Source organism: Vigna radiata, chromosome 7, assembly GCF_000741045.1.
Source record: "Vigna radiata var. radiata cultivar VC1973A chromosome 7, Vradiata_ver6, whole genome shotgun sequence".
Taxonomy (NCBI): Eukaryota; Viridiplantae; Streptophyta; class Magnoliopsida; order Fabales; family Fabaceae; genus Vigna; species Vigna radiata.
In genome coordinates, this window is record NC_028357.1 from 27,859,052 (window position 1) to 27,991,348 (window position 132,297).

Here is a 132,297-nt window from a genome sequence, read left to right on the forward strand (position 1 = left end):
GAACTAGCGCTCTGTGCCAACTTGTCATCTCTCAATGCCACACCAGAAAATAGCAAAATCAATTTTATTACACTAGGAAAAATGGACCTGTTTAGATGATCAAATTGGTATTCTCTACTTAGTACTTGGTCGAAAAAAAGTTTACAATGTCAAAATACATACCAATTTGCTCAAACGATTAGATCCTAAATTCTTCAATTCAACACCCATTCAGTCAATTACAAGCAGCATACAATCATTTAACATAAACAGATTTTCAAGATGCTCAAACACCAATATCAACAATTCAACCAAATTTCATGCAACTTAAACATGAAAAATCAAATTCTCCAAGCACTGATAAGTTTAAATGTGTTAATTAGTTTCCCTTACCTGAAACATAACCAAACAACTCTAAAACCCTTAAAACACCTTTAGGAGCTTAAAAGTTCTATCTGCCCCTATGAACAATACAAACACGATCAAAGCACATTATTACAACCATTGACTAGTAGAGAGTCTTATAGAAGACTCAAACCTCAAATGCAAACTAAAACAATCCACATGGGAGAAAAATGATAGACTAAGAAAAAAGACAAAAGCTAACTCACTCCAAATAAGTAGATATGGAGAACTTGCCTCAAGGATTACTCTAATTATCTCCAATGTTCAAGGTAAAAAGATTATGAGAAAATTTAGAAAGATAATACAATAAAACTCGTTTATAAATATTCTATTTATATTTCAAACTTCTATTATTAACATAAACAAGTCTCATCATTTATATATACCAACACTTCTAAAAACATAATTTTCTAAGTTTTTTACATTGAGTGTAGTTTACCTTTTTTTATGATAATAAAAATAATAAATTTATTATTATTTTTGTTATTATTATAATTATAAAATTAAGTATAGATAATTTTTACAATTTTATTGTAAATAATTTTTATTTATTTTATGGGTAGTTTTATAATTAAAAAATAATTAAGTTTAAGAAAACAATTAAATCCAAAAATATAGTTAAATTTAAATAAACAGTTACTTAAGAGGTAAATTTGATAAATATTTTTTAATTTATAAAAAAATTATTTGAAACGTAAAATTGTAAAACAAATTTGAAAAAAAAAAGTGAATCCCCAAATATCATTATGTTATGATTTCATTATTATTAATATTTTAATTATTGTTTTACATTTTATTATTAACGATTTTTTTCATTAATATTAATATCATTATTATTATTTTATAATATTTTTAATTTTTTATTTATAATTTTATTAATTAATAATATTAAATTTCTTTTATTATTTTAATTATTATTTTACAAAATTATTCTTATTATAATTACTATTTTTTTAAAATTTTACCATTTGTATTAATGTTATTTTATCACTTTTAAATATTTATTATAAAATTATTATTTAATATTAGTATTATATTTCTATATTATTATTGATTACTTTTTATTATGTTATATATTATAACATAAACCATTGTGTATGGTTATAACATATGGTCTTCTTCCTTTCACCGAAAGTTTCAAATCGTCTTCAAAGTTATTACAAGAAATCAATTATGATTTTCAAAATTATGATTGTTGTTGGAGTTTTGTTTACAGAATTCATGTCTAATTTAAGTGGAAACGATGATGAAAACTCAATTTACGTATTCTATGTTAAACATTATGAGTTTTCACGACTTTCTTGGAAATTTAAAAAAAAAATTAATATCACAAAATAAAATATTTAATACTTCTTTTTTGTTATAGTATTTACAGTAATTATTTAATGTTTTTTTTTCTGATTTTCTTTAAAATTGAAAGAAATCAATATGGTATCTTGTGTTAGATCAATATTATTCCTGTCTTTAAATGATGATAACTTAACAAAATAATATAAATATTTTTATTTTTAAAAAAATACAAATGTATAATATCTTTTAAGAAAGTTAATAATGAAATTAATTATGTTTTTGTTCATAAATTATAAAACGACTTTTATTCTCGTATTTACATTAAACTTTTCTTTTAATAAGTCAATATACTTAAAAAAATGCATAAATATAATTAGTTTCTTTCAAAGTTTAAATAAAAATAAAAAACAAAATCATATTATAATTTATAGAAAAATTATAACAAATTTTTAATGCTAATTTAAAAAGATATAAAATTGATTGTTTGTAATAAATATTAAAATCACATTAAGTAAAAAAAATTGAGAGAAAAACAATATAAATACTAAAACAAAGAGGTATTAAGTCAAATAAAAATTTATGCAAATCTATAATTTTAAATTCGTGTTTTCTTCTGCCGAACAATAACGATAGTTGTCGCATTTCTATTCGTGGAAACAATAATTTTCCTTAAACAGATATGCAACTCTTATTTTTATTTTTATTGCAATGCTACTTTCGTTAATTGTGTGCCTAATCCTAAGTGCTCAGGAAAGTCAATGTTTGTTAATACATGACCATTTCCATCCTTTTTTTTTTCTTTCAATTGCTAATAACCTTTTTATTTTCCTTAACCCCGCTGAAGAGCCTAACTAATACATTTAGAGGGAAATAAAATATTTCAATGGCAATGCAATGATCATATTAATCACATATTTAATAAAGATGATAAAAGAAAGGAAAAGAGAAAGAGATAAATAAAGTTACACTTTCATTTTAAACTACATGTTGTTGTAGATGAAAAACATCTAATACTAATAGTAATTAGTTTGTCGTGAGAAAAAAGAGATAATAAAAAAAGAACTAAAAAATTCACTCTTCTATTATCCTAAAATATATTTACTAGTTAATGTAAGTTCTTAATTGAACTAACATATAACTACTTCTATATTAAGTATAGGTTAAACTATATGTGATTTACTATTCAACTAAAAATTGCCATAATAAACTTACTATATTTATACTATAAATAAAGTTCACTTATGGGTAATAAATTATATCTGCCATTGCATATGCTTTAATTACTACTACGAGTATTTCTATGCGACTGTATTTAATGTGAGTTACGTACAAAATTATGAATGTGAGGTTAGGTTTACTGATAATGTACGTATAAAACTAATATAGATTAACAAATAATATATATATTAACTGCAAATAAACGTTCATATGAAAAATAAACTTTAATAATAAGTTTTCTTACTAATATTATATGTACATAATAATTTTATTAGTTACTGATGTTATAATGAGGATTGACTAGGAATGGAAGTTGATTGTGAAAAAGGCACAACATTGAATATTAAATGTTTTGTTAAATTGATTTGAAATCGCCGTAAGTAGAAATGTTTTCTTAAAAGTAATTATTATGTTGAAATCAGCAACAAAATGTTTTAATTTTATTATTTATATTTAACATTAAGAATTATGTATTGATATATTAAAAATTTCCTATTTTAATTATATTTATTTAGTTTTGAATTATTGAAATATTGTTTTGAAGGTAATTGTATCAACTATATGATGTTATGCACAAGTACTTATAAGATAAATAGAATGTTTGTAGTGATGTAATTTTTGGGGATAAATAAACAGTCTATTGACTTTTTGTCCCTCACAATGAGTATTAATTGTCTCTTGTAGTTTTATAAACAAAATTGAAATGCCTAGTGTTTTTTGTTAACACGTTTATATTAATTTGTGTTTCTTTTAAAAAAAAAATGGAGGACGGACACATGACCACCTCTTTTTCAGGCATATAAGTTCGTTCCTGCCAACGTATGTTTCTACATATTTATCTTAACGCCAACTTTTTTATATTCATTAATGGTTTCTACTATATCAGACAATGCTTTCCACTTAAATTTCTCACAACAATTTTGGAATATTTTTTAAATGTTTTAAATTACAAACTATATCTAGAAAGTGTTATCACTTTCACCTTGGTTTATAGTAAGCAACTATAATTTGAAATAGAAAGTTATGTTGCAGACAGTCTTCTTAAATTTTTTTAAAAATAAAACTATTAACCAAGTTAAAAAAGATAATTATAATAATATGAATATAGAAACACTTTTATTTCAAAACATCACTTTCTTTTCTACTCAATTTTATTTAACATTCCTACATGTGTTTTTGTGATCACTTGATCATCATAGAATCATCACAAGTATAAGAAAGGATAAGTTAATCATTTATAAAATATCATACACTTATCATCATAATTATTCAATCATGAATCAAATCTTCATAATTAATAATTCATATTAATTTTTATACCAATCCAATTGACTCGGTCTATCTGACTCAATAATAACGTCTCACTTGATTTAACTACTGATAGATATTTGATTCTATTTTCATAAGACTGATGTATCAAATAAACTAAGATTATGTACTTGTTATATTACCTCTTGCTCACACAAAACCACATATATTAGGAACTAAGTCATCCACTCATATGATAGGATAAATTCCTATACTATCTATGACATAATTATTTTTCACATTATCCCTCCATAACATAAAAACCTCCATTAACTCTCACCACCTAACATCATATATTCGAGCCTAAAATTAATAGAGTTAGGATAATTCCATACGTAAAATTACTGTTCAATAAACATTCTATAACATCATAATGTAGTTTTTTTTTCCCTTAGATATTGCTTCATGCATGTCATTAACACATCAATTATATCTCATAATAGATTATGGCTCATATCCTAGCTATGCTCGACCACTCACCCAAACAAAAAGTAGATTATGAGTAACATACTTGTTGTACCACACACCCACCCATTTTATTTTAAAATTAAAATATTCATTTTCATAGATAAAATTTGCTTCTCACTCTCAATGACAACTATCTCACCCTTAAAGACATACTTGTCCAACATTATTAACTTTATTTTTTTTAAGCATTTTTATTATAGGTTTAATCCCTTCCTTGGTCCTCATATTTGTGTGAAAATCTCAGTTCGGTCCTCAAGTTTTACACTATCTCAATTGAGTCATAATTTTTGTAAAAATGCACACATTTTACCCCAACTGTTAACTACTACCAGACGGCGTTAAATTAAGTTCATGTGGTGCAGAGAAAATGTGTTGATGTGTGTTCATTTTTTATGTGGATTGTTTTCATTAAATAAACCGTGGTGATGTCGCATTTGTAACAAAAGTTAATTCACTTTAAGGATATATCAAATCAGAATTAGGGATTTGAAATTGAAATTGGGGATTTTATCACTTCCATCTTTTTCATCACCCTCTATCGTCTTCATCACTCTCTACCGTCATTTTCGAATTGGGATTCCGGCCTAGGGTGGTGGCTCCATCGAATTTTGCCACCGACCAAAATTTGTGTATGAACCTGCGTCTGCAAGAACGGTTTTACTCTTATAAATTAAATTTATAAATTAAATGAAACAAAAATTACAAACAAAGATGCAAAACAAATCACCAGAAATGAAAGCGTAGAAGAAAAAGAGAACCCTGCTTCAATCATTAGCCATAACGGAAAAAGGTTACAGAGACAATCAATTTTATTATTTTTGCCGCCTCATTCTTCTTCCTCCGCCGCAGATGATCACCGCGAAAGCACCGCCACCGCCGTATACCTCTGGCTTCTTCTGAACCACGCCTTGTACAAATTTCACATTCCAAATGTCAGCTCCATAAAATAAACATAAAGAACCACTAACGGTGTTTATTATTGGTGAAAATAACCTGATACTAGCCTCGGTGTCCGAAATGTTTGCTAGAATGCCAAGAATTAACCCTGGAGAGTGAAAGTTAGGTTAGAAAAAGGGAAAAAGAAAAAAGAAAAGGTTGAAGAAAGGGAAGGGAAGGTACCTATGAGAAGAGAAGCACTGGCTTCGGGGATGATGTAAACCTTCTTGCGACGGAGAACGTGACCGAGGACGAAGGACAGGACGAGCATCATGATCTGCAGAAGGATTCCAACGTCGATCGGTTGCTGCTCTTTGTCGGGAGCCTTGCGAGCGTCGGTCGGAGAAATTTCAATCTCCGAAGCCATTGTCCTTCCCGGAAGCAATTAATCGATTGCTTCCGATTACATTTGGATCGTTGAATTCTTGACGAATCAGAACAAAACGCGATTCTCTCAACAACTCTGTTCTGATCAAATTCTCTCTTCCAATTCCTTTTCTCCACTTTCTTATCTCTTGGAAGTTTCAGAGCTTTGACATCTCATAATTTTTAATTTAAATAAAATTTCCACCTAATTAAACAAAACACATTAACATGTCAATACCAAGTTAACGGCGTCTGAGACAACTTAACGGTTGGAGTAAAATGTGTGCATTTTTACAAAAATTATGACCTAATTGAGAGAGTTCAAAAGTTGAAGATCGAACTGAGATTTTTACATAAATATGAGAACGAATGGAGGGATTAAGCCTTTATTATATAAGTTATACATAAGATCATAACATAAGCTTAAATTTTGAATTTTATAAAATTTCTTGTCGAAATATACTGAAATGATATGACATTAATCTTAAATAAGATCAAAATATAAAATATTTAAAACACTTTCTTTTTTATCAATAACTAAATAAAATATTAATTAAAATGTTATTTTTATAAGAAGTTTGCATTAGAATAAACAAAAAAGTCTTAGAATTCATAAAAGTTAGATTAAGACACCATTATTAGATAGAAATAGACTTATACATATGAAGATCAATACTGTTAATCAAGATGTTAAGAAAGAAAACAATATATTGACTATTAAGAAAAAGGAAATATAGTTACATGATTTTCTTAGTGTTTTTATCCATTTGGAGACTAAAGTAGAAATGCAACCAAAATTACTATTCATTCATTTATTAATCGGAAGAGAAAGAAAAGTTTGATGCGTCATGAAAAAGAAAAAACTTATATGTTTCACCACTTGGAATTTTGTTTCCACCACTAAATATAAAAGTATGATAATATCAAAATTCATATTTGTTGGAATATTTTTCTAAAGTTATTAAAATGGTCATCTGAGTTCATTATAATTTGATTACTTAGTGTTAATTTAATTTGACTCACTTAAACAGGAAGTCTAAAAAATTTAAATTTGATAGAGTCCATTACAGATTAACTCATTTAATTATAAATTTATTTTCTTCCATCTTAAAAGTATACTTTTTTTAATTAAAATATAAATAAAATTCAATCAAAATACAATAAAAAATAATATTAAACTTTAAATATAATTCAAAATTATTGAGTACAAAAAAAGTCTTACATTAAATAAAATAAGAGATGAAGATAGGTTTATATACACATAAGATACCTCTATTAGTAAGAGGTATTTTTGAGTGGTACAAAAAACAAATTTAGGCTTGACAAAAAATGGACAATTCCTTACCAGTCGAATACATAAAGTTCATTTTTTATGATTGAATTTAACATCATTTTGGGGAGTAAAATTTATTTAAATTTGAATTACAAAAAATTTATAATTTAAAAATAAAATTGTAATTAAGTAAGTAAGTAAACTATTCCTTTATCCTATCAATTTATGATGAATCAGATTCGAAATCTTTTTAACTCGTTAATAAATGAGTCAAATTAAGTTAAGTTAACTTAGGATAGATAGTGAGATCGAAACGAATGAATTACGCATATTAACTCTGATATTGAGAGTATTTTTTTAATATCCAAGTTGTAAGAATTGTAGGGAGAGAAAAGAGGGAAGGTTAATTTGGACTTAGAAACAGAGCAGAGAGCTACGTTGTGGCGCCTCCTATCCCAATAAAGGAAGAAATCTAGAGACTGCTTATTTTATGTGCTGTTTTCAACTTCTTTGTTTTGTCAACTCTTGTGAAAGTGAGAGAACAGCAACAAAAGTCATGATTATGGGTGTCATGGCATGGCATCAAACTCAAAAGTTAATGTGATGGGAAAGCCACCACAAATTTGAAGCTAGCTACAAAACCCTTTCCTTTTCACATGAACATGCCTTGATGCCAATGTGTCTCTTGAGTTCAAAATTACAACCCAAGATGCCAAATTTGTCACCTTTTTTTTTTTTTTCTATCAGCATTCTGGTAACTCATGATTCACCTTGTTTAATACGAGGAAATCGATTATGTTGCCCCCAACAATTAAGACGAGAGTGCCCTCGTGGGTCCTCTGTGTTTTTGCTACATACAATCATCAACCCTTAACAGTAGTACCTAACTCCAACTCTACACCTTTTTTTTTTTTTTCTATCATTATGTTAGGAAATGCTAATTTATTATGGTCGGTCTACTGTACCATTTCAAATATTTATACCAAATCTTAAATTTGATTTCCAATCTTGTCTACACATAATTTTTTTTAGAAGATACTAATGTTGTTTAGTTTTAACAGATATTCCTATTTATTTTAAATTATTAAATTATTACTTTGATTTTTTATTGTGTTTAGAAATAGGAAACGATAGAAAAATATGATGTTTTCTATAATCAAAAGATAATAAATAAAACATTTTTTGAAACGAAAGACCCATAAGATTTTCTATTTCAAGACCAATGCTATAATGTATTGTCATTAGTTTTTCTTTTAAATATAGTTGACACAATTCAAATGATGACACGTGAACAATTTTCTAATAATAACTTAACTCTTATTAGATACGTGCACTAGAATTTTAAATACTCCACCCTTTATAATTTAATCGAATATTCGCATAAAAAAAAGTAAACAGTTCAACGTTGGTGTAGCTATACTATTGCCTTTCTTCACATAAGCTATAACTATTGCTAATGTCACAAATCCTTTCTTTCAGATTTTGAGATCTTTCGAACTCTCATGATTCAACTTAATTTTTTTGTTTAACGAACATGGAATTAATTTTGAAATAATCAAGTTAACAAATTTACTTTTGTTTGATAATGATTATTAGAAAGTGGGTTTAAAAATCTAAAATGAAGGAGCCTTCGTTGATTTTTTAATTCTTCGCCACTGTTACCCATTAACCATACATACAGGCTGTTAAACTTTCCTTTTTTGTCAAGCCATTGTGTAATTATAGGATTAAGAGTAATTATGTGATACTTTATTAACAAAGGGATCGGTGTAATGTAAAAGCAATCTAATTAACTTGATTACTAAATTAATCAAGGAACATTTTATATTAACGGATCTAAGAAAAAGTAGGCCCGGTAATACACAGTAACAAGCATGAAGACCTTAAAAAGATACAATATTATCGTTGAAGTTTGGTCATTTCTACTATATATTTTTAAATAACTTTATCTATTCATAAATTTGATATATATTCTTTAAATGTTTTTCAGAAATTAGATGTTAAAAAATAAAGAGATTGTTTTCCTAATGAGTGTTCTAAAACCATATGATGAAGGAATTTTGTAATATTAATAAGTGAATAATTTGATAAGTTTGACTGTGATGATTAAGAGTAGGTAGGTCCCTTGATCTTGATTAAGGCGATGGGGAAGCAAAGGTGAAGTCCTCTTATTGCAAGTGGAGATGATGTTTTTAAGGAAAAATGATAACATTGTCTTATGAGTTATTGGATCTGAGACATTAAGAAAGAATCTCATCTGATTTGCACCTTAATTTAGTTGCTTCTGACTCAAGTGGTCTTCTTTAGGAAAGTGTCATCATTACTAGCAGTGATTACTGAAACCTAAATCAAACAGGGTCCCCAACAACATGCATTTTCATTTGACACACATCACTTTTTTACGACAATATGTTTACAATCATAACACAGAAGAACATAATAGATAATAAGACACGACGTGATCAATGAAAACCAGTGTTGAAAAAAATAAATCAAAATACGTTATCTTATTAATTAACCCGTCAATAGTATGTACCACAATTCTCCTTATATATAAGGATTGGGTGCGTTTGTATATGAATAACATGAGATTTAGATATAGTCTCGTTGAATTATCTTTAACATAGCTGAATGTTGATTCATCTGTGATCAACATGACCACTTTGCATATTTTCTGGGAAGCAAGATACGTTTGTATGTTCTTTTTCACTTTCTATCAACTTTATCATACGTTATATATATATTTTTTACATCAAACTTTCCTTTTATATTTTTTCTTTTACTTTTGGTCTAATTACATTGATTATTATTTTAGTGTCATAATTATGAAAATCTTTCCATTAAGAATTTTGTAATGGAAACTGATAGACTAAAAAAAATATATTACAAAATTAGAAAGCGAAAACAAATTTTTGTGGATGAAAAATAAAAGTAGGAGTAATTACATAGATAAAAGTTGGTTTTGATTTGATTTGATTTCACGTGATGGAAAACAACTTGGTAAAAACAAATATGGCGAGGTGTATAATAACTAATAATACTTTTGTGTATTTTTAAAACATACTTATTAGTAAACATTTTTCATATTTAGATAAATTTATTATAAAGCAGAAGCAAAAAAAAAAAATATTATTTTAAGTACAACAATGGTACAAAACGTTTGTCTGTGTATGTTTTATAGTAATAAGGCTTTTATGAGTAAAAAAATGTAATTAATGCTGTATTTGATTTTGTGTTAAACAGTCCAAACACGTATATATGTCTGAAATAAGCTTTTGACTTGATGCTGATGAAGTAAATTTTGATTTTCGTTGTGTCACTAACGTTGTAAGCTAATAGGAGGGAAGTAAATTTTTGAATAATTTGAAATTGAATTATAATTTAGTGGGTGTATTTGAATAGATAGAGCTAAAGAAGTGATGTTATGTGGAGGGTATAAAAGAAAGTGAAGTTGGAATAATTGGGGTTAGAGTTATGGAATGAAAGGTTATTGAAGAAATGAAGGAGAGGTAGATATATTAGTAGGATTTTGGTAAATATGAAGGAATTGAATGAGAAAAAGCTTGAGGTTGATGAGTGAAAGTAAATTGTGTAGGTGGTATATTTTTGGTAACTCCAGCTGGTGCTGCCACTATTACTACTACAATGCCAACTAATTATTGTTATGATTACCTTGAAAAGCAGGTAGATGGGATAGACCACCTGGACAAAGGGGTACATTGCCCTTTATTTTAAGGGGTAGGGGACCAATAAACATACCCAGTCAAGGGGGCAGGCCTATCACAACTTTCCTTTATGCTTCTCTTGGCAACTTCCTTTTAATGCATACCAATCTCCACCTCTCAAACAATCTAACCATTAATCTCTTTTCTTCTTCACACCAACCTTAAGCTTAAGCACATGTATTCAATAAAATCAAACATCAGAAATCATCTGCAGAACGTCCAAATGATGCTACAATTTCATTCACTTCCTTTTTGCTACCTACTTTTAAAGTCAATCAAATATGTCTTCACATAAATCCTTTTAAGAGTATAACTTAGACAATATCACTCTTTTTCCTTTTATAATACACACTCTTCACAACATGGTCTTAGAGTTTTTCATACTATTGAGAAAATACACAAATGCTTTATATACTTTATAGTACCGAAAAGGACTATAAAGTGGAGGAATCATAAAAATGGCGTCCTAAAATAGTTCACTTAGATACTTTAAAATGAAGAAAATATGTTCAACGTTGTGAGTGGTGAAGGAATAAAATACTTTATTGTTCACGTACTCTCATGCATAACCTTTCTCTCACTATCAATAAAAACAATCATAAATAACCTTTTTCTATTTATTTTTCGATTACCTATTACCTTAATGGGCTATACGGCCCAAATACCCAACGGCCTTTTTTCTCACGATCCAAATATTCCATCACAAATTCGCTCATATGATATCATATAACAACAGATCAGAAAGAAAGTGTCAATTCGGTCCCACTGAGTCAACTCAAAATGGACTCAGTTTTTCTAGTTGAAGTGCCTCTTCCATCCTGTCCGGTGTTGTCACCACCGCTAGCCGCTACTGTTACCGCCACCGCGTACCTTCCCTCATGCTAATTTGCTGTACTCCCTCTGCTCCACTCTTGATCCTTGGCTCCCTCCGGCAACTCCCTTGCTAATTCTTTTCTGGTATGCCGTTATAAAATTTTAACATAATAATATAAACTCGAGGGACTGATCGATTGTTTCCCTAACCCAAAGAATCAACATTGTACAAAAGACACCGGTGCTGCATTTTCCGTTTGCTTTCCTTCTACTGCTGAACTATTCCCAATGGATTCCTTTTATTATGAAATAAATAAAAACAAATTACTCAATTTGTTGACTGCATTTTGTGCCTCATATGCAGTCAACAAATGGAGTTTATACCGTTGGTGACTATGACCAGAGAGGATTTTGCATGTCGTGAAGCCTACTACACATGTGGATGAAGGTGCTACTCATTCTCTGATTGTCTTGTGTCATATTTCTTTTTTATTAATTTAAAATTTTAACATTCTATCAATTTTGAAACTTGTTGAATAGAGACTGACTGGTTTTTCTGTGATAGATGATGACTGGAACTTAGTAAATCATTCTTATTTCTCACTTTCACATTGCTGATACAGTGTCTTTTTGTTATTATTTATTTTGGCCAGTACACTGTCTAATGATTTGTTATACAATCAATGATATATTAAACTCCTCATTGAACAAATCTTGAAGATTATGGTTTGCACTATTGTCTTGAAAGATTATGATTAGTCACTTAAGTGGGTCTGTGCATTTGAAATGGCCTCCACCGGTCCTGTTCTTCCTTTCTCTATTTATAACGGCAAAACTCTACTCAAAAGAAAAAAAATACTTGTCTTTGTCTGCTTCAAGGAAACTGTAATTCCTTGGTCAATGATATTTTGACCATTGGAGAAAAAAGTCAGCGTTATGACCACTGAAAATATAAGTTAGTAGCAAAAGTTTAACTTGCAACTATGCATTGTTTTATGATAGTTGTATGAATAAGACATATTTTTTAAAGATTTGCTTTTGGTACCACTCTAAAAGCCCTTTTACCAAAAGCCCTTTTACCAATGAAAATATCTTATGTGGATATAAACCCATGCGCATCTCTTATTTTATCCAATATGGGACTTTGTTTATATCTTAACAATCTTCTCCTCAAATAAAGGAGTATGGTTCTCCACCTCTCCTCTCCTACAGTGGAAGTCTTTTTTTTCTTTATCCACGAGTACACCATGGTTGCTCTGAGCATCTCTTGCTCTCTTTCACGATCCATGGTCACACACTGAGCATCTCTTGCTCTCCACCTCCCATGATTAATCTGGCTGTCTGCCATTGGCTGCTTGCAAAGACTTCACTTTACCATGGAAGGACGTACTCGTCTGAGCCCGGTCACCATACCTAAACCATTGGCTCTAATACCAATTGTAGGAAGGGACAACACACATAAATCTCCACAATAATAAAATATTGTCCACTCTGAACCAAGCCCTTATGGATTTTCTTTTGGTGGCCAAAAGATATACTCATTTATGGTATTGACTATGGTCAAGATTAGTATCATTCCACTCTTCCTTGCTATGCTGCTATTTTCCATTGCCCACTTACCAACTTTGCATTTTAAACGTTTTCCTTTATGGTGGGAGGAACTAGCTCTGTTACTTAGGGATTGTATAATTTAGTTTGTAAATTGCGTTAATCTCTTTTTGGACTAAAGCAATCACTGTGAGTTTCTTTTGGTAAACTTAGTCATACTAAATTTTTTGGATTGAAGTGAAGTGAGACAAATCATTCAGTTTTCTATTATCATATTTTCTTTGTAAAGTGTGTTTATCTAATGATCTATGTTGATGACATAGTTATTACAAAAAAATAGTAACACTTGAATTTCTCAACTCAGAGCATTTATTCAATCATTTTAGACTTAAGACTTTGGCTAGCTAAAATTTTTTCTTGGCATTGGAATGACTTGATCAAAGAAAGATATTATAGTTTCACAAAGAAAATATGTTCTTGATATCATGGAGGAGACATGGTTGATAAATTTTGAGCCCATTGATAGTCCCATGAACCCAATTCAGAGGCTAATGGTTGACCAAGGTAAAATCTTTTCACATCCAGATAGATATAGGAGGTTGTTGCCAAAATTCATTTATCTCACTACTATAAGACTTGATATTGGTGTTGTTAGTCAATTCATGTATAATCCTCACATTGACCACTGTAGTGTTGTGGCTCGTACTTTTAGGTATGTGTAAAAGGCTTTAGGATAAGGATTGTTATATGAGGAGAATGGATATACTCAAATTTTTTGATATTGTGATGTAGATTGGGTTGATTGACCCACTGACAGAGATCCTCCTCAAGATATTGTTTATTTATTGAAGGGAATTTCGTCCCTTGGAAGAAGAAATAAATTGTCCAATCTAGTGCAAAAGCTAAATATAGATCTGAGTTTGGTCACTTGTGAACTTGAGTTGATGAAGTAACTTCAAGAGTTCAAATTTTGTGAAGTTAAGCAGATGAATTTGTTATGTGATAATTAGATACCCTTCATATTACCTCCAATTCACTCTTTAATGAAAGAATCAAATACGTAAAGATCAATTGTCATTTTATCAAGAAGAAACTACTACTGAAGGAAATTAGTACTGGAATTATTAGCTCTAATGGCTTGCAGACACTGTAATCAAGCGTTTGAGGGAGTCTAGAATTTAATTTACTGGTTTCAAACTTAGTATATACAATTTATATGCTTAAGTTGGATGGGAAGTGTTAAAATAGTTCGGTATTATTTTGTTGTACAACTCTTAGAAAGGTGCTCTTTGGGTGTACCTAGGCTAAGGGATTATGAATCGGGTTGTAGGTATTACTTGTTCTGCACTCTTCTCATCTTTTAGGATATGTAAAAGTACATCAGTTGATAAATAAACTCACTGATTTTACTCACACCGTTCCTGTTTTAGTTCATATCATATTTCTGGACTCTGATGTTATTCCATACCGGTAAACAAAAGTATGTGTTGGTACATTTTAGGACTTAAATGACTGAAGTTAAAATTTTCAGAACTGATACTTTCTTACTGAGACCTAGAAGTTGATGTATAACTGCATTCTATACCTGCATTCAAAGCAATTTCAAATACAAAACATGGCAATTGCTAATTCTATCTCATTCACTCCAAGAGTAAATGAGTTATCTGACAAATGCAACTGGTTACATTACTTGTTTGTTCACATAATCAGGGTGACCCCCTGAAAAATATTTAGCTAAAATTCGTTAAAGTGAAAGAAAAGTTTGTGTTAAGGAGAAAAAGTGGGCAACATGTATTTGTGCATGTGTGTGTGACTTATCTGGTTATGAAGTTTTGAAGATACATTTTCTCACACCCATTTGTTTTTTGTTTCTTTTACTGTTAGCCTACCTCTGAGATGAGGTTGTTGGGATTCTAAATAAAACTGATGTCAGCTTGTTGAAGTAATTACTGAGACCATGGAGCATGTCTGATAATTTCCCTTGTGAAACATTGTAAATTAATAAAGTCTCCATCTTTCATTGATGATAACAGCTGCACTAAGCTGGATATGGAAGTCATTAACTCTATGAAGTCTTGCAGACTTTCAAACAGGTTCAGAAACTTCTGAACAAGACCAACAGGAAATTTTATTGGTGAATTAATGAGTACCATACCTATGGTTGTTCAGGAGACCTCCAATCTGAAAAGATGCAGTTAGCTTCTTCAATATTTTTTTTATCATTGCTTGAATTGATCATATAATTGAGTCCTTCTCTTTCAACTTTACTTTTTTTCTACTTAAAAATATGATGCTTTTAAATATTATAGGTGACTGCTGCAAACAAAGTTTGGGTGACTACAAGTTATAGATGTCGGGGTTAAACTGGTACCTGATTTCTTTGAGTTGAAGGTTGAGTTCATCACAATAGGAAGAGTGTCGTAAGGGCAATTCAAATAAAACTCCAAGCCAAAAATGAAAGAATGAAAATGAACAGAAAACCCACATTAGATAAGTAATTCTTGCATGAGCTGTGTCTACATGTGCAACCAATCAAAAGCTGAATGGTATTTGAATAATTGAAACCACATTGAGTTGTATAGAATTAGTCTAAAATTATAAGCACAGGATAATATAGTTCTGATGATATTACAAAAAATTTCATTTGAGTAAAAAAACATAAAGACTAATTAAAATGACTGTCATTGGTAGTTTTATGAGCTAAATTGGCTAACTCTTGGAATTTTGATGGATTAATTTCTGTTTATTCCATTTGTACAAGTTTTAAGAAAAAATTTATTATTTTAATATCATCAAATGATAGGCAGTGACTCGAGGATTCCAACTGCTTCATGGAAATTCCACATCCATAAATAATTGTTTTATTGTAACACAGATATACTTGTAATCTTATTATTAGTGTTCTTAAAGACATTTTTCTGTTGAAAATAATAAGGGTATTAAAAAATATAAGGGATTTGATCCTCAACTGGTTAATATTTATCTATATGTTAACATATAAAAATAAATGGCCAACTGTTATTGTCAAACTTATCAATTCTGATTACTACATGAAGAAACAGATGTCATTAATCATAACTGCACAAGAAGAATGTTTGAGATCTTAAATTTTACTATATTTGTATATGATAATTCTGGTCCTAGATAAATAACTAATCTAATATTTCCGTGCAATGTTAGAAATAATGATTCTTTCTGTGGAATGTTTGAAATTTGCAAACCGCGACAGATACTGACAGTGTGAAGGTCCTTTTTCCACTAATAATGTTTGTTTAAAATTATGTGTGGATTTGAATGTTGTAGTAGCTATAGAAATTCAAAATGCTAAGGAACTCATTTTTTTATTTTAACACTGAAGAATGATTTCTATTTTTTTTTTAATTTATAAAAGTGATAGCGGCAATCAAGAAAACAGATGGACTTCATTGTATTCACTCCTTTTTTTTTTTCACGAATTAAACGTGACAAATAGCATTGTTGATATGGAAGTTAAATTAGACTAGAGATAATGCTTTCACATCATTTTATAAGAATTCTATTTCTGACCGGGGATGTTCTTGATTGAAAAAAAAAACCCCAAAAATGGATGTAAAAGTCAAAGTCTAATAAAAAATGTCCTGATTTCACATTGAAGATTATAAATCAATCTACTTACAGAGTAAATTAAAAAACAATATATATGTTTTGATTAATTATATTGTATTTTAATTACCACATATTTATGTTTGATAAAACAGAATCAACAAATTTCTATAATAATATAATAATTTTGAGATAAAAAATTATATTATTTATGCATATGGGAAAATTTAATTGAGTATTATAACAAATTGGTTATCTTTTGCTATAAAAGATATAATAACTTTTTATAAAATTTGTCTTACATTTTTTTTAAAGATATTTGATAATATCATAGTTACAAAATCACAAAACTAGGTAAAATCATATTTTTATTTTTAATTTTAGATAGGCATTTAATAAAGTGTAAAAAAAATTAGAAATTTTCATAATTAAAAGTTTTCAGGTTCTTTATTATGGAAAACGTATATTATAGCCAACTAAACTTATTTCTAAAAAATCATCATTAATACACTAAGGAAAAGTTTCAAATTAAATAAAATTTTATTTAAATTCTTTTTTCAAGACTAACCAACCTATGAACTGATTTGTTACCATCACCAAACAATTGCAAAATTTTAGAATTTAAATATTTACTTATATAATTTTAAGCTTTTTTAAAGAACCAATGCACAGTATTAAAATTATAAAAAAAAAAAATCACCAATATAGAAATTACTTTGTCAGCCACCTTAAGTGCAAGTTCAATCCACAGCAAAGCTCTATTTTTTGTTTTGTCAAAGTTGAGAAATAAATAAAGGATACATCTTCAACCTGCTTAGCCGCCATGCTTTTCGCTGACAAAAGTTATACAATGAGATTAGATACAGGATTTGTTTGATTAGCAAAAAATTAGCTGTTAAATGATTAAAAATAATTTAAAAAAGTGATGAACATTTAAAATTGTGTTCAGATATGTTATAAGGACATATTTGCAAGATTGTTTTTATCTTTAGTTGTGAATAGAATTGGTTTTAGAAAGTACGAAAGATTCACACACATTGTAGGTTTGGTTTTTGAGTTGGTACAGAAATATACAGGTCCTGTTCTTTTCATACTGTCTTCTTTTATTTAATTCTCCTTATTGGTTTATACACTCACTGACAAATCTACTATATAAGTTAAGTTGGTGTTTTAGCTTTTGTAGTAGTGGGTTTGGACTTGTATGTTTAACTTTTCTTATTGTACATTTTCAACTCATGCAGAATCTTTTATTTGTAACATCTGGTTTGTTTCGAGACGCAAAACCAAACCAAACAAGGATTCATGTATCAATGATCCAATCTTCCAATCATCAACTAATTCACGTCTGCATCTTAACAGATTTATTGATCATAGCAAACCAAATATGCAACACAGCTCACATGCAAACCAGAATACTTCACATTCAACGTATCAAATCAATGCCAAAATATTTTACAAACCAAACTCTTATTAAATTACTTCTTCTTTAACTGTTTTTTTTTCCTACAAAACAAAATAAAAAATGCAACCTTTGGAACAGTAATCTTCTTTTGGAAGCTCAAGGAGCTAAGTATAATTTTGGATATGAATCTCTTTCTTGCATTTTGGGTTGTTTTATTAATTTTTGTTTTCAATTCTATTTCTTGGATGCAATTGTCATCTAAGATTTGACTTGAAATAGACAAAAATCTGAGAAGACAGAACCGATTAACCGACCCCATCCATCACACATCGTTATCATCGAAACAGAGTAGTGACCACAGCATCTTCTTCCTCCAATGGTCCCTTCTCTTCACAAATACAACTCAGAAACCAGAAAAACACCAAACTTTCCATTTTATTACTTTTCACTAACTATATTATAATAATCTTATGATTACTGGAGTGGTTAACATGTTAACATGGCTCTCTCTCTCTCTCTCTTTTTCCACCCTACTCCTTAGCATCTTAGGCCATTGCCATCCTATCTAACCTTTTCTTTTCCAAATAAAAAAACGCAATTATTATTTAAAAACTTGCAATTTTCTTTTTAAGTTCCGAATTGCCATCCAAATTGTATATCTAAAACTTCTAAACTTAAAATTAAGCAGTGAAAAACAACAAGGAAAAGAGCAATGATCATGTAATTTACATTTGAAAATTCGAGGGCACCAAAATTTCTCTGTGAAATCCAGATTAAAAAGTAAAACAACAAGTTGCACAACAGAAAGGGGCCTCATGTCACGATCATCATCACCTTGCTCCACTGTAACTTCCTCGGAACGGCGCACGTTAACAACCAACCCAACACTCAGTGCTAAGAAGAACGTAGAAGCTTCTAATCACCATCCCAGTCACAATCCGAATTTTCAGGTTCGGGTGTCTTATTGAGGTCGACCCGGTCGGCAAATTCTCCTGCGACGGGAACATGGGGTTGCAGGCGGTGAAGCGCGTCGACTCTGGCGCCGACCTCGGTGGCCTTCTTCCTGATGGATGCAGCAGACATGTCAGAGGCAGCAGCTGCAGGGCCCTCAACGGCGAGAAGGTCGGGGAAGTTGAGGCGGGCGGAGGGCCCCCGAAGATAGAAGACAGCGGTGTCATAAGCACGCGCCGCCGCTACGGGAGTGGAATAGGAGCCGAGCCAAATCCGTGAACGCTTGTTGGGTTCTCGAATCTCAGCGACCCACTTGCCCCACTTCCTCATCCTGATTCCTTTGTAGCGCGTGGCCTCACCCTCTTTCCCTCTCCTCCTGGTGCTTCCACCTTCTCCTTGTTCCATGGCTACCTCTGCAAAAAGGAAGGAGCAGTTTTTCTCTCTGTTTCTGTGTGTATGAAATTCTCTTATGGAAATGAAAGAGGCAGAGGGTGAATCTTCATAAAAAGCATAAGCAAATAAATAAATGAAATTGTGCGAGAAAGGGTATTGGGGTTTTGCAGTACAGAGACACTGAGCCGAGGTTGTCGCCTGCTTGAACCATCCACGTCCAAACCCTGTTACCTTCTGTTTTATACCATCACCCTTTTAATTACTATTTCTTTTATTTCTAAATTCACCACACTCTAAACAAAAATAATATTCACCGACAAAAGTAACAACCAACCTACCCCAACACATGCTCTCTTTAATTTACCTCCCATCCTTATTTTTCTTTTAAATATATCTAAATATAAAGTTTTAAAACTTCTAACAAATATTAATTTTTTATAATTAAATAACCATACTTATAATATAGAAACAACATCACTCTTTGATTTGTAAATTGAAGAAAACATGTATTAGGAAAAAACAATTAACTTCATATTATAATTTAAATGTAAACATATTGGCAAAACAATTTTCATATTTTTTATTTTATTTGTAATTATACTTATACTAATATCATAATTCAATATGAAATTTGTAGATTTAATCTTTTAATCAAATTTTGTTAAATTTATTTTATGTTTCAAACGTATTTTATAATAGTATTTGAGAAGTTTATATTATTTGAAACATTTTATTTTGATTCTAGTTGAGAAACGTATTTAAAATTTTACATAAAATTAACAAAATTTAGTTTAAAAAACTAAATCTACTCAGTTTTCTAAAAAGAAGAGATTAAATTAGTCCAAAATTTCAAAAATTGATTAATTTTAATTTTCATTGAAAGTTAAAGGACAAATATATATTTAATCCTAAGTTAAAAAATTAGAATTAAAAATATAATTTTGTTGATAAGTTGACTTGTATATGTCAGAAAATGAGCTTGAATATAACTAGTATATTTATATTTTATATTGGTTTTAATTCTTTTTAGATTTAAGGTTTAATGTCACTTTAGGTTTCTATTTTCGTCCAGAATCTCAAATATGTCTCCTTCTTTTATCGCGTATCGCGTCTCAATTGGGTCATTGTTTTTGTAAAATTGAATCAAATATGAGCTTTGTGTCAAATTGAGCCTAACGGTATTACTGTATGGTTAACGTGGCATGCTAATCTTCTTTTTTAAATGAAGTGGAGTAACTTATTTAATGTATGTGATTTTAATGTGTCTTTTGATTTTTTTCAAATAAAAGAAATTTGTAAAAATGAATTAAATATTAAACATTAAACTGCATACTTCTAAATCCTCTTTGGCTAGCAACCTTGCTTTCGAAGCAGCTTCTCTTTTCTGCGTCATTGATTCTTCTTCTTTCTCTTCCTCGTCTTCCTTATGAAGCTCCTTCACTGGGCTCTTCAGCTCCTTGAGTTTGTCCTCTTTTACTTCCGTCAGGTTCAACAGATCTTCGTTATTCGACTTCGTCTTGTGCCGGTGTTATTGTTTCGGTTGGTGGTGGTGTCTCTCGGAGGACGTGTTCAATCTCTTGGCGTGGGGGGAGCTGGCGCCGCAACTGACGACATTGAAGACTAGTCAGCGATAGGAGGTGGTAGAGAGGGAGTGCCATAGGCGGAAGTGGCCACCGGCGACGGAGGTGCTCTTGGAACGGTGGTGGCTAAGGACAACGTTCTCGACGTTGTTACGATGGAAGTTTTCCATCTCCGACAAACTAGGTTGCAGAGAGAAAGAGAAAAAAAACTGGAAAAAAACGAGAGAGAAAAGAGAGTTTTTTTTTTCTTGTTTTTGTTTGAGTGGGAACTTTGTAGAGAGAGAAGAGACCATTGAGTCCACATTTTTTCCTTCTTTGTAATCAAATTCTGAACAATCATTCCCTCTTCTCAATTGAATCAACAATCATCACTCACTCCCTCTGATCAAATCCAATAATCCAACAACAACAATATGCTTTGCTTGAAATTTATCACAACAACCCTTTTAAGCAAGTTTAGTGTAATCACCTTCTACTTTTCCAGATTAACGCGAAGCTCAATAGCGTTTTCATCTCCATACATTTCTACTCCGTGTTAATTTCTATTTTCATTGTTCTCCCACGAACCTTAATTTGAAGTCCCAATCTTCTCCCAATCTGATTTTAATTTGGTAATTACATAGAAAGGAGCTGCTACCCTTAATTTAATTTCTTTTGACCACTTTGCCGCACTCCATTTTTTAATTCAAAAATTAAAAAAAAAAATACACTTCAGACACATTTTTAATGCCACATCATTTGAAAAGACACTGTCAGCATGTCACGTAACACCTCCTTAACGGCGTCTTCTCAATTTGAGAAAAGTTCCTATTTGATTCAATTTTACAAAAATAAGGACCAATTGAGACACGAAAAAAGAAGGGGACCTATTTGAGATTCTGGGCGAAAATAGAAACCTAAGTGACATTAAACCTAGATTTAAATATTTTTTTTAATCTAATTTTCATTAAAATATTTAAATTGGTCTAATTTTTTTCATTTCTATAATACAAGTAATAAAATTAATGACATTCAAACATATGTCACCAACTCTTTTGCATAGAGTAAGCAAATATATTTTATCTCTTATATTAATGTGTAATTCGTAATTTTAAGGTATAATAATAAAGTTATTGTCAATTTAGGACGTCATTCACAACTGCTTATGGTTTTTTTGGAAGACAACATTGTAGTGTGGTTTTGTTCCTTATACAAGTCTTCTCCCAACTATCTCAAACAAGTAATAGATTTGTAAGAACATCAATGTTATAAACTTTCTTTCTTATATAAATGTATCCTAAAACACTTCCTTTTTAATAGTTTAATTGAAGGACATAACATGTTATCAGGGAAATCAATTCTTAATACTAAAAAGCTTATATGGTTATTCATTTAAGGTTTGATATTTTGGTCTATATATTTATAAATTTTGATTCGTTTATTTCTCAATTATTTATAATTGTGGTGAATATAAAGTGTTAATCTGTTTATGTGTTTTTTGTATTGGATATTTTATGCAAGTCTAATATATATAAAAAAAAAACATTTTAAAAAAAATGTTTATAGTAGACTTTTATTATAACCAAAATTGAAGCATAAAAGAGTATAAGACTTCGATTTAGGTTATAATTAAAACCAAATACCATTTAATAAAAAAATTAAAAATAAAACACATTAAGCTTCAATTATACACATAATTGAAACATGACTCTGATTATAAACAGAAACCAAAATCAAATATCTTTCTGATTTAAAAATATTATTTAATTTTAAAAGTATTTAGCTTCATTTTTAACCAAAACCAAATTCACTTTTTTTTTTTATTTTTAACTATTTATTTAAGGTTTAGTACTTTAATTCTTAAGGCACCAAATCAAAACAATGATTTTTATGACCTAAATTGAAAACCTGCATATACTTTAATATGTTTTGATTCTAGAACCAAAATCAAATATCTAAAATCGCTCTCATTACTCTTCGTTGTAATGGTGATTAAGAATCTAAATTTTTTTAAGCATAAAAGTAATCCAAATTATAATTGTATTAATCTTTCCCGATAATATATTAATGTACCAAGTATGTGAAGGAATAGGTAGACTTTTCAAATTGAAATCAAAGCACTTGAAATTCACACTCAACATTTATTCCTAGTTATTCTTTATGTTAAGCAAGCAATTCCTTTTTATCTCCGTACAGAATTGAAATGGTGTTAACTAGTAGTCCATTTCAGTTAAATGTCGTATGTTTAATAGTACCTCCCATTCCATATTAAGTTCGATTCACCATATATTTCATCCTTAGAGCTTGGCTCTCCAAAAAGTTACTATATATGAGAACCGTTGAGCTCGTTGATGTTATTTGAACTCACAAACCCAAAAAATGCATGTCAATCCACAAATCATTTTGAGATGATTGTGGATTCACCATGTTCACAACGACAAAATTGATTTTTTCATGTTGTTGGTCAATTTTCCATTGTGCATATGTTGCTCACGACTCCATAAAATGTATGTCAAATTCATAAGTTTTGGGATGTCATCAAATGCATATCAAATATTTGTTAACCTTTATTCTTTTGTATATATTGGATTGGGCGATGACTAGTCATTGAATATTTGAGCATGTTAACCTTTATTTATTATCTTTTATAAGTGTTTATGAAATCTTCAACTATTTTATCTTTTTGTTTATCATTATAAGATGTGTATGGTATAATATACGATCCAATCGGTAAGTTATGCAATAAGTCAGGTAATATGTCAATATTATGTAATGTGCCATTGTTTCAATCTTAATTTAGTTTTTTAGTTTCATTTTGTCTTAATTCAATTTTAATTTTTTTTTAAATTAAACAATTTCGTCTCTCTCCAAATTGAAAAGAAATTTAATTTTTATATAAATTTTTATACATACTTTTATTAAAATTGATATTCTTATTAAATATTTTTAACAAAATTAAATTTATTTATATTTATATTTTACATTAAATTTTATTTAAAATTGTGTAATGCTTTTGCCCTATTTTTTTATTTTTTTTTTTGCAAGTTATAATTTGGCTTAATATCTCCCTTAGTCCTCATATTTGTGTGAAAATCTCAGTTCGGTCCTCAAGTTTTGAACTGTCTCAATTGGGTCATAATTTTTGTAAAAATGCACACATTTTACCCCAATCGTTAACTGATTTCAAACGCCGTTAAATTTAGCTGACGTGGTAGCCAGAGGACATGCTGACGTGTATTATTTAATTATATGAATTATTTTTTAAAATAAGTAGTGTTTCACGTGGCACAATGCCTATTATTTAGTTTATTTGAATTAGGGATTTTATTCATCTCTGAGAATCAGGGATTTTACACAGATTATCTTGTCAGCTCAAAAAATAAAGTCACCGGAAAACTCGCATAACCAGTGCAATCAGTCTCACAGCCTTTTCTGCAAATGAACCAACTTGGTAACCTATAGATTCATCACCAGCCTTTAAGCTATTTATTCCACTGATAGCAGAAGATAATTGTTGCACAGTCAGATCAGTTAGCGATTGGGGTAAAATGTGTGCATTTTTACAAAAATTATGACCCAATTGAGACAATTCAAAACTTGAGGACCGAACTGAGATTTTCACACAAATACGAGGACCAAGAAGGGATTAAGCCAACACGTCAGCATACCACGTCAGCTAAACTTAACGCCGTTTGAGATCAGTTAACGGTTGGGGTAAAATGTGTGCATTTTTACAAAAATTATGACCCAATTGAGACAGTTTAAAACTTGAGGATCAAATTGAGATTGGCAGACAAATACGAGGACCAATGGAGATATTAAACCTTATAATTTTGAAATAGGAATTCTTATTATTGTGTAGGAGGGAACTGTAATATTTGGATTTGGATTTGAATTCATTTTGTAATACTATTATATATTGTGTTACTGATTCAATTAAGTATAAACACTATATACCAATATTGTGTTACTCATTCAATTAAATATAAACAGTATAGCTATTACAATACATTAAATCAGTTTTCAATTAATAGGTCAGTCTGATCTGAAATGTCTTTGACGAAGCAACATCAAACAGATATGAAATAAGTTGAGGTGATCCAATTTTCCACCTTTAACATAAGAAATGTATTAAAAGTCTCACGTCAACTAAAAAATAACTAAGTTATAGTATACTAGGCTCAAACCTTACATTAAAGTCTTGTAATTGTAACACCACCCATTATCTAGACATGTAGATTATTCACAAATAAATATATAATCTTATGTTCAATATATTCATTCTTGATGTGAGAGGACATGTTTAAAAATCTTAAGAAATAAATTAAATTATAATATATAAATTGATATATAATTATCATCTTGTAAATCGATTTTATATAATTCAATTAATCTTAAAATTCAATTTTTTATTTTAAGTCGTTTGATTATAGATTATTTTGGTTCATCATTTAACAAGCTTACCTGCTCTAACCTAAACAAATTACTAATATCTTTACAATATATTTTATATGCATCTTGCATGATATCACATTTTGTTATATAAGTCTTCTTTCTTTAATAAAAATATTCATGCTCTAACATAAACAAATTACCCATATTCTGAGAACTGATTTTACATGCATCTTGCATGATATCAAATTTTGTAATATAACTCTTCTTTCTTTGCTTATTTATAACATCTTTAAAATATTATAATTGTTTTATTCAACGTTTATTATTAAAATTCAAAATGTATTATTTTCCGTGCTTGCATATTAACATTCAAACTATTTTCCTAGCTTTGAAGTCACTACCAAAGTGATTGTAATTTTTCTTTAATCGATAACCACAACGGAAGATTCTTTTTCGCTTCACCTTTAATTCTTGGCAATATTGTTAATTAGTATTAGATGAAAAGTTTAGCTTCTCCATATTGAATCTTGATCTTTATTATTTTTAGATCAGTCCTTTTTTTCTTCTTCATCAAAGATAAAATTATTCAACCCAATTAGAGGAGGAAATGGTAAAACTTGATATACTGATGTTGTTCGATGCTATTCTTTTTCCGCTTAATCGTTCCTTATTATAGTACTATTTGAAGTACTATGATCACATAGAGTTTATTGGAGATGATTAAAGCATGGGAAATCCATATGGCAATGAGAATGTAGGAAATGGGAAATTGTTCATATTTAGATTATTTTTATGGGTCAAAAAGACTTAGGTTGTGGAAAAACATTCTTATGTTAAAATAGAAATTATATAGATTATTAAATGAGAGTAAGGATCAAATATGAGACTCAAGATGGTGGAGAGATATAAGGAAAGTGAGTGAAAAAAAAAAAAACAAATGGGCAGTATTAGTTGAGAAAGAAGATAAAGAAATAAAATTTTGTTTTGGAAAAACACTTGGTTAGAACTTTCTTTAAGTGATATGTAATACTTTACACTCTTTTTGTTAATTCCAATATAAAATGCCACATTATGGGAGGTTAGGTACTGGTATCAAAACCAAAGGATATGAAATCTCAAATGGAGAAGAGATTGGTTTGAAATGGAAAAACCAATTAATAATGCAATGCATAACCAATTATAAGGATGCATATTGTATTGTTTATGTCCAAAATCCCCTTGTCATGAGAGTATAGGATTTCCTTCTAGTTAAATACCCTGTTAGAATTATAAGTCTAAGTTCCATATTCCGTAAAAATGAAAATTAGAACACCATATAAGGATGAAGACACATTAATTTATTGCTTTAAGGTTTTGGATAAAGAGTGATGTAGGTCCCTTATGTAGTTAATATATTTTCTATTATGATTTGCTACATAATAGACACTCTTTATCCCAAAACCTTTGAATTAATGTGTCTGTGTCTCCTCCCTTATGTTGGGGGAAGGTTCGACACACACATAGATCTCCACACATGGTAAGATATTTTCCGCTTTGGGCCAAGCTCTCACGGGTTTACTTTTGGCACCACTCCAAAAGGCCTTTTACCATTGGAGTTATCTATGTGTATATAAACCATTGACCAGCCATTCTTTCACTCAATGTGGAACTTTGTTTGCACTCCAACCGTTGTGTTTCTCCAATGAAGAAAACTATGGCAAAAAAATCTCTGTCCACCCGGAAAAAAAATGATTTTAATTATATTTTATTTTATTTTATTTTATTTAAAATAAAATTAACTTATATTTTATTACATTAAATTTAAATTTTATTTTATTTATATTAAATTTTAAATATTTTTTGTAATTTTATTTAAATTTTATTTTTAAAATGTATAAAATATATATTTTTTAATATTTGTGAGTATCCACATGTACCCGTGGGTTTTAAAATACCCATGGGTTTTTTTAAATAGATATCTGCAGGATAGCGGATGAGTTAAAGGTGGAGTTTTCATTTTATGAATCAAGTTGTGGGTAGACACTCTCCGTACCCGACCGACATGTTATCCATATTTAGATTTTAGTATTTTTAGTATGTCATGAAAGAACTAAGGCACATTTTCTACAATTGAACTTTTAAGACTTAGTAATAAACGCAATAATGCGTGGATGTATATGTGGGTGATGGTCATTGTTAGAGATATCTTTGATATCTTTTTTCAATTTTTTGTTTTGCTTTCCTATTAAGTTTTCTATTATGATTTTCTGTTAGGTTTTTTGTTCTGATTTTCTATTGTTTGTATTTTCCCTTTATATTCAAACATATGGAAAAAGTCTCTTTAACAACTCTTTTTTAACAACTTCTTGACAACATATACGTGATAATTTATGATGGGTCCGTTTCAAATATTTTTTTTAGAATAAATTTAAATAAACCAATAAAATGGTGACACGTGTCCTGTTATAAAAAAATTGTTAAAAAAGTGTTATTAAAATATCATTGTTCCAAACATATTTATCTACGATAAAGCAACTAGGTTCTCATACTTTTAATAAGATATTTCTCTACATGTTTTCTCTCACTTTTATGAAACACTCACATTGTATCAAAAGGATATTACGACCTTCTTTCTCTTCTACGCCTCTCTCCCACACTTCTTTAATCTTCATTTTTCTTCTTTGTTGCTTCTTCTCTTTACAACAATGGCAATTTTCGCTTGCACTTCATTTTTTCTTTCTTGTTTGCTTCTTTGCAAGATTCAACACATGATTATTATATCCATCCGAATGAAAATTCCTCTTTGGTTCTTGTCACACCGATTCTCGAAGGCCCTAATTATCATAGTTGGGCTCGCATGATGATGATGTCATTACATATGAAGAACAAGTTTGGTTTCATAGAGGGATCTATCCTTAACATGTTGATGGTCACTTCATGCTTCCCGCATGGAAGCATTGTAACAATTTGGTCCTATCTTGAATTCATCTTGTTTCTCCAGTTTCTTTAATTTCTCTAATTTCTTGATTTCTCCGATTTATGGATTTGTCAAAATTCTCATTTTTCTTCAAAGTTCTTAAATTTCTCAATATTCTCAAATTATTTAAGATTCTTAAGATTTCAATATTCTCTTTATCCTACTACCTTCCAAAAATTCTACTTTCAAGTAAGGCCTTCATAATCTAAATGTCCATCTTAAAGGAGAGTGTTAGAAATATCTTTAATTATTTTTTTTTAGTTTTCTTTATGGTTTTCTATTAAGTTTTTTTATCATTATTTTCTGTTAGGTTTTCGGTTATGATTTTCTATTATTTGTATATTTCCTTTATATTCAAACATATTTTTCTACTGTAAAACAACTAAATTCTCATACTTTCAAGAAAAGATCTTCTTTTTTTTCATGTTTTCTCACCTGTGTTTTATGAAACATTCACAATCATTTTCATACTGTTGTTTAAGCCTTATTACATTCCTACAAATAATGTGCCTACGAGTAGTTAATGGAATTTAGCGTATTCTATTTGAGTTGAATGGTATGACCAAATTGCTATGTTTAGTGAGGTGGGGTGGGGAATAATTTTATATGTAGATCTCTGATTTAAATTTTAAAAGCTATCATGATGGTTGGTAGAAAAATATATTGTTGTATGGATGTTGGTAGGAAATGCATTCACAAGTTGAAACTAGGGTTGGACAAGAATAATTGATTTGTATTATATTATAGTTAACTGTCCTATATTATACTAAAAATATTGATACACTTTTATTAAAAGTTCAGTATATTATTTTGTGGTTCAGTTAACTGAATTTATAATAGTTATAGTTCAGTTTAAACAAATTAATTTTTAGTTCAGTACAAATTTTAGTAGTACAAGTTCAATTCTATTTGTCCATCTCTAGTTGAAACAATAGGTGGAACCAACAAGCAATTTCAAGGAAAACAAGGCAAGAGTTTGTTTGTATACGTTGGAGTAAAGGGGTGGAACCAAGTTAACCATGTGTACACTTCATATAGCCCAAAGATCAAGCATTTGCTAGTGGAACTACACTCTCTACAACTTTGTTTTCAATGTGTTAACATTTTTGTATGAAAAATAGTTGTTAGTTTAGTGATATACTGAATAGACCAAAGTCAAGGACAAAGTTAGGATATGTTCTTTGTATATGAGTTAGGACAATCTAATATATTTGTTATTGCTAATAAAAGAATATTTTTGTGGGTGTGTTAAATATGAAAAATTTGAGACTCTATATAAATGAGTGTTTAAAATTTTGACGTCAAATGAAAATAAGAAGTGAAAGAAAAGAGATAAATTAGAAAGATTGCTTGAGTAAAAAATTGAAATGAATCCCAGAAAAATATTGGTACATAAAAATATATTAAATTAAAAAGAAAAGTCACTATGTAACGTTAACAAAATTAATATGTAACGTTAAAAAGGTAATATAAAGTGTTAATCAATTAAGCTTTAATTTATTTTTTATTACAAATTTGAAGCACTAGTGTGTGATTATGACGTGCTTGGTTTGTTAAGATGTTGTTGATTGTCCCCACACATCAATACGAGGCTTTCCAGTGTGCTTTGTCCTCACTCCCACACTTTCCAGGAAAAGTTCCCGGAAGGTCACCCATCCCAGAATTTCTCTGGGCTAAGAGCGTTTAACCATGGAGTTCTTATGGGTTAGGCTTCCGAAAAGTAAATGCATTTTGGTGATATGGGTAGCCAAATCAATTCCTTTAAGCTATCCTTTAACTGTATAGTCTCATACCTATACAGTCTCCAGATCCCTCTCATTCTGGTGTATGTTCGATTCGTCCATGTGCCTCTTCCACTCGAAACCTGTCAGGAGTCACTCCTTGTCCGTGCCTCCTGCACCATGCTTCTTGCACCAGCGATCACTCTCCGCCCTCGTCAGTGCCTGGGTGTGACATTCCTAAACGGATATTCTTATAAGGAATGATGCAACTTTTAGTATAGTTGTGGATGGCCTAAAGTTCCTCTTGACATTAAGTAGGAGATGATTAATCATATTATGGATGATGTCCTTATTTTGGGAGTGCCCAAACAGGTCTATAAAAGTACCATTTATGCTTACCACTAGCTTCTTCATTATTCTCACTCATACTCAAAACTGCTTTCAGACTTCAACTCCTAAAATCACCGAAAATATATCAGCAACTGTTTTTTACTATATACTAGAATGAAGTTGAATTAGAAAGAAATTCAGTATTTTTTTTAAATGTGAGTAAAATTAAATTTGAATCAGGTTAAATGTGGATTGATCCATAACCCATCAATTATAATCTTTCATTATTTTTATCATTTTTTTAATAAGTTTCTTATTGTAATTATTTACTACTTTTAATTATGTGGGTTTACAATTTGATTCTTTTAAAAACTAAAAGATTGTTCAATAATGTTTAAAAGCTTAAATGTTTATTTATTTTTTTGTGAAATTATTTAAGTTGACATTGTAATTCTCAATTAGTATCTTCATCTTTATAATAATGTTTAGTATCTTCACACATTATTGAGATTTCGTGACAAGGACAACATCTATTATCCTAGAAAATTTTGAGAACAAAGTTATCTTAGGAATTTGATGGATATTAAATGAGTTAAAAAGTTGAAAAAGAGAATGGAAAGTTGTGTAGCGAAATAAATTATTCAAATAAAAAAATTTAAGAACCCAGGAAAAAATAGATGATAAGTTTATTAGGTTACCAAACTAAGGACTTATATGATTGAATATTCAAAATTAATAGTGAGATATATCACATTGACAAAAATAAATGATAAATAAAATATTAAAAATGAACGCAAATTATCAAATGTATTTCCTAAAAACAGTTTAGTTAGATATAATTGATGTTTGTGTAATACATTGTTTAAACAAAACTACAAAAAGAAGAAAAAATTGTGCAATTGAAATTCTAATGAGAGGAAAATTATATTTGAGATGTGAATGAACTTTATAGATATCATATGGGTAAGATAATTGAGAAAGAAAATGAAAAACTATATAGCAAAAGACGTTTGCTTCAAAATGAAACAAAGAATCAAACAAAATAGTGAAAATAAGTTTTCATATACATAATATAATAAATGTGTTTTAGTAATTTAAAATAGATATTGGTACAAGGACAAGAACACGGTGGGTTTCTTCATAATAATCTTCATTCCCATATTTGATCTCAAAAATTAGATATTATTCATGTCATTCCTTATGCGTAATCAATGTTGATATTCTTATCAAAATTGATACTAATCCAGACAATACTTACATAAGCAAATTTGTTTGTCATTCCTAGTCATGATTTATTAAACATAGACTCTTAAACACAATTTGAAGTTAGTTTCTCTTCCATCCAAAAAGAAGAGGGTTGGTCCTCATAAGGTCTATACCATTAAATGTGAACTCGATGGTAAAGTTGATCATCTCAAAGTTCATTTGGTGGCCAAAGGATGCATTTATATGTGGGTTCGACTATAGTGATAATTTCTCTTTCGTGGAAAAATTTGCTACAAGTCGTGTTTCCTTATCATGACAATCATTTGTTATCAGTTGCTTCATCATTTTGAAATTAAAACTTTTTTCTTCATGGTGATTTCGAAAAAGAAGTCTAAATGGATCAACTACATTGATTTGTTGTTTAGGATTAGTTTGGTTTGGCTTGTAAATTTTGTCGCCCTTATTATTATCTCAAGCAATCTCCATATGTTTGATTTGAAAAATAATGTCTTATTGTTCAAACCTTTGGAATGAAATGCAAAAGGAAATATTACTAAATTGTCTATTAAATTTTAAATAGTCTATGTTTTAGATATAGTCATTTTTCTAAATAATGTTATTAGAATCTCTCAACTAAAGAAACAATAATGAAATTATTTTTAGACCAAAAATTTTGAAAGTTTCAAACATTTTTTTTATCATTGAAGCAATCCAATTAAAGGGAAAGTGTTGTAATTTCTAAAAAAAGAAATACATTTTAAATATCCTAAAAGAGAATGTATGAATAACTGGAAATAAAGGGATAGTTTTATGAACTCACAAATAAAAAAAAGTAATGTCAAAACAGGGTGAAGTTTTCTTATTTAGAAAGTTAGATAAAACTAGATGAAAAACTTATTTATCTTACTATTATTAGATTATATTTGTCTTTTTATATTTAGTATTGAGTTAGTTCATGCAAACTCCTTATGTTAATAATTGGAATGTTATGGTCCATATCCTAGATACCTCAAAAAGGCTCATTGACAAGTTCTACTTTATAAAAATAAAAGCAATACTCTAATATATAGATATTCTTACGTTGATTGGAAAGACTTTCTATTAGATGATATTGTGTTTTCATTGAAAAAAATATGGTTTCTTGAAAAAGTAAAAAGAAAAACAAAAAACAAATGTAATTACCTGATCAACCGTTGAAACTGAATACAGGATAATTGTATCTTTTATGTAACTTGTGTGAGTAAAACAATTCCTTCAAGAATTGCATTTGAAATCCAATAAATAAAAATGCAATCTTATGTTTCATGTGAAAAATAAACACATAAAAATTATTTGTCATTTAATTTGATAGCAAAGTCACTACCTAAAGAAGTTAGTATTATGTCAGATCTGATTAGAAAAAACATGGAAAGAACTCAAATTGAATTTATGTTTCAAACTTGATCATCAATGTGTCTAAACTTGAAAGGAAGTGTTATAATAAGTTCAAAATAATTCAAAAGTCTTTGAGTAATACCTATTTGTACCTAAGATTACTTGTCTTTTTACTCTTTGATTTATCATCTTTGAATCCAAGATCAGTTGCGTATTAATATGAGCATCTAAGGGAGACCGTTTCAGGTTCTCAAAATATATAGTTCTCTTTTTCTTTATTTCCTCAAGTAATATATAGAGGGAAGGGAGTAAAATAATATAAGCTTCTCCTGCATTAAATTGAGATACAAAAATTATTTTGTGAAAATTCTCGTGTGGCTTTTTAAATAATTAATTAAACTTGTACAATTTAACTTTTCAAATAAAATGCATTTAGATTACCTTCTTACTTTTTCTATAATCGTTATACAAAGGCAGGCTTAACGGCCATACATCTCAGCCTCAATCAAATAGTGACCAGTATGCGAACAAGCAACTGAGGACCTTTCACCAGAGAAATGTTAAGGATGCAAAATCGGATGATTTTAGGATTTTCCTCCGCATCGGGAAGTGTCATTTGAAGCACATCTGAAGTTTAAGATGCAAATGTTTCAGTATCAATTCATGCAGCCATAGCACAGTAGTAAAGTTGCCAAGTAACACAACGATGGACAAATAGAGGACTATGTATGATCTCCACAGGAGAAGTAAAAATTCCAACAAATGGAATACATGTTCCAGAGAAGGCAGTCATGTAACTCATTATAGTAATTATCCATTCATATAAAAAAGTAGCAGCAAACATCAGGCACGTGTCTCCAACAAGTATTCATTGGTTGCTTTCACATTTTTTTTTATATATTAACACTTCTTCCTGATCTGGGGGTAACCATAAATGGCTAAAACATTCATGTCTGCATGTTGTGGCAGCCATTAATCACAATGACAAAAACAGATTCAATGCGGAACAAAAGATGAAGCATCTGCCATAATAAAAATAGTTTATAAATTTAGCTGATGTGACGGCAACATTAGAGAAGAGGTGGGTATTGCTTTGCCTGCTGCCGGACCCTTCTCTTGTACTCTGCTGCATCCTGCAAAAAAGTATCGCCATGTTAAAACTATCCTTAGTCATTAAGACATTGAAGTCTCCATCCACCCACTTCACTGTATAGAAAGAAAAGAGTAAAAATAGGTCTTATAAGGATAATCTTATCCATAAACACAATATAATAAATTGACTTGAATTCTTTACATACTAAAATCAACCTATACACATCAACTTTGAAAACATTAGACGATTGAACATGGAGCATCTTTTGCATAGGTTGATTTTAACTTATGCAAGAAATACAATTTACTTTACTTCTTTCTCTTACATATGTTTACAGAGAAGTTTATCCAAATAGAATCATATTACAACATCAAATAACAATTTGTCAACACCTATTCATCATACACAATGTTCAAAGACCTAACATTCAAGCATGCGAGCTGTCATAACAACAATCCTTAGACGGAGGATAAATAACATCTCAAAACATATTACTACTTTGCCTTGGTTAGTTGGTTTATATTAAAATCAGACATTCTTTACACTTCAAGGATGAATAATATTAATAAAATAAAAAAGGGATAAATGCCTGGATGAATAGATGATAGCCTTCTGTCTGGGCAGGATCAGCAGGATTTGGCTGGTCAAGCAAGTCTTGGATACCCACAAGAATTTGCTTTACTGTTATGGCAGGTCTCCACCCCTGTAAATAATAATGAACCTCTGAATCTGTTTGCTCAGAAATTAGTTTCAAGCAGTCATCCAATTACCAATAGAGATGTACTTACACTATCCTCGTTAAGTATAGACAGGCACACAGTCCCGGAAGGATAAACATTTGGATGGAAGAAACCTTGTGGGAATTTACACTTTGGCGGTTTGCTAGGGTAGTCTTCACTAAAGTGCAGCGTAAGTGGGAAGTAGCCACCCTCCCAATCAGTCTGAAGCAAATGAAACGAAAATTAATATGAAGTAAATACCAGGCTCATTACTAAACAAGTTGCTTAATTCTTTTGCAAATTCAATCCAAGGTATGAACACAGAAGCAAGATATGATTCATTTCCAATAAACATTCAACCATAAAATATTTGAGTTACCTTTTGATAAGATATATCAAATGCAAAAGAAGAAATTTCTCACTTCCGATTTCTAAATCAAAGTATCTCACTCGTACTAAAAGTTTCATTTGCAAAACTATGATGCAACTGGACAGAATAAATACAGACATATCATTTCATTCAGATTCCTGTATAATGAACTATAGGAACCTAAATGAAATTATACGTTCATATATAATGCATGTCTTTGCATTATCCCATTCTTGTAGGATATTATAGGGGGCTGTGTGAACAGCTTTAATGCATGATTTAATAGATGATCACGTTTTTGATGCAGAGATGGTTAAATATTTTCCAATGAACCATGAACGTTTTGGCACCTCTCTTCTTATAATGTCAAAACCCCTTAAGTCTAACCCCTCAGTGAATCCCTGGGAATATAAAAAGTCCTGTCTACCAAAGTGAGAGTCAATACTCAATATGCATACAGTTTAGTCCAAATCCTAACTTTGAAGATTGCTATAGATGGTTTCATATTTTATCAGCAAATTCATATCTATGTTTTAAAAATGGTCCAAAGCCACAAGTTTGCCACAACATCAAGTTAAAGGAGTCTCTGTAACTTCAATTGTAACCACATTGACTACATTTATCTGAAATTTCCCACAACATCAAGGTTTGCAACAAAACCCCAACCACAATCTAAATCCTTGGTTGTGATTAACATTAAGACGTGACAAATACGTCAAAAAAAAAATGAAAGATAAGTGAGAAATATGCACCATGTGAAAATGGGGTGGATTTGCTTTTATGAGGAAACAAATAACAACTAGGGAATGGTTTGTCAAGCAAGTTTATGTCGGTAATAAGCAAATGTGTTACGGAATCTTTTGAGGTATGAGAAGAGGTAGATTGAGAAACCCAGCAGGGATGTAAGTATTGAGGTCCCATGTCAACTTAGATATGATCAAAATAGAGATTATAAAGGCTTGTGCAACCCTCATCTTGTGAAATTGTTGTTGAGTCGATTTAGACCCAACCAAAATTCAAGACGGTATGGACCATCCCTCAATTGCCCAAAAATTCACCTGCCCCACCACTTTCTCTAGGCAATATTAAATAGTCAATACTACAATCTCCTTCTCGTTCCAGATGTACACACCAGGCGTGAGTCCATGCTCCAAATCTCCCATCTAAGGTGCGTCGACATTCCATATAGACCATGGGTATGCCCAAAATAGGTTTGGGCAATCCTCACCTAATGAGTTAGTTGATTGCCAGATGCGTCCCCTTTTTTAATTATAAATCCCCATACATGAAATCAGAGGCAATAATCACAGGACCAATCAACCAAACCTCGGACACAACTTTTCATGCTGTTGATGGCAAAATAATCCAACTGGTTCAGTTAACCAAACCTCAACCACATTTTTTCGTGTACAGTGGTCACGCTGAGGTTAAAACCAACGTTTCATCATACTACACAAACCCCTACCATTAGATCAATCCTAGTGAGTACCAAATCTCAAACACAGCCCTTCGCAAAAGCAGACATTACATGCGGATGCATGTAGTTTATTGAATGTATTTATTACAGTCTGAAAACTGAATTTCGAAAATAATATCAACATCTTAAAATATGTTTTGGAAACTAATTTCTGGGAAAACAAATATATTTTTAGAAAAAAAAATTAAAAAAAAAAATCTAAAGGGATGTAGACGTAAAACAAGATGCAGTTAGCAATTGACCAACTTTTAAGGTTGAGATAGCCCGCCTCAATTCAAGAGTACGAAGAAGGACGAAGAGTAGGCAAAGGAGATTCACTGATTCGGAGTAACAACAGAGATAAACATTACAAGAACAGCTGTGATTTCATAATCAAAAGCAAAGAACATGAAATTTGTGGAATTCGATTCATAACAATCAGCAAACGCGTAACGTATAAAAGAAGAACTCGAAAACACACCCCAGCCTTTCCAGGAATTGTGCAATGCCACACCATCAAGTTAACGGTTCCATCGGGCAGCGTCTCTGGCTTCGCAACAAAACCCTAAATCACAAAAGAGAGAAAAAGGTGAAAACAAAAACGTCCCCACTGAGAAAGGAAGGAATCGATTAGAAAGAGTTGTACGGACATGAGGATGGTTCTTCCGCCACGACTTGCGCTCTTCGGTGAGACGTCCACGAGCAATACCACCAGACATCTTCTCTGTCTCTCTCGAGTCACGCAACGCAACACTTCACTCGCTCCGAGTCAGCTCAGTGTTTCCCAGTTCAATAAGCACTTTTCTCACTTCCTTCCTTTCTTTCTTCCTTACCTCCTTGGCACTGCGTTGTGGTTGTGGGCAAACGCGGCATTTTTTATTGCTCTGCCTCCCATCCAACGTACGGTCCTGATTCCATCTTAGATTCTCGGGGCAGCCACAGCTGTTGTCGTTTCTTTGTTTTTTGCTTTTTCTTATTTTTTCTTATCATATCCTTAAACGAAAGTCAATGCATTATTGTATAGGAGTATATTTTCTTATTTATATTTTTATTACTAATTAAAATCGAGTGATTCTTCCTCCAAAATTACTATAAATCTAATAAATTTGCATATGATTTTATGATTTAAAACATTTTAATTAAAATAAAAAAGTGCATTAAAATACTATGATAGAGTAAGTCTTTCGCGTTTCCCCTCTTGTATTATTGTACTTATTCCTTTTTTATGTATATTTGTAACATCGCGTGAGAATCACGCTGTCATAGCCCACACCCCGTTGACGTGACATAGGTACCCATTCGTTTTCCAGAAATTGACTAACCTAATTTGGGATGCTATCGTAACTTTTTCATCACACCAGTAATATTTTTCTAAATTATTTCAAGATAGATTTCATATTCTTTTCAAACAAAATATAAAATTAAAGAGAGGTGAGCATTTATATTGATTTATATCATTATAACAAAAATTCAATATATATATATATATATATATATATATATATAAAGTAATCTTTTTAAATTAAAATAATTATTTTATTCATTATTTTGAAATATATTTTCACAAAATAGTTCAAGATTTTTAATGTTGTGTTCATATGAGAAAATGGATATGTAGAAGAGAGAGTTGATGGATTTAAGAAGATTTGAAAATAAGTTGATTGTTGTTTTTTTAAGGGATTTGGAGGTGAATGGAATTGGATTTGAACATAAAATTGTTGAAATTTGATCAATGTGACAGATAAAAAAAAATAGTTTAATGGGTATAAATTGAAGATTACTAAAATACTCTTAGTAGTAGAAGTAAAACAAATTGATAATTGTTAATATTATATATAATTGTAAAAATTATTATAAGGAGAAAAAGAATTGTATTTAAGAAAAGTGGAATGATTATTTTTAAAATATAATATGAAACCGAATCTCCTGGTCTGGAATCGAATATGATATTGTGTTCACTTTATAAAGGAGCTGAAAGCGAATTCCCTCTCTTGGAATCTAATATGGTGTTGTGTTCACTTTACAAATGAGCTAGAAGCTAATCCAATCTCCTGGAACCGAATATGGTGTCATGTTCACTTTATAAAGGAGTTAGAACTAGATCCCCTCTCTTGGAACCAAATACGAGGCTTCGTGATTTTGCACACAGATTTAGAATCGAATCCACTTTTCTTGGAATTGAATACGAGCCTTCGATACTTTGGACATAAAGTTGGAACTGAATCCACTCAGTAGAACTGACTACAAGCCATCATCACTTTGCACACACAGGTGGAAGCGAATCCATTGTAACCGAATACACCTCTCACTGGATTCATTCCATACTTTGCATGCATTTCAATTAATTATAATAACTTTGTGAGTGAAATGGAAGGAGGACAAAAGATGTATTTCACTCCTAATCCACACAGATCACATGGCTTCAACGTAGATGGAATAAACCCTTCATTCTGCAAATCAATTGTTGCTTATTCGTTAATACGAACACGATTCAAAATTGCAATTTATCTCTCTCAATCACAGTAAACATTGTAATTCATTCATTTGAATACAACATAAAAGTTGTTTCTTATTTCGAATCCTCTTTAGTCATTCGTCTAATATCGTTCGGATGACACCTACGAAAGAAGTTTTAAGTCAAAGTCAGTTCCAACTTGATAGTTTAGATATTAAATGTGTATTAAAAGTAATTATATAACTTTTTACCTTAAACTTGTATTTATAGATTTCGCATTGAATTAGTGGTAGGCTAATTACGGCCTAATTAATAGTAATTACACTTTATCTTAAGTTGTGTATGATTAGGTTAATCTTATTAGAGACTGGACGCTCAGTCTTCCTCCTAGGCGTTCGGTGTATAGACACTCGATATTGACCATCATTTTGTGACTAGCCGAATGGTCATATGGTACACTAATTTTATTTTTTAAGTTGTATTTTTTAAATTTAACTATTTTTAATTTAATTATTTTTTTCAAATTTAATACTTTTTATCAATTTAATATTTTCTTATAAATTAACTATTTTTTGAATTAAAATAACTATTTAAAATATTAAAAAATAACCTAAAATAGTAAAAATTATTCAAAATAATATTATAAAATTTATTTATATTTATTTTTGCAATTATAATTTTATTATATTTTGTTATTGTAAAACAAAATACACATGTAAATACATGATTATTAAACTGTTATAAAACAAATTATAGCGTTAAAGTATTTATTTTATAGTTTAGGACAAAATTATACATTATTACGTTAAATAATAATGTAAAATTATACTATGTCTAAACCAGAAAATTGGTTTGATGTGATTAACGAGAGTAGTCCTAGTTACATTTCGATTGTTTTTATTGGTTTTATTTTTATTGTTTTTTGTTGGTCTAATTATGCTAGAAAATTGTTTCCATCTAAAATTTTTAACTTAGTCTCCCAATTCTTTCTTAGGTCTAAAATCTCTTACTATTAGATTCATTTTGTTTTCTTGCTTCTTTTAGTAGTTTCTTATACATTTTAGTCTTTTGTTATTATTTTTTTCTTGTAGTTCTCTTAATCACATGTAAATCTGTCAATTTGGGTTTATATATGGATGGAGTTATAAAAATTCACAAGTTTAAACAAATTTTCGTTGAAAAAGTCAATGGAAAAAAATATTTCCAAAAGCAAGTCTATAGATTTTTTTTATATAAAAATATTTATTTCGAATACAAAAAAAAATATAATTAAATATTAATTTGTTGTAAATCTAATTATTTTTAATTTGTCAAATAACTATATATAAACAATCATCTTATACAACTTCAAATTTAAAAATATACTTTAATACACATAAATTTTATACATTTATTTAATATTATCAATTTTTATTTTTTTCTTTTTTAAAAATATACAAATTTTCTCTTTTATAATTATTTTACCTTTTATAATGTATCTCAAATGAATAAAAATATATATCACTTTACTTCTCCAAAATAAGAAAACAGAAACATCAATTAAAAAATTAACAAGAACACACATTTTCTTACAGTAAAATCTTTTTAGGTAAGTTCATGTTACATTTAATATAAGAAATGCACTATATATACATTGACGGTAATTATAAATATATAAAATTAATTTTGTTGTGGTGTCATTTTAATTAACTAAAACAAAAACTAAAAATATATATATTAACATCAACATAAAAAATTAATTAAAATAAATATTTATCAATATAAAACGTCAATTAAAATAAATATTAAAAATAAATAATAACATTAATTAAAACAAAAATTAGTAAATAGGGATTACAAAGTCTATATTAAGATAATATTATAAATCTCCAATATGGAGACGGGTATAGTTTCTTACCGTTTTCTTAACACACGTATTAATAAAAACACTTATTCAACCAAAAGATAATACTAGTTTATTTTCCTTTTCATTTCATTTTTATATGATAATATCAAATTAATATTATCATATCCATTTTTCCTTTTAATATGTTTATCTTTAAAAAAATTGAAGAAGAATAAAAAAAATCCAAGTGCTTAATATGTTTTGAACTCTATCTTCACAAAAATTAACTTTGATTTATATACATAGTTTATAACACGTGTTACATCATTCCAAATTAATAAATAAATTATATTTAATATTAAATTGTATATTATATATTTTATTTGATAAGATAATAATAAATATGATATTAAAATATTATAAATAATAATATATTATATTATCTAATAAACATATAAGGTGAATTACACCCACGTCTTAGTGAATAGGTTGTTGTTCTAAGATTGATACTTTATAACCTGCTAAAGCATATAGATGCATGTCTGTCACTTAACAACATTAGATGATTCAATTGGACCTATAAGACGAATTAACTTTTACCTAACTTGAGTTATATATGCAATGGATTATTGATTAGTTCATCAAACATGAAATGCAAATTGAATCGGTAACATATGAAAGAACATTTTAATAAGGAAATAAAACAACATTTATACAAAAATTCATAAAACTATATCCAATTACAACATTGGAAGTTCAACAACTCATGATGATTCTAACAATTGATCCTAGGAGTTGTTGCTCATTCATAATGTCTCCTATATTCTAAAAGATATTACAAGCGAAGTGAGAGAGAAACTCTAGAGAGACTTGCGAACCTAGGTATCAAATTCTCAATCTTAAAAGAAGGGGTTTTGCCCTTTAATTTATAAAAGTTGGAAGGTTAGTTGTAGCTCCAAACATGGTGGCCAATCATATGAGTTTTCCTTCCATGGAGCATTTCCTTATAGCTTAGACTTTGTTCTTATTGTTCAATCACTAAGCTTTCAATGGTGGGTTTCCTCCATGGTTAAGCTCCATAGTTGGTTTTTTAAATTGCTTCATGGTGAAGTTTTCCTAGCATGGCTTAGACACCATATTCTCTCCTTAAGTTGTGAAAGCAAAATTTGAATCTCATTTGAAATTATCTTTCATTGCTCAAGTTGTGGTTCTGTGGCTTAAGCTCTTGTGTTCTGTTTCATCCAAATTTTATAGATATTCATCCAAAAATGCTTTAATTTACCACATATGTTTATATCTAAATTCTTTTAGTGAATTACATATAAAAGAGAGTAAAATCTTAATATATGCAATATAATAAATCAAAACAAGTGTTAAATGCATGTGAATTATAGGTAAAATAAGCACTTAGCAAGATTATCATGTCTAAAATAAGTTAATATATCCACACATTATACAACCCATATATTAATTTTTAATCTATCCACACTTTAGGCATAATAGTGTATGGAATTCTCTTCCACCCATCTTATTACTCTTGAAGCATTAAATCAATTTTCTCTACAAATTATTTATACATTTTCTTTATAACATCATATGATAAGATGGAGGTTTATAATAAACTATGCATTTCCTAATCATCTCACATTTTGGACAAAAAAGTAATTTTCCAAACATGTTGAATGGAATGATATCTTTATATAAAAATTCAATGTCTATATCATAAAGCTTTTTTCACCACTTTTTCCACATTTGATTCGAGAGCATTGTGAACATCATCATTAACTCGATCCTTCCTTTATTTTAAATTAGCCCTCAAATCTCATTCTCAATGTTATTTGTCTTGTAATGCTCACTATATTGATCATCAATTTCTTTAATGTTTTGCAACCTTGTTTTCTTCATTCACGAGTCCTTAATCTTTACAACAACTTTTATCATTAAAGTTCTAACTTATTTTAATACCATAGCCCAAGGCTCATAATATTATATAATATCATTTGCAATACGACGTTTCAATCTAAAAATTTATATATTTGTAGTTTGAGTAAAATTTAGTGTATCGTATGACCATTCAATTAGCCATGAATCAAACAGTCAGCCTTTACAATGACCTACGAGTGAGTCACTAGTAAGACCAGACGATTAGGAAGGTGAATCGATCGGCTAATGGTTCGAACATTAACCATAAAATAAACCAACTTATAAGTAAAGTGTAATCACCCACAATTGAGACATAATTAGGTCGTTGTTAATCAAAAACTCACTCCAAAATCTATAAATATAAGTTTGAAGTGATGAGGTAGGTGATAAGTATTTATTGTACCGTTAATATTTGAGCTACCAATATTGAGTTAACTTTGGTATCAGAGAATCTAAACACCTCACACCCATAAGCTCCCTTAGTTTCTCAAATCTTGTGTTTGAGTGGTTTGGTAAACACACCAGCCACTTGTTCTTCAAAACACAATGTATCAACTATGGTCTTCCTTTGTTGACTTGATCTCTCAAGAAATGGAACTTTGTTTCTATGTGTTTGCTTCTTTCATGCAAAACTATATTTCTTGAAACTAATGGAAAGTTATATGTAGAAGGTTATCTATGTGTTGACTTCTATGTATTTACTTCTTTTAGGTGTTGACTTGGGAATAATGTCCAATTCTAAATTGTCTAGTTCTTCAATAAATTGGAAAGTTATCTATAGAAGGTACTCCTATGTCAAATCGGTAAAGATTTGAGTATTCAAGTACAATTACCTACCTCGTTACCTGTTACTTATATTTATAGATTTCAAAATGGAATGTTTAATTAATTATGACTTAATTATAGCTTCATTAATGGTAATATACTTTGTGTTAAGTTAATCTCTTTGTAATGTGACCATTCACTCCTCTTTTTCAACCGTGACCATGAAAAAGACTCATATGAAAAAATAGACCATCCATGTCATGGATAATATGGTGATATGATACAACATAAATCATAAAAATAGCTATGTCACGGATTAATTTGTTTCTCTTTAATATAATGATCATTGAGATTTTCTATGGTTTAAGGAAAATGTTTTCACGAGTATGGTCTCAAATTATTAATGTATTTCATTAAGAACGATGCTAATGACAATGGTTGATTCATAGTAGTTGTTTAAATTTGTATGAATATTTAAATCAAATTTATTTATCGTTTTTCTTCGAGTGTCTTGCTTCAGGTTTTGGGTAAAGAACTTAGCCCATTAATCGTACCTTATCCGGATAGAACTACATATTACACGAGGCTTGAGCCCACCACCATTGAAAAAGGTAGACCCCATTGGGCTTTGATTGGACTTTTCTACCACAATTTATGTTGGGCCATGCTAACATTAACTGAGGTATAAGTGCTTGAGAGGGATTTTTTATGCAACAATGACAACTACGTTTGAACTCTTTTATTTGTGCAAATTACTCTTTTCTCTACCACTGTAGGTGTTTAAGGGATGTAACCGTTGTGTAATTTGATGAATTTTTATATATTTTTATTTTAAGTTTGTACAGAAAATTATAGGTAAATGTTTTCACCAATTTTTATACAAGTTATTCAAAATTAGAAACAAAATAACAAACGTCCTCTTAATTTTAATTGCAACAATATAATTTAGAACAGAATGATTTAAAATAAAAATATGTACGTGTTAATTATCATAACTGAGAAAATATTTATTTATATTTAATATAAAAGGTAAAATTGTTTGATTAAAAAATTACAACAAAAATAGATAAAAAATTATATCGCATTATAAAATTGTCTATACACACGAACCGCGTAAGTATTGTTGAAGTGCATGTAAACAAATCCAATAAAATAAAAGGCATCATTGCTATAGATGCAGGGCCACCAACTTAAGTACCAAGTTCTCCTAAACTATAGTATATCAGTTTAACATAATCGTTTTGCATCATTCTAATAAAGGTCTATATTTATATATTAATAATGTCATTATAGGTCAAAGATAGAGTGATCTTATCTTTCATCATTAATCAAGGAAGTAATTAATATGCATTTATTATATAAATATGCTTAATTTGTATCATGTCATGAGTCATGAGACCTTTAGATGAGAAAGAGACAAGTGCCTGTGTTAATTTATTTGTTTATTTAAAGGGCAAATTGTAAATAATAGAGGAAGATTTATGAACGCAATCTAAGTGTGTTACAAGGCAACTTGCATGTTTGCACACATGCAGATGCTGACAAATGCTTTTTGAAGCTTGCACTGAAAAGAAGAAAGGCATATGATATAAGCACATGCAAGGCTTAAATAAATCCAATGCAATTCTCTCACTTAAAAAACCTAGTTTCTCTTCAAAAAAGTAGATGAGGGTAATTGACCACCAACTATAACTAAATCAGGACCACAATCATAATGACACCTCAAAAGCTATCTTATTACTTATCTACATCACCCACTTTTTTAAAAGGGGCAATTTTTCCTTTTTTACATCTTTAATTACATTCATAAAGTCAGAAGTTTCAGTTGGGAATTGTGAAATTATTTGATTAAAACAATAAAAGAAATACGGTATATTGTCCCTATTCCATGTTCAGCTACACCTTTGAGATTTCCATCAATATTTTCGCCTAATTTAATTTTTTTAACTTTAAAAATTATGAATTTAGTTTTTTTAACTAAATTTTATTAACTTTATTTAATGTTTTAAACGCGTTTCTCAGAAATAAAAATGTGTCACTAAATATAAATAACTCAAATGTAATCATGAAACGTGTTTGAAACATCAAATAATTTTAACAAAATTTAGTTAAAAAGACTAAATTCATATATTTTTAAAGTTGGAAATTAAATTAGGCCAAAGTTTTGAAAAGAGACTAATTTTAATTTTCACTGAAAAATTAAGGACCAAAAACATATTTAATCCAAGATTATATTATTCTTAAGATAAATTTAGCAGATTATTAATATCAATTATATTGTTATCTAAACACAATTAACAATAATAAGTAAGTTATGTAATAGAAGCTTAATTAACGTTCTTTTTTTTTGTAAATTTAAAATTTTTTAGTTAAGTTTTTGTTAATTAATTTTGAATGTTGATTAATTAAAAAAATTATATTTTCTAATTAAGTTTATGTTGTTTAACCTTTTGGTTAATCAGGTGACTGTTATTTTAGTTTGTCATTCTTCTTAGCTTGTATTTACACGTTAAGATAGTTAATAAAAAATAATTTTACTATTAATGTAAAACTAAAAATGACTTTTATTTGGTGAATATGAAGGACACTTTTTCATTTTTGTGATGCGTTTAAAAAGGGTGTGCATGTGAAAAGAGGTGGGAAAACCGAAAGATGTTTCTCCATCGATATATTTTTTGACAATTTTGTATCATTATTGCTAACAGGTCCCGGCCTAATCATACCATTCGATGATAAACATATGTTTTGGAAATGCTTAGCAGCTCCTCACTATTCATTAATTTAGAAAGGTGGTGTTTTTCATTCCATTATTGTTTTCATGGTTAGCATAGGAAATACTCAGAAAAATAGTAAGATATTATCACCAATGACACATTCATTTTGATAGATACAAAGTTGAGGTTTAAACCCTTTTTTGTCCCTAAGTTAAGTTTTGATGTTCAGTTCAGTCTCCGCTTTTAAAAATGTCAACCTTTAGTTTCTATGATGTGAAAAATGTATCAAATCAGTCTTATTTGTTAACAAATCACAAGTTTTTCATTAAGTAATTTGTTGTTCATAACACCTTCCATTATCAAATCACAAAATATTAGATACCTAGGTATGAAAACTTATGATTTATTGTTCTTTAAATTGTGTCACATGAGGACTGATTTGATATATTTTTCATATCATAGGAACTAAAGATTGACATTTTTAAAAGCGAGAACTAAACTGAAGATCAAAACTTAACTTAGAGACAAAAAAAAAAAAAGGGTTTAAAGTATTTAGAAAATACTTTCCGATAAAGAAATGATACTTTATAATGTATATATAAAGTTCTGCAGAAAAGGGAACATACTCAATGCTATTCTTTTCCCTTTTGGTTTAGGTGCCCTTTTTGAGCTCTACGGAATTATTCCATTCGATCAAATCAAATGCACGGCGAAATACAGCATAAAAAATAAATAAAATTTAAATATTAATTTAATTCTGTCGTTTTTTCCTTATGTTTTTTTAACAAAGTTTCTATTTTTGATAATTTTATTCAATTTAATTATTTATATTAATATTTTTTAAATAATTAACGTTAAATAGTTTAGATTGTGTATTAATTTGTATTTCTCTTTTTTTTTTAAAAAAATCTTATTTAAAAAGAAGATCAATTATCAAGATTGTCACGTTAACAAATGAGAAGTGCGTGTCTTATATTTAGTTTGATCTTTATATTTGATATTTTTATTTAATTCAGTTTATTTTCTTTTTTAAATTAAACAATTTCGTTTATTTTCAAATTAAAACTAAATTTATTTTTATATAAATGTCATATTGAATTTATGGTTAAACTTTTTAATTCATTTTTAACTTAAAAGTTACGTAAAGTAGTAAATAGTTTGTGATTTTTAATCTTTTAAAATTTTAAATTCATGGTATTAGTCTTTATGTTTTAAGTTTTCATTCTAACTTTAAAAAAATTCTAACTTTAAATAAAAAATATTTAATAAAATTATATAATAACACTTATATAAAAATTAGATTTGGTTTCAATTACGAATACAACAAAATTATTTTATTTTTAAAATAAAAAAGTGATATTTGTGATATAATTGTAACTTGACATGTAAATATGTTTTAAATTAAAAAAAAATAAAAAATATAAAAATAAATCAAATAATAAAAATTATTAAAAAACATTTATGAGAATTTGTGAAAATTAGTAAATTTTGAAAGTAATCTCTAGTTTCCAGTAGCATAAAGTGTATGATTTAGAACTAAACCAACGTGTCTCAAATATGGAGTGTCAATTTCTTAGCACCCAGTGAGCAACACTGTATATGCATGTTCGCCGGAGTTATGCATTTTGTGAAAAACTAAAAAAAAGTATATTTTAGAAATGGTCGTGGATTAAAAATAACGATACTTAAATATTTTAATATTAAACAATTTTAATATAAATGATTTCGTTATAAACGAGATTTATTGGTTTAAAATATATTATCTATCTAGAAATTATTATTCTAGAATCATTTGTTTTTTCTGTTTGAAGATCAGAGATTGTCTGTGTGATCTTAACGGTGAGATCTTAAATTTTGTCTGATTAGTTTCTCAAAAAGAGTAAATTAATTTTATGCTTTTTTCTTTAAGTTATATATGTAGGGTTTTACTCTGTCGCATGTATGGCTTGAATATTATTTTAAGTTCCTTACTGAATAATGGTTCTAATGGTGTATCCTAATCATGTTATGTGGTCTATAAGTGTAAATAGAGCTCTTTGAACTGTGAAAGTGGTATAGGGACTTCTAGAAGAGTTTGGTCTTCTAAAAAGGTAATGGGAGCTAGTGTTTCTTATTAACGATTAATTTATAAGTATGATTTGTGATTATTTGGATGATAATATGATTTAATTGAAATTGTGATATATATTCTAGTATTTATTGTGTTTACGTGATGTTAGTTGATGGTATGTTGACGTAATGTTTGACTTGATGTGATTTTAATGATTATTGAATGTATGAATTGTATGTGATTAAGTTGTATATGGAATCGAATGTTAAGGTAAGGAGTAAGGAGTAAGGAGTTGTCAAATACATAGGTTTTGTGGTTGAAAATAGAGGTTTTATTAGGCAAGTTTGTGAAATAGGGTTTTGATTTAGAAACCTGATGTTTTAGGTCTGAGTATATGTTATTTGGAACTTTTTAGAAGTATGAATTAGTTGAAATCTGATCTAGAGCTAAGGGACAGTCCATTGACGGTGTTTTGGTTAGTTTAAATATTCATTTTGAAGTTTGGACTAGTGAGAGTTTGAATCCATGGTTCTGTGCTCAAATGGAAGATTTGAAGTGTATTAGTAAATAATTTCTGACTTGTTATAAAGTTCTCAAGTTGCTTAAAAATGAACTAGAATATGAATTTGATTTCTAAGTTCAGATTTAGAAGTTTTTTACCTCTAAATTTTACTATTTTTACACTTTTAAAAAAGAGTAAAATATATAAAGTATTATATCCATCACTTTTTAGTGCGATCAAATTTTTCACCTCCATACTATTGTACCAAACACTTGTTTCACCTTATAAACATACTATCTTTCTTAAAAGCTAATTTTATTGAATATTTAATAAAAATGATAGTTACATAATTATCACATCTATAAAACATAAATGAAACCTAAAATATCAAAATAACACAAACCCGAAGAATGAAAAGTGAAATTAAACCTTAAATTTATGTTAGGATGAGCTAGATGGTAATATATATTTTTTTAAAAATACTTCAATAAAAATCAAGTTCGAATTATTAATTTTGGAAAGTTTAAAAAGTTATTCTATATAATAAAAAGTATATATCTGTTTTATTTAAATACACCAATCTATTAACATATGTAAGTCTCGATTCATTAATACATTATCTTACAGGTGAATTTATTAATTTATTTAAGGAAAATGATTTTTTAACACTATTTTTTGATACCATTTTGACACTGCACACGTGTCAAAATGTGATTGGACGATTTTAAATTAAAAAAGTTGAAGTAGGGGTATATTTGGAAGAGAAAAACCAAAGTTTGTTTTTTTAATTTGAAATCGTTTAACCACATTTTGACACGTGTGCAGTGTGAAAATGATGTCAAAAAATGGTGTTAAAGTATCATTTTCTTTTTTTATTGGGAAAAGTTGGAAAGAGCCTCACTTATTCATCTGAACATATTTCTATTGACTTTAACCAATATCATTCTTGGAATTCTTTCATCGAGAAAAGTTGGAAAGATTAATCATTTATAATATATGAATTACGCAGATAACACAATTTTCAACTTAAAATATTAAGATTTAATGTTTGTATTCTTTTATATATATTATTCAATTTTTTTATTTTTATTTAATATTAGAGTTTTAATTTATATTTGAATTACGAAAACTTTTAAAATAAAGATTTTTTTTTTTTTTTTTTTAGTTTCTTCTTGGTTAGACACTAATTGTCAATTTCGAGATATTATATATACCTTATCTCTAGATAAAAACAAATAAGTTGAAATTCTTGTTAATATATGCAAACCTTTATTATATGATTTATTAAAAGTAAATTTTTAATTCTAATAAGAAATTTACAACAAAAACACCTAAGCAAGTGTCTTTAACAAAATTTTAAATATTTGAAATTAAAAATAAATATTTTATTCTAGATATATATGTATATAAATTTTAACAGCACAATTAATAAGAATTTTCATAAAAATAGAATTAAAACTAATGTTATGATAAATTCGTGAAGAACGTAAGTTGTGAAATTGGAGACAGTTATTTGAAATTTTGTTTTCGGGGAATTTAGTTTAGATTGACGTTTTAGTATTATTTAGAACTAAATCTATTAGATAACAAAAATTTATTTTTAAATACAATAAGAGTGTTTTGCGTTTAAGTATCGACAAAGGAAATCAATTTGACATGAAAGTTACTAATTTTGATAACTAATTTTACTTACGTACTTAATTAATTCGATCTTCTTTTTACTTTTAATGAGAATTACATGTATAATACAATTTGTACTTTTTCTACTTTTTTTGTTTTTTCAGTAATTTTGGAGATGAAAACACATTAACAATCGATAAAGTGTAATGTAGAATTGGTAAAATTCAAAATACTAGATGTAGTGAGATGAAGAGTACACAAATGATAATAGAATGAAAATAACATCGAAGTAAGTGAATTTGTAACATAAATCAATGAAACTGTTGATTAAATTATAATAATCAACACTAAATTAACCATTTGTTCTTTTATGGCATTTTTCAAAATGAATGTATTGTCTCACAATTTTTCATTATTATAAAATACAAAATAAACTTATTTGTATTTTTTTAATCCTGCTTGAATCGTTATAAAATTTTGAATTTGAAATTTAAATAAATAAAATTTTCCTAAAAACAACTCTTACCAGTGTTGGAGTCAATGTGACCCTTTATTTCTATAAGCATTGACGTTCTAAAAGAAGATAAATAACATACTTCAATCACCTAACTGTCAGTAAAAAGCCAACTTCTAATAAATTATAGACCTTTCTAACGAGTGTTCTTCACTTACATCAATCTTGTCAAATATATATTATGTAACGTGACTCTTCTTTTTTTATTCTTTTATAAAGTTTGTTTAATACATACTTTTATTAGCAATAAATCCTAAGATAGGAGAAAAACACTACACTAATGGTATTATATTATACTAAAAAAAATTAAACTATTTTTATTATAACTTAAATATATTGTTTTATGGTTGAGTTTTTAAAACTGAATTTAATAAATTTTCGGTTCAATTAATTGAAGTATTTTTTGTTAACCTTTTCCATCTTATATTTATTATTTCACAAGTTTTACACCACCTTCTGCCATATTTCAAAACTACTTACTGAAATATAATAAAAAAATCACTTCATCCTAAAATAACTATAGTTTTTATTTTTTAATTTCTTTTCTCTTATGTAATTATTTACAAGTAAATTTATTAAAAATATAGGTTTACTTTGTTACAAAAGCGAAAAATATTGAGTTAATTCATCTTTAAATTTAATTTGTTATATGTTAATTCAAATAAATTAAATTTAGCTTTATCCAAAAATATTTATGGAAGAAAAATAAAAAAAAAAATCTTTTTTTTATAAATTACATGTAATTTATACCTTAAAAATTAAGGAGATGAAATTTTACAAACAAATTTATATATAAACTAATTAATTTATATATTCAGGTGAGTGTTTTCTTTTCTTTCTAATAAGAGTATTTTTTCTCTAAAAAAAGTAAAAATAGTATAGTAGTTAAAATTAGTACAGTTTACAATTCAATTAGTAGTTTAGTTCTATTGTAGTTTAGTACAATTTACAATTTAGTTAGTAGTTTATATTGTAATTTAGTACAATTTACAATTCAGATAGTAATTCAGTTCAGTTTATATTGTAATTTAGTACAGTACAGTTGAGTTTGATCAAACAAAAAATAGTTCAATTTGTTTGAACACTTTTACAGTTCAGTATCAGTTTTTAGTTCAGTACAGTTTTTAGCAATACAATTTCATTTCTCCACTCCTAATAAATTTCATACTTTATCGATATTTTGAATTATGAAGTGAAGTTAGACGAAAAACAGGTTAATTTAAAATTAAATTTTTAAGACGGTGTTAATTTATCGAAAACAACCATTTACCAGACTATTATTACTTTTAGATAAAGTTAAATAAGATGAAGCCTTGAAATACCATGCTTTTTAAAAAGAAAACAAAATGATAGCCTTAAAACATAACCGAGATTCCAATTTAGCAAGCAACCTAACCTTTCGTTGTAACTTGTAAGCATTGAAGAAGAGAGGCTGAGGTCATCGAAGAGACAAAAAGTGAGCGATTCTTGTAACCCAAAAAATGTATTCTTTTAACTTGTAAGAAAGTGATTAGCTAGAGAGCAAGTCCAATGATGTACAATCCTTTTCTGGAACTTGTTTATCAGCGTAGATTGCACTTCCAAGATGAAACATACCACAAAGGTTCCTTATTTTTCTCATGACGTTCTATTTGTCCCTTCTCAATCTACGAAATTCCGAAGAATCCAATGAAAAAGTAGAGAAATCCAAGTGAAGATCGTAGTCAGCAAGACCGGTGTGTTTTTCAAGTAAATGAATATATTTCATCATCAAATCACTCACCAACTCTTCTTGACCAAGGAAGCTAATTGCTTTCCGTGACTTGTATTTTACACGATTGAAATCTAAGCAATACATAAAAAGAATGATAAATGGGTGGCCTCTTACAGAATCAGAAATTGATGCTCTGATCGAGAAAGACACCCCAAACCAGTTACTGCTATGCTCTCAGAAATCTTGGTACGTGTTTGGTATCTTCAACATACTTCCAAAAGAAATTAAAGAAGAAACATACGTTGCATAGCTTTGGATCCCTCTCCCACATGCACCAAGTCATAAAAAAATATGTTACATTTTCTATTTTCTTTTCTCTTTTCGCGCATCTCATAAATGGAATCCAAGACCAACTTCACAAGTTCCCAACACAACCACGTAATATGATAAAAATAACCTTTATATATTATTATCTAATTACAAATTATCGTACTATAATATTTATTTTTAAAATAGTATTAATGATATTTTTTCTGTATCAATAATATATTATTTTAAAATTATAATAGTGAAAAGTAATGCTGTATCAGGAAAAAAAGCATACGGATTTATTTAATGTTAGGGACAAGATGAAGTAATGTTACCAGGTCATGTTACAAACAAAAAGATTTATTTAAGATAAAACATTCTTATATTAAGATGGTTTGCTGCGCTGCTCGTTTCCGCAACAGACGAATAAAGAAAAGTGTGTTATGAACCCGTTTTGCAACATGTATCAAATGCTATTCACTTATTATTATTATTATTATTATTATTATTATTATTATTATTATTATTATTATTATTGTTATTGTTATTAATGGTGTCAATACGTCTACTACATACATACATGTGTGTCTTTTTTTTATTAGTTTAAATTTTAAAAAAATTTAAAATAAATAATAATTTAAAAATAAAATAGTAACATCATTCTTAATTTAAAAAATAATTAAATTTAAATTAATGATAATTTAAAAGATAAAAGTAGAAATTTAATTATTTTAGTTTAAAATAACAATTACTTGATCTTTGATACGTAGACTAATGAAACACATGCGGGCATGAGCGTTAACGATTTTTCTTATGATAAAAAATTAAAAAATTATATCAATAAAAATAAACATAAATAATTTTTATAATAAAAAAATTATTTATTTCATAAATATTTTTTAATTATAAAATTATTTTAGTTTTAGAAAATAATTAAGTTAAAGAACAGGTCAAATAAAAAAATGGTTACAATTTAAAAAAAAATGAAAAAATCACCTAGTTTAAATTAAAATTAAATAAAATTGCAAAGCAAAATGTGTACATCCTTTATATAATAGTATAGATTTAGATTATTTCTAGTTTAAATAGAACTTTTTATTTTTATTATTATGATAATTTTTTGATCTAACTTTATTATTTTAATTTCATTAATTTGGTTTATTTTTTAAAAATAAATTAATATAATATCCTTTTATTAAATTATTAATAATATTACAAGAATAATACGTGATATGAATAAGAAAATAACATGCAATTGCTCAATAAGATGATATATGATGTAAACAATAAGTGTTATACAATATTCATGACGAAAAAAATATTAAGGATAATGAATTGAAGTAGTTAAATAATAATAAAAAAAAAACATATCACATCTTACTATTATTATTATTTCAAATATTTATTAAAGAAGAGAGAGGATATTCAAACATTAACTTTAAGTCCATGAATTATATTGTGTATGGATCTAGCAATTAATTCATTTATTTGGACAACTTAAAAAAAAATCAAATAAAATGACTTGTTTAAATGGAAAAATAAAATAAAATTGAAATTAAATAATTTTAAGAAGGTATTTTACATAAATATTTAAATAATAAAATTAGAAATTCACAAAAAAAAATTGAAATTCCATAAGTTGTATAATTCTCTACTGATTAAGATGAAAAAAGTCTCAAGGTCAAAAAATCAACTTTCAGTTTAGGTTGAGTTGTTTAGACATCTAGCCTCTATCGACTTGACTTGACATTCGATTACTGACAACACATTTCTATCTATAGTCACAAGCAACTTGTGACTTTATGTTTGACTTACTCAACTCGACCTTTTATTCAAGCTTATTTAGTTCAATCCTTCAAATTCAGTTGGCTAAGTTAAACCACTGTCCTTCTAACTTAAGTGACTTGAGAAGACTTTTGCTCCATACCTATTCAACTTGACCATAAAAAATAAATTAATTTACTTTATCCATCCAAACAAACTATTTAACAAATTAAAAACATTCAATAATAAATAATTCAAATATAATGTATTTCAATTTCTTAATATTATTTATAAAATAGAAAATTAAGATAAGCTTTTTAAAATAATATAATTACTTAAAATAAGAGGAGATTAATTTAAGAAGTGTTTATTTCAAGTAAATTACTTTTATTTCTAATTTATTTTTACAATAACTACATGTTTTTATTTTATTCTTTTGTTTTTTCACTTTCATTTTTAATTAATTAATATCAATTAAAAAAAGTAATTTTAATTTATAGAAATGTAAAATTATATACAAAATAAATACCCTTGTTATAATAGCAAAACAAAAAATAGTTTAGAGTGACCTTTTACAAAATCATTTTTACATATTTAATTAAGTTCAAATTGTCTTATAAATTTAGATATTTTAAATGGAGTTTCTATTTAAAAAAAAAATATTCTATTGAATGTTAAAAATATTTGTCATTTTTGTTTAAGTATTTAATCTGAATATCAACATATGATGTAGTTGTTATTTTCGTTTCTAACTCGTTGATCAACTCATGCCTTTCTTTTTTAATCTTATCTAACTAAAATATTAAACTGTTTTTGGATAAAAAATAAACAAGTTTATTGATGAATTGAAGGATATTGAAGAAGGAATGAGTGGGTTAATTAATTAGCTAAAGTCTATAATACAAAAGTTATAGTCATGTCATTACATTAATTAACGACAATAATTAAATTTATGATATTTATTTGTGTCTGAAGCATTAAAGTTGATATTTATGAATGCATAAAAGACAAGCATTTGGGAGATACACCTCATTTATGAGGGTTCTATCCCTACAAAACTAACTTTTAGACAACTTTAAATTAGCTACTGTCTTATTCTACAAGACCTAATTAACCTTAAAAGAACTACACATAACTAATTTATAACCTCTAATTAAAGTAGGAGGAGACAGAAAATATACAGAAAGCATTTAGCTAAAGCAAAGAAAAAAAACAAATTCCCGAAAATGGAAAACTTTGAACCCTCTTTAGACACTTTTTGAGAAAGGAAATACAATTCTTCTTCTCCATGTCAGTGTGTAATGTAATTAGACTCATTTTAATTAATAAGTATTACTTTTGTATTTAATGTTCTTGTTGTTCTAATTAAAAAATAGAAAAATGTATAATAAATAATTTTTCTGATGAACATGTGAGTGAGGGCCCAAAAGCTTGTTTTTGCCCTTATGCTACGTCTGAAGATGGTGGTGCCTATCCTTTTCACTCCTCTAACTTTTCATCCTCATTTATCTTTTAGCACAAAACTGCCATCTGGGCTCTGCAACCTGGGACTCCACACAACAAGCTTAGCTCCTGCACCACAAAAACACAGATCCTTTTCTTTTCTTTTCCATAATCGAACAATGCTATCATCAATTTTTATATTTATATTAACGATAAAGATACATAGACAATATTTTTTTTTACAATATTTGAACATCATTATACATGTCATTATGTGATTGGTTCATAATGGTATCATTGTGTCATTTGGACCAATCACACAATGACAGGTATGATGATGTTCAAATATTATAAAAAAATATTGTCTATGTATCATTACTCATATATTAAATAAAGATATATTAGGAGGCACTAATTTTTTTTTTAATTTTATTTTCTTAAACATAACTTTATAATTAATTTAATAGAGGTATATTAGTATTAAAACTGAGACCATTTTTCTTAAACATAATTTTGTAGTTAATATAATAGAAAAATATTAGTTTATAAAAAATTAAAAACTTCATTTTAAGTCTAAAACGAATATTTTATTTATTTTATTCTTGAATTCATCTTATTTGTATCTAAGCAAGAATTTTATTTTTTAAAATAGAGTAGAGTTCGAATAATACTCACGTAAATAAATTTATTTATTATTTTTAATGACATAAGTCTATTAAAGATGTTATAATCATTAGATAATATATATTATTCTTACATATATTTATGAAAGACTAAGAACATGTATATGACTTTCATACCTTCAAAAGAGATACATGTGTGTAAATTACATAAATCATGAGACAATCACCTTAAGTACGATGCATGTGTGCAAATTATAGATCACTAGACAATCTTGATTCACTAAATATATAAATTTATCAAAGGGTTTTAAATACTTTTCTTTTAAATATTATTTATATAAGTTAATTTACTTATGTTGGCTAATTAACATTGTCTTACTTAAGAAAATCAAATCGAGGAATCCTTATTTCTTTTAATTTGAAAAACTACAGATACAAACACTCATAAATCTCTCTCTACATATTAAACACACAAACAAATCTCTCTCCACATATTAATTTAGCTTAAAATATCTCTGCAGTGCCTATAGTAGAGAGCTTATTTTATTTATTACACATAACGTTTTTCATATTTTAAATCTCTCTCTACATATATACTAAAACTTTACCATCATGATTTAGTTTCTAATGTTATTTGGAGAGTTGGATTAAGAAAATATTTAAGACATGGGATTTAATGATATTAATGATATATAAAATATGATAATGATACTTAACTAACTTTTTTTTTATAATATTTGAATATCATTTATGTGTTATTATGTGATTAGTCTAAAATTATTTCACAACTAATAATAATAATAATAATAATAATAATCATAAATATTAATATATACATAAATCATATTTAAATGTAAAAAAAATATTATATAATATTGATAAAATATTATCCTATAAAATATAGCGGAAAAACTTTTAGATAATAAATAAGAATGAAAAGCAAGGAAAGAAAAGCGAACGAAGCTACATCATTCGATCACACGCCACACAGAATTGTATTATATATTATACCCTTCATCATTAGTTATTTTTAAATAAATAAATTAATTAGGAGTTGGTTTGTTTGGCCTTCTGCAGAAGGAGGAGGTGGTATTAACTTAAAGAAGAGAGATAAATAAAAAATAAAAAATAAAAAATAAATGGAGGGAAAAAGAGAGTGGCAGAGAGGGAAGGGAAGAGTGAAGACAGTTGGACGCGGGGGCTTAACACGAGAAAAGAGAAGCGAAGGGAAAGAAATTAAAATATAAAATAATATTAAAAAAAGACGAAAGGGTAATAAAAATAGAGAAAATAAATTGAGAGAGAGTGTGCATCTCCGTCGCCATGGCCATAGAAGATAGAACAGAGAGAAGAGAAGTAGTGAAGGAGAAGAAAAGTGACACTGATAGTGTTGAAGTTGTTGTTGTTGTTGCTTAGCGGTTTCTGCCTCGCTACTCTTCAAACGACGCCTTTTTTTTGTTTGTTTCTTTCTTCTTCGTTTTCTCTCAACAACCACCACTTCCTCTCTCTCTTGCTGTTAAATCCACCTTCCTTCTCTCTCTTATCTTCTGCTGTTTGCTGCTGCATCCTTTTCTTTCATTCTAATCCTAACTGTTTAGTCAGACACAAAACACATACAATCACGTTTTTTTTTTGGCTTTTTCCCATGGAACCATCGGAGAATTGCTCTGTTAAAGTCGCTCTTCATATTCGTCCTCTCATTGCCGATGAACGACAGCAAGGTTGCATTGAATGTGTTTCCGTCACGCCTGGGAAGCCTCAGGTACTATCTCTCTTCTTCCTTCACTTCATCTTCCTCCTTTTTTCTTTTCTATTTTTATTTCCAGCTCTCTGTTTTTTTTACTATAGTAATAATTATTAGTATTTGCTTTGTCGTTTTGCGGACAATTAATTAATTAATGGCGTCTTCTTCTTTTTTCGGCACCCGGGTTTGCTTAATTATCATTTCGAAGATTCTTTCTTTCTTTTTGTGTATATGAAATTATTATTATTAATGGTTTATGATTCCTTTCTTGTTTATTTAGCATTGACACTTAGAATTTGCTTCGGTCCTTTTCTAGAAAAAGAAAAAATAATAGAATTCCAGTTTCAGATGTTTCTTTTACTTACAATTTGGGATTGTTTGATTAGATAAAATTGTTATTCGAAGGGATTACGGAGTTTTACTTTTGTACTTTATTATTATTATTATTAGTCGTGGGATGAGGTATTTTCCTCTTTCATGCTGGGAGTAATTGTCACTCAGCTTGTCCTATTATGGATTGGTTTCTTGTTTGGCATTTTTCGTTGCTTTTCTTTATCTTACTCGCAATGAAATTGATCCATGGGACTGAAAATTTGCCATTACATATCATTTCAGTTCTGGGAATTTATACCAGATTGCTTAAGATTTTTTTAGTCAATTCACCCAAATTATATTTGGAAATTTTCCTTTTTTATTAACCTCAGAACAGGGAAATAAAATGATTATTTCTATAAAGATATACATGCAACCTTAAGAAAAATAAAACTTCTCCTGTTTGGATCATGGACTTAAATTTTATAGAAACACACCTTCAGCATCGAGGTACTGTATGAAGTGAATTGAGACGAGCTTTAAATTGCCTGCATTCAGTGGTGAAAGCTTACTTCCTTTGAAGATTGTGACTGTGAACTCGAATTTTTCTGTTACATGTTGAAAAGCTGTGAGTGACCCTGGTAATACGCACATTTCTCGTGCTTTTGGCTCCGGAGAATCTGATTATGGTGTTTCAATGACCAGGTTCAGATTGGATCGCATTCCTTTACATTTGACCATGTTTATGGAAACGGTGGGTCTCCTTCGGTTGACATGTTTGATGAATGCGTTGCCCCATTGGTTAATGGCTTATTCCAAGGATACAATGCTACAGTACTTGCATATGGTCAGGTTAGGTTCACCTTGCATGTCAAGTACTCTTCAAGTTGAGAATGATCATTCTATTCATCTTTTGTATTTGACATACGTACTTGCCACAGACAGGATCTGGGAAAACGTATACCATGGGAACTGGCTACAATGACAATTGTCGGAACGGATTAATTCCGCAGGTTATGAGTGCCTTATTCAACAAAGTTGAAACACTGAAGCATCAAACAGAATTTCAGTTGCGAGTTTCCTTCATTGAGGTATATCCACTATGCTATGCGGGTTTGTATATGCAGAATCGAACCTTAAAAAATAATTTTTCAAATTTGAATCCTTATTTGGTAGGTTTAAATAACTTGTCAAATTGAGGATGTTCCATGCGAAATGATTTTCCACACGGCAGTCTTTTTTGAAGCATTGATCCAAAAATACCATTGGCTGACTGTGCTTGTGCATTGCTCTTCATAGAAATAGGAAATGTTTCCATGAGCTCTTATTCTTGTCGGGGACTTAATTATGCATTTGATTTTGAAGATTTTAAAGGAAGAGGTCAGGGACCTGTTGGATGCGGTATCTTTGGGCAAATCAGACACCTCTAACTCTAATGGCCATTCTGGAAAAATAACTGTTCCTGGGAAGTCACCAATACAAATTCGTGAAACAGCAAATGGAATAATAACACTGGCAGGAATAACTGAAATTGCTGTAAGTACATTGCATGAGATGTCTGCATACTTGGAACATGGTTCTTTAAGTAGGGCAACGGGAAGTACAAATATGAACAACCAGTCCAGGTAAATGAGTTCTCAATCTTCCTTGTCCACCTAATAAATAAAGGATACTTGACGTTGTCATTTTGTGTTCAGATACTTCGCAAAATTGTAGTTTCCTTACACTACAGATACTGGCCCGGTGATATTTTAATGTTTGATGTGAAATTTTACTTTCTTTCATCATAAACCTTTTCAAGGCAGCACCACTGGCACATGCTACCTTTGGTCCTTTTTACAAGAACCATTTTGGGCTGTTTTCTTTTGGTCCTTTTTATAAGACCCCCGCCAAATTGTCTGCTACTTTTTTTTTTTTTTTTAAATGTCCTTAATTAGCAGTTTTTCTTGTCAGTGATAACAGTAAATGTGGTAAATTTATTACTTAAACTCTCTTGCAAGAGGATAAGGGAAGATCCCTAAAAAGAACATAAGCAGAGATACAACCATTAATTAAGTGGGAAAAGATAAAGGTTAATGGTCAATGCCACCATATAAATTAACTTAATTCCTTATGTCCCGTGATGTGATTTCCATTAAATTTGTTCTTTCTAATCTGATAACTTGCTATTCTTCTTTTGCTTGTACTAGTCGGTCACATGCCATTTTCACAATTACATTAGAACAAATGCACAAGCTCCATTCTGTTTCTACCACCAATGACTCTTCGGATGAGGATATGGGTGAAGAATACCTTTCAGCAAAGCTCCATTTGGTAGATCTAGCTGGATCTGAACGAGCTAAAAGAACAGGTTCTGATGGCGTTCGTTTGAAAGAAGGTTTGCAATACATGATAACCTGAATACGTTGTATACTTCTGTGTCACAGGCAGTGTTCCAATAATTGAAATGAAAATGACAAGGATTTAATGACTATTTTGCAATAGGAATACACATCAACAAAGGTCTTCTTGCTCTTGGTAATGTCATAAGTGCACTAGGTGATGAGAAAAAGCGAAAGGAAGGTGTGCATGTTCCTTATCGTGATAGCAAACTCACTCGACTCTTACAGGTTAGGGATATTTTGTTGTTTGGAATACTCATTATATCTATAAACACACACATATGCAGACTATCAATGTATGGTTTAAACATCAAGATTTGTTCCTTTCACAAATAACCATTCCTCTCAGGTTATATAACCCCTACTTATCTAAGACTGATTCATTACGTTTTTTCCATTGGGATAGTTTTTAGAACTGGCGATACTAGTCAATTCTCTCTTGTTTTTGCTTTTCTGAGATCATATTTGCCATACCTTTCTTTTTTAGTGGTAAGTGAAATGCCATGAAAATTCCTTGCAATGATTGTGTGTGTGTGTATACACACATACTTTATATATTTCAAAATTTAGCCAGTTAAGGATTCCATGTTCTGTATAAATATTTCAAGCATTCAGTGTATCAAAATTAAAATTATTTGCGGTTTTCAGGCTTTTGAGGAACTAACTTCTGAATACAAAATTAAAAGCATTCAGTGTATCATATAATTAAATTTTGGTGTTGACATTCTTTTTAGCTTACCCTTTCCAGTTAAGGTAGGAACTAAGAATTCTTAGTTTCTTAATGTCAGTTTCTACGAAACTTTTGATCCAAAGTCACTGGCCCTTGTTGCAGGATTCACTTGGTGGAAACAGCAAAACTGTCATGATAGGTAATACTGCTGAAAGTTGATTCATGGCTCTGAATATCTGTGTTTAAGCATGTTCCTGCTCTGGTTTTGTTCAATCCACTTAAACTAGACCAGGAAATATTCCTCTCCAGTTAATTTTGTTTTAATTGAAGCCAGCTTATTGCAGTGGGATTTTTATTTTATCAATGTATGAGCCAGTTAACGAATTTTAAGTTCTTTTAGTAACATCTGTGTACTTCTTGGTTCACGAAGACATTTTTTATCATTATTTTTGGGTATCTTCCTATCATATAATATCACAAAATCAGCTGGACTGTATTTTCATCTCTCTTATTACATTTTAAGAAAACTTAATGAATCTTTTTTTTTACATTCCATATAGACATAATTCATCATGCAGTTTGAAGGAAAAGATTCCGATGCCAGGCATATCTGCCACTTTCATTGCTTTTCAGATAAAAGCATATGCTAGCTTTGCACTCTACATGATGAATTGAAGATATTTTTTCCTTTTTGAGACATATTGATTAATGTGTATATCTAATACAGTACTGTATAGATAAATTAATAATATTGTTTCTCTAATCAAAAGTAAATTTTTTACATGCTTTTCAATCCCAAAATGGTTCCCCTTTGCCCAGCTTGCATAAGTCCTGCTGATGTCAATGCCGAGGAAACTCACAACACTCTCAAGTATGCAAACCGTGCACGCAATATTCAAAATAAGCCTGTTGTAAGTTTGCACAATTCTTTGTTATATTAAGTTCTGATATTTGAGGAAGATAAGGAAATTCATTCTTGTCAAGTTTCATTTACTATAGTCTATATTGTTAATTTTACAGGTTAATCGAGATTTAATATCCAATGAGATGCAGCAAATGCGCCAACAGTTGAAGTACTTGCAGGCTGAACTCTGTTCTCGGGGAGCAGCTCCCTCTGATGAAGTGCAGGTATATGTCATAACTGAGACTTGAACTTTAAGTTAGCATTAGATCTTTCGGTTTCATTATATCTTGCTGTTCGTCTTGTACAGGTTCTTAAGGAAAGGATTGCTTGGCTCGAGGCCACTAATGAGGACCTTTACAGAGAACTTCATGAATATCGCAGTAGATGTGCTTTTGTAGAGAGATGTGAAATTGATGAACCAGCAGTATGTGAATAGGAAAATACTCAAAATTTAAATGCATGTTGCTTCTCTTTTTTTTAACGTTTATTAAACACTATCTCATGATTTTTTTTTTTCCTTCTCAGGATAGAAACATTTATCTTATGAAAGCTGATGGGCTTGAGAAGCGCTTTCAGAGCTCAGATTCATCTGACCATCCCATGGTTGGAAGTATATCTGGTAGACATGAATTAAGCTGTCTTTTTAGTCAAAAACTGATTTTTATTTTTCATTTAAGAATATCTACATATAGGAATTTGAAAACTGGTGGATGGGGAGAGCGGATGAATAGTTCGTTCTCCTACTCCATTGTTTTGGAAAAGTATGTTTTTTATTTCCAGTTCCTGCTTCTAGTGCATAGGAATTTACACATTTATGGAAGGTTTGCATTTGGCATATATGAACAAAGAATGGCTAAAAACACAACTAAGATGGAGTGAATTGATTAAATTTTTTTTTTTTTGACAATTTGAAAGAAAACTTTGCTGAAAACTGATGATGATGGGAGAAATTTAATGCAGTATTTAATGAATGCCAAAATCAATAAAAATTCAAGATGAGCAAAAGAAAAATATCAAGAACATACAAGACATTTTATATCGGTTCGATTCTTCCTGTACATCCAATTAATCAAAATAACCTGAGCTGGGAATCTTAGGGATGAATGGTACAAAATTATCAAGATAATGAACATTGGAGAGTACAACACCAACAACTAGAGGTGCATGCATCATCAAAATTATCATCAAATCTACACATCATGCTTTCTTGTGCTTTGCTAACAATACACGGGCATGGGAATCTTAGGGATGAATGATACAAAATTAAGCGTTGGATTTATACTTGCTTGTTATGCCATGTGTTTGAGACGTTAAGTTGTTCCCCACTATGCTTGTTTGGACTTGTTGAGTGAAGCTTTTATACTTTTGGTTCAGTCTTCAACATTTGGACGTTCTCCTTTTCTTTCCCCATTTTGCAGGTGAAGATTCAAGGGAAACTGATGAAGCAGAAAAGGAGTTGGAGCATGTGCTATTACAAAATACCATGGATAAAGAAATGAATGAGTTGAATCAGCGGTTGGAGCAGAAAGAGGTTTCATTTTTATAAAATTGATAATAAATGTCTGCTTTGAAATTTATTCTTTTAATCTAATTAAGCTCAATTCAGAATTCAATTTTTGTTAAACATTAAATTTAATTAGTTGCAAACTCGTGAATCTATGTATAATATAAATACATTAGTCAAGCAATTTTCTAGCTTCTATCTAACGTTAAGAAGTCAACTCAAATTATTTCAAAGTATTAGACAAGTCAGAACCTCTCAAAAAGCAAACCAGTAAATGAGCGTTGAACTTTATGATTTTCCCCATAAGCGGCTAACATTAGGCTTTTTTCATCATATCATTCTGCATCATGTTCAAACAGAGTGATGGATTTTCTACTGATTTTTTCAATCTATCGCCCTTTTTTTCCTTGCAGTCTGAGATGAAGCTCATTGGAGTTGATACTGAAGCACTCAAACAACACTTCGGGAAGAAAATTGTGGAACTTGAGGAGGAGAAAAGAAAAGTACAGGTTGGACTGAACTTATTTAATTTTAAATATTTATGAAGTGCAGCATTAGAAGTCTATTTTTATCCCAGTGATGGATTTTTGACTAACAATGACAGGAAGAGAGGGACAGATTATGGCATGAGGTAGAGAATCTTGCTAATAATTCAGACGGGCTAGCACATAAAACCCAAGATGTTCGTGGCCAAAAGTTGAAAGCATTGGAAGCACAGGTGATTTTTTTACTAGCCTTAATGTCATTCTCGAGACCAAGACTTTTATTTTTTTTTTACTCATATTTTTAATATGGAAACATCAGATTTTAGACCTCAAGAAGAAACAAGAAAGCCAGGTGCAGCTCTTAAAGCAAAAAGAGAAGAGCGAAGAAGCTGCAAAAAGACTGCAGGCTGAGATACAGTATATCAAGGCTCAGAAGGCCGGTTTTGATTTTGTTGAGTGGACGAATTATCAAATGTTTTTTTTGTTTTGTTTTTTCATTTCTGACAATTGTATTCACATACATTGCAGGTTCAGTTGCAGCATAAAATGAAACAAGAGGCTGAACAATTTCGACAATGGAAGGCCTCTCGTGAGAAGGAGCTGCTCCAGGTGGTTTTGCTTAATTTTATAAAGATGTCTGTTGTCTTCATAATTTGTTTTATGGTGTAAACATTGCAGAGTTTCAATGTGCCTTACTGTGATTAATTATCTGTGGCCAAATGGTCAATAGAATGTTAATATTCATTTTGTTCTAGAATTTTATTATTTTCTGATGTTTTATATAGTAGTTATTTTAAACTTTAACTCTACATTTGTTTATTGTACTTGAAACTTTTCGTGCTTGTGATTTTAATTTTTGTTTTTATGTGAAGCAGTTGAAAAAAGAGGGAAGAAAGAATGAATACGAAAGACATAAACTTGAGGCTCTAAACCATCGCCAGAAAATGGTAAGTCAAAGATCTATAGTTATGTGTAAAATTGCCTTGTGATTGATATGAAATTAGAGGAAGTAAATCAGGTGTTAATTATTATATGCAGGTTCTTCAAAGGAAGACAGAGGAAGCAACATTGGCTACAAAAAGGCTAAAAGAACTGTTGGAAGCCCGTAAATCGTCTCCTCGTGACAACTCTGGTAGAACTAAACTTGGAATTATTTTCCTTTTACTGTATAAACACACATTGATGTATATAATATAGTTTACTAGCTATTTTTGGTGTCTCTTTCAGTTTATTCAAATGGACATCTACTTCCCGGGCTGGTAATCACCTATGCTTATCTTACATACTGTATTAAGTAATTTGTCAACTTAAGAGACAACATGACTTGCAATAAACAAACTCAAAATCAAACCATAAGTGAAACTTTGTCATCCTTGTGAATCCTTCGTGAAATTCATAATCTTTGTATGAGTTATAAATCAGGGTAACAAACAAGTTTATTTAAATTGTGTTTAATGAAATTTTGCTGTTTAATTCTTTACTTGCTTAATAAAATTTGTATGCTTTTAGAGTTCCTTACCATACCTTTCAAATCGATTTTCCTGCCATCTACAGTTTCAAATAAATTTGTTTTAGACAATTGTAACCTGATTTTTATGTCCAGGTCAATGAAAAATCCCTCCAGAAGTGGCTTGATCAGGAGGTGGAGGTCATGGTTCATGTGCATGAAGTTCGTGCTGAATTTGACAAACAAAACCAAGTGTGAGTGATCACGATTTTTCCTCCTTTTTCATTTCCAGTAAAAAATGTCACATTCCCAAACTCACTTAATTGATTCTTGATTGAATTTTTTTAGCCAAGCTGCACTGGAAGAAGAGTTGGCTTTACTAAAGCAGGATCAGTTTTCAGATGAGCTGAGTATTCCGAAAGGAAAGAGCAGATATTTGAGGTAGAATTTATTTTCATACTTCCGTAAATACATGGTGTCTTTCTGTTGCTATTTTGGAGCAATAGCTGTAACTCATGTATTTCTCGTGTTTTCTCATTTGTTTGTTAGGCTGTTATCCATGGCGCCAGATGCAAAAGTTGAGAGAATAGCTTCTCTTGAGAACATGCTGTGCATGTCTTCGGTTGCTTTAAAAGCCATGGCTTCACAACTTACTGAGGCAGAAGAAAGGGAACGCACGTTAAACAACCGTGGTCGTTGGAATCAGCTACGCTCAATGGGAGATGCAAAGAATGTGCTTCAGTATTTGTTCAATGCTACTGCAGAAGCAAGGTGCGTATGACTCTGAGGAACTAATTTAGCTTTTGTAGTATTTAAATCTTTTGACTGCTGTGTAGAGAGTTATCAATTTCTGGCTACGAACTTTTCTTAGTATTCCAAGGGAAAAATAAATCTTCAGCAAATAACCAGAAAATCTGAGCAGTTTGTCAGATGCTTTTGTTACCAGATATGATTATTTCCTCTTTACTGACTTTATCCACTCTCTGAACTGGGCATTTGCTCTATTTTTTACCTGGGTATTTTTTCGGTTGGCAATATTAAATGCGAATTTACTTTTTTTTATTCCTATATTTTAAGTAACGGTAGCTAGCATCATCTTTATCAGGTGCCAATTGTTGGAAAAGAATATGGAACTTAAGGATTTGAAAGAGCAACTAAATGAACTTGTAGCACTATTACAACAAAGTGAAGCACAAAGAAAAGAACTTGTAAAGGACGAAAAAATAAGGGAACAAGCTGTTGCCATCACATTGAATACACCAGCATTGGTGAGAATTCACTCATTCTATTTGCAATAAACATGAGTTTGTGTGGTAAAATTTTTCTGCTCCAACATTAGACAGCTACAGGTTTGTCGGTAACAAGCATTTGAATTAGTTTTGTATAGGATTTACTACTAATGGAGCAGATGATTTTGAATGACCGTCTAGAACTTCATAACCTTTGTTTTATCAGAGGTTAAAACACTTATATCTGTTATTTTGATCTTAACTAAGATCAGTTGTAGCTTCTTGATCACGCAAGACATCTTTAAATACAACCTTTTATTCATTTATATTTATATATAGTTTCTGACTGAAATCAGGAAAATTCACGGTCCTTGAAACACCTTGCTGATGAAATGAGTGATCCGTTATCTCCAATGTCACTTCCTGCACCAAAGCAACTCAAATTCACACCTGGAGTTGTTAATTGGTCCGTCACAGAGTCGGCTACATTTTTAAACGAAGCACGAAAGGTACCCTGCTCCATTCTGTTTCTCTGATGACGATGATACTGTTTTTTTTTTTTTTTTTCAGTTGTAATTGTTTTATATTCAGATGATACCCATTGGGGAGTTGTCAACTAAGAGGCTAGCTGCTATGGGACAAGCCGGAAAACTTTGGAAGTGGAAGAGAAGTCATCATCAATGGCTGCTACAGTTTAAATGGAAGTGGCAGAAGCCCTGGAAACTCTCAGAATGGATCAAACACAGTGATGAGACCATTATGAGGTCAAGGCCTCGAGCACAAGCTTTAATTAATGTGATGTGATCTGAAGCTCATTGTAAGGGACATTTATGATTCAGAATATCGACCCCTGGTGTGTTTCAACACGACTTGACAAGAGGACAGTTTATTCCAGGTAATCTTTACCCTGTTTTTTCACAAGCTATTTCTAACGCCCAAGACTTGTAAATGTGTTTTGTAATCTGACGTACTACCTAAGAAAAAGTATTACATGGATTCTTACGGGTATGAACTAACTGACATTATATGCTGAAAATAAAATGAGTTAAAATTTCCTAATGTACCTTAACTTAAAAAAACGAGTTTCATCTTTTAATTTCTCCATCAGGAATTAAATATTTTGATTGAAAAGTTCTCATGAACTAAAAGCAATAATTGGGTATGATTTATTTACATTGGTGACTTATGTTATTTCTCCGTAAGTAAAGTGCTTATATCTCGTTTATCATATCAATTTGATGTTTCCAACTGATTGGGTTCAGAATATGTGGACACTGAATAAAATCAGCATCATACCAAGTATGATTAACGTCCACGATTTTTGAATGTTACATGTAATTTATTTAGCTTCCTATAATGGAAACTCGGATTGTAAGCTGGAATTATTCTCATTGCAATATGCATGCAGGCATGCTGTAAATTGGACGAGGTTCCTGGGATTTGTCTGTCAGGGTCTTTTTTGCTGAGATACAGTTTCGTTGTTGGGAAAGTTATCATAATCTGTGTAGATTGTAAGTTGTAATAACAGATGGTAGGTGTAGATAGACATGAACAATATCAGAGGACGGAATTTATAGTGCATAGGTTGATCGGGTAACTTGCACATGTGCATAGGTTTAGGATATGCAGCTTGTGAAGTGCCTCGTGTTAGTTCTGTAGTTTTTTATTTTTACAAATTTTGTGAATTGGTGATCAATACAGCGTGAAAGTCTGTTTTTTCTTGTACAAATGTAATATATCTAGAAATTGCTTGTGTTGTTTGTCAGCTAATTGTCTTTATAATTGATGCATTTTCAATTCATTGCGACTGAGATCCACAGCAGTCTCTGGAAACGACAAATGGCTGAGCTAATGGACATTACAAAGTTCGACTTAATATATATCATTAAAAATAAAAATTCCTGTATTTAGTTGCGTATGTCTTCATATATATTACAGCGGAAACATGAAGATAGCGAAATAGAGGAAAAACTCGAAAACTTAATTCATAATATGATGTGACTGACAAAGAAGCATACAACTACTGGGAGCTTTATTTTTTACCGTTTCTCCACACACACACACACATATATATATATATATATATATATATTAAATCACTTAAAATATATAATAAATTATTCTTAAATAATTTTAAAGTTTAATTAAATTTTAAGTTTTTAACAAATTTATTGAATCTAAGTTTGTTTTTATTATTAAGTATCAGAGAAATGATATGTGAAAGAGGGAGTTACAGGAAAAGGAGTTTTCATGACAAGGATTGAAGCAGACATGGAGACAAAGGAAATTGCTTTATATATTGTTTTTTACACACATGAGAAAAAGGAATACCCTGGTTTATATAGGGTTTTCATAAAATAGAGGGAGAAGGGAAAAAAATAGTGAAAGAGGAAAAATCCTAACTAACACAACTAACTTATTATTGTTTTTAAGCCCTAATCTTAATCCTAATTGATTAAATGGTTTTGATAGCTTCTACTCAAGTTGGATGGTGTATGCTAACTAATCCAAGTTTGGGGATGATAGATCAAAAGAGAACATGGTGGGGAACTTGATGAAGATATCGACAAGTTGTTCATCCAAGCCAATAGGGAGAAGATGTAGGAGATTGGCTTGAATCTTCTTGTGCACAACGAGTCCAAGTTGATGTGCTTCGTCTTTTCATGAAAACTCTGGTTGTGAGTTATATGCTTCATAGACTTATTTTCACAAAAAAAAAAGAGTAGCGATAATAGTTGTCTGGATGTGAAGATCTTGAAGGAGATAATGAAACCATTTTATCTCACACAATAACAATTAGGACACGATGCTCAACTTCAGTGAAAGACCTTGGAACAATGCTTTGTTTCTTAGACTTTCATGAGATGAGAGACAAACCTAGGAAGGTACAAAAACTTGTAATGGACCTTCTAGTGTTAGGGCAAGTAGTCCAATCTAAGTCATTAAAGGTTTTTATTTGAATGTGGGAGTTAGCAATAAAGAAAAGTCCCTTTAAAGGGCTGAACTTGATGTACCTACGGATATGCTGCAAAGCCCGACAATGGTAGTTAGTTAGAAATTGCATAAATTGGATTAACAAATTGACAAAAAAACATAAGTTAGGTCTAATATTGGTAAGGTAGAGCAACTTCCTTATCATCTACGGTAGAAATTGGAATTATCCTAGTAGTTCTCTATTTTATAGAGAGAAGTTATGTCACTTAGAAAAAAAGTAGAGCATGGTTTGCTTCCGAGCATTTATGTTTCTTCAAGAATATCTAGAATGTATTTCTTTTGACATAAATGAATGCCCTTCTTAGACCTAGCTACTTCAAAGCTTAGGAAGTATTTAAGTTTTGCTAGGTTCTTAATCTAAAACTTATGGTGTAACATAGCCTTTATGTAATCAATCTTTCTGATGGATTTTCCTGTCAAAATAATGTTATCTACAAACACAAGAAGAGTTGTGAAATCTATAGATGTTTTCTTAATAAAGAGAGAGTGGTGAAACTTAGATTGAGTGTAATTAACAAAAATTAAGGAAGGATGATAATTTGTCAAACCATTGTTATTGGCCTATTTTAGGCCATACAAAGACTCTGTTTCCAAACTGACCCTTTTTAGGGACATTTAGACTAGGTGATGGCTCCATGTATACTTCTTCATTTAGGTCCCCATGTAGGAAAACAATGTTCACACTAAGTTGGTGTAGGAACCGATTCTTTGAGGCAGTCAGGAAAAGCAATAACCTGATAGTGGTGAGCTTGGCAATACGAGAAAAGGTATCCAGAAAGTCTATTCCTTTTTGTTGGGTATAACTTTTGGCCACCAAGGGAGCTTTGTACTTTTCTATAGTGCCATTCTCTTTGTGTTTGATCTTTTGTACCCGGTCGATAAGAGTTTTTCTAAAAGGTAGCTAGGCTAAATACTAGGTATCATTGTCACATAAGGCTTGAATTTCTTTATGCATAGCATTCGCCCATTTGTGGTTGGTCCTAACTTTATTGTAGGATTGGAGTTCACTACTGACAAATATGACCAGAGTGTATCTTAGGTATTTCTTAGACAGTAACTTATAAGACAAAACATTAGAGATATGATATGGAGTTTTGAAATTATTTCTTATGCATAAGGATTTGAATGAGGATTGATTAACTTGATGTATATAGTCATTTAAGTATCCAGGGGTCCTTTTGACTCTAGTGGATCTTCTGTGATTGTGATATTTTTCAGTCTTAGCATAATTGGTCTTGTTGTTGATATTAGCATTTTTAGTAGAACTTTATATTTTATTTTCTGTATTTGAGAGAGATTTTAGATAAATCATAACTATTAGGGACATCACAAGTACAACATGATATGTGTCTAAGAGACTCTAATTCTTCATAAAGAATTTTCAAATCAGTAAAAAAACTGACTTATGTTCCTTTCTCCTTGTTTAATTGGGTGAATATGTCTTAATGTAAGTCAGAAATCTTGAAGTAGTCTCCTTTGAGAACATTTCTTTTAATTCATCCCACGGTTCTTTGATATCTTCAACATATATAATATTTTCTGCAATCTATGAAGAAAGAGTCTTGATAATCCAAGATAAAACCATCATGTTGCATATTTCCTAAGCATCAAATAGGGGATCTTTTCTTTGAGGTTTATTGATTTCACCATCTATGAATTTGATCTTGTTCTTGGAGAGAAGAGTTGTTCTCATTTAGGCTCCAAGAAGAATAATTTGTTTCATTTTGGACCTGAGAAATGATAGTAAGGCCTGAATTTTTCCTAAGGTATAGATGAAAGGGGTTGGAAGGATTGACAGACTGGTTTACATGCTCCATCACACCAAGGACGAAAGAAAACATGTTAAGCAATGTGATTTAGAAAGTTAGTGCAGCAAAGGTAGAACACTGAACCTTTTATGATATCATATCAGAAATGATATGTGAAAGAGGGAGCTGCAGATAAAAAAGTTTCCATGACAACAGAAATCATAATAAATATAGAGATAAAAAAAAATATAAACAAATAAAAAAAATTGAAATATGTGTTATTATTTTTTACATATGAGAAAAAGAAAATCTTAACTTATATAGGATTTCATAAAACAGAAAAGAAAGAGAAAATAAAAAGAGAAAATAGAAAAAAGCTTTAAACTAACATAAGTAACTAATTACTCCTTTTAAAGAGTAATTCTAACTCATTAAACGGTTTTGATACTAAGTACTCAATTTTTATAATTTTGAATTAAATCGGTATCATATAATTTTTTTAATTAATTGAATAATAGAAATGTTGTCTTTTCTTATTTTTGTTTCTTGTACAAAAAATGTGAGATTTTTCTCAATAAAAAGTAATATTGTAATTAATGAATAACATAAGTCAATTTAATGAAAAAAAATGATGATAACTCAATAAAAAACTTTAAATTTTTTTAATATCTAATAAAAAGAAAAAAAAATCTAACCAACTCAATTGAAAATATTTATCACTTAAAACATAATTTATACAATTTTTCATTTTCTTCTTTTAGAAGTATTTATAGAAAACTACCTGTCATTTAAAACAAATTAAAACAATTAATAAGTTACGACGTTCAATTGTCCCGGTAAGAACATTTTAATGCACAAGGTTATTTAAACATCCATTTTGTTTAACATCCTAGTAACAATTATCACCTATGATAATGTATCTTTTTTGCTCTTTTATAGTTTTATTATTAGGTGATTTTGTCCTCTTGAGTTTATTTAGTGTTTGAATTTCGTTTAGAAAACTAATTTAGATTAACTCCATGGAATTTTAAGAGAATATTAACTTTTAAGTTTGGTGAAGTTTGAAATGAATTTTACTTTAAACTGTAAAAGGTTATTAAATGCTTATTATACTGTTCGATAGAAACTTAAATTTGGTTTGTTTTAAGGTTAGTGGTGAAGAAGAACTTGAAAGTATTGATTTATGGAAAACTTGAAGGTGTAGAAAGCCACAGCAGCAGCAGTGTAATTTCCAAATTTTACTTACTTTTATCACATGCATTCCAAAACTATGCTGGCTTGACCTCCCATAGCTCCAAGAGGAATCGATTCTCGTCCAGTATCTACTAAGCAAAAATCGATTATCTACTGATCAAAATCAATTCTATGTTTCATTTATGTATTTAACATTTTAATTTAAGTTAATTTCAATCAATCATCTTTTAATTTAAAATAATTTTATCAATTAAACTAATCACTGACATTTTATTTTAACTTAATTTCTGCTGATCACATTTTCCTTTATTTTAACTTATTTTAAACTTTTTTTTTATATTTTAAATAATAATTCAAATTTTATTTTAAACTAATTTGAATTAATTAATTTAATTTTTATTATAAAAAATCATGATTTTACAATTTTATCAATTAAACCTTTTTTTTATCTATTATCACAAGACTCAAACTTCTTTTCTAATTTATCTTCCCTTTCACTCTTATTTCCATCCTTTTTCATTCTCTGAAACATATCTTCAAATAAAGCTTGAAATTTAGTTCTACATCAATATGAATCCGAAACCCTTCTTAGAGGACAGAATGTCACGTTGATTTGAATTTGAAACAGTTTCAAAGTTCATTTACAAAAAAAAGAAGAAAAAAAAAAGGTCCTTTGCTTGCCCCCACACATTGGTGTGGCTCTCTGACACAAATTAGAGTAGAACGGTGGAGCCTTTGACAGAAGAAAGTTGTTCAACACAGACTGAACTAAAATTTATATTCCATTTAAAATTACTACTGCCTTTAGAGGAATGGGCAAAAACAAAGATTGACTAAAAACTAGGACACTGAGACAAGTGTTGGATAAAAATTTAAAAGTAATTTTGTGAATTTCAAATATATATTCAATATACACATAAACAAAAAAAAATACTACTGTGCTAAGATTAAAGGTATCTTAAGCTTTCCTTCAAACATCCCTACCAGTTATGTCTCCATTCAACCTTTTTCAGTTTTTTTTTTCTACTGCCAACATCCCTTGGTTGTCAGAGAAACAAAGAAAATTTCAATAAGCTCAAATGCATTAAAATTCTATGTCACTGTGTCTATAGAACTAAAAAAAATGCACAATCCAGCCCCGCAGATAATAGAACATCCGATGCTTCTGCTTTTTTCACTGTATAGAGATTTCGGCAAAAATGAGTGCTTGCTTTTTAACCTGGCTTGCAAAATCACTCGTCTAAGTTCGTCCACGAGAAATTTCTTTCATTTTCAACATGAGGACAAGTAGTGATTAACTTCTCCGCACAGAATCCTGTCAGGTTTAGATAGATATAGTTCAGAAACTAAGAGAGCCCAGTAAATGAATTATCCTCCATCGAAACGCTGTCCTTTATTCCCTGTATCATCTTAAGGACTTGCCACATTGCTGGCCTCTGCTCCGGCGAGGTTGCACTGCAAATACTGGCAACCTCCGTGAGCATCTCTAGCCGGTTGTCTTCACTGCCATCATCGTCCCTCATTGTTCTCACCCAATCTTGCAAATCCGCTGGTGCAAGAAAAGGTTGTTGGGAAGGGTGTTTACCGGTCAAAAGCTCTAGTAGAAGCACTCCAAAAGCATAAACATCAGACTTGGATGTGGCTCTGCGGCTAGAGTTGCGAGCCTCGGGTGCTCTATAAGCCGCAGAATCAGGATCTTCAGTGAACGAAGAATCTGCAAAGAAGGACAAGCAATAGTCCGTAATACAGGCTTCAAAACCCGTCCCAAGAAGAACGTTAGAAGATTTCAGGTTGCCATGAATTAGAGTTGAAACTTGATGTATATAAGCAAGTCCGTGTGCCACATCTTCGGCTATTTTCAAGCATGATGTCCAATGCAAAGGCTTCGCCCTCGCCGATCTTGAACCTGCACATGCAGCACCTATCTTAATTAAGAAAAACAGAATCAGATTGGTCCCCACAACAACAGGCTACATTAAGACTTCTGACACTGAATAGCAATAAAAATTGGAAATTTTGAAATAAAAGTAATTTTGGCTCAGTAAAAGGTCAACCGTATGAAGCACCGCAGTCAACCTGGCATTGAAATAGTCCAAACATATCACATAACACACATCCCAACCAAAAATAAAATAGTCCAAACAGAAACAAAAACAATCCAGCCCCGTGACTGTCGACATCGGCCACCAAATCACGAAAGCCAGTGCTCTCGTATGGAAAACTCGCGTAAAAAACAATAAGTAAAAGGCAACACACAATACAGACCTATCTGACAAAGAGTACCATTCCACATACCACAACCCTTTGCAGAAAAACACATCATCCATCAAATCAAGCTCTAATCGAACCACCATCCCCCACCACAACATTTATCCTCAGTCTTCTTCGACACTTCAACTCCAAAACCCAATTTTGACATTAGAACGGAGGTTTTGAAAATGGCACATCATTGCCATTTCGACAGCAATGGCAATGTTTTTAGATTCTTTAGTACAGAAGATGCGACTGTTCGCCCATAGTCACACTTATCTATACTTTCCCGAAATATGACGAAACAGTAACCAGAGTTCCAAAACTTGATCACAGAGCAGAAAACGGAAAAGTTTAATGTAACCGGCAATAACAATAAGTGAAGAAGTGAGGATTTACAATGAGTAATCTAACTTGTGAAAATTAAAATCAACTTATGCATTGAAACTTTTGAAAACAAAATTCTACCCCAAGAGTAAGAAAATCGCATGAAGTTATTACGAAAAGAAATTTGGTTCATTTCACACTTTTTTTTTACTTGAAAGAAAAATGTATACAAACAGGGACCAACTAAGCAGTGCATTTGAATTATAATTGATGTTAACAAATGGAAAGTGACTACCGTGAACGAGGTTGAAGATGCTGCCATTGGGCTGATAATCATATATGACAAGCCTCTCTCCCTTGGCCTGAAAATAAGCCCTCAAAGGAACCAAATTGGGGTGGCGAAGCCTCCCCACAGCCTCCATGTGGCGCTCAAACACTACTCCATCACTCTCCCCACTCTTCCCCCCATCCAACCTCTTCACCGTCACAATCAACCGCGAATCCAGCACCGCCTTGTACGTCGTCCCCACGCTCCCCCTCCCCAGCAACTCCGCCGAAGCCCGCATCAGCATCTCCAGCGTATACTGCTGCAGCTCCCCGCAGCAGAACACCAGTTTCCCACTCCTGTGCGCCTCCTCCATCCTCCTCACCTTCACCTCCCTCTCCTCCTCCTCCACAACCGCCTCCACCTCACCCCCCACCGCAACCACCGCTTTCCCCGCCGCCGCCTGCCTCCTTCTCACAAGCGAAACCACAGACACAACAAAAACACTCACAAGAACAACAGCCACAACAAAGCCCACAACCACCAGCCCAGTCTTTCGATGACGCTTTGTTTGGGCGGAAGCAGGCACAACCAAAATACCCTGAGACTGTTCGCTCTGACTCAACGGCGCCGTGGAGGTGGACGTGGCGGGGCCGAAAAAGCGGGAGCGCGAGCCACACTCTCGGTGAACAATCTCCCCGCATAGGCCAGGGTTTCCCGAGAAGGAGGCGGCGTTGAGTTTAGAGAGGGTCGGAGTAACGGGAACAGGACCGGTCAGGTTGTTGTTGGAGACATTGAGCAGTTTGAGAGCAGTTTGATTGAGAGGAGGGAGCGTGCCGGAGAAGTTGTTGGAGTCGAGGCGGAGGGCAATGAGACGGTCGAGGAGAGTGAGCCGAACCGGGATCGAACCGGAGAGATTGTTGTGAGAAAGGGATAGAGTGAGGATGCGGTGGAGGAGGAGGAGAGAAGGAGGGAAGGAACCGGAGAAGTTGTTGTGGTCGAGGAAGAGGGACTTGAGGTTGGTGAGAGAGGAGAGATCAGGGATGGGCCCGTAGAGGGAGTTGTTGCGGAGGCTCATGACGCGGAGCTGGTCCAGTTTCGTCAGGGTGTCCGGAGGGAATGGGCCGCGCAGGCCCATGGACTGGACCACGAACCGGACCACTCTCCCTTGTGCACACTTCACGCCCTCCCACTCGCAGTAGTCGTACGGCTCGTTCAGAGTGTAGAGGAGCCTGTTGTCTTGGTCCGCTTCCCGTTTAAACGACAGCAACCACACTGCGTCGGAGGACACCGTGGAGCCACCGCAAGTGGTGGCGAGGTTGATTATATGTAGCAACAGAGGGAGAAATGCTGCCGTTGCCCTTTGCATTGTTTGAGCTTTGTGTTTCTTGGGTTGTTCAGCTTTTAGACATTTTTTGTTGAAAGAGTGAGTATATCCATCCGGTAACAGTAGTAGTGGGAAGCAGCTGGATTTCAAGTCCTACTCCACTCACTCACGTGAAAGTGGGGAATGCTCCAAATTATTACCTAATGTTTTCTTATGCCCTTCCCAACACTTTTCCTTTTTTTTTCTTTCTCTCTCTCTTTATCTCCTTTTCTTCATTTCATCCCTACATTTTCCCCTACAACACCCATTTCCTTTATTATATCCTACAAAATGCTTATTCCTAAACTAAGTTTCTTTTTGGCTTCTCACCATCTCCTTAGAATGTTGTATGGCATAGTTGGTCATCCTAAGAAATTCTTAAACATGTTAAATGTTATGTCACGCAAACTCTAACATTTATAGCATTTCATTAACAAACTCTAATAGAATATCATCTTCATAAAATATTATAAATAAAATATTTTATATGTTACTTATTAAACTGAAACTAAAATTATATATACTCACAATTCTATTTAATCTGTTTTTTAATTGTTTTTGTTGGAAGTTAATTATAATAAAATAATTATATAGTTTTTATTTATTTTTCTCTCTTCACCTACAAAATTGAATTATTTAAGAATTAGAAAATATATAAAAATGTAAGCAATGTGAGATCTTCCATTTTATAAATCATAAATAAATACAAACAGAATTTCTAAAATAATCCAATACCTAAAAATAAACATACAAAGTATTGAATAAAGTTTTGAGTTCTAGTTAAAATAGTTAAAGTAAATATATATTTAGAAAGTGAAACATATTATAAATTTCATTGCAAAGACTTGTTATTCCTAAAACTAAGAGATATACTGCACTAATTTATTGTCATGTAAATATATAGTTTTATAATTTGTTTGAAGATACAAAATAAGACGAACTAAATATTCAATTTGTAAAATTTCAGCCAATTTATAAGAATAATTTATTCATTTAGAGAATTTATTTTCTTTAAATAAAATGATTTATTTGAATAAAAAAATTAAAAATAAATTAAAATTAAGAAATTTTAAAAAGAATAAAATAATAAAATTTTAGAAGGCAAAACAAGCCTTAATCAAATATTTAAAAACCTAAATATTTTACTGAAAAAAAAAACTACTATAATTAACTTAACGTAAGTTAACTTATAATGCCAAGTGCTAAAAAATTTTATTATTTTTAATCACCACTCTAAGTCTAAATATAATATGCCTAACAATATGTTGCATCAATCAAACTTCGGTATTAAAAAACAACGAATTATAATATTATATATATATATATATATATATATATATATATATATATATATATATATATATATATAAGTTGTCACTTTCGTAATAAATTTATAATAATAAAAATAAACAAATAAATAGAAAGGAATCTTTTACGAGAAGTTTTCGGATTTTTGGAATGGACGGCCTAACGTGACCTTTTGAACGTGAGAGGTTAGAGGCAAAATCGCGCAATTATTTTCTCAATTTACTTAGTATGTTTTAAAAAATATTACGTATTGAAATAATTTGAGTTTTTTTTTTATTTATTTAGAGTTCTTTTTTTTTTTTTTTTTTTTTTAAGTTTTTAGTCTCTACTTCTCTAAATGAAGAACCAATAATGTAAGATTTATCTTTGCAGTGAGTTCTTCAATTTGGATCTATCATTTTCTTCGATTTGGACAAAACACACTGGAAAGCCTCATGTTGATGTATGGGGACAGTCAGCCGTCCCTATAAGTTGCTGGGGCGTTACAAATGGTATCAGAGCCTAGCCTNTCCCAGTACGGTGTGGTTCGAGGACGAACCAGACGGAAGCTGGTGGGCATGTGACAGCCTCATGTTGATGTGTGGGGACAGTCAGCAGTCCCTGTAAGATGCCGGGGCGTTACAAATTGTATGTGTTTAGCATAATTCCAGGAATCTTGTGGAGATTATATGATGAAATTTTTTTAATGTACGCATTGATTTGAGAGTTTAGAAGTTGGAGGTTATCTTGTCACTCTAATAACCATGGTCAAATATAGTAGAATGTGGTATGTGATAAAAGGTGCAGGAAGTCATAATCTACGAGTTTTACCTTGGCTAGAGATGATAATGGACTAACCTTATGTGTAGTAAGATAAATTCACAGTAGATGTCACCATAAGTGCAAGACCCTTCGAGATTTCACATCAATGTTTGTATTTGGATAATTGATTATAATACGAGTCTTCATATATGATATGATTGTTTTTATGAATGACTAATGTATTATAATATCTTTATGTTTGTTTTATAAAAAAAAAATTTACACATTAACTTACTTTAATGTTTCTTTTGGTATTTCTTGTGTATTTGTTTATTTTTTTGTGATGATTTACTTGTTAGTGTAAGCAAAGTGTTAAAGTATATATAGTGAAAGACAGTAATGCTGCATAATATTATTCATTGTCATCTATTAATTTTTTTAATTATTTTAGATATATTCTATTATTGTTTCTAGATAACTATATTAATATTATATATATATATATATATATATATATATATATATATATATATATATATTCACAGGCAATCTCTCCTTTTTTATCATTATTATAATTTTTTATTTTATCAATTGTAAGTTATAAATAATGATATGGTATATTATGTAGTATGATTTTAATCATATTTTTGTTCAGTGATATAAATTGTGTATAGGGGCATGGAGTTTTTTTTTTTTAATTATATTAAAACAGTAAAGTAAAATTGTGGTTACTAGTACATTTCAGAGTTTTAATTTGTTTCTTAACTTTAATTCATGTTTGTTTGTTCTTTTTCATGTAATAATATGCGTATGGCCTCTGAACTTTATGAGTATCGTATTCATGCAATTATGATATTGAGTTCATTGGCTTTGAACTTTAAGTGTACGCTAAGTCTCTTATTCGATCAGAGATCATGTGATGTCCTCTTTGTTCTTTCAATCATCAACTCCACCATTGAGCATTTATAAAACAACAACTTGCCACCTTTGTCCAAACAAATATAAAAACAACATAATAATAATATTTTTATGTAACTTTTATTTACATTAATACCTTATGTTTGTCATATCAGTCTAATAATATACTAGAATATAAAAATGAAGATGACCTCAACCTTAAGTCATGACAAATAGATTGACAGTTTAACTTAAGTGCTTCATAACAATGACATAATTCCTGGATTATGAGTGTGTCACTCGCAAAAAAGTTATTTTATCTATATACATATATTCAATAATTATAGTACATAAAGGGTATGTAATTATAAAATCATTAGAGAATCTCCCAATATTTTAAATTTAATGACAAATTTTCTACTCTTTATCAAAAGTTCTACTTGCGATTGTCCGAGGTTGCAATTTAATTATATTTGTAATTTATTTCCAATTTTGAAGTAGTAAATAATGTTGTATTTGCTAGCTTTTTTGTAATCACATTAAATCAAAGTATGAAATTTATTAAAAAAAACAAATAAAGAAAAGCATAGATAACTTTATATCAATAACTTTTGGGCGTTCTTTGAATTTTAGAAATAACAACCGCAATCCCAATTGTTAGGTCTAATATAAGTAGTGCTTTCAGGATGTTGCTCTCTCCACTTCTCCAAGTGTTCTTTATCTTCCAATTATTTTCATTTATTTCAAAAATATTTTACACCTCTTCATTATTTTTTTTATTCCAAAAATACCTTACATCTCCCCACTAACCTTAACTATCTTTCTCTTTCTCTCTGTGTATTAATGGAACATTTACATGGTTCATTAATGGAGCATTTACATGCTCAAATTTGACTTCTGATATATTTTCTTAAATAAGTTTTATTTTTGTTGTTCAATATATTTTTTTTCTTCAAATTACTTAATAAATGGTAAAATTTTGTTCTAAATTTCTAGAAAAATATTTATATATATGTATGTTTTTTTTTACATTTAATATCTACAATTTTTAACATTATATTATGTTTTAACTTACAAACATATTCAACTCAAATAACTTGAATAAAGTATTTAATTTATTAGATAAATAATATGAAAATATTATTAAATACTTAAAATATAAAAGAAAAGTTATTTGTTAAAGATTTAGAATTTATTTAGTTTTTTTGTCATTATAAAGTTAGTATGTAATAATAATAATATATTATTATATACTATTAATATAAAATGGAAATAGTACTGAAGTTTTCTCTGAATTTTATATGTTGCAGTATATCACAAATTCAAATTTGAACCATGTGAATGTTCCATTAATGTAGAGAGAGAAAGATTATCGAGGATAGTGGGAGATGTAAGGTATTTTTGGAATAAAAAAAATAGTGAAGATGTGTAAAATATTTTTGAAATAAGTTTTAAGGAAAGATATTTTTAATCAATATATTTTTCAATCAAGTTATTTTAAATCAATCCAAATTATCTAAATAAGTTTATGAGAGATTTTAAATATTTTAATCAAAGATAGTTTTAAATCAATCAAATTTATTTAAATAACTTTACAAGAAATTTTAAATATTTTAATCAAACAAAGCTATTTTTAGTCAATTAAGATATTTTTAAATCAATAAAAGTCATTTAAATAATTTTGTGAGAGAAGTTTTAAATATTTTAATCCAACAAAAAAATTATTTTTAATCAATCAAAGATACTTTTAAATTAATCAAATTTATTTAAATAATTTGAGAAAGAGATTTTAAATATTTTAGTCAATCAAAGTTACTTTTTGTCAATGTTATTTATAATAATTTAAAGAGTGTCAGAACTAACAAGTTTTAATATTATTTAAAATATTTTGACTATGAATTTGGTAGAATTTCTTTTATTAGAATTAAGGTTAAGGTTAACAGAGATTATTAGGATTGATCAACTGTGAAGCTTCGTATGAAAAAATATAAATAAGATAATTAGTATAAAAATAAAGGGCCACATAAACTTATTTCTACTTTTTCTTTTCGTCAATATGAATTTGAATACCTTACATTTAACTACATATCCCGATACTTATCAATGAACCATCTAATCTATCTTTTATTACGATAATAATTTATAATTTTTTTTAACAATGTTCTTAATATATATGATTTTAATTTAGATTCACACAATAACAATCATATATTTATATATTTATTATGTTTTTAAGAATTTTTTTCACTTTTCAATATGCATATATCATACACTGTATCATATTATTTTCAATATAAACGTATTAGATACGTATTGTGTATATGCGTATCATAGGTTTCAACTAATATAGTGGGTTTTCAACATTCTCCATTTTCTCAATTCTGTATTGTAACAAATAGGATGTGAAATAGTTTATAAAATAATGAGAAAAGTTTGATCATTCTTTCTTTACAAAGTATGGGTTTTGTTTACTAAAAGTTCACACATTTTTAACGCGATTATATATTTTTACCACTATTTTTTTTATATATTTTGTGAATTTTATTAAAATAAAATAATTGAAGATCTCGAATTTGAAGAAAAAAAAAGAAAAACATAAAATAAAGTAACAATATAAAGTTAATTTTTAATCATAAACCTTTAATTTGCGATCCTAACTATTAAAATAAATAACCATATGTTACAAATTTATTATCAAAATTTTAGTAAGATTCAATGATTTTAGTCTGGTTCAAAAGTGCACATAAATGATAATTTTACTAAAGTAATTTAATAAATATGTAAACAAGTTTTCTCTCTTATTTTTCTCTTTCAAAGACTGCAAAATGTCTTTTGATCTAAAAAACTCTCATCACTTAAGTTAAATTAAAAAAAAAATTGACTAATTGGGAGATAGAGTTAAGAGTTTAATCAATAGGACAAGTTTCTTATACTTTATTATTGTATTGAAAAATTGAATTTATTAACATGCAAAATGTTGTGATAATGATTAGATTATTGTAAAAGAAAAAGTTGGATTGCAACGCTCAAAATTTTAATTGCCAATAATGTTTATATTCATTTTCTTAAGTGTTTTAACCGTAAAATATTTAATGATTTTTATTTTTTTTATTGATTTTATTCTCCCTTACTTCTATAAACCAGAGAACTCTTCCTCCATTCCAAAACACACCAAAAGAAGTCTTTTCTCATTCTCCTTTCTTCTTTTCCTCTTTCAAAATTATTTTGGGTTTGTTTCTATGCTTTTTTTAGAGATCCTCAGAGATATTCTAAGAAGTTTCTGTTATATCCTGAGAAACTTACACTATACATCGTGAATAAGTCCTTAAAGACAGTGATCTACACGCCTCGAAAAATTGTGGTTTAAGTTTTTGTAAACATTTTTTTACTACACAAAATTTGTTAATGGTCATCAAAATTTGTTGGTAAATCAAAATTACTAACAATTTATTGACGACCAAAATTTCATTAATAAAATGTTTATCGATAAATTTTATCAATGAATAGGAAAATTCATACTAACAATCAAAATTCAACAATAATTATGTAGTGATCCAAAATTGTGGATAATTATCCCAAAATCTTCGTTTCTCTTAAGAGGACTTCAACATCAATATGAATTCAAAAGCATGCTTAAAATTAATTCACAACAATAATTTTAATGAAAAAGAAGAATGTATATTTGAGAAGTCAACAAAGTTAGACCTTAACCCTTTCATTGAGGAGGAAAGAAACTATTTTCCTAAACTTGATAAGTCTGTGGTCTATCATCATAGTTGCATAAAGAAGACACGTGCACTTAATCTTTCATGAAAAATATTTATTGCATCTTTGAGCTTAAACATGGTTAGACAAAGTGGAAGAAGAAGAAAGTTTGTAAATCTCACAGTGACTCCAAAATGATTTGCAGTGATTATTTTCTTTATAAAGAAGTTATCTTTAAAAAAAGAAAAGTTGACGAGACTTATAATTTTGTCCTTAACAATTTAAAGATTTTAAGCAATCCTAGCCTTGTAAGGAAGAATATTGTGTTTATAACTATCTCTAAGAGTGTTTTTAAACTTGTATCTATCTTAGTCTTTCAATGAGATATTTTAAAACACAATCTATGTTTATTGAAGTGTTTTAGTTAAAAATAGTTATGTCCAAACAATATTTGTGCTTAAATTCTAAGTGATATTTTTAGTTTAGTAAAAAGTGATTCTGTCCAAACAATATTTATAACTTTTTAAAAATGACTCTCCGAATAATACTCTATGTATCAAAAAGTGACTAAACCCCAAATGATATTTGTGTTAGTAAAAACTTAATCTAATTCATTCATAATTGATGGTAATCTATATTTTTTAGATGAATTAGCATAAAAATAATATGCATACTTTTTTTTGTATTATTTATTTGTGACTAGCCGAGGAGTTTTGCAAAAGTATTTTTTTTCAAGAGTATAACATTTGTCATGTTAAAATTGCATAGGAAGAACTTTGTGAAACACATTTCTAAAAGAAATAGTTTAAACTTCGCTTGTGAAACACATTTCTAAAAGAAATTCTTTCTATCTAATAAACAAAGCTTAGTGAATAATTTTTTCCAAAATTTTAAATACACGATTTAGTAATGTAATCTTCTATATTTAATTTGTTTTTACATGTATTTTGTTTCCTTTGAAATTTTATGATGTCAGGAGCATTAAATTATGCTGTTAGTGGAAGCCAATTGTCAGTGTAGGGAATTGGAAGATTCAGAAAGTGGAAGACAGGTGTGAGCAGCAGGATGGATTGTTTTTTTTTTTACGGTAGTATTTAAGATGAGATTTTAAAATTGGTGTCACTTTTTTGCATGCATCATTCTTTTCCAAATTTCTGACCGGTTCAAACGAGTATAATGATCCCTATATCGAAAGTCTTTCTGGCAAAGGGTTCTAGGTAAGCATGTCCCATTAAGATGAATGACGGTATGAAGGGCTACTTGTGGTTGTGGTTGGATGAGAATGCTTCCGCTAGAGGGGGAGTGTACCAATGTGGAATGTACTCACCCTTGAAAGGGAGATTGTTGGGAATCCAAGTGTGAGTCCAAGTCCCACATTGGATAAAAATGAGAAAGTAGAGCACTATATAAAGGTGAAAGACCCGTTAACTCATTGCTTTAAGGTTTTGGGTAGAGAGTGGTGTCAGTTCCTTATATGATTGGGCTCATATCTCATTGGTATTGCGTCTCCCCGATGAACCTCCTCCTTGATAGCCTAACAAGCATAGCATTTTCTGAATTTCGAGGTAAGGAAAGCTTGTAATTTAATTATGATTCTTTGTTATGAATGGTTGTATGCTTGAATGATGGTATGTTGATGATTTGGTTGATATTGGAATGTTGTATGTTTGATTGTATGCTTTAATGTTTGATAAATTGTCAAGAACTGGGTAGGAATAGGGTTGAGTCTTAACTCTGCTGCATTCTGCAGAATTCTGTGCGTTCGGTCTTGACTGGATTCTCCTTTTGTAGAGAATTGTAGTTGATGACCGATCGATCTTCTAGTGGTTAATTATAAGTATTCAGTTTAAGTATGAGTTTATATTTTCTACTTAGTAGTCAGCTTAATCAAGGTATTCAAATTAGAGTTCAATATTCAAGATTTCCCTTGTATGTTAAGTTATTCTCGTTGTTGGCTTTACATATATGATTATTAGCAGAGAGTGTTCGGTCTTGTATTGGCACTCGGTCTCTTAAAGAGTGTTCAGTCTTGTACAGACACTCGGTCTTTCAAAGAGAGTTTGGTCTTGTACTGGCACTCAACCTCTCGAAGAGTGTTCGGTCTCGTACTGACACTCGGTTTCTTGAATAGAACTCAGTCTTGTAGTCAAATTGTTTGGTCTAAGCTCTAAGTGCTCAGCCAAAACTCCAAAGTGTTCGGCCTAAGCTCAAAGTGCTCGGCCTAAGGTATAAGTATTATGTCTAAGTCTTTAGTATTCAACTCAAGCTTATTAGTGTTCGGTCTTAGACTGTATTCGACTCAGACTATAACTATCTTGTTATTTGACTGTTCAGTCATATTCTTGAGTTAAGGGTGTTCTCATCGTTCGATCATGCTCGTAGGATATAATATTGTTTCCTTTCAATCTTATTCTTGATTATGATTTTTACTATACTGTTCGATTTAATTGTATGGAGGCTAAGTATGTTGATATATAAAGATTTATATGAATTGAGGACTCATGAATGTGTTATTGTGATGATGAAAAATATGGTTGATGGATGTAATTCCACGATCCTCACGGAGAGGTTACATGGTGGTGCCTTTTTGTTGTGATTGACCGTATGAATGGTCGGAGTGTCCGATGGGGTTTATCCTGACATTCTAATGATCATTCATGCTCAAGTAGAGAGTGATGAGTCATGTGGTGAGAATAGCAGGAGGTCCTTGTTTGTGGTTATGTGAATTATATCGGACTAACCTGGTGTGGCAACTGAGGGTGTTCCAATTACTTCACCAAACTAGTGCACAAACCCCTGGAACTCGACATTACATACTAGTCCGCATGGTCAAATCACGTGGTCGGTATGTAACTGTATTATGTGTTGGTCGGTGTCTTAAATAAATGTTTAGTGACTATATGTTTAAGTTGCTTGGTTGATTACATGTCTAGGTACTTGTGGAATTGTAGGATTAACATGATTAATTAAATTACTCAAGCTTACCTTACTTTCCATGTCTTATCTTTTATTGGACGTTCGATCGTTCTCTTCACTACGATGATCATCATGTGGACGTGAGCAGAAGGCGATGAATGTTCACTGGAGGAAGTGTTGAATGGACAAAATCCCGAAGTTTAGTATATGACCATTCGGTCAATAAGGTTAGTGAAACCTTTTGTATCATTGTTCTATTTGTTCTTATAAATTGTAAGAGACTTTAAGAATTATTGTAAAGTTTTAAATTTGCGAATTTCAGGACCTATGTAAATATTATTTTAATTTCAGTAACTGTCATAGAATATTATTATATGTTAACTTCCTAATATGATATTACGCTATATTTTTAGGATGTTACATATGACAATAAAATATAATTGTAATTTTTTTTTACGTGTTACCTAGAACTTTTCATAAAATTAAAGTAATCAGAAAATTACATAATATAAAACAATTGTTCATTTGTAATATGCATTTGTGATCTATTTATATTAACGATGAAGCAATTATTTTAAACCAAATTTGTTAATCAATTAATTCAGTAATCCAACCAAAGTCATCTAATATTTTATTTTGCAGTTTCGGATTAGGTTGGATTCAAATGGATCAAAGGATTTTTTTGCAAACCCCAACTTCATATATGTGGATGTTCTAGCTCAAATCTTCACATTATATTTCATGATCTTAACATTAAAAGTTTTTTCAATAAAATATTAAAAGAAAATCGTACTTAGCTTGATAGTCTTTTCGTCTGCTATCAATTTATAAATCCATAACCCGTTATCGCCATGTGTCCTTTTTCGGATCTTGAAACGATTGAATTTTATCCCTTACCCCTTAAGTTCAGTCATAATTTCTGTATATTCTAAGGTACATTATCTAATGTTCCTATTTTTAAAATATTTATCTTACATATCTTAATCGGGAACCCCAGTTATGATGTACATATAATAAGACCTATTTTTAAAATATTTATTTAGATCTCTTCATCGTAAACCCTAATGAATAAGTACATGTAGTAAGACCTGATGGTCCTATCAATTATGAGAATACGACAGTATATATGAATTATTATCTATGATGATTAAATTAAACAGTTAAATCGATAATATACCTCTTAAGTCTAAGCAAAAGGTTTTCCGAAGATACATTGGTAAATTACAGAAGGATCATGAAATAGTATGTTGTGAGTTGTGAATGCCAATGAAGGCTCTTTGTAGGATTTATGGGGCATCTATAAAATTGAATTTGCAACAATAATGGTGATCGTCGTATGTTTCCATCCATGTAATAATCAGTAAAAGTATTAGTAAAAGGAAAAATAGTAAATAAACAAAATATTTTTCTCCTTTTCTAAATTATATAAAACTATATAATATAGAATGATTAACATATAATAAAATAGTCGAAGAATTGCAGATAAAGTAATAAGTTTATAGTTATCTAAAATTGATCACAAATTTAAAACTTTATATAAAATAGAGTATTTCAAAATAGATAAGATAACTAAGAAAATCTCAATAACTAGGCAACTTTGTCATCACCCTCCAAAGCTTGCTCCAAAGGTATCTCATCTACCTCTGCTCACATCGAAGTGGATGATCATTGTAAAAGGAAGAACACTCACATATAAAACACAAACAAACAACAAAGGTAAGCTAGGTTGAAAAGCATACATGTTATCTTATAGCATTTGAAATGTAAAATCACATTCCTGCAAGTAAACAAACAAAGCATCTTATCATGTTATAACTCAAACTAGACTCGTCCGGATTTAGAATGAATATTGAACTATGGCGGGTTGTGTACTTGTGGCGGCCTCTACTGCTTTGTAAAGCCCTTGCCAATGGATTTAACCCTACCCCACACAAGGTAAGTCTGTTACCGCGCAATAGGCCTCAAGGTAGCGCCTACACTAGGACCTCCTACTACTCTCACCACATGCCTCAATCTTCTCTAAGTAAGAATGAAAGATTATTAGAGTGTTAGGATAACCCCCAAGACTGGGCTTCCTATATTCATTCTAAACACTACAAGTATCTCACTAAGAGATATAACTTTAATTGTCAATTACCTCATCTTAATCACATTTTTTTCTTCTTGAAATCATCAACATACCATCTTCCAATTGTATAATTACATTTAATATCATAATAGATCATATATGCATCATACATTACCAATCAATTAAGATAGAAGAAGAAAATAGCAAACCAACACGAAGGGATTCACTCAGCGCACAAAGTCGCAAAGCGAGACCAAAAGGTTTTCGCATAGCGCACCCCATGCACTATACAAACCATCAAACAGAGACCACCCTTCCTAGTTAATACGCATAGCGAATAATCTCGCCTTGCGAATTAACTCACAGAGGTTTCAGACCTTACACTCTCACAAAGCGCCTCTCCTTCGCAATTCTAATTATTTAGGTGATTTCCCAGACCAACACCAGTAGCGACTCACCAAACAGAGAGAAACCCTCTACAGTGATTCGCATAGCGAATAGAGTCGCTATGCGAATGCCCTGGCAGAGAGCACCTCTCCAAGGTAGCTCGTTGTGGGAATTCATTCGCACAACGAGTCTATAGAATATGCAACACTCTAAACCTGCATAATTAAGCAACCCTAACCTCCATTACTAATTCTAGCCATTTTGATGAACTTCTAACACCCCTAGACCAAGGTATATGCTGAATTAAACTTGCCTAATCGATTCTAACCCCATTCTAATCTCGTTAAGAAAAGTTTATGCATTGATTTCTACCTAAAAACTGAAAAACTCTCAACCTATGGACCTGAATCTAATTCTACCACTTTGAGTATGATTTTAACCATTTTAGGGATCCAATTAGGTCCCAATTGACTTGTCTAAACTATCTTAACTGACCAGAATAACCTATGATACCAAATTCTAAATTTGACTACCTCATTTCCTCTAATTTCATTTAAAACTAACACCAACCAGCTAGATTAACAATTCTCATAACTATAACAGATTTCATATGCCACAATTCATTTACAGAACCTCAATCAACATTCAATTAACACATCATCGAAGTTCGTACTCCATTTCAACAGAACAAGCACACTTTTTCACTAAAACCCCAATTTAAGCTCAAGTTGTACATAACAAAGTTCTCACATACATCATTTACTGATTTTAAACAGATATTTAATTCATGCACAATCAAAGTTCATTGAAATCATAATTAAAGACCCAACTTTCCTTACCTTTAAATCGAATAGCCTAAGGTACAAGACAGTCCAACTAACCCTTGCACCGCAAGAAAACTTAGAGCTACAAGTCATCAATTGATGATAGAAGACAATTCTTAGAACCTAAATTCAGTTAAGGATTGGGGGAAAACATAAAAAGGATACATGCAAACAGAATCCGCTGCATGGTCACAGCCTCAAAACGCATGGAAAAGAGAAAAACACTTACCAGTTGAAGAAACAGAAAATTAATCGATTGAATGGAAGCCCACAACGCCACGGTTCCTTATTGTGGAACAAACAACTGAGTGAAGAGTAAGGAAAGAAAGAAGGTAGAGAAGAAGAGGATGGAGTGACTTTGAAGAGTAACGCAAGTTTTCATACAAATGAGGAAACTTTAAATTCAACACGTACATACATTAACTTATTTTCAACTCCTCTCATTTGTTGTCACTTCTGCACTTTCCAAGCTGCTCTCTTATATTTAGATTATAAAATAATATATTTAAATATAATTTAATTTTATAACACTCTTTTATCAATATTTAAAGATAATTTAATTATCTCTTAAATAGTAATTAAATTAAAAACTAAATATATCACATTTGAGATTTGAAAATGGATGTGCACATGAATCTTTGTTCCTTACCTTCAACTTCTTCAAAGCAATTAAAATCTATTTCATGCAAAACACATCCATATTAAAATATTCCAAACCATTGATGGCGACCACTTGTTAAATTCACATGTTTTGTCATAATGAAAGGTTAATAACTTCTTTTAATAACTTGAGAATAAAATATATATATATATATATATATATATATATATATATATATATATATAAATAATGGTTTATATATTTGAAACGGATTAATTACATACTATTATATAAATTATAAAAAATTATTAAAAAAATATTTTTCTTGTTAGAATGCCTCACTCCGTAATGGCGAAGAGCAAGTTTGGATTATTTGTGAAAGATTTGAATTTGAGGAGTATTCTGATCGACTTTCAAGAGCTATAAGAAGTAAGCAATTGTAGGTTTGTGAAAGAATGAATCTTCCTTTGATGTTTGAGAATGGCAATCAGTGCAATCCATAATTGGAGGAGCTTAAAATATGTGCCAACCTTTTGTATCACGTGGAGGTCCCTTCTTGTTTCTCTCCTTTTCTCTTCTTCCCCACAATTTCAATGGCCACCCCAGATAACTACTTGAGCCAAAACAGGGTACACGCCCCACCAATATCATGTCACTGTTAATTTCATGCACCAAAGGGTATGCCATAATGATCAGTTAGGCCAAAGGCATTTTCACAAATATTTGTCATGCAAAAAGAGAATAAGCACTTTGATTAAAGGCTTAGCAAGTGTCAGGCCATCACTTCCATTTCTGAAACAGAGCAGATTATCACTAAATGTTTCAAAAAATAGGACACTGTTTCTTTTGAATATTTGATCACACAATAGGATGTTCCCACGCCATGTCCTCATTTTTTCTTCTATATATAGGAAGTAGGGTATGAGTGAAATAGAGTTATTGAGAATTTCGAACTCCGTTGTCCCAAGTCTTATTTATGTACAGATTGATCCATTTTCATGTTCTGGCCCAACTAAAACTCACTGCTGCGTTTATCCTTGGAAAATTGAAAACATCATCTCTATTCTTGATATTATATGATACTGATTAATTATTTGTTCTAAAAAAAATTATTCAAAGTTATGCATACTGGTGTCCTAATATTATAACAATATGTAACACCCTAAAAAAGTTACTAAAATTATAAACTAAATGTTTTATATATGTAAAATAAAGGTTAGAGACTAAAACAATGCTTTAAAATTTTGGAAGAATTAAAAATATAGAAAAATATTTTACAGAAACTAAAATAAAAATTAATATGTTTTATAAAAATTAAATTGAGTAATTCAAACTTCATAAAATAAAAAGTTGTTAAATTCACTAATTTTACATTTACCAAAAGAAAATGATATTTTAACACCATTTTTTGACACCATTTTGACACTGTACAGGTGTCAAAATGTGGTTGGACGATTTCAAATTAAAAAAACAAACTTTGGTTTTTCTTTTTCAAATATACTCCTACCTCAACTTTTTTAATTTAAAATCGTCCAATCACATTTTGACACGTGTATAGTGTCAAAATGGTATCAAAAAATGGTGTTAAAATATGATTTTCCTTTACCAAAACATATTTAATTTGTTCTCTTGTCTAGAGTTATTTAATGACACGTTATATGTTCTTATTAGTTGCATTCATTATCAAATTACGGATTTTCTTGTTCAGTAGCCTAACAAAAGTTCTAACATTTTGATCATATTTTTTTAAAATGGTTGACAAGTTCTGGAAAATAGTTGAAAGGACTTTCTGGCTGCTATAATATTGTCTATATCTATATGTAAGTAATGGTATTCATAACAAAAAAGAAAGCTTCAAAATCAGGTTTAAAAGCTACTTGAGTGAATAATTTGCAAGTTATTTGAGTAGTGGTTAACGCGTTTTCTATGATAGTTGACACAGAATGACACTAACATTTTGACTAAGGAGATAGCAGGGTGAAAAACATGTCTCAGAAAACAAATCACGATGCCTTATTATAGTTTGAAATCGTCTGAACATGTCTGTAGCAGTAGTATATATACGAACTACTGCAAACTACAAAGCTGATAATCACATGTGTTTCACGGAGACCAATTGAATCGTTGCAGGTGTGTTGTCTCCTTCAGGGGTAGCTATTTTTCTAAGAAATTACCAATATTGTAAAGGGTGGTTACGTAGGAACAAAATCTTAAATCAACAAGGAAAAGCGACCTCTGGCTTGTAATTAGTTACTGGGTCGCTACGTCTATTGTCTATAGCTTCTTTCATCTTAGCTCCAACCACTCCAACCCAGTACATTCTGCATCAAAACCTTCCTCACAAACTAAACTATCTCTATTAGGAATTTATTAATTAATCAATGAACCAACCACATCATGAATGATGGACCAAATATAACAAAATTTAACAAAATCCTTCTCATTAACGTTATTTTCAGTTCTAGTCTATAGGCTTGTAGGAGGGTCAATGTATAATGCAAGGTACTACTAATTCAGGTCACCCTCAAAGTTTCCACCCCTACACATTGCTTCAACTATCTCTTATGTTATTCCAATACTTCTTTAAATTCAAGCCTTCTTCCCCAATTCTCTCCCAGACCACAGAAACTCTCACACCAGACACAAAAAAGAGAGTCATGAAGAACACAAACACCAACACCAAATTCATCCTTCTCCACCCTTATATCCAAAAACAAGGAAGCTCCAATCGCCTATGGCTCCTAGCCTTTATATCAGTCCTCACCCTCGCTTTCCTCGTCACCCTTATTTACACCAGAGAATCCACCTTCATCACCACCGCAACTTCTTCGGTCATTGCTTCTTCCAATGCCCCAGTTTCTGGTCTCGGAACTGCTCCTTTGCCACCCACCGTCATCAACACTCTTCTCCACTACGCCTCAAAATCCAACGACACCAACCGCATGCCACATTCTGACCTCAAACCCATCTCCGACGTGCTCCGCAAGTGCTCGTCCCCGTGCAACTTACTCATCTTCGGTCTCACATCCGAAACCCTTCTCTGGAAAGCCCTCAACCACTACGGCAGAACCGTGTTCATCGACGAAAACCGTTATTACGCTGCATATTACGAAGAACTGCACCCAGAAATCGACGCCTACGACGTGCAATACACCACCAAGAGAAGCGAGATGAAGGAGCTCATAGCCTCTGCTAAAGAACGGGTAGCGAACGAGTGCAAGCCAGTGCAGAATCTTCTGTTTTCAGACTGCAAACTGGGACTCAACGACCTTCCCAACCACGTGTACGAGGTTGACTGGGATATCATATTGGTGGACGGGCCACGTGGGGACTGGCCCGACGCCCCTGGAAGGATGTCGGCGATCTTCACCGCCGGTGTTCTGGCGAGGAGCAAAAAGGGTGGGAACCCTAAGACTCATGTGTTTGTGCATGACTTCTCCGGGGAAGTGGAAAAGGTTTGTGGGAGTGAGTTTCTATGCAGTGAGAATTTGTTGGAGGGAAGTGAGAATTTGGGGCATTATGTGGTTGAAAGAATGGATGAGAGCAGTGTTCAGTATTGTAAGAGTCACTCTTCTTCTGGGTCAGGGAATAATGCTTCATCAACGTAACGTAACTACTTCTTTCGCCATAAGAAAGCTGCTCAGAATCATGTTAGTCACCATTGTTTTGCCATCCCTCTGGGTATTTATCATCCTTTTTCCATTCCTACATTTTTGTTTATTTCTTCCTGGCTGGGGCCTGTAAAAATAATTCTTTTTTGAATTTTCCCTTTCCATTTTATGCCTCTCAAAATTGTAATTTTTTCTGTTAATTCAAATTTCCACTTTTCAATGCACTGACCAAGATACCAAAAAACAAAATTTAAATGCATGTCTTGTCTAAATTTAAAATGGCTTTGTTTGGTTGCATGTGACGGTAGATATTAAATTTGCATAGCATGCATGTCGTGGTTTGTGATTGGCTTATGAAATATTGTCTGATGCAATGAAACACAGATTATGTTGGGTTTGCAATGCTTTCATAGATATATAATTGATAAGACATTGGGAATGAGGGTGGGTGTAATGAAGTAGAAAGTTGTCTTCTCACTTTTAAAAAACAGCGTTAGGTACATTAGTTAGTTGTGTGATAGCCACCTTAATACACCTACCGCTTCTAGTTGGAAGGAAGTTGCTTCAGCAACTTTACGGCTGTGTTTTACAAGTGAACTCGGCCTCTTGCCTAAATCAACTTGGTTTGCTTAAAAGTCAACTTAATACTTGCGTTGGGCCTTTTTGGGCTATGATCTTGCTCAGGCCCTCAAATTTTCATCAACTATACAGGAGGTTACTCCCTACACCACCTCCACAATATTTTCTGCATTATTACATTTTAAAAAATTTTAAAACTAAAAAACTACAGAAAGTTTGAAAGTTGATTAAGTGTAAGGAAAGTATTAACCTCTAAAATGTCCAAATGATAATACCTTTAATTAAATATATAAAATTGATATGATTTTCAGAAATGTTATTTTTTTCCAAAAATAACAAACAACACTAAATAAACGAAAATATTTTTGTATTCTTTTAGAAAGATCGACAAAGATTAATCTTGTTGCAACATATTGCCATATGAAAAATCTGGAATATGTAATTATTTTAAAACTCTTCATTAAAATTATTTTTTTTATGAAAAATGATTTGATATTTTTAGAGAAGTGAATCTCACAAAAACTATCTCCACTTATGATAGTTAAAAGATTGTTTGTTTATGTTTTTAATTTTTGAAAATTTTGTATTATTGTCTTTTAGGTATTTTTCACATGTTTGAGAAAATTTAGGGTATTAAATACTAAGAAGATACTGATGATCCCGAATACTCTTTTATTTAAAAAATTATTTAATTATTTTTTATTTTTGTAATTTTATATTTTTGTTTTGTTTTTATAACATAACTTAGATAAAATAAAAGTCCAAAATAGATAATAAAAGTGCATAATAATATAATAATAGAACAAATGGTATGGTGAACGAATAGTAAAAAAATGTATGCAGTGAGCAATAAGGAAATGTGTGTGCAGTGATCAATATGTAACATAAAATAAAAGCAAGCGAAAAGATAAAGCACAAGACATAGGGATGTGGGTTTAACAATTATGGGGGGTGTGCAATTAAAGAAAATAAAAATCAGTCCCAAAATGTAACAGCTAAATAGAGAAAATAAAACTAAGGGTGCAGGAAGTAAATAAAAAAATTGAGAAACATAAAACATGGGAGTGTATGTATTAAAAACTAGGCGTGCAAGGAAGAAAATGTGTTGAGCCCATAACCCCTTTTGTTTTAATCAGAAAGCAGGGTTTCTTTTTCTTGATTCTGTGTGTGATGAAATGGTCAGAGGATGAGATTTTGGGTTAGTGAACAATAGGGAGGCAATAGAACAAATATTATATATATATATAAATTATTACAAAAGCGTTATCAACTTAGCAAGCAAATGGAGATAGTGAACAAATATTATATATATAAAATTACTACAAAATCACCTCAACTTAGCAAATGGAGGCAATGGGACAAATATTATATATATAAATTACTGCAAAATCACAAAAGCGTAATCTACTTAGCAAATGGCGGCAATGGGACAAATATTACATACATGAATTATTACAAAATCACATAAGCGTCAAAATCCCACCTGATAAAAAACTATTGAAAAAGAAAAAGAGACGAGAAAAAAAAGGAGAATGATGTTTGGTGGCTAAAGGAGAATGCAACTGTATATTTTTACTACTGTTATTTAATTTTTTATTTTTATTTTTATTATTTGGATAAATATAAGTTTCAAATTAATAGAATTAAAATTAAGATTAAACAAAATATCAATAGTGACCTATTGGAGACACATGGTTATCTATGAAAATAAAAAATATTTTTATTAATTTTTATTTATTTGGACAAAGTTAGGTGTTGACAAATATAATCACTTAATTCTTTGCTTTAGACTTGTATTTATAAGTTTTGAGATGAGTTTATAATCAGTATAGTCATAATCATGATTCAATACCTGGTAAACAAATTTTACTTCTAATCTTGATTATGGATAACACTTAAGGTTTTTAAGTGTTTATTATCGTTCGGCCATCCTCGACGTCTGACCGAACAATTGCTTGATGTAAGTCCTAATGTGTTGGTCCTAGGCCACTCGGTCAATAGTTGACCAAGCGGTCATACAGTACATAGGCACCCAAGCCCGAGCCAAAAGTATCTAGCGCTAGCATTTGACATGTAATCTCTTTGGTTTGGTTGGTTGTTTGCGTTTGAGGTCCATGTACTTGGCTCTTGTTCAGTTACTTTCAAAATGTGGTTGGAAGTGACCATTGGCGGGAAGAGGAGTGCACCGCTTCGTGTCTCATGCTTTGGAGAACTTGTAGAGACGCACAATTTGGACTGATAGAGTCAAATCTAACAATGGATGGCCCTTGATGGTTATAGATTATTTTTCCATAAATGGGGGTGGTCCTTCCCCGTCATTTTCACCATATTTTCTTATTCGCTCTGCATACCGCACAATTATTTCTTCATTTATGGTAATAAAGTATTGATTGTCGCAATCTTCATCTGAGGAGTCATCGGGAAGGGACGACAGGAGGTTCATTGGTGATGACTTATAGCCTTCGTCTCCAAGCTTTGTGTCCTCCTCGATCTTATATACAACCGAGTGGGATGATAGCTCGTTTGACGCCCGTAGCGAGCCTTGTCAGTGATGTAGGTTATGAATGGGTGTCCTGCGAAGTAGATGAATATGTCACCTGCTACCATACGCGGAAGAACTTGGAGGATTGGGCTAAACGGGTCTGTATTGTGCGAAATGAGAAGGATGCCACATTGATCAAGCTGACGGTTTGCAAGGGGAACAAACATGTTTATCATGGGAAGGGTGATAAGTGTGAAAAAGAGTTGTTTTTACACTTATAAATGATCTCAATCTTATAATTATTAATGTTATTACTCAGTGAAAAGTTGTAATAGGAAGTAGATTGTTAAGTAAATTATTGTGTAGGAAAGGATGTATAAATTGGAATTCTGCAAGCCAAAATTCGCAGAGCTAGAAAAAGAAAATTCGCATAGCGCACCAGAGCCTGTGCGCTGAGCGAATAACAGCAGTTAAAAAAAGCAGCAGTTTGGAAATTCGCATAGCGCATGCACACCTGTGCGCTGAGCGAATTAATTAAGTTAAGTGCTCTTAAAAAGACGTGACAGAAATACAAAAACCATCTTCTGACACGAAAAAGCTCTACAAGACCTCAGGAGACGATTAGGAGACCTTTCAAGACATCAAAACTTCACTTTATGCAAGAATACGTTTATGATGTCTAGGATAGGCTAAATTTTCTGTCATTGGAATTGGTTGTATGACGATATATTAATGTAACTTTCCTGTTCAATATATGTTTATGTTCTTATTCTTTTCTTGACTTACTTTTGATTATACGGAAGTATAATTCTCTTTAAAGGTTCTTTTGTATCGAGAAGTATTTTTAAAACCAGAAACGTAAGAAAAGAAACTAAAAGTAAATACACTAGGAATAACTTTTGTGCTTTTGGTCATTCTCAACATCTGAACTTCATGCAAAATTATCTGCTAAATTAATTAAGGAATTAATAATTTAATGGATAATTTTACAACTTGTTTTAAGGAATAAAATCAAGATACCATTATGTGAATGCTTGAACAAAGAACATATTTTGTCCAGGATGTTACTGAAATGTTAGTCAGAGACCAATTCTAGTGATCTTTTATCATATTGTTCAATCTTAAATTTTTATGTTGTTAAATTCTATGCCATTTATCCAAAATGAAATCAAAATGTCATCAATAGTAATTGATTTTGATAAATAATTCAAATTGAATAACGTAACACAAATTCTCTTGGAAGAACGATACTTAACTTATTCATTATGTTACTTGTAATGATTTGGTATACTTACCAAAAAGTTAACAAAAAAGAACAACATTGAGGATTTTTTTCTTCATGTACACTTTTCCCTTGTCCAAATATACATTTGGATTCCCTTCACCAACATCTAGGTAGTCGTGTTGATGAAAATAAACTTGGCTTCCACCTAGATACATCCGAACGATTGGGCGTGCATATAGACATTAACAGTGATATGCACTGCTCTGGACCCCACCCACACTCCGATCACTTTCCTCCATTTCTTTCGTACCTAATCGTTTGCTAAGCAAGGTTGGATTTCTTTAACCTTCATGGAGGGGAAGTGGCTGTTCAAACTTTATGTGGCCTCCTTCAAAGGGTTTAAGACTAAATATTTTAAGATTGTAATAAAGAAAACTCATCGATCAAAATTCTTTGACGAGGTTGGATGCCTCAAGTTCCCTATGTACTAGACTAAAAGCACTCAAAAGGTGACCTCTTGATTTAAGTCTTCAATAACTCCAACTGAGATTGACGCCATTAAAGTCACTGATAGTTTTCACTATCGTCTCCTTTCTCATGATCTCATTCAATGTCTCATATACAAAAAGTTTGTTTTAAATTTATCTAAATAAAAATGAATCTAAAATATTTACTTATTAAAAGTTATCTTTAAAAGAAATCTTTATTATTTAAAAAGAATTGTGTATTTAAATTGTTATATTCTAGAATAATTAAAATTCAATTTTATTTTATTTTATTTTTATATATACTTTGATACGCTAATCCAATGCACAGTTTTTTTTTCAATGTTATCAGATATTTTTTTCAACTTTATCTGTACATTTAATCTTATTAACTAATTAATTCTTTCGATGTAATCCCTTATACCTTATTTTGAAATTTAATTTTACTAATTTTAAATCATGTCAATAATTTAAAATAACCTAGAATTCACAAGTTGAATGATTGATTCTAAATCTAAAATATAATTTATACATTTATTTGTTACAAAATGTAGATTAAAATCATTTATTATTATAATATTTAATCATACAAAATAAAATATATTTTCATTTAATTTACTGGTTAAAATAGAAAATTTAAATTATTATTAAAAATTAACAAACATGTCTTATTCGGTGTAAACAAACTAAACTATTAATTAATTAAAATCCCTGCATAGATTACTAAAAAGAAAATCAACAAATTCTACATTCATACCAAAGTATCTTATAGGACGCTCCTATTGTGCAAGCAAGCTTGGCAATAGAGGAAAGTTTGGTTTCATAATAACAGTTATTATCACCTATTATGACTTTAGTTTGAAAGGTAAATTTCTAAAATTAACTATCCCATTTTTGTAATTAAAGGGATAAAGTACACATTTTTTTTAATTTAAGGATAAAGTACACATTTTTGGTAATTTAAGGATAAAGTACACATTTTTGTAAATTTTTCCTAGGTCAACTCTGTTATATCTGGTCAGATACATGAATGTGCCACTTCATCTTCTTCCATAGCTCACAAATCACAATCAGAGAAGTATTTTGAGTTTCAGAGAATCATAATTCCCCTATGGCGACCAACTTTAGTTCCATCCCTGTAATTGGTAAACCCCCTTTCCACTTCCATAACCCTCATTATCGTTACTTTCATCTTTTCCTCAATTCTATCTTACGTATTCATACTCTTAAATTCTGTTTTCGTTTGATAACATTTATATACTTTGGTGTATCGGAATTTATCTAAACATGTTACGATGGCATTTGATTCGGATGGTATGTAGTGGAGAATTGGGGAGTAAAATATTCAGTTTAGAACTCAGAAGGAACATTTTGTATTTTTGTGTGCTAGGTTCAGAATCTGATAACTAAGAATAGTTTTTTATGACGGCGATGCAGATATTAGTCCACTTTTGGCTAAGGCAGATGATCCCAAAATGGCCGAGGACCCTGCTGTACTCGAGGTTGTAAGACAATTGGATAAGGCTTGTACAGAGGCAGGGTTCTTCTACGTGGTATTTGTTTGTTGTATCTATTAACCCTTTTTCTTTTCTATGGTTGCTTTACGCATTTCGATGCAAGAGAGCTTTGAAGCAAGAAATTCTTCCACAATCATATATATAAACTCTTTCTTAAAAGGAACTTATTATAGACTCTTTTCTCTTTTATAAATTCTGTCAGTTTTTTTCTCTTTATATATATTTCTCGGCATTCATGAAACACTTTCTTGTTATTTTTATATTCTGAATAGAAAGGCAAATTGATTCAGGTCTTGCATAAATTTCAGTGCGTCTACTGCAACTTATGGAAGCTTAAACCAAACTATATTGCTACCAATAGGCTTTGGTCTGAACAGAATTCTTCAGTTTAACTCAAGAATTGACTACTTTCTCATTTCTTGAGAGTTTGTTTCGTGAATAGGTTTATTGTACTAGTAATTTTGCATAGAATATCAATCCATGAATTTTTCATCTCCCTGTGATCAAGTCGTTGCTACTGAAATTATGGAACTTAGGTAATTTTGTGTTTAATGTTCAAACCCTGCGTTTCTTGATTGACAGAAAGGACATGGTGTTCCGGAGACTCTCCTCAAAGAAGTTAGAGATGTAACGCGCGGATTCTTTGAACTTCCATATGAAGAAAAGGCAAAAATCCAAATAACTCCGGCTGCTGGATACAGGTTTGCTTGGTTTACGTCGATCTACTTTGTATATAAGTTTCAGTTCAGATCATGAGGTTTATGCATTCTACTGATAGCAACCTGGTGTCTGATGCAGAGGTTATCAAAGGATTGGACAAAATATAACCAAAGGTGTACCTGACATGCATGAAGCTATTGATGTAAGTCTTATAGTTACTTGGCATAAAAGAGGTTGACACCCTTACAAAATTATAACCACTTGTAAGTATTTTAATACAAATTACTAATACATTATTATTGTTAGAGCAGGTTGTAAATTAAATGTGTTTTGTTTAATATGGTTTGAAAGTATAATTTTGGTTACGTTTTTTTCGGGTATACATGTCACAGAACTGCCACGTTGATATTTATTAATATCATTTGCATTAGGCTCATCTCAGTGCAATTTATAGTCAAGTATAATTTTATTTCCCTAAAAGTGGCAACCTGTAACTCTTGCGTAATATAGCTAATGGATCAATGAAGGTACTTAACATTGTACATGGTCAGATTTCCTCAATATTTCATTTTCTTCTCTGATTGGAGTCTGACGTAGCTGATCCAGAATTCACTCTGATTCTGGTGATTCTATAAAGCAACAAGTGACCCTTTTAATTTCCTTTAACAGTGCTATAGAGAAGTGACCAAGGGCATGTATGGAGATCTGGGCAAAACTATGGAAGGAAGCAACCAGTGGTACTTAGAAATAGGGATTTTCTGTTTATTACTGCATGTGTTTCTCCACAAACACACTTCAATATTTAGCTAAAAATCAGCTCGAATTTCATATATACTTTTAATCCTGAATTTCTCATTAACTAGGAATATTCATTGAATTGGATTTATAGTCTATGGATACTTTAGCATGATTGATGCTCTTCTCTGATCTGGTTCTGTTACTCTAGCATTTGATTTACTGGACAAGGGAGTTGGATTTTGGAGTATTAGCATTCAGAAAGAAGACTTTCTGTTGCCAGATACATCATTCGGTTTGATGCTCTTCAGTTTTTGTGTTCACCATGCAGGCCACAATATCCTCAACCATTCAAAGTTCTTATGGAGGAGTATATTGGTCTCTGCACAGGCATGTATTTTACTCATCCACTCTTTTTTTCCATCATGTGTTACAATTAAATTCTTGATTCCTCACATAGTTCCTTTGTTAGAGCAGATCTTGCGAGGAAAATTATGCGTGGAATTGCTTTAGGATTAGGTGGATCACCTGATGAATTCGAAGGTCAAAGAGCTGGGGATCCATTTTGGGTAATGCGGCTCATTGGATACCCAGGTGTATCATCTGTGAATGGAACACATGTTCTTAAAAATGACATTGGATGGTAATGAAACCCTGGATCTGGTTTTTCCAAATTTTGCCTGTTTTTAATTACTTGGATTGCTGATGCTTTTTCCTTGGTTACTTATTCTTTTCCAATTATTTGAATCAAAATAAACCCAGTGGAGCTCACACTGATTACGGTATACCTGTACCTTTGCATTATTATAAGTCGAGAATATCTGTCTGGTCATTGTCCGTGATTTTAGATGTTGTGTAACAGGTTTATTGACATTGCTGAACCAAGATGACGATATAAACGCACTCCAGGTATGCACTTATTTATGTCCTTTTTTTGTATTTTAAGATACTCGAACTCCTCGTTTATTGCATGCAGTTATTGATTTGACCTCTACTCTTGTTGCAATCAATCCTGTACCATGCAATTATAAACCTAAATTTGGTAGAAATTATTACTTGAACCACCTGTTTTTTTGTCTCTACCAATCTTTAATTAATATTTACTAATTGTTGCAAAAAGGTTGACTAATCACCTAATGTAATTTGCAAATGTAGGGGTTCCTTACAATTTTATTTTCAATTATAAACTCATGGTTCAACAAATATATATAAAGATATGAATCAATTGAAACAAGATTTTTGTTGCAACATTTGTATTCAAACTAGCGTGCACACCTGTAGGCCAATCATTAGAGGGTAGCTCAAATTCTTATATGAACCAAACACTTCCAGTTCGCTTTTTGCGAGGGCCAGCCAATCCGTAGAAGTAGTTGATTCTTTCAACCCATACCTATTGACTTAAGTTTGCGTTCTGTATTTTATCTTCGATAATGTTATATATGGTTCTGCAACTGTAATTTGAACCGAAAGAGGTGCAACTAAAAGGCCTTGAGGCAAATTACCCACCATATCTATGCTGTGAAAATTGTTTCAGGTGAGAAACCTATCTGGGGAATGGATATCAGCACCTCCAGTTCCTGGGTCATTTGTATGCAACATTGGTGACATGCTAAAGGTATCTTATACTTAATCTCTTCATCCTATAAATACAATCTGACATGGGTAGATAATCTCACTAAGTGTGGAAGAGGACTGCAGATATACTCCAATGGACTGTACGAGTCAACTTTGCATAGGGTTATAAACGACAACTCAAAATACAGAGTCAGCGTAGCATACTTCTATGAGGTTAGCCACATTTAAAATTTACATGTTTCGTCCTTTCCACGTGTTTGTTTCGGTCTTGTCACAAATACCGCTGCTGAATGAACAGACAAACTTCGATACTGCGGTAGAGCCGTTGGACACCCATAAAACGAGGGCAAATGGCAACAAGAAGTTCGAAAGACCAGTCTATGGAGAGCATTTAATTGGCAAGGTTCTCACAAACTTTGTTGATGAGTAACCTTGCTTTCCTTGTTCTAATGTGCAAATAAGCCAGCCATCTAGATCTTGTCTAGCAGGCTTCTAGCTTCTATTAGACCTACAACTGCGGATCCTGTAAAGTGCAAACAATCATGTTATTTATCAATGCCTCCATTCTAAAAATTTATCACCCGAGTTCACAATTAGGACTTGTGAATCCACATATCCTCAGATGTCATAAATCATACTTAGAGCACCGAGAAACAACACTGCGAGGAGTTTTTTTTTTTTCAGATCGTCGGCGTGTTAAGAACACAAACCAAATCTAACTTACGAAACGTTCAAGACAATCACGTAAAATTAATCCGCTCTGATCAAGCATCAGCGTTTTAATAGGGTACAACACTGTCAATTGGCAATTGCCATAAGAATGAAGACAAATACAACAAAAGAAATAAGAAAACGGATATTTTAACCATTCTTACTCCTAATTAATCACAACAAAATTGTATGTAAGTCGTGCGTAATCATGCTACCTTAGCCTGGCCTCATACCACATAAGATATTTTCATTGAGGTTTTGCTCAATTTCGAGCTCCAAATGTTGGTGTGCAGCCGTGTCAATCTGAGTAACTGTCCGATGTAAGTTCTGCTCGGGTCTCTTTGTAAAGTGGGATCCTTGTACCTGTATCCCTAAGTCGATCTACCATGTCATAAAGAAATTCAAAAGTCAGTTTAGATTGCTTGTTTAGCTCCTCCCTGATGTGAGGCTGAAGGCTGAACCAGCCTCCCAACAATTTATGAACATGAGAACGAATCATTCTCCATGGCACAGGATACTTTTCACAAAGTTTCAAGTACTCTATTAGCAGATCTGCCTGGTCTAGTTTTCCATCCACACTGGTTCCTTCACTTTCAGACACCCATTCGGCAGTTCGAAATCCAGCAAAGAGGGCAGGATTTTCAAGCAGGGTCTCAGCAGAAAGTACCCCTTCAACCTCCGTCTCTTCCAAGCAGTCTCTAACATCATCCATATGCCGTATGTTCCCATTTGCAAGGACTGGGATCCTGACTGCATTTTTTACAGCCCTGATAGCTTTCCAGTCTGCTCGAAATTTCTTCCCATCCTTCTCATCTCTGGTCCTGCCATGAACAGCTAAAAGCATGCAACCAGCCTCTTCAAGCATCCTAGCATACTTCAAAGTGTCTTCTAAATTGGGAAAGAGCCTAATTTTGCATGAAACAGGAACCTGGAGGTTTACAGCTAATTTTTCCACTAGAGATTTTACAAGAGGAAGGTTATCCATCAAAAATGCACCATAGTTTCCCCGTTTAGCAATGCGCTGCGGACACCTACAAAATCAAATCAAATACATCAAAATTTTATCAGAAAGCTAAAATCCAAGCAGTGATGACAGATGACAATTGTTAAAACATGCTTGAAATAAAGAAAGTTTTGTATTTCTAAGGTGATAGTATTCCATCTTAGTTATGTGGATGATCGCCAAACCAGATGAATACAGCGTACGGTGTAGGAAAGTTTTATTCAGAAGGAATCAAGGATTTGAGCCAGAGCACGGTGTAGGAATAAGCTAAACCAGATGAAAACAGCGTACAGAGTATTAAATTGTCAGAGGAATTCGAGAGGCTCTGCTTCTCTCATTAACCTTACTAATGTCTCTTTACCAAAAATAAAGAAACAAATAAGAAATCCTAGTATGGTAAATACAATAATAAACTTCAGCTTACTTTCCTCCCTGGGAAATTGATTGAATTACACTAACCTCTCCTTTAAGTTTTTAAAAATACACTACCATCCCTTGAGACATGAAATGTGGTAAACTTCCATTCAAACAAAAAAATTTCTAGTGGAAAACTATGAATAAAACTCCAAGGACATCTTTCGTTTCCATACAACTTTCAACTTCCATTTAAAAGGGATTCATGAACACTCATTCATTCCTTTCCATTTCCTCCTATTCCTATAAACTATGGCCCAAGTGGCTAACACAGGAGGTACTGAAATGAAGCAGATTTAATGGAAAGAGAATGTAAATATACATTACCCAAGATTAATATCAACATAATCACAATGAGGCTCGACCTTGCGTGCAGCTTCCAACAAAACATCAGGGTCGTTGGCACAGAATTGAACAAAGAGCGGTCGATCCTCCTGCGGTTGCTTCCAAAAGTCACAACAAAGCAAAAATAATAGTATTAACGCGATTAGAAAAATGGATTATTGTAATTTATCATACCTTGCAAGTGGTGAATTCTTCGTTCCTGTACTTTTCGGTCTCGGAGAAGATGCGGGAATGGAGCATAGGGGTGTAGGCGCCCTGGGCACCGTACTTGCGACACAGCATTCGAAACGGCAACTCCGAATTGTCAACCATCGGGGCCACTATGAGTCTGGGTCGGCCCAACTTGGCCCAGTGAGCCCAAGCCCGTTCCGCTCGAGACTCTCCGCTTAGACTCCCGGCCGGAAAACCCAAGTGCTGCTGATGGTGGTCGTCGTGAAGTTGTTCTGCATCGAGACAAGCTGGGGTTTGAGCCATGAGAGAAGGAGATTGCACGGAAAAGTATCGGTTGAGAAGGGGAAGGGAATAGGGTTTAGGTTTCATCAATATTCGATGGGTTTTGCGAGCAAACCCATCGCGGCCGTCGGATGGCTTCAAATTCAATACCAATCCACTAAATCATATTTCTGGCAATTTTAGGTATGTATTTGATTCTCTTCAAGTTACTCCCCTCGGTAAAATAATGTCAAACCAACCCAATACAATTTAACTAATACAAATCAGTATAGATGTAATAAATTCTTCCTCCACTTATCCTATAGCCAAAATATAAAATATATTTATAGATATAGAAACAATTAAAAATTATCATTTTATTTAATAATAGTAAGAGTAATGATATATAAAAGAACAATGGCACTTTTGTGAACAATGGCACTTTCAAAGTATTATTATTCTAAATAAAATTAGAATTTCTTATCATTAATAGACCTCAATTTCACTTTAAAAACTTAAATATATAATCGATCTAAAACTAAGAACCCTTATCTCAATCAAGACATAAATGAAAAGCATTACATAAATAAAAAATATATTAAATTTTTTTATATCAAGATATAAATGAAAAGCATTACATAAATAAAAAATATATTAAAATTTGTTATATTAATAAGACCAATTTATAATATATAATTAAATATAAATATTATTTTATAAATTTATTTTGTAAATTAAATCAAATTTAAAATTTACTATGTGGAATAATTTAAAAGAAGTATCTTAATTTTAGAAGTGAAATTCATAAATTGTTTAAAGTGGTGAAATTGAATCTTGACAATTCCAAAGGAGCTACCAAATCCATTTTTATTGAACTTCATTAAATTATAATTGATTCGACTTCCTACTCCCACTACTATTTAAACTTAATTACATATTTTTGAAGGGTTTACAATGGTGTTTAGTGAGAACTCAAATATGCACTCTCTTATAACTTTAAGTTACTATGAATCACCTTAGGAGCTTTTGAAGGCATAAAAAAATTAAAAGTGGGTTGAAAGCTGAGGATTTTCTGAATTTCTTAAACTAAAAACACGCTTTCAAAACGCTAATAAACAAACGTTGTCATAGTAGCATTAGTCTTCCCTTTGTTTTCACATTTTAATATCATTCATTCAGTCCTTTTCATCGTCATTTTGACTCTCTCTCAGTTACTCATAAGCATGACACCCAAGGTTGCTGGAAACATTGACCATCAAACAATGTTTCTTTCATTTCTTCATTTTCCTTACTTTTATTGTTATATTTGCTTATTTTAGGGTTTAGAATCGTTTACTGTTTCATTCAAACATCTTATTTTATATTCTTTATTCTTAAAAAAGTTATAAAATTATTTGATTAACTGTTTCTGGAAATATTAAAATATAAACAATTAAACTAAAACTATTGTTTTCTAGCTTATAGTGACCAACAAATTTTAAGACTAACAATTATTCATTGAATTGATTAAGATATTGATTCAAAATTCATTTTCATAGTTCAAAAGGCAATAACTAAATATACATTTTTATGTTAAATAATGTATTCAGTAATACATTAATATAAAATAAATAAAAAAGGAGTATAATTTAGTAAAAAAAAAAATATAAGGCTAACTCAAGTTTTTCTATTAAAGAACTATTCACGAAATTTCTTTTCAATTCAATCCAAGTGATATATATATATATATATATATATATATATATATTGAAAAAAAAATAATGTATTTAAGTATGGATTTAATGAAGAAATGAAAGAGGAAAAATAGTATGAGGATTATTAAATGTTCGCTTGTTGGAATTAAAGAGTTAAAGAGGTCGAAGGATGATTTAAGCAAAGGAAGAAGCTCAAGTTAGAAGATTTGGTGATCATCAAGATAGGTAAAAAATTTGTTATCTTGCACTAAATGAGGAAGGAAGAGATGTCAAGAAAAGAAAAATCATTCAATTCAAGTCTAATGCAATTAATGATCGTGATGGAAGAATTAAGACAACAAAATGAGAAGATTTACGAAAAAGCTAAAGACTCTTGTCGAATTGAGATACAAGAATGAGGTGTCGAGACAATTATTGAAAAAGTATACAAAATTAGAAACAATATAGAAAGATAAACGAAAAAGTTTAAATCAAATTATGTATATAATAAGTTGATGATAACTTGTAAAATGCAAGTCAAATTTTCAATTGGTACTTATAAAATACAAGTCAAATTTCCAATCAATACTTGTAAAGTTAAAGTCAAAATTTTTTTTATCGATACTTATAAAGTACAAGTTAATTTTTCGATACTTGTTAATGTAAATCAATTTTTTTATCAATACTTATAAAATGCAAATCAAATTAATGATCAATACTTATAAAATGCAAGTCAATTTTTTGATAAATACTTATAAAATGTAACTCAAATTTTTTATCAGTACTTGTAAAATGCACATCAATTTTCTAATCTATACTTGTAAAATGTAAGTCAATTTCTTGTCAATATTTGTAAAATGAAAATCAAATTTCTAATCAACATCTGTAAATTATAAGTCAAAATTCTAGTTACTCATAAAATGCAAGTATTATTATTAAATAATTTTGAAAATGTAAGTGTTATTGAGAGATGGAAGAACAAAAATTGTTGTAATTTTAGAAGGTAGGTTTACAATGACTTTGCTGGCTCTTAGCAGAAGGACAAGCGGTTATTCACCAAAGTGTTGAACAAAGATAATGTGTTTGTGTTAGCCATTGGTCTAATTCACTTCCATGTTTTATTGCTCTTAGTAGCCAAAACCTGAGTGTTATCATTGCAAATGTTGTGTTTGGATATGTGGTGGTAGGTCGAGTGTCTATTAGGCTATTAAGTCAAATATTGATTCATGGTTACGGATTAAAGATGAAGAGGTTATAAAAGTTTGGTGTCTTCAGATTCTAACATTTTATTCTTTTAGACTAAAGGCTAGGAAACGAGTTATAGAAGTTTATTGGTAATTAAATTATTACTCGTTGTAATAAGAGATATGAAAAGTTATAGAATAAAATCAGGTGTATTTAAATCTAATAGTGAATTTAATGAAAAATATTATTACAGTTAAAATTGATTAAAACATATAGATTCGTGGTGAACTTGGCTCGTCAACCAATCTAATTTAATTTAATTATTTATTATTTTGTATTTTAATATTATTCGTTAATACTTTTTTTTATTGTATGGTAGATTGGATAAAGAAAAATATGTTCCAAGAAAGTAAAATATTATGGATTTATCCATTCAAGATTTAATCTTATAAATTATTAAATGACACAAAAATTATCAATATTATAAATTTATTTGTTTGTTTTTTGTATTTGTTTTTAAATTATATTTGGATTTTATGGTATTATTTTATTTTGAATTATTTTTAGAATTTAACATCATTTTAAAGTAAAATTTATTTAAATTTCAATTACAAAAACTTTATAATTTTTGTTGGATTTGAAAAAAAAAATACTAAATAACAAATTCGTAATGGTCCTGTTAGAAGTGAGTTTTAGGCCTAACTCAATTCCACAAAACCGGCTTGTAAGGTGAGGTCTATATCCCACTTATATATCATAAATTGGCCTTATCTCTAGTCGATGTGAACTTCCAACAAGTCCGAATGGAATGAAATTGAGTTCCATGTTTTGACATAAAAAAAAATGAAAGAGAAGGGAATAATAGTTTAAAAATTCTTAAATGCTATCAAGTTAGAAACTAGAGACGTGAGACGTGAGGAAGAGAGGAATTTGAGTGACCATATAATTTTTTTGCTGGAAGAATCTGTTCATTGTGTAAACGTGTGAACGATTTTTGTGGCTCTGCTGTACACACAGAGTTGTCTTATTAGGCGAGTCAATGTGTAATAATAATCTCGGAAGAAAAAACGTCTTCCTCGAAATTCAGGAATAAAGGTTTGAAGAAAGATAAAGAAGCAAAAGCAATCTAAAATTATTTCGGTAACGAATACTTTATTTTATGCATATATTACATTAATTATAACGAACCTTGAAAATAATTATAAAAGCTAATATTGATCTTTACAAAATAATGAGTGATGGATTTATATATTAATTTTGAGGCATATGTGAAAAGAAGTTGAAAAATTGATTATGAATTTATAGTATAAACAGGTTTGATAGGACTTAGAGCTTAGCAAATACGGCTTCTGTTTTGGTAGAAGTAACGTTTAGCAGAGGTAGGAGTAATATGGGGAAATGGTTGTGAGAGAAGGAACGGGAAGAAAAACAAAGGTGTAAGAATGATTGAGGGAGTGAATAATGAAATCGATAATGATGAATGAGTGAAGGGGGGACCCTATGAGCGCAACAAAGTTGACGTTAAGGCAAAGGCAAAGCTAGCAAAACAACAAAATTGGTAACAAGGTAGGACCCTTCTCCCTGCAATAACTTATCAATTCTACACCCACCCATTTTGACTTTCCCTTCGCTTTTCCCACAAACACCATTTCCACACCATCCAACCTCTCTCTTCAATGCAACCCTTCAACCATTTATGCATTAAAAACACTTTCCTCTTTCTAACGCATCACCCACCTTCTCTCTCTCTCTTTTACTTGGTCAACCGTCTATACACGACATGTCCCTCCTCTTCTGTCAAATTCTTTGACTAGGTCCCTTTCTTTGCTTTTTCTTCACTTTACTCTTATCAAAAAATTCAAAGGTATGGAAATCCATCCCACCAAAACTTCACAAATTATCACTATCCAAGATAAGCACCAAAGATAAAGTAAACCACATTCACCAAAAACCAAAGCTAAAAATCAATAAAACCAAAACCCACTTGCTTTCCTAATTTTCAGATTCCACCACCTTACATTTTCTTTTTTAATGAAGCAACGGATTCACAATGTTTCAGCCTTCAAGAGAATGAGAAAAAAAAAAAAAGTAAAAAGAATCCAATAATATTGTACAGGGAAAAGGAACACCCCACTAATTTGTTTCGAGATTAGTGCCCTGACTAGAGTAAAGTTGGCATTCAACAGCCCCATAATTACCCCGTTGAAATCTTGTAAACCTGATTAATGGTTGCGTTTCCGATACACCTGCTAACGGGTACCACCTTCAAGATGATTCAAGAATAAGGTTAGTGGCATCAGCCGCGGAGAGACTGTGACTGTGCTCCCCCTCGTAGGTCACCACCAGCATAGCCGGATCATCCAAAGCTCGCTCCACATGCTTTCGCGCCGGACACCCTCTCACGCTACTGCACTTGTAGTAACCCCTGTAATTAAAAATTATCAGCATCCCTCACTCCTTAAAAATTCAAACTAGGTCCTCACAACCGGCATAAAAGGAAACATAATAAATTGGGGTCTCCTTCAAGTTTTCAAATTCAATAGTCAACTTTCCTGTCTGCAAATTACCAAAAACATAATACACCCAGTACCTTGGATGAGGGGATCCTTTGATCGGTTTCTGTCCATACTTCCTCCAAGAATAATCATCCGGTGGAATATCGGCCATCTTCAAGCTTATAGCCGGTACCCTCACCACCTTCTTCAACCTCATTTTTCTACTGCGCCACACCAAACTTTAATCGTCAGAACAAACCATCTAAACTAAATTGCATTTACTTCTAAAACCAAAATAGTCATAAAAAATTGGAGCGAGTTCAGATTGAGTCACGAAAAAAAAAATAGTAATTTGGAAGAAAGCGGTATGGTTATTGAGATACCTCTTTTTGGAGCAATGACAGCGGCTAGAGGAGCTACCGCACTTTCCAGAAGGCAAGTTCTCAGAGCTGCACTTCCTCTTGAAAGAGGAGGAGGAAGAGAGGGGAGGCTTTCCCGCGGATGAGACGTGGGAGAGAGTGGTGATGTGGAAAGAACCCGGCGCAGGCGGGGGCGGCGAGGAGGAAGAGGGTTGTTTTGTGTGGGCGTCGGCGGTGAGGGAGGAGATGAAGGAAGTGGCGGGGGAGGGGTAGGAGAAATAAATGGTTTTGGAAGAGGAGTCGTTGAGGGTGCCGTCTGTTTTGGGGATTTGGTGCAGAGGGGTGGCGTGGAAGACGGGGGGCTGGGAGGGTTGTGTGGAAGGAGGAGGAAGAGGAGCTCTTCGGAAGCGGGCGTGGCCGGTTGGGGTTGGGGTTGGGGTTGGGGTTGGGGCTGGGGCTGGGCCTGGACCTGGGCCTAGGAGCGAAATGACGTTTTTGAACTTGGAAACTGCGAGGTCGGCGACGGCCTTGCAGTCGATAGCTATTTGATTGGAGGAGTTGTATTGTTGGGGAGTCTGAGAGAGGATTCTGATGAGCTTCTCGACGCTCTCCAAACCGGAGGCGGCTTCCTGGACGGCATTTTCCTCTGCTTTGGTGGTGAAAGTGGTGGTTCTGTAGCCTGTCATGAGCTCCACGGCCATAGTTGTGGCCACTAAACCATGAGAGAAGAGGAATTAAGAGAGAAAGTGGTGGTTGACAAAATGAAAGAAAATAATAGAAGGAGGAGGAGGAGGGTGGGGAATGGTTAAGATTATGGTTATGGTCAAAATGGATGCTATAGATTCGGCTGCTTTGGTCCACTAGGTGACTGGACTGTCACGTTACCCTGTTTCCGTCAAATATTGGTGCCATCCCATGCCAATTACCAATAACACCCATCCAAACGGACAAAACGCCTTCTTCTCATTTTTATCATTAAATTACTATTACTATTATTTTTTAAATATCCTAAAAAAACTGTTCAAATTCAATTACCATCCTATATAATTATTTATAATAACTTGATTTTCAAAATCAGTTTCAATACTAATTTTTTTTTGTCGATATAGGTTTCCAAAGCTTAGGTAAGAGGTCTTGCGCTGTTAAATAATCTTTGAGTTGCTTCTTAGAAATATTAATAGAGAAATATAAAAATATTTTAGTTCCTCCAGGCCTGACTCATTTAAATTAAAAACCTGATTTAGCCTTAATTTTGAAAATTTTGTTAAGTTAGTGGAGGACGTTGACCTTTTGTTGGGGAGTGGGGACCACTGAATTATTATTGAAGCGAGGATTGTTGTATTGAAGGAGCAGGCGTGTGGTGAATGGCAATGTGTGGGAATGGAAGGGGTTGATTGGGTGGGTTTTGACTGCATTTTCATTTGCATTACACTTGCATTTGCATTACATTTGGTATTGTTGACTTTGTCTCTTTCCTTTCATATATTTATTTGGATAGGTGAACAGGAAAAGGAGCTTTCAGTAGTCATGTTTTCTAGCTGTGTTATTCAAAATCGTACTCTATTAATTAAAGATCACAAAATAAACCTTATTAATTACAAAATATGTTGATAAAACATTTTATAAATGCTCCAACCAAGAAAACCTTAATGATACATAACGTTTTATCTTTTCTTATTAATTTAATAAATATTTTAGTGTAACATCTAACAGAATCATCCTTCTAATTAAAATACTATAATATTACAACTCAAGCATTAAGCATATTCATCAGATTTTTAAATATATAATATATATTTACAATCTTTCACCAAAAATTATAATTAAAAATTTATTCATGATTAATTTTTTTTTAAATTACACTAATCAATTTATCACTAATTGAGTTTTTTAAAATTTATCGATAATTTTGTTGGTAAATTCTTAATAAAATAAACTTCAGTTTTTCTACCATGTCTAACTAAAAGTGTGTTGTAAACTATTAAATAAGAGATAAGTGAGAATATCTAACTAAATGTATGTTGTAAACTATTAAATAAGAGATAAGTGAGAAGAAGAAGAGAAAGAGAAAGAAGAGATAGTAATAATATTAATAACAACAACAACCATAACAACCATAAGGTAATCATGACAATGTTGAGAATACCAATAGCAATTCAGAAGGAAGAGGAGAAGAAAAAAAAACAATTAAAAATATAAAAACGGACACAATGAGAAACAATGATGATAATAATAAAATACAAAAGAGGAGGAGAATAAAAATAAAAAATAAGAAAAGGAAATAAATATAAACTGAAAAAAATATCACCATATTTATTGATGAAAAAATTATTAAAATTTATTAATAAATATTTATCGATAAATAATTATTAACTAATTTATGTTGTTAGTATATTTATAGATAATAACTGAAAAAAATATTTTACTAATTACCAACAAATTTCCTAATTTAGAAATAAATTTTATTAATGAATTATATCAATAATACTAATTATTAATAAATTGTTGATAATTTTACTTTATCGATAAATTATTGTCTCAATAAATTCAGTTTTTGTTGTGTCATAATTTTAATTATATATCTAATATAGTAGACGAACAATTGCGGATCAACGAGAGGGAGCACTGTGTATTGTATATAGTGATACCTTATTTATGTAATATAAACTCTATTGTGTACGATAACATGTTCCTAACGTTTTTTATGTTTAGAAGCATTAGGTGATATATTGAGAAGGACCATAGCTTGCAAATTGAAGGTTTACCGTATTAAAGTTGTTGGGATATTAATAGAACTTTTTCTTATGTTTGGAGTGATAAAAATTGAAGAAAAGTCAAAATAAAAAGAAAAAGAAAAGGTACAAAAAAAGTTCTTTTAGATTAAATAAAAGAAGAGGAAAAATATATGCATTTATTGATATTTAATGTTTTCAAATGTTTTCTTTCTCACATAACTGATTAGAAATCTACTTTTATAATATTGATAAAAGTAAACAAATGAAAAATAATAAATAAATTTTTTGATAATAAATATTTTTATTTGGATCACACTATTTTTTTTTCACTCATTCTTTTATTGTTTTTATTTTTTATTTTATCTGTCCACCAAACCAAGTAAATTGAGTGTGATGAGTTATTCACACACATGGCTTTTGTTTTAACTTACTCTTTGTTCTTTATATAGATACCCTGTTACCATTATTTTAACGAGATATAATTTTATTGAATGATTTGTCTGTGTTAATGAGTGAGAAAGCTCAATTATTTCACTTATATAAAGACAAAATGGTGTTATGAGGAAAACGAAAGAAATTATGAAGTTGAGAGGCTCTGTTATACCATATTCATAATGCAGATACATTAGACAATTGTTTTAATATGGATCTCTTAACAAGTAATAAAATTTATAATATTATTCTATAATCTTACTTTGAATACATCTAAGTAAATCTCAACGAATAAATCTTATAATTAAATAACCAATAGGATTTAAATTAAGAAATCATAAGATGGAACATAGCAAACAACTAGAGAAATTATCAAATTATGCTATAACACTTAAATTATTCCAATTATGAAGATTGAATAATATAATAAATTGAGAGATCATAATATATTTTATTAAAACACTTTGAACAATAGATAAGGATAAAGTTGTAAAACGATTGAAAATATAAAAAGATAGACAAAATTTGACATGATCGATATTTTAATTGAGTTAAAGAAAGTGTTTAGATAACGTATGAAAAAACAAAAACTATCTTGCATCTTTTACGTCTTCACCATGTACTCGTACATTTTTAGCCACTTCAATATTTATCTTATGATATAAGGTTCACATAATTCATGATATTCAAATATATTATGAAGCATAAATGAAATTTATAAGATATGTTTATTAAATCATTACGTGAATTTATAATTGATCATGACGAACTTGATATATGTGATTTATATACTCTGTCTGTTTGATAGAAAGTATTAGATATTTTAGATTTAATTTACTATTTTTAAATTATTAAAGTTCTTAGACATAAAAGGTTTAGACATGTCTCATTTTACACTTTTCTAATTTCTATAAATACACAACCTTATATGTTCCATGCACATTATATATATTCAAACTATGTATCTTTCTTTTTATTTTCAATAAATATATTAATTATATGAAGTGTTGACTCAATTTAACACCAACCAACGTGTTTAAAATTATATTTATATGTTTAAAATTATATATTTTCAAAATAAAGTAATTACTAGTAATATTAGAAACTAAAATCATCATTAATAATTTTGGCAAATAAGTTGCAACTTAATAAGTGAGTGAATTATATGATAGAATATTATATTAGTTTTTTAATATTATGATGGAGTATATAAATAAATTTTGAAAAACTAGAAAAATTGTTACTAAATTAGCAATCGAAATTGATATTTATTTTATATTTGGACAAAATTTCTGACTTGATGTTAAGTAAGTTCAAATAATATGAAAAAATGCAAGTGAATTTGTGAGAAAATATATATTTTATTGTCGACAACCAATATTCTAGCGACTAAAAATTTAAGCACAGCGACTGAAAAATAAAGTATCTAAATAGAAACAGTCTAAATTTGGCTGCTAATTAAAATAACGACTACACTTTTAGACACATATTTTATTCAATCGTTGATTTCGTTTCTAAGCTAAACAGTGATAAAAATACCACTACACAACAAATAATTTTCATAGTAACCAACTACCATTTTTATATATTAATTTCTACTATTAGAATTTATTTGTAGGAGATACTGATAAGAAACCCTTAATAAATACTCTATTTTTATATTATTTTATTGTTTTGCTAATAAAAGAATAGGTTAATCACAGATTGAAAATAACATTGATGTGCAAAACTGACTAATAGAAAATATTTTAAATCGAAAAATTGTGAATGCCAAATATTTCAAATTGAAAATATATTGTAAAAGTGTAGAAGACTCACTATTATGCTATTTACAATCAAATTTAATAATGTTTGAAAATATATGTTAAAAAAAATCCAATTCTAAATTAATTAGTGATAATGTCAAAACATAATAAATGAAAGACAATCCTAAGCCTAAACTTAAAATAAGTTTGTTTGAGAATATGGAACAAAGAAAGGGAGACAGTGAGAAAAATAATGAAAGAGATTTTATACATGATAATTGCATTTTAATATTTTTCCTGAGAGACGAAGTGGTATGATTTGTTGACAAATCTATTTAAATTTGATTATTTGCTTAATCAGTATTACTTACCTGTCCTGTGTTGAAAGCTTAATCTCTAACCTTTTCATTGTTGATTATCAGTCCATACTGTATATATTTTTAAATAAAACATTAATTAATTGAAATAATTAGTCAAATAGTAAAAAAAAACACTTTGTTAACATTATTCTATTTTATTCAAACATTTAAACGACATTAATTATATAATTAGAAAATAAAGAGTAGCATAAGATATTGATTATGAAATTTAAATTTATGATTGTAAGTGTTTCTTTTCTATTTAAAAAAAGAAAAATGGTTTTTTCATGCATCTAGATTTTTTATCTTTATTTAATATTATTTTTATTTACTTTTTATGACTATTTTTTTCCTTATGTTTTATATAAAATGAATATAAAATTGTTTCATATATGATGATGATACTATTATTCTTTAAAAAAAATATTTAACCAATAAGAAAGAATCGAATTTACTCACACCATTATTATCGAGCATTAAATAAAGCTTGAATTTACGAGCACTATTTATCATAAAAACATTAAATAGAAATTGGTAACACTAGGTAGTATCTCTTCGTGTACCCCTCTATTGTCACTACTAATTATAGTCCCAAATTATCACCTTAATCCCAATAACTGATATCCCAACTACAAAATGATAGTTGTCCATAAACTAAATAATACATCAAGTAATAACAAAATAAAAAAAAAAAAGAAAAAAGAAAAAGTTATTTGAATCGATTCAATTCCATTGAACGTTAATTTCATGTTCGCATTTCTTCATGATTCTAACTTCAAAGCAACTCATCATTTTGAATACCAAGTTCCATCACCGCCAATCTTCTATCTTCTTAGAGAGGCAAAATGAAGTTCTCGACGTGGCAGCAGAGCTACATCAACCGCCGGAGCAACAGCTTTAGAGCACCTTTGCCGTTGGAATCTTCCGGTGAATCCTCCGGTAAGTCTCCGGTCACCACCTTTTCGTTCCTCCTCCACGCTGCCTGCTGTCTCATCAGCGTCGTCCTCGGTTTCCGCTTCTCTCGCCTCGTCTACCTGTTCTTCTTCTCAGTCACCTCAACAAACCTCTCTGCGTTCCGTGGCGGCGACATCCCCGCTCCGCTCGTCGTGCATTCCTCCCTCACCACGAAACTGATGGAGAATCCGGCGAACCAGACCGCCGGCAGCCGCGTGCTGGTTGGGCGGCACGGGATCCAAGTACGACCATGGCCGCATCCGAATCCCGAGGAGATGATGAAGGCATACCACATAATCGAGAGAGTTCAAAGGGAGCAGAGGACACTGTTCGGAGTGAAGAAAGCGAAAACCGTTATTGCTATCACGCCGACGCATGTGCGCACCTTCCAGAAGCTTCACTTGAGCTGCGTGATGCACTCGCTAATGCTCGTGCCATACGATGTCGTTTGGATCGTGGTCGAGGCTGGACGAGTCAGCAATGAGACTGCTTCCATCATCGCCAAGTCAGGACTCAGAACCATCCACGTTGGCTTCAATCACGGAATTCCGATTTCTTGGGATGAAAGACACAAATTGGAGGCGCGAATGCGCCTTCATGCTTTGAGGTCAACATTTCAGCTTTATCTTTATTGAAATTCTAATGCTTAAATTTTCAAATCGTCTGGTACTGTTTTCCCGCTAATTGGCGCATAAGAAGTAATCGCTAAATTTCAAGCAAATTGTAAGGAAGAATTTGTCCATAATAGTTCTAGCTCAAGGAAAATTGTGTATTGTGTAGTGTGCAGAATACTAATGACTTTTAACAAAAAAAGAAGTTAAAAACAGTTGTACTAGAGTGGTTTGAAGATTTAGTTTGTTGTTAAGTAAAACGATGATTGATTTTTTGTGTGGTGGAATAGGATTGTGAGCAACGAGAGGCTGGATGGAATTGTGATGTTTGTAGATGATAGCAATATGCATAGCATGGAGTTGTTTGATGAGATTCAAAATGTGAAGTGGGTTGGTGCGTTTTCGATTGGAATTCTTGTTCATTCAGGTCGTGTGGAGGAGGCCTCAACAATACCGGTGCAAGGTCCTGCTTGTAATGCAACCAATAATCTTGTTGGGTGGCATACCTTCAAATCATCGCGCTATGTTGAAAAAAGTGCAGTTTACATAGATGATCTGGCACCTGTGCTTCCCAGAAAGATTGAGTGGGCTGGGTTTGTGTTGAATTCTAGGTTGCTTTGGAGGGATCTCGATAATAGGCCAGAATGGAGTAAGGATCCTCAAGTGATGGATGAGATTGATGAGGACATAGAAAGTCCCCTGTCTCTGCTCAGAGACACCTCCGTGGTTGAACCACTTGGCAGTTGTGGACGCCATGTTTTGCTCTGGTGGCTGCGGGTTGAAGCTCGAACAGACAGCAAATTCCCTGCTCGGTGAGTCCTCTTCTCTTCATTACCTAGATTCAAGCAACTTACTTCATTAGTACAACAAAATCGCCCTTAAACTTTCTCTCTGGGCATGTATATGTGACTGTGAAGGTTAAACTTTCTCTGCCATTGTCCGATTTTCCAGAATCCTGACAGCAGTGAAAAGCTCAATTATTTCTCCTTCTACCCTTTCCTTGACAATTGCCTGCCCCCTCACGGTCATATTAATATTTGGCTCCACACCAGACCCATAATTTAATTTAAATTTTTTATAGGCCTTGAGGTGAAGGTCCAATGTGAACCGGAGGTTAATGATAGCATGGATCTAAACGGGTCCAAAAGAAGGAATATTAACTGTTATAAATGTTATATTTGGTGGAATTATTAATGCATATTATAAATTAGTTTTTATATTATATCTTTATATAGTATGATGTTAAAACAGATAATTGTTATACATTGATTTTCTAAAAACTATAAAAATGTATTTTAAAAAATCAAATAAGTAATAAAATTCAGTATTTATTTTAGTTTTTATTTCCTCAGTAGTGGTGATATTTATTCGTTCCTGTTTTCTGGAATTTGGGGAGTTTAAACTATCATGTTTTCTGTGCATATCCTGACCATTCGATGCAATGCAGATGGAAAATTGACCCCCCTCTGGACATCACAGTCCCGTCAAAACGTACTCCATGGCCAGATACTCCTCGTCAATTCCCAATCAATGAAAAAGAGCTAATTGGCACACAAGAACATACGACTAAGCATTCTACAAAGACCAGAACATCTAGATCCAGGCGCAGTCGAAATAAGAGAAGGCATGGCCCCAAAGTGATTGGTGTGAAAGTCTCTAAACATTCTGATCAAAACTGAGATGCTAATAAATACATTTTAGAAATTTACTGCCCTGTGAATACGAAATTCTTGGTCTTCTTGAGAAGAATGTGTATTGAACAAGCTAAGAAGCTCATGTTCTTACAGGATAGGATACATATATTGTGGTTACTTATTGAAAGACAGTGTCAACTTTGTTCTCGAGCATTTGCTTCATCGTAGGAAATTGGTAATTTTTCTTCAGTCTTTTCAATGCAATAGAAAATCTTCTTCGTAGGAGTATATATCCATACGCTCGTCCTTTCTTTCTTTGTCGATTTCATTACTTCTGGGCATAACAGAGCTACAAAGCTTGTACATCTCCAAGAACATAAAAATTCTCTAGGCAAAGACATCTTTCTGGAGACTCAATAATATTTGCTTCAACCAAATGTATAGGTTTATTTCAATCTTAATGCTCTCTACTTCCAATGTCAACTTCCTTTCAACATGTTTAGGTCCAAAACTTAACTTGATATGAACATGGGTTCGAGTAGGTACTATTTCGATTATGCAAGCTCCCCTTGTAACTTTTTTGGACAAGCTTTTGGCCGACCTTGATCACTCCAAATTGTCCGCTGCAAGAGAGTTGTTTGACTTTGAGGTTTGTGGTGGAGACCATGAATCTTAAATTCTTCATTAATGGTCTCCCTACAAAATGTTCTAAGAGGAAGAGGTGTCTGACCAACCACATTTGTTGCGTCAGTTGCCGAGAATGGTGTCTACAACTCTTCATAACGACACACTTGTATTTATTTGTTTGAAAACCTACTAGAATTTCTTCAAAATCTACAAAGTGTGTCCCAAAGCATAGCTTCAACGAATTCATCGTCAATATAGTTGGCATTAATGATGAGGTCGTCTTCATGAAGTACTTCCAACAAGTTGGCATCCAAGATTTTTTTTAGTTGGAGTAAGGTTTGTCAAAAAAAAAAAAAAAACTAGTGCAACCTCCTCTGCCAGGGATTGTGACTTTGTTTAGTCTATATATAAGTTCTCTAATATGCTATAAACATGGGTCCTAATTAAGTTCATAAGTATAATTACAAAAGTTCAAGCTAATATAAGAGAAATAAAAAAATATATAGGTTCTTCTACAAAAATCCAGTGAATATGCTTGATCTTCAAAACGTTATAAAAAAAATAACATCCAAATCCAACCAACTATATGGCTATTTTGAAACACCAAAAATATAGAATCTAATCCAAGTGAAATTAGGCAAAAAATTTACCAAAATATAATTATGGTGAAAACAATAAATAAAAGTCACATTAATTGAAAATACAAAATTAAAGTAATTAGAGACATTGAGTCCAATTTATCACAATTAAGAGGAAATGGTCTACAAACTAAAAATAAAAATATATTGGAAGTATTTTCAATGTAGAATAAACTATAAATATATGCACAAGAAATATGTGTCATAATTAGACTTTCTTCTTTTATGAGTCTTTCGTTTTGTTGGACAAAGTAATATATTTCTTGGTATCATGCTTGTGAGTCCTATAGAATTCTTACCAAAACATCACGTTCTCGTTGAGATGTTACTTTCGATAACTTATTCATCTTATATGGGGAATATTCTTGACAAAGTAATAATAACTTTTTTAAGCTTTTAATCTAAAACATTTCAAATATGTTTTTTTAGTAATGAAAAAGATTAATGTACGTGCTATGTTCAGGTTTATGAATGAATGAAAGATACAAAGAAAAGAAGTAAAATATAATATGATTGGAAAAAATATTGTTTTACAATTATATATATATATATATATATATATATATATATATATATATATATATATATATATAGAATCTTCTATTTCACACATCCTCCATATATCATATTTCTTATACTTTCAAAAATTCTAAAATTTCAATAGTGATATTAAGAGTCATCATTCTTATTAGACTTAAAATGAAAAGAGAAGAAAATTTTTCACAAATCGTTATTATATTATTTTGATTGTGAAATTTATGATATATTTGTTGTAAGAATGAAAACTTATCTAAATAGATTATATTTATGAAAAAATGTTGAAGAGGATTACATACTATGTATATAAAATTTATGATAATGGTGTCAAAGAGATACATATTTAGATGGAAAACACAAAAGATTTGTCGACAATTATTTTGATATAAGTAATACAAGCATTGCAAGTATAAGAGTAATTTTGCAATTATAAGAATAATTAAGATTAGTGAGAGAAATTTATATGGATGAAGGTACTTTACTTTTGACTAATGATAAGTGTGATAATTACCTATTATTCACATTTATTAGAATCTCTTATTGTCTTTTTATCATTTATTTTGTGTTGAATTCTATGAAAAGAAGCAAGACTTCTATATAGTTTTTATAGATAGAGATACTTATTTGTTTTTGGTTTATTTTGTATGAAAATGAAATATTGGAAAAGATTAAAGAGTTACTGCCAGAAGCTTCTTGTCCAGGGAGTAATCGACCTTCGCCCAACGAGTCATCAACACTTGCCTAGTGAGACCATGATAGCACTAGCACAACCAAGAACCCTAGTGAGTTGAAGAAGCCAACATGTTAGAAAAGCCACCTCTCACCCAACGAGAGGATTTTTGTGGCCTAGCGAGAAAACACTTTTTGGTGAACATTTTAAAGTGTCGAGAGTGAAATATAAAGAGAGTTTTGGACGTGGAAACAAACCAGATACTCAAGACATGGGTTGAGACATTTCTAAGGCTCAATAACTCCATATTTCTTTATCATTTTCATCATTCTAGTCCATTCTTGTTTCTAAATGTATAAGAGTAGCTAAACTCCATTTCATTGGGATAGAATGTAATTTACCTAAACTCTTTGTAGTTCTTTCTATGCAATAGAATATCTTTCATATTTCATGTGTTCTATCCTCTTTATTCACTTTCATGATGGAATATCTATGTTATTTTGGTGGTGTCTAATAATTGGAAAATGCTTTAGAACCTAGACAATGATAGAACAACCAAAAGGCTTGGTTCTAGACATAGACCAAGGCTCTAGGTCATTCTAAACATATTTTCTCAATGCAAATGTTGTGTTTGAAAATCTAAGGAATTAGTATTTTCACATAAAATTTAGAACTTGTCTCTAAGGAATTAGTGTGTGTATACTTGTGATGTGAATGCTTGAATATGTTTGAGATATATTGTGTGGATGAGTGCATATAATTTGGGTCATGAAGTTCAACCCCGATGAGTCTTTACCTCTATCACTTTATAACCTTTATATTTAGTAACTTTATATGTTTTGCAACTTATTTCGAGCGATCACTGTATTCATTGCCTAAATTAGGAAGTAATCATAATTATTTAAACAAAAAAAATTATTTGGAAAACATACCTAGTGTGCTTGCCTAGGAGTTAGCAACTAACAAAAGTACTTTCAAAATCAAAAACTATAAAAGGAGGAAATACAACCAAAACATTAACACATGTGTTTTTTTATCTTATCCCAATTGTAAGAAAAATAATTACTGCATTACTTTCTATGTGGATTCTAAGTCTAATTGGTGTAAAATATCTTTCTAATCTATTATCAAATTGTTACTACGTCACTTTCTATATCAGTTCTATGTCTAACCGGTACAAAAAGTGTTTTCAATTTATTACCAAATTTTCATCACACCACTTTTTATACCAGTTTTATGTCTAATGATATAGAAGGTCTCATTTTATTTACAATTCTACCACTACATTACTTATTATGACAAATGGATTATAATTGTATAATAAGTCGTCATAAAAAGTAACTTTTGTGCTATGAAACAAACAAAAAAGTATTCACAATTTACATACCTACCTCACCCAATAGATGTGCTAAAGAACATAGGTCCAATAAACTTCTTCATCAGGTGACAACCCAAAATAATATTTAAATATTAATGGAATTGTAACTAATCTCGTCAGCATGATATTATTGTTATTATTTACGATAAGATATCACGTTGTTATTATTATTTTAGGTAAGTGTGATTTTACTGATATTATTTAGTATTACATTACCCATTTTATAATGTAGGTCCAAGACTTAAAAATCCTATAAATAATTTACTTTTTTCCACGGAATGCTCACTCTAATACTTGTTCTCTTTTACTCACAATATCTAAACTCTCTTATTAACTTAAGGGTTAGAGACTAATCTTTAGTGAGTGAATTTTCCCTCATATTCCAACCCTCATGACTCTATATCAGTAACTTAAAAGTTATTTAAATCACTTCACCTATCCAAAGGTCCACAATTAGGATCCTAATAAGAACAACATGAAAACAAAAACTTTGCTATAGATCTAATGAAAAAGAAAAGGAGTTGGCTACAAATAATAAAGAAAAATATCTCTAAGAGAAGTTTGAGAGAAAAAAATAAATGAAAATCACGTTATAACATTCATTAAAGACCTAATTCTACTACCATAAAATAAACAATAAATAAATAAAAGTTGATAAAAAAGAAATAAAATGAAAATTATGAAATTGCATTATTCCATGAAATAAATAAAAAAACTTTCAAGAAATTAAAAAAAAATCAGACATTAAAAAGAAAATGAGATTTAAAATTCAAATTAAATAGAAAATATTTGCTTACCGTATTTTATTTAAATTAGTTTTTACCATACCCTTTATTTTTTTGATAATATCTTTTGTATAAAAATGAAAACATATTTATTTATTATTTAAATTTATAACATTATGATTAAAATATTATCAATATTTAACCTTCTTTGACATTTTTATTTTATATATAAAATAAAATAACTAACTCTTTCAAAATAGATATATCTTTTATATTTCAAAAATATAGTTTTGAAAACTCTACAATCCCAAGGGAGAACTCAAATAGTACAGCAGTTTGTTTATCTTTAAATAGAAATATAACTTTAATTGATTTGAAATAGTGTAATAAAATAGATAACTTTAATCTTCTTTGTTTATCTCATGACTAATATTTATATTATTTAAATAAAATATTTCATTCCACATTAGAATCATCTACTAAATGTGGTTTAAAAATGGTAGTTCTATTTCATTTTAACATTATCCTTTTTGATTATTGAAATTACACTTGAACTCTTTTCTTTATGACATAGATTAATAATATAAGGCTTAATTGCTTCTTTTGTCTCAGTGGGTCAAGTTGGTCCCTTCTTATAAAAAATATCAATTTCGTCCAAATTTAGTTTAAAAGTGTCTATTTGATCCAAATTTTATTAAATTTGGTTCAATCAAATACATTCCGTTAAATACCTAGATATGGAAGTTAGTTTTATATTCATTTAACAAAAAAGTCTGCAATTTATTTTCTCTCTCTTATGCTCCTCTACCCATCTTTCTCTCTCTTTTTGGTGTCTATAATTTTTTTTATGAAATATGTGATTAAAGCTTTTAATGAAAGACTAATTTGTTCATCAACACTGTCTTTTGTATTTTTTTTTAAATAACTTTTTAGTGAATAAAAAAGTACTAGTTCTTCTTAAATTCATGACCTAAGGCAAGTTCAATGTACTCTTATTGAAAATTTATTCAAATTTAAGCTATAAAATTATTTTAAAAGTGAGAAAAAAAATAAAAAATTTCAGTTCTTAATGATCTAGTTTTCCTCATTTAACTCCTTGGATGGGATAATTAAAAATTAAAAAATAAAAATCATAATTATTTTAATATTATTATCTAAATAAATATTGCAATTTATTTTGTTCTTGCAAAATTTTATATTTTTCTTCTTCCGTATCTCCTTTATTATTATTATTAATATATTATTATTATTATTAATATATTATTATTATTATTATATTATTATTATTATTATTATTATTATTATTATTATTGTCATCGTCATTATTATTATTATTATTATATATTAGAAAAATATATATAGAAGACAATGTTTATTCTACTATAAACATTGAATGACTTAAATTCAGTATTATATTTTGTTTATAAATTTACATATTTATATAACTTTATTTAGAATTAAAATTCTTTTTTAAGAAAAATATATTTTGTTATATTTGTGATAAAAAAATTTTAAACTGTTTTTAAAAGATAAAATTCATTTCAACTAATGTTTTATCATACATTTTTTTAATTATATTTGAAAAATAATTTATAAATAAACACTTATATATTGTTATCTTTTGTTTTATATGATTTCATTTGTTATGTAAAATAGTATCCATTCTAAAGTTAAATTAGAAAAAAAAAACGTTTAATTATATAAAATCAATAATTTTAAATTGAAGTTTAATTATAATAGAATGTTCATGGTTACTTTTAATTTTAATTTAATATATTTTATTTGAGCAAGATGATAATGAGAAAGTTAAGAGTTAGTTGGTTTAACCGGTGCTTTGAACTTGAAACTGATGAATGAGGGTTGAATTTGAAATCAAATAAAAAAATAATACAAAGTATCACTTTATTCAAAGGTATAGAGGAAAAAACATTGACAAAAACTGCCTTGTACAGATAAGCATAGAAAAATTAACGTCCATTTCTAAGAATTTAACGGAATGAACTTAATTGAGACACATTTTATCAAGTTTTTGGACGAAATTAATATTTTTAAATCATATTTTAATAAAATTAATATTTTTTTATAACGATGGACCAACTTGATCCATAACAAAGGATACAATTTAGCCATAATATAATTATCTCCATAGCACATGATATGAAGATTCAAACGAATCTAGAATCTATCTTCCTCGGGACTTGTTTGTTGGCGGCATACTCCATGGACAATTTTGCATTTTCATGGTATTTCAAGAATTAAAAAAAAGTTGAAGATTATATTAAAGAAGGAGTTTTATGTATAAAATGAGAAAAGAAAGGAGAAAAAGTATAGTTATGGGTGGAAATAAAATAATATTAATTAGTATTATTGATATGTGATGAAGATAAGGAATATTTGAATATCCAAAGTGAATGAGTTCCAAAGTTGATGGTTCTGAGATAGTCATCCATTACCATATTTCAACTATCACACTCCAACACTCATCATCCTCTTCCAACTTGTCCAATTCTGCCCATTACGCACTTTCTTTTCAATCTCTTACTCTTTTATATATCTTATATCATCCACACCATACTATATATAAATTATTTAATAAACAACTAATCAATTTTAACATGTTCAAAAAGTTTAATTTAATTTTATAAAATCAACTTTAATTTTTCACTTTATTTAATATCTTCAATGTTCCCCACCAAACAGTCTAACATGTAAAAAGGATTTCACTTCTTTTTATTAAGCTGAGGGGAATCAAACACTAACAAATTCTCCTATTATTTTATATAAAGTAAATGTTAAAATATTTATTAATTGATTGTATAGTTTTTATTTATAACTGATTTGGTAAAGTAAAAGTCGTGAAAGAGGCAGCCAAAAGGTTTGAGGTTGATTAAGAGGAAAGTAAACGGAATCCTTCTTTTGGAAGCAAAAAACATAGCCATTGCCACAATCTTCCACACTCTAAACAATGCAAAAATATAAATTCTTTACTCACATAAGAAGAAATAATTTTGCTTCGTTTTATCTACCATTTCAATAATACTACTTTTCTACCACTAATATTCAAAATATCTTTATATATTTAAAATAATCTTCCCGTAAGCCTTTTTAATGAAATTTCTCAAAAATTATAATGTTATTTTAATATAAATCACACCTGTGCATAAATATATATTTTAAATTAAAGAAAGTTGTTTATATATTAAACAGTTACACTTTTTAAAGAAATTTTTTTATATACTAATTAAGCAATTTTTTTTATCATAAATAGATAAATACACGTACACGTAGAATATGTGTTTCTACTAATATTTCCTAAAAGAAAAACATAGAACTTTTCTTACTTAAAAAAAAAAAAACGTTGCATGGTTTTAAACTCCAAAAGTAATATAACTGAAATTTCATATTTCAAGTCTGTTTAAAACACTTCATTCATAGAAAAGGATTGATGAAATCAAATGATATTGTCACTAACACTTTTAATGCTTATTAATAAAAAAACATTAAATTAAAAAGCATATAAATTATTTAAAGAACCTAAAAGCTTTCAGTTACTTTAGTATACACTTAATTTAGTCACAATTATGCATATTTCCTTAATCAATAGCTTGCGTGCTTTTATATATGTACTATTTTAAGAAGAATTCTAAATTTGTATACTAATTACTAATCTAACGAAACTCAAAATATCCTATCAGTTTACTAATATCTTTTCTTATTTGATTTTTATAAATAATTATAATGTAATTTACTCTAAAACAAAAAAAAATAAAAAAAATATTTACTTCTTTTAGGCTCATCCCTAAGCTAAACTAACTAATTCCAGCCTATTAAGAATAATAAACAGGTAGATCTAAAATTTCATGTATTTTATACTTATATTTTCTAAATTATTATTGGTAGTATTAATTGAACATGGTTCCTGGAATTAAACATAAATATATTTTTAAAAACAGTAATAATATTTTAGAAAAATTAAAAATTGGAATTTACTTGTTTCTTATAAATGAGTCTAGGATATATCATATATTATCGCATTATTTCCACGCATTATGTTTCATAATATATTTATTAGAAAAATGCATGATGGTTTTAATGAAGTAATATAATTATGTGAATTTGCTGAAAATAAATTAAGGAATTTACGAAGAGGGCAATAATGAAAGGAATAGAGATTCAATTCTATAATCTTTGATTTCAATTATTGATTCTGAGAAGCCACGTGGTGTGGCAGTTACCTAACTCGATTGCTTATAATAATAATAATAATAATAATAATAATAATATTATTATTATTATTATTATTAAAGTATTTTCTTCTTCTATATAAACTCAGCACTCCCTGTTCTTCTTCATCATCAACAGCCATTCAACCTTGTTTTTCTCCTTTTCCTCACACCAACCATGTCTTCAATGGCCATAATACCCACCTTGCTCTTCCTTTGCTTCACTTTCTCACATGTTAAGGCCATGTCTCTCATAAATTACTCCGAAAACGAGGTGATGGACATGTACGAGGAGTGGTTGGTGAAGCAGCGAAAGGTGTACAATGGGTTGGGAGAGAAGGAGAAGAGGTTTCAAGTGTTCAAGGACAACTTGGGATTCATTCAAGACCACAACGCTCAGAACAACACATACACTCTTGGCTTGAACAAGTTTGCTGATATCACCAACGACGAATACCGTGCCATGTATTTGGGTACCAGAACTGATCCCAAACGCAGGGTCATGAAAACCCAGAAGACCGGCCACCGCTATGCTTACAACTCCGGTGACCGCTTGCCGGTGCACGTCGATTGGAGGTTGAAAGGTGCACTTGCTCCCATCAAAGATCAGGGTAGTTGTGGTAAGTTTCTTTTTTTTTTCCTATCTTTTCGCCTTTTCGTTTGCTAAAGATAACGTTTGTTTAGAACTGTTATGAGTTCAACTGTAACAGCTTTTTTGGCTGTCTAAGGTTACGTAACAGTTAAGTATTCGTTTAAAGTTAGGTATAATATAACGCCTTTTCTATCTAACTCAATAAAGACCACTTGTCATGAGAATTATAAGAATATTTTTTGGAATAATAAATAATAAAAGTATACTTGAATTTTTTATATTTTTCACCTTATTAATAACTAACTTGACTCTGTGGATTTGTTTTTTAAATTTGGCTAGATTATGAAAAATCTAAACTGAAAAGGGAGGTGTATTATTATATTTTAAAATCTAAACATAAAATATAAAAAATTACAAGTGGGGGTATTTTTTTTAAAATATAATAAAGTTAAACTAATGTTACATTTAAATATTTCAATTAAAAATGAAGGGAGCATGGCCTATTAAAATTAGGTTTATTAATATATTTTGTTGTGTGTACATGAATGATGCAGGAAGTTGTTGGGCTTTCTCAACAGTGGCTACTGTGGAAGCTATAAATAACATAGTGACAGGGAAGTTTGTGTCGCTATCAGAACAAGAGCTTGTGGAGTGTGACAGAGAGTATAATGAAGGATGCAATGGTGGCCTCATGGACTACGCATTCCAGTTCATCATTAAAAATGGTGGCATAGACACAGAAGAAGATTATCCATACAAGGGCCGTGATGGAACTTGTGATCTAACTAAGGTCACTATACCATTCTTTCTAAGCCTCATATATTCAACTCAATTATTGATTTCTTTCTAATGATTTTTATTGATTTATACTGCTACAGAAAAAGGCCAAGGTAGTGCAAATTGATGATTACGAGGATGTTCCATCATATGATGAGAATGCCTTAAAGAAAGCTGTTGCTCATCAACCCGTAAGCGTTGCTATTGAAGCCTCTGGCAGGGCTTTGCAACTTTATCAGTCTGTAAGTATACTCTTTAAAAGGTTACACAGTGATCACTACATTGATTTTCATTTGAGACTATGTTCTTAAATTGGTATAAGCTTAAAGTTTTGTGATTTTTTTGCAGGGTGTATTTACTGGTAAATGTGGAACAAATTTAGATCATGGTGTGGTGGTTGTTGGATATGGGAGTGAAAATGGTGTTGATTACTGGCTGGTGAGGAATTCATGGGGCAGTGGATGGGGTGAGGATGGCTATTTCAAGATGGAGCGCAACGTGAGAAGCAGCTCCACAGGGAAGTGTGGAATTGCAATGGAGGCTTCCTACCCTGTTAAGTATGGTCTAAACACTGCAGTTCCTACTTCAGCTTACCAAAGCAATGAGGTCTCTATCAGCAGTGCTTGAAATAACTTGATCATTATTTTGGAATTGGATCCTTGGAAGAGGAACAGGTTCTAAAGTTGCAACAAAAGTGATGTTTCTGCTATTTATATGCTGCTATTGGAAATGTCTGTTAGACTATTCTTGTACATAGATTTCTTCAGGTTAAATCTGAACCTGATTATCAATTTGTATTGGTCTTCACTTGTTTATTCAGAAATCCTTAATGATATTAATGTTCTAGTTAATTTTTTATATGGATATTCAC

At 30.5% G+C, this 132,297-nt stretch overlaps 10 protein-coding genes across 14 annotated transcripts in view; 5 read left to right on the forward strand and 5 right to left on the reverse strand.

Annotated features, from left to right (window-relative positions):
- Nucleotides 1-19,001: 19,001 nt before the first annotated feature.
- On the reverse strand, nt 19,002-19,925 carry LOC106767271 (ethylene-responsive transcription factor ERF010). Its single transcript, XM_014652122.2, has 2 exons — nt 19,831-19,925; nt 19,002-19,677 (listed from the first exon to the last, which is right to left on the reverse strand). Exon 2 carries the CDS (start codon nt 19,667-19,669, stop codon nt 19,229-19,231), a length of 441 nt encoding a protein of 146 aa, XP_014507608.1. The 5' UTR covers nt 19,670-19,677; nt 19,831-19,925; the 3' UTR covers nt 19,002-19,228.
- A 14,067-nt stretch (nt 19,926-33,992) lies between these two features.
- LOC106769546 (SUMO-conjugating enzyme SCE1) lies at nt 33,993-37,714 on the reverse strand. Its single transcript, XM_014655207.2, has 5 exons — nt 37,487-37,714; nt 37,318-37,401; nt 35,080-35,232; nt 34,881-34,994; nt 33,993-34,331 (listed from the first exon to the last, which is right to left on the reverse strand). Exons 1-5 carry the CDS (start codon nt 37,553-37,555, stop codon nt 34,269-34,271), a joined length of 483 nt encoding a protein of 160 aa, XP_014510693.1. The 5' UTR covers nt 37,556-37,714; the 3' UTR covers nt 33,993-34,268.
- A 20,441-nt stretch (nt 37,715-58,155) lies between these two features.
- LOC106768388 (kinesin-like protein KIN-4A) lies at nt 58,156-69,477 on the forward strand. 3 transcript variants are annotated; one of them, XM_014653528.2, is made up of 26 exons: nt 58,156-58,798; nt 59,798-59,944; nt 60,034-60,183; nt 60,458-60,717; nt 61,282-61,469; nt 61,577-61,701; nt 62,306-62,342; nt 62,963-63,054; nt 63,164-63,271; nt 63,355-63,471; nt 63,573-63,666; nt 64,466-64,578; nt 64,965-65,060; nt 65,156-65,269; nt 65,356-65,487; nt 65,565-65,645; nt 65,912-65,983; nt 66,075-66,168; nt 66,264-66,295; nt 66,640-66,737; nt 66,832-66,924; nt 67,033-67,254; nt 67,589-67,751; nt 68,069-68,221; nt 68,304-68,607; nt 69,121-69,477. In XM_014653528.2, the coding sequence occupies exons 1-25, from the start codon at nt 58,682-58,684 to the stop codon at nt 68,514-68,516; spliced, it is 3,111 nt and encodes a 1,036-aa protein (XP_014509014.1). In that variant the 5' UTR covers nt 58,156-58,681; the 3' UTR covers nt 68,517-68,607; nt 69,121-69,477. The 3 variants fall into 3 exon arrangements, with proteins under 3 accessions (XP_014509014.1, XP_014509016.1, XP_014509017.1); XM_014653530.2 differs by having other exon boundaries at nt 58,159-58,798; nt 65,356-65,472; XM_014653531.1 differs by lacking the exon at nt 58,156-58,798 and adding an exon at nt 59,110-59,720.
- Nucleotides 69,478-74,515: 5,038 nt separating this feature from the next.
- Nucleotides 74,516-78,133, reverse strand: LOC106769097 (probable inactive receptor kinase At5g67200). Of its 2 annotated transcripts, none has more exons than XM_014654570.2 (2): nt 76,521-78,133; nt 74,516-75,569 (listed from the first exon to the last, which is right to left on the reverse strand). In XM_014654570.2, the coding sequence occupies exons 1-2, from the start codon at nt 77,857-77,859 to the stop codon at nt 74,995-74,997; spliced, it is 1,914 nt and encodes a 637-aa protein (XP_014510056.1). In that variant the 5' UTR covers nt 77,860-78,133; the 3' UTR covers nt 74,516-74,994. The 2 variants fall into 2 exon arrangements, with proteins under 2 accessions (XP_014510056.1, XP_014510057.1); XM_014654571.2 differs by having other exon boundaries at nt 74,516-75,554; nt 76,521-78,130.
- Nucleotides 78,134-93,828: 15,695 nt separating this feature from the next.
- LOC106767218 (protein IRX15-LIKE) lies at nt 93,829-95,178 on the forward strand. Its single transcript, XM_014652060.2, has one exon. It carries the CDS (start codon nt 93,868-93,870, stop codon nt 94,909-94,911), a length of 1,044 nt encoding a protein of 347 aa, XP_014507546.2. The 5' UTR covers nt 93,829-93,867; the 3' UTR covers nt 94,912-95,178.
- Nucleotides 95,179-100,679: 5,501 nt separating this feature from the next.
- Nucleotides 100,680-104,747, forward strand: LOC106768696 (probable 2-oxoglutarate-dependent dioxygenase At3g50210). The gene is made up of 12 exons (XM_014653968.2): nt 100,680-100,830; nt 101,123-101,238; nt 101,785-101,903; nt 102,001-102,064; nt 102,532-102,599; nt 102,929-102,987; nt 103,075-103,240; nt 103,360-103,379; nt 103,460-103,506; nt 104,132-104,212; nt 104,296-104,385; nt 104,471-104,747. Exons 1-12 carry the CDS (start codon nt 100,797-100,799, stop codon nt 104,600-104,602), a joined length of 996 nt encoding a protein of 331 aa, XP_014509454.1. The 5' UTR covers nt 100,680-100,796; the 3' UTR covers nt 104,603-104,747.
- Nucleotides 104,748-104,888: 141 nt separating this feature from the next.
- Nucleotides 104,889-107,328, reverse strand: LOC106768695 (tRNA-dihydrouridine(16/17) synthase [NAD(P)(+)]-like). The gene is made up of 3 exons (XM_014653967.2): nt 106,820-107,328; nt 106,628-106,734; nt 104,889-105,914 (listed from the first exon to the last, which is right to left on the reverse strand). Exons 1-3 carry the CDS (start codon nt 107,183-107,185, stop codon nt 105,182-105,184), a joined length of 1,206 nt encoding a protein of 401 aa, XP_014509453.1. The 5' UTR covers nt 107,186-107,328; the 3' UTR covers nt 104,889-105,181.
- Nucleotides 107,329-111,893: 4,565 nt separating this feature from the next.
- LOC106769318 (probable WRKY transcription factor 15) lies at nt 111,894-113,675 on the reverse strand. Of its 2 annotated transcripts, none has more exons than XM_014654889.2 (3): nt 112,814-113,675; nt 112,526-112,651; nt 111,894-112,360 (listed from the first exon to the last, which is right to left on the reverse strand). In XM_014654889.2, the coding sequence occupies exons 1-3, from the start codon at nt 113,488-113,490 to the stop codon at nt 112,201-112,203; spliced, it is 963 nt and encodes a 320-aa protein (XP_014510375.1). In that variant the 5' UTR covers nt 113,491-113,675; the 3' UTR covers nt 111,894-112,200. The 2 variants fall into 2 exon arrangements, with proteins under 2 accessions (XP_014510375.1, XP_014510373.1); XM_014654887.2 differs by having other exon boundaries at nt 112,526-112,654; nt 112,814-113,670.
- A 4,993-nt stretch (nt 113,676-118,668) lies between these two features.
- LOC106767635 (probable beta-1,4-xylosyltransferase IRX14) lies at nt 118,669-121,508 on the forward strand. The gene is made up of 3 exons (XM_014652565.2): nt 118,669-119,621; nt 119,916-120,437; nt 121,073-121,508. The coding sequence occupies exons 1-3, from the start codon at nt 118,906-118,908 to the stop codon at nt 121,302-121,304; spliced, it is 1,470 nt and encodes a 489-aa protein (XP_014508051.1). The 5' UTR covers nt 118,669-118,905; the 3' UTR covers nt 121,305-121,508.
- Nucleotides 121,509-130,202: 8,694 nt separating this feature from the next.
- Nucleotides 130,203-132,297, forward strand: part of LOC106769005 (cysteine proteinase COT44) — a 2,099-nt gene continuing 4 nt past the window's right edge. The window contains exons 1-4 of the mRNA XM_014654439.2: nt 130,203-130,677; nt 131,204-131,439; nt 131,528-131,668; nt 131,775-132,297. The exon at nt 131,775-132,297 is cut by the window's right edge and continues 4 nt beyond it. Coding sequence (XP_014509925.1) covers nt 130,236-130,677; nt 131,204-131,439; nt 131,528-131,668; nt 131,775-132,053 — 1,098 coding nt within the window. The 5' untranslated portion in view covers nt 130,203-130,235 and the 3' untranslated portion in view covers nt 132,054-132,297. The remainder of the gene's footprint in view (nt 130,678-131,203; nt 131,440-131,527; nt 131,669-131,774) is intronic.

Excerpts from the sequence above, each read along its gene's own strand:
- LOC106767218 (XM_014652060.2), top strand. The coding sequence starts at position 93,868 with ATGTTATTCCAATACTTCTTTAAATTCAAGCCTTCTTCCCCAATTCTC.
- LOC106767271 (XM_014652122.2), bottom strand. The coding sequence starts at position 19,669 with ATGGAACAAGGAGAAGGTGGAAGCACCAGGAGGAGAGGGAAAGAGGGT.
- LOC106769318 (XM_014654887.2), bottom strand. The coding sequence starts at position 113,490 with ATGGCCGTGGAGCTCATGACAGGCTACAGAACCACCACTTTCACCACC. Across the intron at positions 112,655-112,813 it reads TGTCATTGCTCCAAAAAGAG|TAGAAAAATGAGGTTGAAGA; the intron begins GTATCTCAATAA and ends GGTGTGGCGCAG. Across the intron at positions 112,361-112,525 it reads AAAGGATCCCCTCATCCAAG|GGGTTACTACAAGTGCAGTA; the intron begins GTACTGGGTGTA and ends TTTTAATTACAG.
- LOC106767635 (XM_014652565.2), top strand. The coding sequence starts at position 118,906 with ATGAAGTTCTCGACGTGGCAGCAGAGCTACATCAACCGCCGGAGCAAC. Across the intron at positions 119,622-119,915 it reads ATGCGCCTTCATGCTTTGAG|GATTGTGAGCAACGAGAGGC; the intron begins GTCAACATTTCA and ends GTGGTGGAATAG. Across the intron at positions 120,438-121,072 it reads GACAGCAAATTCCCTGCTCG|ATGGAAAATTGACCCCCCTC; the intron begins GTGAGTCCTCTT and ends GATGCAATGCAG.
- LOC106769097 (XM_014654570.2), bottom strand. The coding sequence starts at position 77,859 with ATGCAAAGGGCAACGGCAGCATTTCTCCCTCTGTTGCTACATATAATC. Across the intron at positions 75,570-76,520 it reads CATCTTCAACCTCGTTCACG|GTGCTGCATGTGCAGGTTCA; the intron begins GTAGTCACTTTC and ends TAATTAAGATAG.
- LOC106769546 (XM_014655207.2), bottom strand. The coding sequence starts at position 37,555 with ATGTCTGGTGGTATTGCTCGTGGACGTCTCACCGAAGAGCGCAAGTCG. Across the intron at positions 37,402-37,486 it reads GGCGGAAGAACCATCCTCAT|GGTTTTGTTGCGAAGCCAGA; the intron begins GTCCGTACAACT and ends TTTGTGATTTAG. Across the intron at positions 34,995-35,079 it reads CTATACTTAACGAGGATAGT|GGGTGGAGACCTGCCATAAC; the intron begins GTAAGTACATCT and ends TATTATTTACAG.
- LOC106768696 (XM_014653968.2), top strand. The coding sequence starts at position 100,797 with ATGGCGACCAACTTTAGTTCCATCCCTGTAATTG. Across the intron at positions 102,600-102,928 it reads ATGGAAGGAAGCAACCAGTG|GCCACAATATCCTCAACCAT; the intron begins GTACTTAGAAAT and ends TTCACCATGCAG. Across the intron at positions 104,213-104,295 it reads ACATTGGTGACATGCTAAAG|ATATACTCCAATGGACTGTA; the intron begins GTATCTTATACT and ends AGAGGACTGCAG.
- LOC106768695 (XM_014653967.2), bottom strand. The coding sequence starts at position 107,185 with ATGAAACCTAAACCCTATTCCCTTCCCCTTCTCAACCGATACTTTTCC. Across the intron at positions 106,735-106,819 it reads AAGAATTCACCACTTGCAAG|GAGGATCGACCGCTCTTTGT; the intron begins GTATGATAAATT and ends AAGCAACCGCAG. Across the intron at positions 105,915-106,627 it reads TATGTTGATATTAATCTTGG|GTGTCCGCAGCGCATTGCTA; the intron begins GTAATGTATATT and ends TTGATTTTGTAG.
- LOC106768388 (XM_014653528.2), top strand. The coding sequence starts at position 58,682 with ATGGAACCATCGGAGAATTGCTCTGTTAAAGTCGCTCTTCATATTCGT. Across the intron at positions 62,343-62,962 it reads CAGCAAAACTGTCATGATAG|CTTGCATAAGTCCTGCTGAT; the intron begins GTAATACTGCTG and ends CCCTTTGCCCAG. Across the intron at positions 64,579-64,964 it reads AGCGGTTGGAGCAGAAAGAG|TCTGAGATGAAGCTCATTGG; the intron begins GTTTCATTTTTA and ends TTTTCCTTGCAG.